This window comes from Schistocerca cancellata, chromosome 1 (genome assembly GCF_023864275.1).
Source record: "Schistocerca cancellata isolate TAMUIC-IGC-003103 chromosome 1, iqSchCanc2.1, whole genome shotgun sequence".
NCBI classification, from domain to species: Eukaryota; Metazoa; Arthropoda; class Insecta; order Orthoptera; family Acrididae; genus Schistocerca; species Schistocerca cancellata.
The window spans coordinates 547792916-547918005 of NC_064626.1; the positions used below are offsets into that span (position 1 = coordinate 547792916).

A 125090-nucleotide genomic window follows, 5' to 3' on the forward strand; every position below is an offset into this window, starting at 1 on the left:
CACGAAGCCTCGTGGGGTGGCCAGCACCTGCGCGAACTGCGGCGGGCCACACGCCGCCAACTCGTGTAGCTGCGGCTACCTCAGAGAGTCACACCGTTTGCCCGCCGCACCACGCCCTGCGGCGTCGTCAAGCGTCACGACGGTCGACCCCCCCCCCCCCCACCCCCCGCTCCGGCGAGGGATGCGAGCCGCGCCGCCTTGAAGCCGCCTCCGACCATGCTATGGCCGGCTGCCAAGCCGCCTTTGCGGCCGAAAGGGCCGCACTGAAGGAGCAGCTCGCAGCTGTGCATCGCCAGCTCCAGCAGCTGCGCGATGAGCTGCGAGCTATCAAGAAGCAACCGACGGTTACCGCCGCCGCCCCCCCCCCCTCCCCCTGTGAGTCGACCGGTGGGGGTCGATGCGGCCACGCAGACGACCGACGCCCCATCCCCCGCAGCAGTGCGGGAGACGGCGCCAATGGATACCGACGACGTGTCGCCTAGGCAGCCCCCCAAGGCGGCAGCTGCACGCAAGGGTGCTACCGCGCCTCCTGGCTGCTCGCAAGTTGAGCAACCAAAGGAGAAGAGGAAGCTGTGGCTACCATTCCCAAGAGTGGACAACGTGCAGGAACTCCTCAAGTGCACTGCCTCGACACTACAAAACGGGTCATACCCCTACTCAGATCTCCCATACCCCTTCACCCCACCCAGCCAGCCTAAGCCTCCCCTCTCCCATCAACCGATCGACCTATGCACATATAGATGGCGTACCATACTAGCGGAAGCAGCCACAAACAAAGAGTTAGCCACAATTAATTCATACCCTATTTTCACTCCCTCCCAATGGGACAACCTAGTTGACGTCATAGAATCGTGGGTGTGGGAAGAGCTCCGGTCGGGTAGGAGAAAGAAGCAGCTTCCCGACGACATATTTGTCAGGGAAGAACTCAGACAAAAATTAGGGAAATTACAGGGCCAAGTTCAGTAATGAACACCACGCAAGGCCATCACCAAACGTAGCGGAGACTCTTGCTAAAACCACCGGCCAGTAATTTTAGGCCGTTCGCTTTCCATTTCTCTCACTGTCCCTCTCACTATCCTTTAATCTTTCTTTTATTTTAATATAAAAAGTAATAAAAAATCACAAAAAAAGGAAAAAGAGCACAAAGTCAAGCAGTACGATAAAGCCATGAAATTTTATACCCAAACCACCATGTCAGAAGGAGAAGCGCCTCGCGTGCTAGAACTTCGTTCTCAGACGAGGACATTTTCCTCCTTTAAGTGTGCGCGCGTGCTTTGTATTGGCTTGACTTCCTGTAGTGCACGGTGATTTGTGAGTGTGCTGATGGGTGGTATCCTCATCTGCAGTTGATCCGTGTGATGTGTCCTCTTTTTTCTTCCTTTGTCCTCCTTTTTGAAGCTGTTTGTCCTTTTTAAACAATTGCATGTGGTCACCCTACCCAAGTAGAAGTTAAGCTTCTCCCACCATGTTGTATGCTCTAATAACACACGAGAATGCAGCTGGATAAATTTCTCAAAAGTCCAATATTTCTACATGTAAACCCCTGTCACTGTCAACGCACGAACTGGATAAGGCCCTAAAATGACAGTAACTGTTACTGGTCGAGATATCGGTCGTTTTCGATGTTATTGTTCATCTTTTCCTGGAGTTATTCGCAAATGATTAGTTGTTTGCATGTTCAATGGAGTATAAATGCTGTCTCTCATTGTAATGTCGAACAGGTTAGTTTATACTCATAATGCCCATTAACAGAGAAAAATATGAGAACTTACTGACAATTTTTACGATAGTCTTTTCATTAGTTTTTTTCTACTACTAATTCTTTTCTATGCGCAGTGATTACACTTAACTAAGTCAAACACATCAACACACACACCTTATACACATTTATAAAAATTCTATTGAGCAGAAGCAGTTGTCAAGTAAATATGACGATTTCGGTTTGTGCTTTAAGTTAATTTTGTTGTGTATTAAATTTTTAGTTATGAAACAGTTCAAGTCGAAGTAAAAGATAATTATTGCAAGCAGTTTCAATGATCTTGTCGTTAGACAATTGTCATTTTGATAAAAATTGTACTTAACGTCTTCACAAAACTGTGTCAGCTGCTGTTTCCTCCCAATGTCACGCAGAGTAAATCTGTGGAGCAGTGGACTCAACATCGTCAAGATGTGAATTAATATTTTTCTCATGACAACTGATCGAAACTGGTTTTAATATTTCTATTCCCCTCATAGATTTGAACATGTAATACAATGTACTGTAGGCAAATGAGCCTGACTGTTGTCCGCAGCGACGCATTTTGGCAATGTGGACTTTCTTTGGCCACTCCCTGCTGCCATGCATGCGCAGTTCTCATCCTTCCACTGCTCCACCTCTGTGCGCGAAAGCACCGTCCTACGTGACGCAAGCTATAGCTAATGGCCGGCATGTGTTGTAATGTCTCTTTCGATGATTTTGTAATTTATTGGCAGTTGATACACATAAAATAAGCAGACATTTGTATATGTAGAAAACAAATGGAAGCCTAATTTCTTCATCATTGCGTTGTATGTGAGTAAGTTTATTAAAGTGTTTTGGGATGTACAATGTTTTTGGTCTTTAAGCTTGTGCAAAAACAAATTCTCTTTCTGTCCCACTGCGGAGTGTGCAACATATAACAGACTCCACAGCATGCGATCGAGCAGCTCGTAAATGATGTGATTTGATGCTTCCTTGGTGATCCTCGCTGCCTTGAGAAGCACACAATAGCTTTGCTTCTCCCGCCTGGCTGGTAGAATTATCAATTGATGTGTGTTACGGGGGCGTGATTATTTTTCCCAGAGAAAGCAACAACTGCACGAAGTTTCAGCTCAGTCTGATGAATTAACTAGTTCGCGTGAATATAAAATTAGTGCGCTGGCTACTCACTTTTGTTAAACAGAATGGTACACAAGACTACCAACATCTAAGAGATTACAGAAGTCACATCATATAGAAGATGCAATGTCGAAAATTGCAGCATTGTCTTTCTCTCAGTCGGTTTTATTAGAAAACTGGTACATTGTTGCTGGTAAATTTATTTAGTCATGTACCTTCTCCTTACAATGGAGACTGTTTTGCAAAACCGTGTGTAAATTGAGCCAATTCTTTTTCAGATGGTACGTTCTGAACAGATAGACAAACATTCATTTTTACTTAGACAGGGATTCATAACCTATATAAATTAGTACATTATAAGACCCCAACAGATTAGCTATACTAAGAGAGTGGTAAGTTGGTTGCTGGCCCACAAGTACATTCGGAACACTTTGTGTCGACTTTTCTCTGTTTCAGATTGGCGATCCCAAAGTTGTGACACTGGAATTGCCTAACGAAGTATTGTAGTGTTCTTTGTACAAGCAGATGATTGATTGATTAATAACAATAACTGTACTTATATTAAATGTGTCATGTAATATAATACATGATCACAGATATTCACTAAATGTTTTGAATAACAGGTTTCTTCTACTCACTGCATTGTATTACAACAACCTTCACTAATTAAATATTCCTTGCTACAAATAAGTACCACATTTGAAGATGACATCTCTGTAAAATCATTTCATGAATGCATTTTACTTCCGTGTGGAAATTTGTACCGTAGAGGCTGATCAGTACAAGTGACACATGCCGGTACATTGTCAGTATCGAAAGACAAACAATAAAACACCCCTCACCCCCTACCACTTACATCCTTGAACCCCCACCCCCACCCCTCCCATTGGTCCTGCTACTGACTCCTCTGTCCCTGAGGTAAGTGGTCAGCTTTTTTTAGCTCACAGACGAATTCAACAATGTCAATCAAAATTAAGCAAATCTTTGTAAGTAGTTTTGTTTCTTGCTGAGCATGAAAGATACACTCTTGAGAAGCTGTTAATGTTAGTTGACGTTTTCGGATTCAGCTGTTAGTTGCTAGAAGCATATCATTATAAAATACAGCTGAGATCTGCAGACCACATGAATACTTGATTCAAACCGCATGTCTGTGGGCCGCAGTTTGACGACCACTCGCTAGAGTCTAGCTGCACATGGTCCAAAGTATAACATTCGTATTACACCTCTGTTTGACAATGAGCCTGCAGTGGCTCAAAAAAAATAGTTAATGGTATAGAAGACACGTAATATCAAAATTCATAAAAGTGACTGGTTGCATATCATACCAACACAAATCGCCAATTACAAGGGGGGCAATTTTCACTCTGCAGCGGAGTGTATGCCGATTTTGAAACTTCCTGGCAGATTAAAATTGTGTGCCGGACTGAGAATCGAACTCGGGACCATTGCCAGTTTTAATCTGCCAGGAAGTTTCAATTACAAAGAGTGTTCGATAAGTAATGCAATACATATTTTCTTTCTTTTCTGAAAGCAGGTTGGTTGTATTCAGGATACCAACACACCATATTATTCCCCACTCTTTTGGCTACCAAGCCCCATTTTTCAACGTAATCTCTGTTCAATGCAATGGCCTTACGCCACTTTACTGCAAGGGCCTGTACACCTGCATGGTACTACTATATTGGTCAACATCAGAGCCAAAGTCTTGCTGCATCAATAACCTCCTTATCAACCACATCCTGCTTCCCACAGAGTGCATCCTTCATTGGGCCATACAGATGGAAATTGGATTGTGCAAGATGTGTTTTGTAGGGTGGATGAGGAAGAACAGTCCAATCAAGTTTGGTGAGCTTCTCTCAGGTGCACATACTTGTGTAAGGCCTTGCAATGTGATGGCTAAGGAGCAGTTCATTTGCATTTTTGTAGCGATGAACACGCTGAAGTTTCTTCATTTTTTTCAAAGTGTGCTTGGCTGCCTGGCATGTGAGAGATCAGACAGGTTTGCGCGACTTTGTTACAGTGATGACAGACGCCTAACCCTACAGCTAACCATGCTTTTGTTCACTGCCAGGTCTACATACCAGAGCAATGAGAGAGAAAGGAGAGCATATTGCTCAAAAGCAGTAGCGGTCTCAACTTGAATGTCATTAGCATTGATGTTGACAGGCAATAACATGGGAGTTAAGATGTGGGGAGCAGGTGCTAGGTGCATGGGGGGGCAGGATGTCTGGATTCTAAGTATGGCCATGGAATAAGGATGTGGTGATATTGGCATTGGAGAAATGTGACATGCATGCGAACTACAGTCAACTCTCACTTTCACGAAAGTGCAGCTGCACGAGAGGCATGGGGGCCTTCATGATGGACAGCATATGCCAACACACATGCAAATTAAAAATAATTGGACACCATTGCGTGTGAGCATGGGCACAGGACAGCAGAGGCTGTGTCACCCTCAATCCCCCCCCCCCCTCCCGCCCCCCACTACATGGACTTGGCACATGGCCATATGCGATTCTCAGGATGTGACTACGCTGACATCAAAAATGGAGGAGACCCACTACTTACCTCTTCTATTAATCTGCCCTGGTAAGGAACCCACACTGATGAGTAAAACTCAAGAACTAGTTCAAGAAGTGTTCTGTAAGCTTCATCAACTGTGGATGAATTACATTTTCTTAAGATGCTTCCAACGAATCTCAGCCCTGTGTCAGCTTTACCTCTAGTTTGTTTTATGCTGTTACTCATAAATATTTTAGGATAGTCACAGTTTCCAGTGATTCATTACGAATAGTGTAATTGTAGAGCAGAGAATTTCTTCATGTATTTATGCACAATGTGATACATTTGGTTACATTCAGAGTCAACTGTCAGCCCCTGCACCAATCATCAATCCTCTGCAGGTCTTCCCGCAGCTAGAGTCGTCGTCGTCATCGTCGTCATCATGACATTATACATTATATCATTTACACTTACTGTAAACCATAGTATCCACCAAACATTCTCATGAGGTACTCCATAAATTTCTTTACATCTGTCAGTTTCATCGGATTAAGAATAACATATTAAATTCCATCTGCAAGAAAGTTCTGAATCGAGATAAAAATCTGGTTCAGTGCCTGGTAAGCTTGTACTCCGTTCAGTAAGTGAAAGTGCCCATGAGATTTTGAAAGACCATGCTTCTTATTATACAGTAGTTAATTCTAATGCTGAATAGATCTGTTGGTCCCCAAGGTAAAGGAGATGATTATGATGACTAACTACATGATACAAATACTTCGAAGAGCAATATTTATTAATGATACGAGCATACACAGGCAATCATCTGAAGAAAGTAAAGCGATCGGACCAAGTGAATATCCAAGAGTCTGTTGCGCCGGAACTATGCTGATTGCAGTGAAGTTACCTCATGAAGCAGTGTTCCCATAGAGCCGCCTCCCCTAGTGCAGAGCATGGTGAAAGAGGCTGTTTGGATTGCTAAGGTGGTGCTATGACGCAGAGGCAAGTAGGCCTCCGGGATGCTATGTCACCTTCGGTGTGAAGGGTGTTGAGTGGCGAGGTACACTGGATGGCACGCAAGTGAAAATCGTGGATGTGGGCTGGCATGTGTGGTGCTGGCCGTATTGTGAGTGTGCTGCAGCATCAATAGTAGTGAGTGCAGGCAGTGTGTCATCAGATGTGGGTGAGGTGATGTCAGTGGCTGTGTGGGTGTCACATGATCAGCAGAGTTCTGCACAGGCACAGTCAGGTGAGGGTATGTTAATGTCACGCAAATGTCATCTCTCCAGCTGGGTGCAGCGGTGTCAGATTCAGTGAGAGTCAGCTGAGCTTGTGGTTGGCAGGCCGCTGCATAAGCTACTGTGGAAGCTGTGTGTTTGCCTGCTGCCATTATTAACAGAGTTTGTGATGTACGATCAAATGAATTCAATCTGCAGGTTTAACATGAGCATCTCTGAGTTCACGTTTGTGAGCGACCATTGCCAGTCATACTTGTGCATGGAGTTTCACAAACCACAGAGTCCATAACATGTGGTCTGTCATAAGATGGATGTCATCTGTACACAAAGTCAGTGCCATAATTGTGATGAGGCTTTGTCACTTATAACTTTGTCATAACTGATGTGGTGAATTTGCTGTTCCACCGACTGAGAGAGACAGTGGAGTATAGCATGTTCTGCAGTCTCGTATTTACTGTCTTTTGGGAGGAGAGAGTATGATACCTCTTATTGCATCTGTATTCCCCCACCCCTCCCCCCAAGTGACATAGTATTTCCCCCCAAGTGACACAGTAGCATGACAAACTTGGTGGCTTCACTGATTGTGTCACTCAGTGTGAAGGTATTATCCACAATGACAAATCACAAAGTAGAATGGTCTGGCCAGAAAGTTGGTAGTTTGAGATGAGTTCTGTAGTTGACAGATTACGATTGTGATGTTTGCAGTGGATATTCAACCAAGCACATATTGTCTGTAATTGGGATGACATGATGTGCGGAGGATGGCACAGTAGGCGATGCAGCCAGCTGCACGAGTTCCAGAGCAACTGTTTTTACATACAGTGCGGTTGTCTGATTGAAATCAATTAAATGTACATCCAACTGGATGGATTGCCGTGGCTTGGGTGTAGCTTGGTCTGCAAAAGAAACAGTATTCAGAGCAAAATACTGGAGTACATTGTTTGCCACCTTCCATTGTTCAGCACAGTTGCACAATAATGAAGCGCTACCTGACAGAGTGGCATGGTCCCCTTTTATCACTCCAGTTGCATGTGAGTTATGTGTGGAGTTGTGGGTGGAGAAACATTGACTACCAGTGAAAACTGTGCAGCACAACATGGACACATCGGCAGCATTGTTGTCATGCAGTAGTCAGATTTGTCAGAGGTAAACACTGTAGATCCACAAGACACAGGGGATGATTACAGTGTATAACCACACAATCGTAATACTCTCAAGTGGCGTTAACGTGGGACTTGAGAAGGTACTAATGGAAGCAAGCATGGGTCACATTCCAGTGTTACCAGTTGAGTCTATCAGTAGATCAGGTTTCACTTGGCAAGGCCTGCACCTCAATAGGTGTGGGAAGAGGAGTCTGGAAAAGCTTATAGGTGACATTGTAGTGGGGGTTGGTGGGATCACTTATCGAGTGGTGTTAGAGCTGCACCTCTTTTAGACTGAAGTTAGCTGATAGGTACACCATCTTAAAGGAAGTCTCTCTAAGTGAGGAATCACCTTCAGATGTTGTTATGTTTCCAAGTAGAGAAGCCGTTAGCATATTTCATCAAAATACACTCCTGGAAATGGAAAAAAGAACACATTGACACCGGTGTGTCAGACCCACCATACTTGCTCCGGACACTGCGAGAGGGCTGTACAAGCAATGATCACACGCACGGCACAGCGGACACACCAGGAACCGCGGTGTTGGCCGTCGAATGGCGCTAGCTGCGCAGCATTTGTGCACCGCCGCCGTCAGTGTCAGCCAGTTTGCCGTGGCATACGGAGCTCCATCGCAGTCTTTAACACTGGTAGCATGCCGCGACAGCGTGGACGTGAACCGTATGTGCAGTTGACGGACTTTGAGCGAGGGCGTATAGTGGGCATGCGGGAGGCCGGGTGGACGTACCGCCGAATTGCTCAACACGTGGGGCGTGAGGTCTCCACAGTACATCGATGTTGTCGCCAGTGGTCGGCGGAAGGTGCACGTGCCCGTCGACCTGGGACCGGACCGCAGCGACGCACGGATGCACGCCAAGACCGTAGGATCCTACGCAGTGCCGTAGGGGACCGCACCGCCACTTCCCAGCAAATTAGGGACACTGTTGCTCCTGGGGTATCGGCGAGGACCATTCGCAACCGTCTCCATGAAGCTGGGCTACGGTCCCGCACACCGTTAGGCCGTCTTCCGCTAACGCCCCAACATCGTGCAGCCCACCTCCAGTGGTGTCGCGACAGGCGTGAATGGAGGGACGAATGGAGACGTGTCGTCTTCAGCGATGAAAGTCGCTTCTGCCTTGGTGCCAATGATGGTCGTATGCGTGTTTGGCGCCGTGCAGGTGAGCGCCACAATCAGGACTGTATACGACCGAGGCACACAGGGCCAACACCCGGCATCATGGTGTGGGGAGCGATCTCCTACACTGGCCGTACACCACTGGTGATCGTCGAGGGGACACTGAATAGTGCACGGTACATCCAAACCGTCATCGAACCCATCGTTCTACCATTCCTAGACCGGCAAGGGAACTTGCTGTTCCAACAGGACAATGCACGTCCGCATGTATCCCGTGCCACCCAACGTGCTCTAGAAGGTGTAAGTCAGCTAGCCTGGCCAGCAAGATCTCCGGATCTGTCCCCCATTGAGCATGTTTGGGACTGGATGAAGCGTCGTCTCACGCGGTCTGCACGTCCAGCACAAACGCTGGTCCAACTGAGGCGCCAGGTGAAATGGCATGGCAAGCCGTTCCACAGGACTACATCCAGCATCTCTACGATCGTCTCCATGGGAGAATAGCAGCCTGCATTGCTGCGAAAGGTGGATATACACTGTACTAGTGCCGACATTGTGCATGCTCTGTTGCCTGTGTCTATGTGCCTGTGGTTCTGTCAGTGTGATCATGTGATGTATCTGACCCCAGGAATGTGTCAATAAAGTTTCCCCTTCCTGGGACAATGAATTCACGGTGTTCTTATTTCAATTTCCAGGAGTGTATTACATAATTACGTAATTACGTAATACATAATTACGTAACTAATGAGGAGGTATTGAATAGGATTGGGGAGAAGAGAAGTTTGTGGCACAACTTGACTAGAAGAAGGGATCGGTTGGTAGGACATGTTTTGAGGCATCAAGGGATCACAAATTTAGCATTGGAGGGCAGTGTGGAGGGTAAAAATCGTAGAGGGAGACCAAGAGATGAATACATCAAGCAGATTCAGAAGGATGTAGGTTGCAGTAGATACTGGGAGATGAAGAAGCTTGCACAGGATACAGTAGCATGGAGAGCTGCATCAAACCAGTCTCAGGACTGAAGACCACAACAACAACAACAATTTGCTATCAAATGTACAGTTCGGCTTTAGAAGTCTTAACAATTGAAAATGCTATATTCTTTTTTTCTCTGTGAGATACTGGATGGGTTAAACAAAAGGTTTTGAACACTAGGCGTATTTTTTGATTTAACTAAATTGATTGTGTTGATCACAAAATATTTCTCCAGAAGTTGGACCATTACGGAATACGGGAGTAGCCCACAACTGGTTCACCTCTTACTTTAACATACATCAAAAGTTCACTATTCACAGTGTGATGTGGGGTCTGAGTGGGGTACAGTCAAATGGAGTGTGCCCTAGGGATCAGTGTTGGTGCCACTCCTTTATTTATATAAATGATATGCCCTCTAATATTACGTGTAACTCTAAAATATTTCTGTTTGCTGATGGCACTAGGTAGGTAGTAAAGAATGTTGTGTGCAACATTGGCTCAGTTTCAAACAGTGCAGTTCATGATGTAAGTTCACGGCTTGTAGAAAATAAACTGTTAAGACTCAGTTTTTACAGTTTCTAACACACAATTCAACAAAACCCAATGTTTTAATTTCACAGAATGGGCATAGGACAAGTGAAACTGAACAGTTCAAATTTCTAGGTGTTCAGATAGATAGTAAACTGTCATGGAAAGCCCACTTTCAGGATCTTGTTCAAAGATTTAATGCTGCCATTTTTACTATTTGAATGGTATCTGAAGTGCATGATCATTCGACACAAAAATTAGTCTACTTTGCTTTTTTCATTTTCTTATGTTGCATGGTGTTATATTTTGGGGTAACTTTTCCCATTCTAAAATGATACTTTTGGCTCAGAAACAGGTTGTTCAGGCAGTAAGTGGTGTAGGTTCGCGAACCTCTTGTCGACCCCTGTGTACTAGTCTGGGTATTTTGACATTGGCCTCTCAATACATATATTCTTTACTGTCAATTCTTGCTAACAATATCAGCTTATTCCCAAGAATAAGCAGCTTTCACTCAGTTAGGACTCAGCAGAAATCCAGCCTGCATTTGGATCGGACCTCTTTAACTCTTGTGCAGAAATGTGTGCAGTACACTGCTGCATCCATTTTTAATAAGCTACCACAAGGATTCAAAAATCTTTGCAGTAATCCACGTGCTTTCAAATTGAAACTGAAGAGTTTCCTCATGGGTCACTCCTATTCTGTTGTGGAGTTCCTTGAAAAATTAAGCTAATTCTTATGTTATATTGTTGACTGTGTTTACTGAAACTTATGGCTTGACCTTTTTTTGGTTCATAAACATATTATTTTTATCTGTTATTATACTTTTATGATGTAATTTCATGTCTTGACACATTACATGACCTTGGAGGTTTGCTCCTCAATTTGGTCCTATGGAACTTTATGTGTAAATAAATAAAGACAATATTTATTAATGATAAGAGCATACACAGACAAACAGCTGAAGACATTGCACAGTGAAGTCATCAGGCCAACTGTCTATCAAAGAAGCTGTTGCACTGGAGCTAAGTTGACTGCCAGCAAACGCTACCTTCCAAAGCGGTGTTCCCACAGTCCCTAAGCATTTGGTGTTTTCTTTTAATCAGTATCACATAATAATGGATATACATTTAAAAATGCAACTGAAAAACAAACAATATTTAGTTGGATGATTGTTGTTATTTTCACCAATATGGTTAATCTACTAAAACCTTGCTGAAATGATCCTGCTTTCGATAAAACTTTAAAGAGTTTCCAGTGGAGATTCTATAGCATCTCTTATTATACAACACAAGAATGTAATACATTTCTATGTCTTCCGATGTACAACTTACATTCTTCTTTTCTGTTCCAACTACTTTCATAAAACCAGTACCATTATATCATTTGTGTCAATGACTCCACTCTAGGAGTACCTAACGTACCCAAACTTTGCTGTGATAATATTATCACCATTGAATCAAAGAATGGTAAATTTGGGATGAAATTTAACAATATTATGAAAAGGATCCTTTTCATAATATTATTATCACTGGGTGCACTGCACCTGTACCACGTGGAATATAAGTATGGAAACTCCCATGCTTGACAACAGTGCACTCTCGGTAAGACAATAAAAATATGACTTGAATAATGACTGTGGCCAGTCTTACCAGACATCATAACAAACTAGCCTCCTCACAATACTTTCACCACGTAATGGTACACGGCACAGCCGTGGGGAGGTACTGTGTCTGTTTATTTTACTTTCTGATGCTTCTTCAGATTTGCATATTCTTCATCTCTCTTAAAAGTACACCCGTTTTACAAATTAGCTGTCCTGTAACACAGAGACAACTCATTAATTAGTTAATAAAAATTAACATGCTACAAATGCAGAAATTCTTCTTTAGTTCTTTTTGTGGAGACAAACAATTTAGTAAACAGTTTGAGCTCATGTTACTAGCTAATAGGTAACTATAGACATGCCTCAGAAATAAGTTAGCTAGATTCAACAGTTTCCACTCACTATAAAGTAAAATTCGTAAATCAGAAGAATTACATCTGCATTCTATACCCTTAGATTCTAAAATCAGTTTGGAACAGTGACAGTCACAAGCCCACAGACATTGAGAGGACTGGACTCAAGTAGTACCAAAATAACACATTTATATACATAACACTGGGAAAACAGGATACGGAGTCAAAATAGCCACCACATGACAACAAGTAATGTGCACACTAATCGGATGCTCACTGTGATTTCTCATAAAATCACAGTGCCCATTGACAAACGCTTGCTTAGAGAGCATCGAGAGAAGGATGTAACAAAGATTACTCACAGCTGGATACCCACGGGTATACATCCAGCAGACACCACCTCATCCAGTACTTTCAGAGGTCACACCGGACTCCAACCCAGCACCACAATTGATACAAACTGCTTGCAGCTTCAATAGCAGAGGACACACCGAAGTAACTTTTCAAAGAGCCATGTTCTCAGCTGTGACCAACACTCGGCCCTGCCAAACCCGCAGGGAGCAAAGGCACCACTCTTGTCAATGGACTATGGCAGACACTTGGCCACAACACGCCACCTCACTTGCGCGCTTTGCCATCCATGTCAGACTACACTCTTCTCCAGGTCGCTGCAGCCCTTAACTACCCTCTCCTCTGACCTGCCCTCTGCTGGTGACAGGAACGCTCCAAGTGCTCTTGCAGCCAGAGGGATTGCAAATCCGCGGGAATTACATGAAATTAAATGCATGGGCATGGCACAGATAGGGTGTGCTCACCTTTGATCCAGATAGCAAAGATGTCATCAATGAATCTGAACCAGGTAAGGCATTTAGGAATCTGCATTTTTAGGAAGGATTTCTCTAGATGGCCCATGAATAGGTTGGTGCCATGCGGGTGTCTATAGCTGTACCCGGATTTGTTTGTAGGTAATGTCTTCAAAGGAGAAGTAATTGTGGGTGAGGATATAGTTGGTCATGGCGACTAGGAAAGAGGTTGTTGATTAGGAATGCATTGGGCATAGGGAAAGGTAGTGTTACATAGCGGTAAGGCCATGGGCATTAGGCACATTAGTGTACATGGAGGTGACATCAATCATGATAAGTAGGGCAACATGAGGTAAAGGGACGTGAACTGTGGAGAGTTGGGAGAGGAAATAAGTGGTATATTTTATATAGAAGGGTAGGTTCCGCGTGAAAGGTTGGAGTTGTAGGTCCAGGAGAGCAGAGATTCTCTCTGTGGGGGCACAGTAACCGGCCACAATGGGGTGTCCTGGGTGGTTAGGTTTATGGACTTTAGGAAGCATGTAGAAGGTTGGAGTGCACGGAGTGGTAGGGGTGAGTAGAGAGATGGACTCCAGTGAGAGGTTCTAGGATGGGCCTAAGGATTTGAGTAGTGAGTGGAGATGTTGCTGGATTACTGGAATGACATCACCATGGCAAGGTTTTTACAAGGTCAGGATCAGTTTTTAGATGGTGCACTGTGATTCTTTCTGCAGATGTGAGGTTGGTTTGCATGTTGAGGGATTGGGGACGATGGTGAGGCAAGGTTCGAGGTTAAAAAATTCTGGGAAATTAACAGGGTGGTTTGGAGGCAGTATGGGTGGATCACAGTTGGATGGAGGAGTGAAATGAATTAGGCAAGGTTCAGTATTGGTCTTTGGTTGAGTCTGATTGGTAGGGTTGGTAGCAAAAAAAGTGTTTCCACTGTAGGGACTAGGAGAAGGAGAGAAGGTCTTTAACAAATCCTGATATTTCTGTGGGGGTTAAGGCTTCTGGAGAAAAGGTTCATGACACTGTTGAGGGTCTGTTTAGGTTCTAGATTGTGTGTGGTGATGGGAGGCAGTTTTGGAGGGTGAGGTGAGTGTTGTAGGCCTGCAAGACAGGGTTTGTCAGCTGTGAGGGGATGTGGAAGAGGTTTGGAAGTTGTTGTAGAGGTGGTGGACAGTGGTACTCCAAGGTGGGAGTAGGAATTGAGAAGCATGGAGAGCTTTTTGAGGTGGCGTTGTGCACATTGCTCAAGCTTCTGCAGGGCAAGAGTTTGTGTGTGTTATGGGTTCCAGGAATTTGGGATTGCAAAGCAGGAGAATTTTGCAGATGGAGAGAAGGTACTGAAAGGAGGTTCGGACTTGGTTGATATAGTTTTGCAGGTCTATATTGGTGAGGGCTAAGGATTGTCAGAATCTGAACAGGTGGAGGTCATTGAAGAAGGGGTGACAGCCAGAGATGGATATTTTGATGGTAAGGCCATTAGGGGGGATTCCTTGAGCCAAGCAACAATGCAGGAACAGTATGTGGGACTGAGATCTGGCTAGGGATAAGGAAACTTTTCTGTATTGTCGCAGATGGAAGGAGCAAGGATCCATGGTGATGGAAAAATACTTAAAATCACATAAATAATGTAGAATTACATTGGAAAAATTTCACAAAAATACACCCAAATACGTATGAAAATTCACAAAATTGATGAATGGATGCAAACGGGAGAAACAAGACTAAATCTGTCAAGTCTACGATAGCAAAAGGTGAAAACTCACTAAAATTGGGAACAAGTCACAAGGATCAAAGTAAAGAATTACTGATTAAAAAATATATATCACTGTCGGTATCAGGTCTGAGGGTGGATAAGTGTGAAGAATGGAGATGGCAGATGTGACTGGATGGTGGAATTAGTGGGTGTGAACTGGGATAGAACAGAGAAAGTGTGGGAGGTGGGGAGTGGTTCGTAAGATGAGATACAAGATCATGTGGCACCGAAAAGGAGCAGGAGTTAATACGCAAAAATGCAATGAGAGTGATAAATTTGAAAGTATGGGATTAATTATACCAGCCGGACCAATGTGGGACATAAGATGCTGCACCAACAATCAGCATGGTCTTGTAGCCATTTGTTGTGCGTGGTCGATACGGTTGATACAGTGTGGTTCGTAAGTATAGTGTGCAGTGCAGTTTGTAGGTGACAGGAGAAACAAGGAAAGAAGAGAAAGAAGGAATGCATATGAAAAGAGTAACGAAGGTAAATAGTATTGGGATGGATTGAAGAAGAGATGTCAAGCAAAAATCAAACAATGGAAAATCCAGGATGAAATGTAACAATATTATGAGAAGGAAAGCTGCTACTCACCATATAGCGGAGACACTGAGGTGCAGATAGACACAACAACAAGACACACACAGTTAAAGCTTTCGGCCATTAAGGCCTTCGTCAACACTAGACATGCACACATGCTCATGCACATGCAAATGCAACTCACACACACGACTGCATTCTCAGCGAGCAGCTGCAGTAGTGCTTGATGGGAGTGGCAGCTGGGTGCAGTTGAGGAGACTGGGGCGGGGATGGGGGAGGGATAGTATAGTGGGGGTGGCAGGCATTGAAGTGCTGCAGATCAGACTGAGGGAATGGGGAAGTGGGGGGGGGGGGGGGGGGAGGGGAGGGGAGTGAGCAAAAAAGGAGACAAATAAAAAGACTGGGTGTGGTGGTGCAGTGATGGCTGTGTAGTGTTGGAATGGGAACAGGGAAGGGTTTTGATCACCTCTCGTCGTGCCCTGAAATAAGAAATGTCGTGCCCACTATCCTTCCCACTCCACCCACAGTGGTATTCCACCGTCCACTGAACCTACACAATGTATGAGGTGCATTCAAGTTCTAAGGCCTCCGATTTTTTTTCTAATTAACTACTCACCCGAAATCAATGAAACTGGCGTTACTTCTCGACGTAATCGTCCTGCAGACGTACACATTTTTCACAACGCTGACGCCATGATTCCATGGCAGCGGTGAAGGCTTTTTCAGGAGTCTATTTTGACCACTGGAAAATCGCTGAGGCAATAGCAGCACGGCTGGTGAATGTGCGGCCACGTCTTTCATTGTTAGAAAAAGCCAAAAGTCACTAGGAGCCAGGTCAGATGAGTAGGGAGCATGAGGAATCACTTCAAAGTTGTTATCACGAAGAAACTGTTGCGTAACGTTAGTTCGATGTGCGGGTGCATTGTCTTGGTGAAAAAGCACACGCGCAGCCCTTCCCGGACGTTTTTGTTGCAGTGCAGGAAGGAATTTGTTTTTCAAAACATTTTAATAGGATTCACCTGTTACCGTAGTGCCCTTTGGAACGCAATGGGTAAGGATTATGCCCTCGCTGTCCCAGAACATGGACGCCATCATTTTTTCAGCACTGGTGGTTACCCAAAATTGTTTTGGTGGTGGTGAATGTGTGCTTCCATTGAGCTGACTGGCATTTTGTTTCTGGATTTAAAAATGGCATCCACGTCTCATCCATTGTCACAACCAATGAAAAGAAAGTCCCATTCATGCTGTCGTTGCACGTAAACATTGCTTGGCAACATGCCACACGGGCAGCCATGTGGTCGTCCGTCAGCATTCGTGGCACCCACCTGGATGACACTTTTTGCATTTTCAGGTCGTCATGCAGGATTGTGTGCACAGAACCCACAGAAATGCCAACTCTGGAGGTGATCTGTTCAACAGTCATTCGGCGATCCCCCAAAACAATTCTCTCCACTTTCTCGATCATGTCGTCAGACCGGCTTGTGCGAGACCGAGGTTGTTTCGGTTTGTTGTCACACGATGTTCTGCCTTCATTAAACTATCGCACCCACGAACGCACTTTCGACACATCCATAACTCCATCACCACATGTCTCCTTCAACTGTCAATGAATTTCAATTGGTTTCACACCACGCAAATTCAGAAAACGAATGATTGCATGCTGTTCAAGTAAGGAAAATGTCGCCATTTTAAGTATTTAAAACAGTTCTCATTCTCGCCGCTGGCGGTAAAATTCCATCTGCCGTATGGTGCTGCCATCTCTGGGACGTATTGACAATGAACGCGGCCTCTTTTTAAAACAATGCGCATGTTTCTATCTGTTTCCAGTCCGGAGAAAAAAAATCGGAGGCCTTAGAACTTGAATGCACCTCGTATTCAACCATCTGTACACAACCCGTACTCCAAATCCCTTACTTCATGACTCATACCCCTGTAATAAACCTAGATGCAAGACCTGTCCCATACGTCCTCCAACCACTTCCTACTCCAGTCCAGTCACTAACATCACCTATCCCATCAAAGGCAGGGCTACCTGTGACACCAGTCATGTGGTCTACAAGCTAATCAGCAACCACTGTGCTGCATTCTATGTAGGCATGACTACCAAAAAGCTGTCTGTCTGCATGAATGGCCACCGACAAACAAGTGAACCACCCTGTTGCTGAACATGCTGCCAAACATGATATCCTTCATTATAATGACTGCTTCACAGCCTGTGCCATATGGATCCTTCCCACCAACACCAGCTTTTCTGAATTGCGCAAGTGGGTATTTTCCCTGCCCTGCAATATGTCCTACGTTCCCGTAACCTTCATGGCCTCATCCTGCATTAGTCACTGTCCTCATCCTTCGATAGTCACTTTCCTCACCCATCCAGCTTGCCCTAGAACATACACAACCCCGCTACTAGTGCCACATGTTTAGTTATGTCCCACTGGGAATTTGGCATGAGGAATTACAAGGTAAGTCATTTACAATTATAAAATGGGCCCGCACCACAGGCTTAAAAATGAGAAACAAAGTTCACATGGTGCAGACCCATTGGGTGTAGCTTATGTTGCCTGTGCTTAAATGTGGGCCTCCCTCATATTTAGAGACTGGTAAGATGGCTGCAAGTACAGATACATGACATGGTAGGAGTCCAGTCTTTCCCCCTGAGGACACAGACACAGTCTGTGCCTTCTATGAGAAGACTTCAACAGTGGCCAATCCCAAACACCTTCAGCTGTTAACAGTGTGGAGACAATGAGCAAAACGAGGCAATAATCTGGAGTAAGACCACACCATTACCAAATCAAGGTTGGAAGCACAACCATGAGGTTTGTAAACCACAACTCGGGGAGAGGGAAACATGCTGGTCAACTTCGTGCATGCAGATTGTCGTCTTCTTCTTCTTCTTCTTCATTTGTTCCCATTCTCTGCGAGGTCAGCACTGTTATAAGATTTGACACAATGTTAAGTGTCAATGTTGGCGAGATGGCTTACCTGATACCACTACCCTTCCCAGGGTGGAATTCACATACCCTATCTGTTGATATCTGCATTAACCTCATGTTCAAGTGCGAAAACATTTTCAAAATGTCTGCATACCTTGCATCAGACAGGAAGTGGGTACCAGGCCTGTATTGACCCGGTCAGATGTGGGAAACTGACAAAGAACCACATCCAGATTGGCCAGCACACCAGCTCCCATCGTTAATCTGATTGGCAGATTTGTTCTGGGGCTTGTGTCTTCCTCCTTGTCTGAGAAGCGTTTGCTTTAATGTGCTTAGCCATACTGATGGGTTTAAGAAAGTAGCTCACCAATTCTAGTGAGTTTTCACCTTTCACTGTCGTCGACTCCACAGATTTCATCTTGTTTCCCCCATTTGCATCCATCCATCAATTTTGTGAATTTTCATACGTATTTGGGTGTATTTTTGTGAAATTTTTCCAACTTAATTCTACATTAGTTACATAATTTTAAGCATTTTCCCATCACCATGGATCCTTGCTCCTTCCATCTGCATCAATACAGAAATGTTTCCTTCTCCCTAGCAAGATCCCAGTTCCACATACTGTTCCTGCATTGTTGCTGACTCATGGAATCCCCTCTAATGGCCTTACCACCAAATTGCCCATATCTGGCAGCCACCCCTACTTTCACAATGACCTCCACATGCACAGATTCCGCCAATCCTTAGCCCTCACCAACATAGACCTGCAAAACCATATCAATCAAGCCCAAACCGCCTTTCAAGTCCCTTCTCTCCACCCACAAAATTCTCCTGCTATGCAATCCCAAATTCCTGGAACCCATAACACACACAAACTCTTGCCCTGCAGAAACTTTAGCAACATGCACAACGCCACCTCAAAAAGCTCTCCATCCTGCTCACTTCCTACTCCTGCCTTGGAGTACCACTGTCCACCACCCCCATAACAACTTCCAAACCTCTCCCAAATCCACTCATAGCTGACAAACCCTGTCTCATAGACCTAATACACTTACACCACCCTCCTAAACTGCCTCCCACACCACACAGAATCCAGAACCTGAACAAACCTGCAATATTGTCATGAACCTTTCCTCCAGAAGCCTTAGCCCCACAGACATGTCAGTCCCTCTCCAAAGGTCCACCTTTTGCCCCACTCCCAAATTCAATCATGCAGGAATTGTTAAAGACATTCTCTCTTTCTCTTGGTCCCTACAGTGGAAACACTTTTTTGCTACCAACCCTACCAATCAGACTAAACCAAAGGCCAATATTGAACCTTGCCTAACTCAGTGCACTCCTCCATCCAACCGTGATCCACCACAACTGCCCCCAAACCACCCCCTGTTAACTTCCCAGAATTTATTAAGCTCGAATCTTGCCTTACCCATCCAGCCCCTTTCATGTTCCCATTCCAGCACGACACAGCCATCTTTCCACCACCACACCCAGTCTTTTTATTTCTCTCCTTTTCCGCTACTTCCACGCCCCTCCGTCAGGCCTGCAGCACTTCAGTGTCTGCCACCCCCACCATACTATTCCTCCCCCTCTTTGCCCCAGCCACCTCCTCACCCCACCTAGTCGCCACCCCAATGATGCACTCGTGCTGCTGCTCACAGTGCGGTTTCAGTTGCTTGAGACTGCAGTTCTGCATGTGAGTTGCATTTGTGTGTGTGTGTGTGTGTGTGTGTGTGTGTGTAGTGTTGAAGAATGCCTTAATGGCCAAAAGCTTTATTGTGAGAGTCTTTTTGCTGTGCCTATCTGCGACTCAGGATCTTCGCTATATGGTGGGTAGCAACTTCCCTTCTCATGATATTGTAACTGCAATTGAGTGTGTCCAGTGTGGTGCTATGGTGTGGTTTACATAGATTCAATGGGCTATGTATATTATGGAATATTGTAAGAGTCAGATGATGACTGAGTATAACTCTTCTCATATTCCTGTAGACACCTACATTTAGCAGGAAAGAATCCATCATTGACATATATGACACTCCAACAATGAGGTTAATATTTGGAGACCTTCTGCAGTGCATTTGTCTACAACATTCAAGTGTTGTGGATTTGCATGGCCTAAAAGTAAGTTATGGACTTTGACAGACAGGTTGAGTCAGTGGCAGCTATACATCAACTTATCATTTGATGACTTTCTGAACTGTGTGTGTGAGTGTAGTGCACGTGAGGAGGACTTACAACGTTGTACAAGTTTTGTAGTCAAGGTGTCTTGCAGCCTTCATATAGTTGACAAAAGACACTTTTATTTCTGTATATAATAACAAGCCTCCAGGGTTTTAATATTTTTTCAATTTACAATTTGTTAACAAAGACGCTAACAAAATATGTCACTCATATTTGAAAGCACGATTTGCCTCATTTATAATTATATGAGAGTGTATAAGTAAATATAGAAAGTTAATAGAACATCTGAAAAAATTCTATGACAACTTAAAAGTAAAATATAAGAACACTGGTGGTGAGAATGTGCTCGATACCAGAACAATAAAAAAATCAGCAGCCTCATTGTTATACATACTGTCTTTCATCAATAAATGTACAAGTTCCTGAATCATTGCAGTTCTAAAGTGTGTTACTATTATTCCCATAGGTATTAAATCCATACAAGTGGAATTTGCAGATGTATTTTGATGTTCCTATCATTTTGAATGTAATATAGGGTGAATTTAAGGTGTATAAAAAATATATTGCTGTGGACGATGGCTATATACTGATAATTGTATAAAAAATACATAATAAAATAATAATTTCATGCAAAATTGTTTTATTCACCTCTCCCCCCCTCCCCCACCTTGCTCCACCCTCTCAGTCTTTACTTCTAATGTGATTCAAAAGTTTATAGTGATGTGATGTGCACTCATAGTCAGTCAGTAAGGAAATTGCAGACATTTATACAATATTAGAGTATAGTCCTATTACTACTATTCCCATAACTGGCTAAGTTGTAATGACTGTGTATTTTTGTACTGATTTTTTAAAGAAAGGATGAAATAACGCATTGAAAAAAAGATTATTATTTTCCTTTTACAGCTCTCACATTGCGGTTTAATAGAAGATAATGTATCAATCTGACACTCACCATTCAAATCAAAATGCTTATTACCATAATCGTAACTATAAATAAACGTATCACTCAAAACTCTTGAGGTACCTCATGAAGTCTCTGTGGTAATATTATATCAAATGGGTTTTCAGTTGTTTAGAAAACAAATAATAGTCAGTTCTGTTCAGATTGTGGCTTTCTTCTGTAAGTTTTGTTATAAATTTCAAGAAGCAACATTTACACAGTTTTACATTTAAGCCAACTGAACAAGTAATAAGCATAAACACTCTTCTCTTTCTCATTGAATTCATATCTTTCAGTTGACGTATCTGGACATATTCATGAATAATTTGTTCCAGAATACTTGGGACAATTGGGACTAATAGATTTCTTCAAAACAGCAGTGTCTTGCAGTCATCATACTCACTGAGCAGTGACTTGATGGATGAGTTCAAAGTACTGAGAAATGCCCCAGTGTTCAGAATTTGCCATATATATTGGTTGCTATTACTTAAATAAACAGCTACTAATATCACTCTGCATTTACCAAATTTAATGTAAAGTAACATAACCTTATTCACTTTTTCAAGAGCATTTATGCCGATGACATGAGCGGTAGCAATGTACTGGCTGTAGATCCCATTGTATGCTTCTTTTATACCCCAAAGCAGAGATGATATAGGTACATTAATGAGCCACAATATTATGACCACCTACTTAATAGCTGGTTTGTCCATCTTTGGAATGAAATACATAACTGATTCTGCATATCAGAGATCTGACAGATTGTTGGTAGGTTTGTGGAGGTATGTGGCATCAAATGTTTACACACAAGTCATGTAATTCATGTACATAATGGGTTGCTGATTTGCGTACACGATGATGGTGCCAAATAGAGACCCAGATAGGCTCCATAAGATTTACATCATGCAACTTTGGTTGCCAACATATTAACGTGAGTTCACTATAATGTTCCTCAAAACCACTGTAGCACAGCTCTGGCTCCAAGACAAGGATAATTACACTGCTGAAAGATGACACCACTGTTGGGGAAGACATCAAGCATGAAGGGATGTAGATGGTTCGCAGCTGTCACTGTTTCTTTGATTATTATCATAGATCCTACGCAAGCACAGAAGAATCCCACTAGCCTGCATCTAGTGTGTGCTGCACGTTTCGAGCCACCATTCACCTCACCTCAATGACGACGTTTGTGGAGATGACCACTGAACTAGTGCAGCAAAAATGTGATTCACCCAACGAGCCAACAAGTTTCCTTTGATTAATGATAAAATCCTGATGATCCTGTGCTCACTCTGATCGTGACTGAAGATGTCATTGGGTGAATATGTGAACATGTAGGGTTGGTCTGCTGCAGAGCTCCATTATCAACAATGCATGATGAACAGTGCACTCTGAAACATTTGTGCGTGCACCAACATTGTACTTTTTGGTAGAGATGCCACAGATCACCACCTAGCACACTTTACTGAGCAGACAAGCCTCTGAACCCAACATTCTGTGAAGAGTCGTGGATGTCCAATCATGTAGCACCTAGTGGTTGTTTCACTGTCCTCCTACCTCTTTCCCCAGTAGCTCACAACAGTAACATGTGAACATTCGACCAGCTTTGCCCTTTCTTAGATACTATTTCACAGGCTCTGTGTAATAATAATCTGCCCTGGGTCAAAATTGCTTATCTCTGTGTATTTCCTACTTGCAGCCCATACCTTCGCTAGGGTCACCCCCATCCATGTCTGCTCCACTCACATACTTTTGCTATCGCATCACGTGCCCACACCACCATCTGGTGGCATCCAATATCACAATGGGCAGTGGTCATAATGTTTTGACTTATCAGTGTGGCTATACTGTTTTTGTGTTGTTTAAGTTGCATACACTTGTGCAAATGCTACATATTAAAAACTGCACAAAAGGCATTTTTCCTGGTCATATATGAACTCTCAAAGGGTAAACATCTCAAAATGTACAACACAGCTGCCTTCCTCAGTGCTGCCATCATGTAACTATTAGATAATGATAGTGGCAGTAGAATGTTTAACTCATTATCAGTATTTTTTCATCCACAACACCATATGTGAAAACTAATGCTGTTTAATTCAACATACAGTTTTAACAGTAGTGACTGTTAACACATTACTGTGGGGATGATGATGTATAATGAGTTCTATCTGGCAGAGGCTTTCAAATATCCTCCATATAAATATATGAAAGTCATATTATCCCTGGGTGAGTAGATTCAACTAAGTTATACTTCCAAAGCAAATTTCTACGATGTTCAGCCCATGTTCACAAACCTCCACCATGATATTTGGTGGCCATATGATCTTACAGGGGACTTTCCATGAACAGTTAAACTTTTTACAACAAAGAGTGCACTCATTTGCAAGAGCAGACATTTAAAAATTTAATGTATGGCAGTTACACACCCCGGCATGCTCTAGACAACCATTAGGCTGGTAGCCAGATGGTTACAGATGATACATAAAAATACTGATCAATTTTATGGAGTTTTTGCACCAAACTTTACACACCCCGACATGCTCTAGACAACCACTAGGCTGGTAGCCAGATGGTTACAGATGCTACATGAAAATACTGATCAATTTTATGGAGTTTTTGCACCAAACTTTGCAACTATCAGAGGACATAATCACTCAGCTTTATGATGTATACTGTGTGTCATTATTTGGACATATATATGAACCTGTCATGCCATATGTCCGCACAGAACTATGTGCTTATTTACTGATTGATATATATCCAACTATAGGTAGGAGTTTATAAATAAAAAAGGTATATGTTGACTTTTTTGTCTACAAAGTCCCTTGTATGATAATATAAATGTATAGTCATCACTATGGCTGACTGCACAAAATGCCATCGTCACCATGACTTCATAGTAATTGCCTGGTTCTGAAATACTACTAAAAATCAGAAGGAGTAGAACAAGAATGGAATGGTCATGCCCAATAACATGCAAGTGATAATTCTTGGTTCATCGCATTGCATCAAGACGAATGTTATTGTGCAATTGCAGACATACCCCAATGGGTTCGAACAGTCCACAGGTATACAGCCGGTTCATAGTGTCCAACGGGCACAATATTTCGGTGATCAGACATGTCGCCATCGTCAGGTGCACTGACGAACTGAGCTCCTGAGGGCAGGCGGCCAATTTAAATCCCCTTGCCCGCGGGCCACTCTCTTCGCCGTCTGTGCCCGCGCACCGGCAGTCACGGAGACGTGGGCGTCAGAATCTGTCTTAGCGTCGATGTGCTTGCTACGTCCGCCCTGGTCGCCAGTTCATACTTCTTGCTGAGAGTCTTCTTAATTACATTCAATGCCGGGTCCCAAGCCTTGCTGAGATTGTAGCCGCAATCTCGGTTGATAAGATCTTCCCTGGTGTGAATTTTGATAGCCTCCCTTATAACACTGTCCCAATACTTAGAAGTCTGAGCCAGGATCTTGGTACGCTCATAATCCATCTTGTGTTTCTCGGACAAACTGTGCTCTGCTACCGCCAAGTTATTTGGATATTTCAGTCGAGTGTGCCTTTGATGTTCTCGGCAATGATTTTCGATGGTGCGTACTGTTTGTCCGATATAAGTCTTCCCACACTCACAGGGAATTTGGTATATGCCGGCCTTCCTCAAACCGAGGTCGTCTTTCACACTTCCCAGTAATGCTCGTGTTTTATTGGGCGGGCAAAAGACGGTTTTAACTCTGTGTTTCTTTAACATATGGCCAATTTTTCACGATAGTACGCCATTGTACGGAATAAAGGCAGTGGCTACCTCTTCTTCTGTGACTTCATCCGTCTCCACAGGTTGTGCTGTGGTGGTGGGACGGAGAGCATGTCTTATCTGCCATTCTGAGTACCCAAATCCTGGGGCAAATTCTCAGCATCTGAGATGCTGCGCGCCCTGTGTACTAGTGTTTTTAGTACTCCATTCCTCTGAGAAGGGTGGCGAAGAGAGCGGCCCGCGGGGGAAGGGGGTTTATATTAGCCGCCTGCCCTCAGGAGCTCAGTTCGTCAGCACACCTGACGATGGCGACGTGTGTGATGACCGAAATATTGTGCCCGTTGGACACTATGAGCCGGCAGTATACCCGTGGACTGTTCGAGCAACAAATATGCCGGGAGAAACTGAAGAATCACATACCTCAATGGGATTTACTTTGTGCATGTGCACATATTTTCAAAAACACTATTTCAACCCAAATACCAGCTATTACAGGAAATATCATCTGGAATTGGTGTAAGATACATAATACTCAGTAAAGCAGCGATATGCCACCACCGAAAAGAGTAAAGTCGAAACTGGGTTTATATTTGATGATGTTACTGTCAGTATCAAATATGGAAATATTTCTGTTTTAGTTTTCATATGGGGATTGACATCCTTTGAGTCAAATATATTCTAGGATTGTAACTAAGGCAGTAACTAAGGCATAATGCAAATCTCACTTTCAGACAAGACAATATGAATTTAAAATATATTCATCGAGCACATACGGGAACTGACATGACATTCAAAGAAATTATAACCAGATCCAGGGATTGCTGGAGTCATACACAGTACAGGTTTTTGTTTATTGGTAGAACAAGAAAATTGAATGATGGACGATATAAAGAAAACTTCAAAGAGTTCTTTCTAAGATAGCATACCAGTATGTAACTATCACTATATTTTCCAGAGAGAAATTCTGCAAGACTGTGACAGTGTCTTTTAAATCCTTCAATTCTTTAGTTTTATAAACTCTCTCAATGACTCGTGATCTACAGTCTGCTACTGTTATTGTGCATTACAAAATTGTGCACACAATAATAGTTTTAATTCTGAGACATGCACAGGACTTTGTCAGGCAATAATAATACACCAATTGCTGCTTTTGTTCACAATTCCCAATTAACTGAGCAACATGTGTCTATGAATATCACCAGTTTAACTGTGTAATGTGGCTTGGAAGAGAAAAACTAGCTGCTACAGGAAACTTTCCATGCACCAACAGTAGGTGACTATCCTCTGTAATTATAGTTTTCTTTCCCACTATGACAGAGCAACTATTCTAACTCAGTTATGGAATGCACTTTCTTGTTCTGAATAATGGCAATTGTAAACTACAACTGTAAAGGAGGTGATAAGGACAACTGATTCACTTACTGTGTTTGATTTTGTGTTTATAAACCCCATTAAAATATGCAAAAATCAAACCATGGAAAATCCAAGATGGAATGTAACAATATTATGAAAAGGAAAGTTGCCACTCACCCTATTATGGAGATACTGAATCGCAGATAGGCACAACAAAAAGATCGTCACAAATAAAGGCTTTCACCCAGTGAGGCCTTTGTCAAAAATACACCCCACACACACACACACACACACACACACACACACACACACACACACACACACACACACACACACACACAAAGTGAAACAAAATTCTGTGGAAAACTGTCTTAAAATAAAGTATGGTAGTACCAGACATAACTTCCACAGATATCCTTCAGTTACTTGCACAACAAAGATGTAGACATATCTCGGTGTACGATATCTTGAAAACTGATTACAATGTAATAAACTGTACCAACTTTTTCAAGTGAAACTCAATTTTTCTCTCTCAATCATTATTAATGTTGCAAAAATTGTGAAAAAGTTCACATTTTATGTAAAATAGATGAAACATCTTTCAGCAAAGATCTAAATACGTTACAGATGTCCCGAGATTAAGAAGACTCCTCACTAGGTATTATATGAGTCTTAAAAACATTCTGCAAAGTTTTTGCAAAGGTTTTAGTCAATAAATTGTCTTTTTTAGTACATTATTTAAAATTTATCAATGGGTTTTGGATACACCCATACAGCCAGCCTCCAAAAAATTTTTAACATTTAAGTGTGTAACAGCCTGAAATCATTAAAAAATGACAATTATCAATTAAATTCACTGAAACTGAAATTGTATCCATGATCAAAGAAAATTTCATTAGCATGAAAGGCAAGTTAACAACACAAATCATATTTATCCATTACTATATTACATTGTAACAAAAAATCAATTTCCTCTATTTTTATTTGTCCATCTGCTATAAAATCACAAAATAATTGACACACTTTTATGTCTTCTGTCACTAAAAGAGCTTGAATGTTTGCTGGTACTTTATTGTCAGAGGGCATCAGATGCTGCATTGGGATCATAGTTTCTTGATATGTCACAACAGAAGAAATTTTAGTTAACATCTTCCTCACTGTGGCATTCACTTGAAGAAATTGGGTCCATGTCGAGGCAGTAGATATGATGTTGGAATCTACAGTGATTAAATTGAAGACATGCTACTGTCGCTGTAAAGTTTCAGCTGTATTTGCCTTTCTATGTTGCCCAGGACGTGGTGGAGTAGGTACCACTGTGGCATAGTATCGCCTTTCAATTCAATAATATCTGCATTCCATCGGGCTGTGTTGCTAATCCTTTTGTAGGAGCTGGCGCTATACTGCTTTTCACTAAGCCAGTGCACACAGCTTCCTTGGCCAGGGTAGCTACACCTTCATTTCCCTTTATTCTGCTGTGCACCTTCATCCAGAACACAATGATACTATTATCTAGGTAGAACACTCCTCAGTTGCTTCTACGATGTTGTTTCTACATCTATATGACTCTGTTGCATTCCACACTTAAGTGCTTGACAGACTGCAATACTAGATGATTTTAGGTATTGTCAGCATTGTAGCAATACTAGGTAATTTTAGGTATTGTTAGCACTGTAGAATTTTAACAGCAACAATTTTGAGAGTGAATCTGATAAAATAATAATTGATTCTTATACAACTATTTTTTCTTTTATTTAAGTCCCTCTAAGATTGCTGCAAATTCTGCAGTGAGTATAGACACTACCTCAGGGAGCTAGAATTTCCTCCCTTGATCAGTTTTGCCATTATGAATGCATTCCCTGCTCTGTCTGTGTTTAGACTCACCACTGTAAATCTGTCTTGTGGATGGCTATGTTGCTAAACAATCTGACAGCTAAAATTTTCTCATTCATTACACCTTGGGTGTATGGAATATGTTAGTATAGGGTGCGCTGAAGCAGCTCAAATTTGTCAAAGTGATGACGCATTCACACAAAGAAAAGGCGTGTCTCTAAAAATTTGGCAAGGGCTGTAGTTTCTTGTTATGCCAAGACCTGTCTGCATACCACTTAGTTGTGAGTTCTCTAACCTTTGTTAGTAAACTGTCATGTAAGAAGTGAAAAAGTTCGAACAGGAATTTGGCACTGATGTATTTCCTGCATAGCTCTAACAGCATTTCATTTGGTTCCACCAGCAAAGTATTAGAGTAGATTTGAATGCTCCAAAACAGATTCTGATGGCTTTGTACTGTCACTTATCTCATTTTTCTAGGCTACTTTGTGTTGCTGATCCATATCAGATGCATCCATACTCCACATAAAGTCTTATTAGATCATGTATATGTCAATGAAAATTCGCAGGTCTGCATCCAACAAAAGCCTGTCACAGCATGAGGATATTTGTGGCACCTTCACATTATTTAATTATGTACTTATGTAATGTGACCACTTTAGCTTATGACTAATGCAAAGCCCTAAGTACATGGCCACCCTTTTAGTTAAACCTTTGTCTGGTGTAAACACACACACACACACACACACACACACACACACACACACACACACACACACAGAGAGAGAGAGAGAGAGAGAGAGAGAGAGAGAGAGAGAGAGAGAGAGAGTTGATTTATGAGGAAGTTGTCAAGTTAGTTATTAGTCAGCCACTCATTAAACATTATCATGGCATTATTCATCTGCTGCTGACTCAATAAAACTAACCCTTCATTTATAAACACATAATTCAGCTACACAATATGATACTCAAACACTTGGGGTTAACACTGAAAATTAGGGCCGATGCACCTAGATTTAATAACATGGTGACAACACCAAAGGCTTGCGATAACCCTTTACTTGTTCTCCTTGGCCCTGCTGCTTCACTGTTCCTTATGATGCTCATGCTTCTGTCTATCAACAGACAGGGGGTCACTAGTGGATGAATTATGATGGAGTGTCATGATTTTTCAACTTATTCACCAATAGGGGGCATAAGGACACTATCATAAGCATTTGCGATATCTTTATATACCGTGTTGTGGTAAGGATGGAGGACTGCGAAGCCAAGGAAATTCAGGACACAGAGTTCCACTTACCACCCTGAAGCATGTGGTTGATGACACAGCTGATTTCCAAAACATTCCACATGCTACGTCACAGTGTGACAAGATGCTCATGACGCATTGATGTAGCACTGCAACAATCATTGGTGGATGCCTCCACTGCCAGACAGCCAAAGCAGTCACCAGGACATCATTTATATACATCAAAGAAATCATTGGGCGACTGTAGCCAGGTGGTATCTGTACTGCAAGACGCTCCAGCACCCACTGAACAGCTGTTGTCATCATCGGCCTGCAAATGCCGAAGTCCAGAATTCAGGTTTCTGCACCATCCCACCTCCACGCCACAATCTATGGTTATACACCAAGCACAATTGTCCTAGGTTGTAGGAATGTAGCACTGGCACCAGCTGTTTGTTGCTGACACCACTCAGTGCCTGGCAATCATGCTGTTTCCTAGCAGAATGCATTATCTTCAGGGGTGTCGACTGCCGCAACACCAATATGAAGAAGAAATGTGGTTTGATGCCAAGCACTGTCACTGCACGAGAGCATGTACTATTATCTGATCTAGCTGAGTTGTCCTAAATGCTGCCCGTCCTATGACAGATTCCTGTTGCCTTTGCCAACCCATTCAGTTCACAATGTTGAAGTGGAAGAGTCTAATGCCATCCTGACAAACCAGAAGAATGGGTCCTTTACCACACACCATAAAGGCCAAAACATCTGACATCTGTACAAGTGGCACCACAAATGGGACTGGCAGAGGTGCTACTTTCATTACCAACACTGTCAACAGCAAGTGGCAGCATGTGTATATTATAATTGCTCGAGGGTTCCTTGTTTCTAGTTCTGTGTGTGTCTCTTTCCTTGTATAAATACACCATAGGTAGTATATTAGGAATTAAGATGGATTTTTGTTGGGAAAGTACAAGCAAGTTTAAATAGTAGATAAGTGTAGACTTAATTAATTAAAAGTAGCATTGTCATGCAAATTTTTAAATTTTGAAGTTCTCCAGGAATCTATGCTAGTAGGTATTTGGTTTGATGTCCACAGAGTAAGAGTTGTCATGCAGAACTTTTTCTCTTCCTTTCTGTTTCTGTGCCACGTTCCTAATTCCAGAAGTGATTTTATTCTCTAGTGAGGTAGTTGAAAGCCGTGGTACAGTGCTGACGGGATTAAATATATAACACCATATTACTGCCCCACAAAACAATGTTGTGAAGCACTTCAGTGTTGCATATTTCAGGCCAGTAAATCATTCCAGAATCACCTTAAGATAGGCCCATTTCCATTTTTCTGTAAATATAAAGTACATTTATTAAGCACATAATAAAACACTCTTGAGGTCTAAAGACTGCGCAGATACTAGAAAGAAACAGATTTCCTTAAAACCACATGGCCTGTAACAATATGGCAAGAGGATCACAGGGGTTCAGAAATCTTCATATGATACTGTTAGTAAAAATGTAATCATGTAACAGGATCAATAAATTTAATTTTTCACATATACACAACACATTCTAATATTTTTTTTTTGGGGGGATAAATGATGTAAAAATAAGCTAGATGTCAATCGTAAGATACTCTGACAACATTTTATGTGCAGTGTAAATGATAAGAACACACAGTTTTTCGTAATGCAGTAAAATGAGAAAGTATGTACTTGCTCTTAATTAAGCTGTTAAATCGTATATATACAGACTTCTTCCAATGGTTAATGTTGTGCATCTGCAGGAAAGTTACCTGTGTATAAATTTTCTCTCTTCTTGGAGGTAAAATGTAAGAGCTTCTGTGCCCATGATCACGATTCCTGTGACATTATCCTATGGTCCCAGAAATTGTTGGCAGCATTCAAAATTTCACTTCCCTTCTCTTCATGTTGCCCACCTTTAAGATATGGTGGAGTGAACTCCCGATAAGCAATACACACCCTTCTTTCTGAAATGTCTTCACGTAAAACACAGTGTTCCCAACCATACCGTGCTGGACCATAAACCACCAAGAGAGATCGCCTTGGCATGGGTACACGAACTACACAATCTTCTTGTTCACAACAGTCTAGAGGACCAAGGACAACTGGACGATACTCAAATGCGCAGCACAAATTATATCGCTTAATATCTCCTCTGTATTTTGTGAATGTCAACATACTGTCTGACAGAAGATTAACAGTAACAATACGCTCACCCCATATCCAGCAGTCATCAATATGAGGATCAATTGATGCACCACGTATTGGATCATATTCCAAGGAGCACTGTTCAATTGTTTTATACCCTGATAATAATGGTACAGTCTCAAAACGCTCTTGCACAAACTTTGTGAATTCTGGGAAACCATTAAACTCACTCAACTGCAGACGCTTCTTCTTAAAATTACACTTTGGTCCAAAATTCTGTAAAATAAAAGTAAAATCAGTGTAAGTATGGAGCAACGAGCATCTTATATCTAAAAAATAAATAATTCTGATGAGTGACTAGGTATTTATTAGAGATAAAAGAGAATCTATTAGTTTATACTAATTCAATGAAGAAAACCCAACACTACAATGTCATTATGAGACAATGTCTGGTATGTCATTATAAATATATTCCCTCAACAAACAGAACTTTGATAACCTGTATATGCAGTTAATCACATAAGCTATTAATATTAAATATTTGTGGAACCACTGCACACATTAAACCTCTTAACAAGTGATAGTTTACAAAGAGTGCATTTTATTGTTTGGTTAACATTCATAAATTTGTATTTGACAAAATACGAAAGTAGTTATGATGCTTTGAGTAGAGTTATGTAATTTTTAGTAGCCTTTGAGAAATCTTGAAACCATGGGTTTAGCGATATGACACCTTTTACAGTTAACTGAGAAACTGTTTTCAAAAAGAAATAAGAATGTCACTACACATCAGAAATTTCAACTTACTGACTACCAGAAATGTACTTTGGACCCCAGCCTACACAAATAAAGACTACTTAACAGTTTCATGACAATGAGAAGATAGCCAGGCCACCATTATGAGAACACTGGCAGATTTATTGGCTGCTGTTGGTGTGAACAATACGTGATGTACTTTGTTGGCTTTGTCATAATATCATAATGGCTGGTCATGCACCGTAGCTTTACAGCCCAAACATTCTTTATAGAATTGATCCCATTATGTAAATAGACAAGTCAATGAATAATACATTTTCACACTGTAACCAGAATCAAGTCCAAATCCGAAAGCGGGTCTTAAAATGAAGTACAACTTAGCATTGTAAGTATGTTTATTACGAACACAAAAGCACATTCACAACAGATGGAGAGAAAAGCTAGTAGCATGAAACATTATTTTCCAGAATGCAAACACTGTAAACATAAGAAATTTTGAGAACCTTCCAGAACAGAAACACTAAATGATAAGTAACTGTAGGGGGTCAGATTTGAAATTGTGACCAGCAGCATGCCAGTGAGCAACATTAACTATACCACACAGCATACAGCATGACTCACGGAACTATATAAATGAGTGAAACGATTGGGCAAATACTGTAGGATTAATGACATTGACGGAACCAGAGGATTATAGTTTAAATCAAATACATGTTTACTGAATAATGTTCACAAGTGTGAATTGTGGCCTCACATAAAGCGTCGATTCAAATAAAATAAATAATGTATGCAGCACATGCAGAAACACACTGAGCGAGGTTCATTTAACTGCACGTCAACTTATGAAAAACAGTAAACACACAGTCAGAAAGTACAGTTTCCCGCTATCAATCACTATGTACATTAACGTTTGTTATCCTGACTAACCACTGTGTGAAAAATGCAACGACTCCCTCATGCATGAATATAAATATGAACCGTAGCAAATAATTACAATTCACATCTGACTCAAATATCATAAAGAAAATTAAATTTCTTAGAGTTGTGCAAAATCGATTACTGTAAAGACAGCCAAATAATCTAAGTCCAGCAAAAAGTTTAAGTATGTAACTCCTGTTCACACAACAATTTGAGTTCACTGAAAAGTATGTAATTTATGTGGTTGCACAGTCCTCTCAACCAGCTCACCAATGACCACAGTGAAGATTGACAGCAAAAGGCCAAAGTCCAAAAGACAATGTGTGCCCTACAACTATCATTAAATATTTTTTTGAGGTCAGACATTACTGAATCTATGTTGATACTTAAATAATGACCACTATTCATATCTAAGCTAATTCCATATATGTATCTGACACAATATTACAGTTAAAATTGTTGTGGTCAGTTTGTGACTTCTTACTAAAATAGCAATACATTAACAAATAAGTTATAAATAAAATTTACAAAAGATGCCTACATCCAGTTTTACAATGAGACAAAAAGTACATAAAATTATAAATACGATGTGTGATCAAAAAGTAAGAGGATTTTTTTATTTTTATTTTGAAGGGTTTATATATCTTATTTTCAATTTTAGCTTGTTGGTACACATGTTCCTGATGTATGTTTGCATTTTTCGTTGTTCTGAATATTTAGTTTATTGTTGACAGTTGAAAAGGTCATATGTGCTTTTGAGTGCTTGGCGAATTTTTACTTTTGGAAAAGAGTGATCATAGAATTTGCATTAAACTTTGCTTGAAAAAATTGAATACTGTGCAGCACTGCATTCAAAATGCTGACTACAGCTTTTGGCAAATCTGCTATGACTAAGACAAGAGTTTATGAGTGGTATAAATGTTTCACAAAGAGGGTCAAGAAGACAGAGATGACAACTACCCTGGACACCCTAGCACATCAGTTACTGACAACAATGTGGAAGTAGTACAGAAAATGGTTCTAGAAAATTGCTGAATCACCATCTGAGAGGTTGCTGATGATGTCAGCATATCCTTCGGCTCATGCCAAGCAATTTTTTTCAAATGTTTTGGGCATGAAATGTGTAGCAGTGAAGTTTGTTCTGAAATTGCTGAATTTTGACTGAAATTGAATTGCATAGACATCGCTTAGGAACTGGTGAATGAAGTCGACAATGATCCGGAACTTCTAGAGAAGGTTATACCAAGTGATAAAACATGGGTGTATGGGTATGATGTTGAAACCAAGGACCAATCATCCCAATGGAAAATGCCTGAAGAGCCAAGACCGAAAAAAATCTGGCAAATTCAATCTATGTGAAGGTTCTCCTCACTGTTTTCTTCGATTACAGTTCAATAGTATCTCACAAGTTTCTGCTTATGATTGTACGGTCAATGAGGAATACTACTGGAAGTTATGTGCAATATGTGTGACAGAATCCAAAGAAAATGACTAGAACTGTGGCAAAACCACTCACTAAAATTGCATCAAATCAATGTTCCTATTCACACCTCAATGCTTGTTTGTGATTTTTTGGCAAGAAGCAAAACTATTATGTTGCCTCAGCTGCCGCATTCATTAGACATGGCCCACTGCAACTTCTTTCTATTTCTGAAGCTGAAGAGAACCATAAAAGGAAGTGTTTTGCCACCACTGATGTGAGAACAGAATCGCTGGACGAGCTGAACACCATAACGAAAAGCGAGTCCCAGAAGGCTTCAAAGATTGGAAAAAGCACTGGCACAAGTGTATTACATCTGAGGGGGATTACATTGAAGGGAATGAAGTGGGTGTTAATGAATAAATGATCAAGTATGCCAAGTTTGAAGAACAGGTGTCCTCCTACACTTTGGCTACCATGTCTCCTACATGTTCATTTTATTCATTATAATTTGCAACTCCAGGCTGTTTTATACAACTTTTATTTATGGCCCTTAACATAACTAATCAATCAAAGCATATAAAATAGTATATTGTGGATAACCATCCATTAGGAAGATTAGGTAAGGATCTAGGAAACTAGCACTCCCTTTCAACTTTGTTTAACTGTGGATGATTTGCATATAAACTTAATGAACTTGTCTGTAATTCTTTATACACATGCATGATTTTAAAAAAGACCTGTTGGAACATTTACTGACACTGTCAGTTTCCATTTGACATTGCATATGATCGGACTGCTCCGGATTCAGTTGTTACCAATTTTATACTCTACTGTGAAGAAAATTTTTTAACTTTCTTAATATTTATCCCAGAATCATGCTTAGAATTGCAATGAGATTGTCCCATTGCAATTATTAATTATTATTATTATTATTAAAATCCGTTTGCAGGGCCTGTAACATAGTTTCACTGAAAATATAAGTCATACATCATATCATACATCTTATCCATCACTGTGTCATCTCCACCTTTCTACTAAGTACACACACTCCACCATCAGAAAAGACCCTGAGTTCCAGTATTGACCACCAACCTACACACATTCCTTGCCTGCTCAGTCACTGCAATCTGTCAAATCACTCACTGCTATCTCTTGTTCCACGAGCTGATTCTCGTAATGTCACACTATGGTACAAAAGAACAGATCAATATCTCCTGTCTGAAACACATAGTAGATACATATTTTTAGGACAGCCATTTTTAGGCACTGCAAAAAAGATATTATTATCTAAAAGGTGAAGTGACAGCTGATCCAATGGTGTCGCTGAGTGACAGAGGAAAAGGAAACACCTGCACGGCAGCACTAGAAGGAAGCATAGAACATTAATATTTTATAGGGCCATATTAATGTAATATAGTTCTTCATTGCATATCGTTTTATGTTTATTGCAACACCTGATGATGACTTTGCCAAGCACGTAACAAATGAAAATCTCTTAAGTGATCTAGACAGGAAATATCAACTGAAGTGCATTACAATTACCGTCTCATACAAGGGATGTGTTTCTTTCTTAATACGAGAATGGAATAGCTTGGTTCCCTTTGAAAGAAGAAACCACCACAGTCAGTAAATGGACAATCCATGGTCTTGTCTACCTACTGAGTCAGGAAAGTAAGTTAAATGATGTTAGCAGCGGGGCCACGGGAAGAGGGGCAAAACAACTTTGAGTTCAGTTTGGATGAAACATGGGAGCAAGGTGGCTAGACAAGGCATCTATACAATAGAAAGAGCTGTGATATAGTATTAAAATGGCTTGCACAGAGAAGGCATCAAGGAAGAAAAGTAGATCCAACCTGGTACAAGTTGGGAAAGTAATTGTGTTTAAACAGACAAAGATACATGGGAAATGATGACTATTTTTATTTCCTTGCTGAGTATGGGCTAAGTGAATTGAGGCCATCGAACACTTAAGAAAACAGTGTACCCCATTTTCTCCACATACAAATATGTTTGCTTGTATCTCTGCAGAAATTTTCCAGCATATTATTCTTGAACATAGACGTATGTTGTCTGAAAAGTAATTTATTTTTTGGAACTCCATAGGCTTGTGAATACAATTTTTAAAACTGGCAGATGAGATACCACTATACAAGGTAAAAATTAAACTATCAACAGGAAGACTGCAAGAAATTTGCAATGTACAAAAAAATAAAGAAAACTGACTAAAAATTACCTGCTTTCTACGGCCACTCTGAGATAAATCCCATGGCATTTCATCAATGCCATTAATTAAAATTGCTTCTTCTTCTGGTGTCAAGAAATCAAGCTGTAATGTACGTTTCATTAGTAACAATCTTCAGTATCATAAATCTGGACATTTGAGGAAACACATTCTACCTGTATATATATTCCTGGGAATTCAATAGCATCTCCTTCATGCGCTGAATGAGTTTTGTAGTCTTTCATACATGAGCCTTCCCATGCTTTGTTACAGAAAGCACAGTATATGTAGCTTTTGCAGCCCTAAAAAAAGAAAAACTAATTATATAAAAAATTTATTCCAAAATTCATTTAATTTGCACACATATAGACGGAACGGCTTAAAATTACCTTCAGGAAACAATTCCTAGTGCAGCTGGTAGAAACAGATAATTAAACAGAAAAAAATTGTCCATCTTTAAGAACCACAATTTTCCTCTTCTGTGGAGGAAAGAGAAGATAGTTGGGTAGTATGGGAAAAGTATACTGACTAGGACATTCAGAATCTCCTCTAAACTGATCAACTGTACTTTGAGATGAACCTCTTGCAGTTACGTAATGGCCTTTCTTGTCTGTTTCTCTGTGAATGCAAACTAACTACCTAAAAGAGGGTGGAGGGGAGAGAAAAGGTGTGTGTGTGTGTGTGTGTGTGTGTGTGTGTGTGTGTGTGTGTGTGTGTGTGTGAGAGAGAGAGAGAGAGAGAGAGAGAGAGAGAGAGAGAGAGAGAGAGAGAATTAATGATTTGCTAAACTGCAAGATACTGAGATCACCTTATTGATATTGCTTTAGTATGAAATGAAGTTCAACGTACCAAGTTATCAAGATAAATAGGGTAGCTTGACCTTTCTTATACCTCCCTGTATAAGTCATCAGACTTGAATTATTTTTTTCAACACGTATGTTTTTATGATAATAAATGGTTGCTTTGTTTATTTTGGGATTTTAACAGCCCCAACAGATAGTTCCGGAGATGAATGTGAGAACAAGTGATAATCACCTCCTCCATAAAGATAAACATGGCCATACAAGAAGAAGAAAAAGAAGAAGAAGAAGAAGAAGAAGAAGAAAGGAAAATTACTATACAAGACAGTGAAATCTCATAGACAATGAGTGCTCTGGGTGCAAAAGGTTTTTTAATGCTTACGGAAATAAAAGGAATAAAAATTTTAAAAAATCATTTTTTTGCGTAGCACACTGAGAAATGTATACACAGTATGAATTAGTATTTAAAATTAATCTAAATTTGAAATGCTGCATTGTAACAGAAAATCGTAATAATCTATTATGAGTCTGTAAAATGTAATCTTGTTTTCTTTTATTGTACATCTATTTGATATTCATTGTAATTAAGGCTTGACATAATGTAAAATGGTAATTGCAATCAGAACACAGATGTTGCATCTTTCTTAGCCTGTCTGCATATAAAAAATGTATGCCACACCCAATACTCTCAGCTGAGAATTATCTGCTAGAATCCACAAGCAAGGAATAAATAAATCTCAAAGCATATGATAATGTCAGAAATATTTCAATGTATGTAGGTCACTATCTGAAGGTTTCAAAATAATTAACAAATGGTAATTTATAATACTATAAAGTGAATAGTGCATGTACTGGGATTGCATGAGGGCATTTTATGAGATCCTTTTTACAAAACTGAGGAAGCTCTTTTTCCTAGAAGTGGATAAGGTGTCTAAAAATACTGAGTGTTGAGGATTATTCGTGAACCAAGTAACTGTATATGTTTTCATGAATATACAGACTATGGGTCCCTTGTTCCAGCTCAAAGGTAGCACCGGTTAAGCAGTTTTAATAGAACTACTGTTGATCTTTTATTTTTTGATTGGTTTTGTTTCTTCCCTCATAATTGCCAGTACTACTACATTGATTCAAGCTTTTTGAATCTAAATACATTGTGAAATACAAATTTAATAATCATTCCCTGTTAATAATGGGCAAGTTAGATCACAATTTTATTAGTGCAAGTAAATTTGTAGAACTCTTGAAAGCTGGAGCTCCAACACACTAATATCACATGCAGTTACAAGAAATCTACATCTACATCTACATATATACTCTGCTAGCCACCAAGCAGTGTGTGGCAGAGGGCACAATTTGCGCCAAAGTCATATTTCTCCCCCTCTGTTCCACTTTGGATCGCGCGTGGGAAAAACGACTGTCTGAACGCCTCAGTACGAGCTCTTATTTCCCTTATCTCTGAAAGATGATGATTACGCAGTTTGTAAGTTGGTGGTAATAATATATGCTCTACATCCTCAGTGAAGATTGGATTTCGGAATTTAGTGAGCAGCCCCTTCTGTTTAGCACGTCGCCTATCTGCAAGTGTGTCCCTCTTCAAACTTTCTATGAGATTTGTAACCCTCTCGTGATGGCTAAATGTACCAGTCACAAATCTTGCCACTCTTCTTTGGACCTTCTCAATCTCTTTAATCAGACCCAACTGGTAAGGATCCCATACAGACGAACAATACTCTAAGACTGGACGAACTAACGTATTGTAAGCTATTTCCTTTGTTGAAGGACTGCATCGCTTCAGGATTCTACCAATAAACCACAATCTAGAGTTCGCCTTACCCGTTACTTGTGTAATCTGATCATTCCATTTGAGATCACTTCAAATAGTCACACCCAGATACTTGACTGATGTTACCGCTACCAAAGACTGATCACTTATTTTGTACTCATACATTAATGGGGATTTTCGCCTTGTTATATGCAGTAGGTTGCACTTACTAATATTGAGAGATAACTGCCAGTCATTACACCATGCATTTATTTTCTGCAAATCCTCATTGATTTGTTCACAAGTTTTGTGTGATACTACTTTCATATAGACTACAGCATCATCGGCAAACAGTCTAAGGCCGCGGTCAATACCATCAACCAGATCGTTTATGTAAATCGTAAAAAGCAGAGGACCTATTACACTGCCCTGGGGCACACCTGAAGTTACTCTTGTTTCTGTTGAAGTTACCCCGTTCAGGACGACATACTGCGCCCTGTCTGTTAGAAAACTTTCTATCCAGTCACGTATGTCATTGGACAGACCATAAGCGTGCACTTTTTGTAGCAAGTGACAGAGTGGAACTAAGTCGAAGGCCTTTCGAAAGTCGCGAAATATGGCATCAACCTGGGAGCCGGTATCTAGAGCTTGTTGCACATCATGCACAAAGAGGGCCAGCTGTGTCTCGCATGACCGCTGTTTCCTAAAACCGTGCTGGTTTCTGCAGATGAGCTTCTCAGAGTCTAGAAAGGTCATTATGTCTGAACGCAAAATATGTTCCATGATTCTACAACAAATCGACGCCAGTGAAATTGGCCGGTAATTATGTGCTCCGACTTTCTACCCTTTTCATAGATTGCTATGACCTGGGCCTTCTTCTAGCCCCATGGAACTTTCTGCTGTTCCAATGATCTCTGACAGATGACGGATAGTCAACGTAAAATCTTGCAGGGATACCTTTCTGGCACAGATGCCTTTCTGGCGTCTAAGGATCTTAACTGTTTTACAATCCCAGATACACTAAACACTATGTCAGCCATCCTTTCATTTGTTCGATAATTGAAAGGGGGAATGGTGCTACAGTCCTCTATTGTAAACGAGTTTTTGAAAGCTAGGTTTAGAATTTCGGCCTTCTGTTTATCATCAGTTACATTACCCGTACTGTCAGCAAGAGAAGGTACTGAATTATTTGTAGCGTTCACAGATTTTAAGTATGACCAAAATTTTTTGGGGTTATTTTTAGAATCTGCAGATAAAATATTGCTTTCAAATTCATTAAAAGTGTCTCATTGTCCTTCTGACAACTGCTTTCATTTCGCATAATTTCTGTTTGTCAGTGGGGCAGCGACTATGTTTAAAATGACTGGAAAATTCTCTGCTTTCTCAGCAACTTCCTAATATGTTTGTTGTACCAAGGTGGATCCTTTCCCTCCCCTATACTTTTGCTAGGCACAAACTTCTCTAACACATGGTGGACAATACCTTTAAATTCCGACGAAAGATGCTCAATATCTTTGTGTCCTGCAGGGAATGCTTGGAGCTGACTATGAAGATATTCATTAATGACACTTTTATTTGCTTTCCCAAACAAGAAAACTCTATGCTGATGAAGTAGACTCAATTATTAAATAATTAAAGAGTAAATATTCCTGTAGGTGTGATGAAATTTCAAGTACGATCATGAAGATCAATGCACCAGATAATTAGTAGGGCTGTACTAATCCACCTGAGCAACTTGTCTTTCAGGTATGATTAATTTGCTTACAGACTGAAATACTAATTAGTGAAACTATTTTATAAAATGGGTGAAAGACATAATATAGACAGTCAGTCAGTTTCATTGTCACCATTTCTTTCTCCCACAGAAAATACAATTTATTCTGTTGTGTGTGATACATTAACAGAGGTGAACAATAGGTTGAGGAAAGGAGATATTTTCGTTGATTGAAGAAAAGCATTTGATTGTGTGGACCATGAAGTGGAAGGTTGTCCTCCAGTGTAAACAGGGAAGAGGTTCGAATCTGACTGGTGTCATGTACAATGGGGTTTCTACAACTAAACATGACAGAGAACTGAAAATATTCTCTCTTCACACATAGCACAATTAGTGTCTTAGGTGATATACACAAATGAGAAGCTAATAGGGTGGCAAGTACCATCAGCAAGCGCCTTTCAGATAACAGATTAATGATTAATTCTAACATTCTATACAGATCCTGATGTAGACGTCTGGTAAAAAAGAAATTTTATTGTCCTGAGGTAGTTAAACACTGAGTTATATTCTGAAGATTGAAAGTAGCTGGAAGGCTTTCTTAGAAATATCACAATTAAGAACTTGTGCAGAAACCGAATGCTGGCATCTTCACTGTAAGAGTGATCCACACTGTCCCTGACACTGGAATGCTAAGGCTAGTTTACTTTGCTTACTTTAATTCTATTATCTTGTATTTTGGTATACCTTGGAGCAACTCTGTGCACTCACCAAGCATATTCTCAGTCCAGAAAAGGTTGGTCAGAGATTTGTGGCGTCAGTTCATAAAATCCATGTAGGCTGCTGTTAAGGTGTCTTGGCATTCTACCTCTGCCATCCCTGTACAAACACTGCTTAAAAGAATTTGGGGAATTTGTATATCAACACCTAGTATGTTCAACCTATACTGAAGCAGGCGGTACCTGTGGTCTTATAGCATAGCTTGAGATCTTCACTTTCAATGTAGGCAACAACTAAAACAATTCACCATCTATTGGCCATGTTGTGCATCACAGTATCAGCTGACCCCTCAGAAGGAAGTGAGTTCCATTGTACCAGGGTTCTCTAATGAGGTAGGCAGATGACAGTGTCACTTGTGGACATTGCAATCAACAGGCAAAGTAACACCTCAATGCGGTGCAAGTTGCTAGGGCAATCTGTTTGATCCAGGAGGAATGGACTTTCGGTCATGTTTCTGCAGATGATAATGTCTATCCATCTGTCATCCACAGGTCATGGACATGCTCGAGGGAGACATGTCAGTACACAAGGCAAGTTGGACAAGGCCATTGATGCCTTACAACCCCATGTGAAGACCAATATCTGGCCATCTATGTTACGGGGTTTTACGGCTACCACCAGAGCAGTGCAATACTGTTACAGAAGGACCATTGGAGCTGCTGTGTCTGATCAGACTGTTCGGAAAACATGATACGACAATGTCTCGCCTTCAGTTATGCCGTTCCCATGCCAACTGGCAAATCTGTCACTGGCAAAATGTATTATTCACAGTCAAGCCCAGATTTTCTCTGACACGAAGTGATGGCTGTGTTCGTATGTGGACTCACAATAGTGAGCAGTATCTGCCAAATATTGTCCAGGAAATAAAAAGATTCAATCAAGTTTCTGTGACGGTGTGGGGAGGCAGCAGTGTTGACAGCCACAGGGATCCTGTCATCGCACACGGTTGCCTTACTGCCATTCAGTGCATTGAACAGTTGTTGGACCACATGGTGGCTGCTGCATACAGGTTTCTTTCTTCCTTTTAGCAACCGAAATCATAAGTGCCCATGTCATAATCTTAGAACATCAATAAGTAAAAGAACTTAAAAGCAGCTATATGCTAAGCCCAATAAAAAGCAGGGAAGATAGCTAGAAACAAGATATTCTCCTTGGAGAAAGGTCCACAAAAAACACCATGGAGAGACAGAGGTCCCTACCCAAAGATCAAATGTCTTTCACCATATTGCTACAACAGACAAAAAGTAAAATATGATCAACAGCCCACATGCTGTTCGCTAAAACAGCTGATAACTCAAACAGTACACATACACGGAACCCACATGGTTAAAAAAAATGGGTATTGGATCAGGAAAGGTAACTGCCAAATGTTGGTGACAATGGGCACGATGTGGTGCCATTTAACAAATGGCGATGGCTAAAAAGACAGTGCTCTATACGCAACATAGCTAAAATGATCTCACAATGAGAAGGCCGAGGAGGAGGTTGGCCAAGCTGTTGGAAAAGCTTTAATTCCCTGGAGCTTGTTCCCATGAAGGGAACACCAGTGGTGATGTCAAAGTGACACCATCTGCTGACATATGGCAACACAAGATCATCCAGAGGAATGGAAGAGCTAGCAGGCTGAGGTGAAGGAAGAGGACTGCAGTCTTTGCAGCAGCATCGGCAATCTCATTTCCCATTAGATGGAAGTGACCAGGAACCAACATGAACATTATGGTGGCTCCCTCAACAGCGAGCAAATGGAAGCTTTTGTTGATATGTTGTACCAAGGGACAGACTGTGCACAGCACACAAAGGCTCTGAAGGTCACTGGGAGAATCACAGCATATGACAATTAAAAAGCTTGTGTCACCAGATGTACTGGGTGGCCTGATAGAGGGTGAAGAGCTCTCTTATAAAACTGAGCACTGTTCTGAAAGCTCACACCAAAAACAGTCAGTACCAATCACAAAGTCACAACTGACACCACAGTCGGTCCTAGAGCCATCAGTGTACGTGAAGGTGCTATAGCTAAGTTGCATGCAAAGGTTGAGAAACTTACAAAGATAGATCGAATCCAGATTAGTTTCATTGGAAAGTGAATGAAGCCCAACATGAACATGGACTCCTGCATGAAGCAAAGACAATGAAGGGTTCACACCCATCCGAACACAGCAGGTAGCATGAAGTTAAACTGCCAGAGCAGTTGCCAAAAGTGAGCTCCAGGAGGTAAAAGAGAAGAAGGGCATGCCCCATACTGGGGGTCAAGGGAGTCACTGAAAAAGGTGGCATAGGATGGATGGCTGGCATGGAAGATAAATGGCATGTATATCTGGCAAGGAGAACAACATGCCAATATAACAGTGATAGTTTGTAGCTTCTGCACAGAGACAGGAGGAGGATGGTCTGATCCATTCCCTAGGAAGTACCTTAGGACATGTAGGACACAGACGGACCATGTGCAGCGTGTGGACAGGTAAGAAGCCCAAGGTATTAAGATGGTGGAAGAAACCCATTGTACCACCAGAAATTCACAGAAACGGTTTTGTCAATGGAAAAGCGAAAGCCATTGTCGATACTCTATGGATCAAGATGAATGAGACATTGCTGAAGACACTGCTCAAGGAGACGAGCCCATGGAGGACTGCAATAGATCACAAAGACATTGACGAAAAGAGAGCTGGAGATGCCTGGTGGGAGATAGTCCATAATAGCATTAATGACTACAGCAAAGAGGATGATGCTCAGGACAGAGCCTTGAGGCACCCCATTCTCCTGTATAAAAGTGTCCGCCAAGGCCAAATCCACAAGTACCTTGAAAATTAGGTCTTTAAAAAATGCCTGAAGTAAATGGCAAAGGCACCTTTGTGAGCCCCATGTCCCCATGTGTATAGAGTAGAGAGGATACCAGTCCTCCAGCAAAGGTCGTAGGCTTCCTACAAATAAAAAAAAAAAAAAAATTGGTATTTCCACAGAAAACTGTTCGTGACATGGGTTGGCAAAGTGACGAGATAGTCAACTGCAGAAAAGCATGCACAAAATCAACATTGTGCAGTGGGTAGTAGATTGCGAGGCTCAAGCCATCATACCAGCCTGCCTTGACTCATACGTTCCATCACCTTGCAAACACAACTGGTGAGGGAAATGGGGCAGTAGTTAGAAGGGAAGTGTTTGTCCTTACTGGGCTTAGATATGAGTATGACAGTGGCTTCACGCCAGCTTCTGGGAAATGTGCGATCTGTCTAAAAAGGATTGTACGTTCAAAGCAGAAAGTGCTTGCCAGCAAGAGAGAGGTGCTGCAACACCTGAATTCCCTGTGGCAGAAGGTCAGGATGAGATGAGAGTTCCCTCATAGAAAAGATGGTATTAAATAAAGCATTCACGATTTTGAGAGCAGAAGAATATCAGCTGACTCTCTTCCACTAGTTTCTGAGGGAGGAATGCAGGTTGATACTGAGTGGAGCTTAGAATCCCCACAAAATACTGGGCCAAGTTGTTGGGGCAGAGAAGGAGCTGACCAATAAGCTGGAATAAGACTGCCTTGGTGACAGTGAATGACAGGATGATGTAGCCTCTATAAAGTGAAAAGACTAAGGAAAATGTGGACGGCAACAACTTGCAGCTGAGTGTTCAATGGGGCAGTTTAGCTATGGACGTCATCCTGAATGAGCAGCATGACCCCCCCATAAGATGGAATGCAGTCCTTGGGGAGGGGGGGGGGGGGGGGGGGGGAGCCGGCGAGGGGGGGGGGGGTAACAGCGAACCTGAAGGAAACATGAGAGGTCAAAACAGTATGGAGGACACAGTTTCATTTATTGGGGGAGAAAATAACCTGACACTGTGATTCCAAGAGCAGCCATAATTCCTCCTTGTTGGATCTAATGCCACAAATGTTCGACTGGAGAAGACTCATAACAGGGAATGGGCAGGAGGGAACAAATGAAGGGCAGTCATTTCGGTGGCTGCCAAGTGCCAGCCTTTGAAGACTCACTGGTACAGGGTCAGGGACTGGAGGCATTCTCCCTGAGCTGATCTGCGGACTCCGGAGCAGAAAAATGGTAGGCAGTGAAATGGACATTGGCCCGGGTGAGGGTATCATGCAGCGACACCAGTGAAGAGGATCTTTGAGTTGCGGAAGGAGAAGACTGTATCCCTTTGCCCTATTTCTTAGAGCCTTTACAGTTCACAGACAGGCCCAGACATTTGTTTACTGGAGGGATGTAGAAAGTCTGTGTGGAAGTGTTTTGTTCTTTCCGGCCTGCTGGTTGTGTAGCAAGTGATTGCACCGCTGGGGGGAGGGGGGCAGAGATTTCGTGGCTTGTTGCACAACTGTAGCAGAAGGAGATGGGGATGCTAACGTGATACTAGGCAATTTCATGATTGCAGTACTGAATTGGCAGTCGCAAGTCTGCGCGGCCATGTCCTGCATGGAGCGAGGCATAGCAACGACAGTACTGTAAGTGCCAGATGGTAAAATTCAGGGCTTTTGACTAGCCATCAGCTTGTGAGTAACAAGGTAGAGTACTTTTTCCTTCACTCAGATCGAGATATACAGGACACTCATGGGATGAGGCGGCATGGTTGCCATTACAACTGATACAATGGGAGGAGGAGGCGAGCAATCACTCTCAGATCATCTCTACCACAAGTAACACATTTGGCCATGATTTGCGAGGGCACACAAATGTGGTTATAATATTGACACTGGCAGCAATGCATTGGGTTTGGAATGTAAGGCTAGACCGGGATGACTTCATAGCCTCCCTTAATCTCCAGTGGAAGCACTCTTGATCAAATGTGAGAAAAAGAGAACGTGTAGGCACCAAGTTTGCATCAACCTATTTTGTTACCCAATGGACCGCGGTGGTGCCCTAATCAGAAAGATATTGTTGGATTCCCCCCTCAGTCAGGCCATCAAGCAGCTGAGTGTAAATAATACCCCACGAAGAATTCAGAGTGTGATGATCCTCAATCTGAGCTGGGTATCCATGGAAGTGCTGTAAGCAGTTGTTGGGCTTGAAAATCACAACTGGTCTCCAGGAGCAAAGCCGCATTAAGTAAGTGAAGCAGGACTTTACAGGGCCTGCAACTGCATCAACATCTTTCTGAATAATAAATGGGTTAACTGTAGCAAAAGACTGACCTTTGGTATGTGACACCACAAGGAACCAAGCTGCAGCTGGGAGAGTCATTGAATCCTTAGCTTCATTCCATTTATCAGATGTAGACTGAGATGGAGATGATTGGTTCACTGCATAAAAATATCCCTCCATTGCTAGCGTCTCTGATGGTGTGCTCCTCCTGACAGGGGGCCCCTCTCAGAGATGGCTCACCTGCCTTACGTGATTGTTCACACATCAGGTCACGCCTCCCAGACTCCAGACAGAGGGACCAATTGGCAATTGGGAAGGTAACAGCTAAAGCTATCACCCCTTCCTGGGCCTGACCTGTGCCAGGGGTATGTGCGAACCCTATCTTAAGATGCGGGGCGGGGAACTAGGCATTACTCAGTCACTTGTTATGCATCGAACATCTGGGCTGGCCTTCAGGAGCACACAGGAAGGATAAAGAAACCAAGAGAGACCTCAAACACCAAAGCAGAGGAAGGGGAAGATGCAGACAATGATGAAAGAAGGAAGAAACAGATGAAAGACTGTTGCTATGCCAGGCTTCAGAAACACATTCACAAAAATACCCAAGACATGTTCCCCAAGAGAGGAGAAAAAGAACATATGATGGTGACCCTGAATGCCTTCTCACACTCAATGATGTGGCAGAAATGACCAGTGATGTCTTGCAAAGCCTGGACATTGAAGTAACAGACAGGCCAGAGATGTGTGGGACGTGCTTGACAGACCCATTTGTAGTCATTCCATCAGAGACCCTCCAAGAACTGTGTTATGGGAATGGGTACCACAGATGAACTCTGTAGACTTGTATACATATCAGACAGTGATAAAATGCTCACAAAATGTGTATATGTTATTGAAGCTCTCAGGGTACAACGAAAATCACTCAGTACAATGGGATGAACATTTGTTTCCACATCAGACATTTTGGTTCTTGTTATGTAAATGAATGACGATGTAATGATGTTCTGTTATGTACTAAATTTGTGAAAGCTAAAGTTATAATTTGGTAACAAACTCAGTCCTCAATTACTGCTCAGTAGAATATGGCAGACGCCCAAATTCATTTTCCCCTAATTCTTTTGAGCATTATATATTCCACCATGAGACCTGTCATTGAAAATATTTACTGATTCAGAAGAAACTAACATTAATTCAGTGGAAACTAGAAAGAAAAATGGTACACATTTGGATAAAAATTCCTTAGTATTGTATTCTTATCTTAATTGTTTCTCATCCATGTTTCACTTAAATACAAGGCTATACTCCACACAAATACCTTTGCAAAATATTTCCCCACATTTAAATTTATATTTGATGTAACAAATTTTTCTTCTTCTGTAATAAGCTTCTTGCCACTGCCAGACTACATTTTAGATGTTCTCTACTTCGACCATCATCAGTTACTTTACTGCTCAAATAGCAAAACTCTTCTACTATTTTTAGTGTCATTTCCTAACTGAATTCCTTTAGCACCATCTAATTTAATTTTACTACATTCCATTACTATTGTTCTGCTAATGTCAATGATCATCTTTTTCAAGGCACTATACATTTTATTTCACTGCTCTCCCAAATCCTTTGCTATCTCCAGGAGTCACAATGTCTTCAGAAAACCTCAACGTTTGTATTTCTTCTCCTCAAACTTGAATTCCATCTCAGTCTTTCTTTGGTTTCCTTTACTGCTTGCTCAAAGTAAAGATTGAATAATATCAGGGACAGGCTGCAACCCTGTCACTTCCTTCTCAGCCACTGCTTCTCTTTCTTGCCCTTCAACTCTTACAACTGCCATCTGGTTTCTGCATTTGTAAAGAACCTTTTGCTCTATGTATTTTACCCCTGCCACCTTCATAATTTCAAAGAGTGTACTCAGTAGTAAAGCTGCTTTATAAAAAGGGAGAAAGGGATAATGTAGATAATTTTAGACCTATTTTTATGCCATCAGTGTTTGCAAAAGTTATCGAAAAGGCTGTGTATGTAAGGTTAATTGATCATTTTATATCACATGATTTGCTATCAAATGTACAGTTCGGCTTTAGAAGTCATTTGACAACTGAAAATGCTATATTCTCTTTTCTCTGTGAGGTACTGGATGGGCTAAACAAAAAGTTTCAAACGCTCGGCGTATTTTTTGATTTAACTAAGGCATTTGACTGTGCTGACCACACAATATTGCTCCAGAAGTTGGACCATTATGGAATAAGGGGAGTAGCTCACAATTGGTTCACCTCTTACTTTAGCAACAGACAGCAAAAGGTCATTATTCACAATGTTGATAACAGCTGTGATGTGGGATCTGAGTGGGGTACTGTCAAGTGGGGGGTGCCCCAGGGATCAGTGTTGGGGCCACTCCTGTTCCTTATTTATATAAATGATATGCCCTCTAGTATTTTAGGTAACTCTAAAATATTTCTGTTTGCTGATGACACTAGCTTGGTAGTAAAGGATGTTGTGTGCAACATTGACTCGGCTTCATGTAGAGCAGTACATGACCTAAGTTCATGGCTTGTAGAAAATAAACTAACATTAAATCTCAGTAAGACTCAGTTTTTACAGTTCCTAAGACACAATTCAACAAAACCTGACATTTTACTCTCACAGAACGGGCATATGATTAGTGAAACTGAACAGTTCAAATTCCTAAGTGTTCAGATAGATAGTAAGCTGTCGTGGAAAGCCCACGTTGAGGATCTTGTTCAAAGACTTAATACTGCCATTTTCACTATTCGAACGGTATCGAAAGTGAGTGATATTTCGACACATAAATTAGTCAACTTTGCTTATTTTCATTCACTTATGTCGTATGGTGTTATGTTTTGGGGTAACTCTTCCCATTCTAGAAGGATATTTTTGGCTCAGAAACGGGCGGTTCGGGCAATAAGTGGTGCGAGTTCACGAACCTCTTATCGACCTCTTTTCACGAGTCTGGGTATTTTGACATTGGCCTCTCAATATGTATATTCCTTATTGTCGTTTCTTGTTACCAATATTAGTTTATTTCCAACAATAAGCAGCTTTCACTCGGTTAATACTCGGCAGAAATCAAACCTCCATTAGGATCGGACTTCCTTAACTCTTGTACAAAAAGGTGTGCAGTATACTGCTGCATACACTTTCAATAAGCTGCCACTCGAATTAAAAAATCTTAGCAGTAATCCATGCGTTTTCAAATCGCAACTGAAGAGTTTCCTCATGGGTCACTGCTATTCTGTTGAGGAGTTCCTTGAAAAATTAAGATGATTCTCATTGTATTTCTGATAGCGTTTGCTTAAACTTATGGACTGATTTTCTTTCAGGTTCATGAACATTTATTTTTATCTGTTATTACTTTTTAAGTTTTAAGTTCATGTACTGACACATTCCTTGAACTTTGAGATTTGCTCCTCAATTTGGTCCTACGGAACTTGACATATAAATAAATAAATAAATTGTCAAACGCTTTCTCTGAGACTATAAAAGCTATAAATATAGGTTTGTCTTTCCTTAACCTATCTCCCAAGAGAACTTGTAGTGTCAATATTGTCTCACTTGATCCTACATTTCTCTGGAATCCAAACTGACTTTCCCTGACATCAAGTCCTACATTTTTCCATTCTTCTGAAAACAATTCGTGTCAGTATTTTACAACCATGACTCAAACTGGTGGTTTGGTAATACTCCAACCTGTTTTTTGGAATTAGAATTACCACAGTCATCTTTAAGTATGAGGGTATTTTGCCACTTTCATATGTCTAGTACACTAGGTGGAATAGTTTTGCTATGGCTATCTGTCTCAAGGATATCAGTAGTTCTTACATAATGTTGCCTACTCCAGGGGCCTTGTTTCAACTTAGGTCTTTCAGTGCTCTGTCAAACTCTTCTCACAGTATAACATCTCCCATCTTCACTTATTTCCTCTTCCCTTTCTATAGTATTGGCTTCAAGTTCATTTCACTGATACAGCTGTTCTATATACTCAATTCATGTTTCAGCTTTCACTTCTTTGCTTAGTATTGGATTTTCAACTGAGCTCTTGATATTCATACATCTGTTTCATCTTTAATTTTCCTGTGTGCAGTACCTATCTTTCCCCCATTAATAGCTGCTTCTGTAGCCTTGCATTTACCTCTAGCCCAGGGGCAGGCAAACGTTGCACGCAGCTCGTGAGCGCACAGCGCTGCACGTGTGCTGCTCGCGTGCAATCGCCGAATAGGGCAGTGGCGACGGCCGGCAGGTTGTGGCAGTGTAGTACAAGGCTGAGCCGCGGACGTTGATGCGAAGCGACCACTAGGTAGTGAACGTTGTATTTCAAGAACCGGAAAATGCAGAGTGAATCAAGGAAACGGAGACGTGGAGATTTGCTATCTTTTAAAAAGTAATCGGAGAATCATTTTTTCTTTATGCAAAGATGTGAAAATTCAAAATGTTTAATATGTGGCAGTATTATCGCTGGTCAGCGGAAGTTTAGTATTGAAGGCCATTATATTAAATTTCACAAGGACGAGTGCAATTTATTGTCGGATTCTGAGCGGATGGGGAAATTGACTGAGCTTAAGAAGAGCGACCTGACGATATTAGATGCATCTGTCCTAGTTGCCGTTGTCACGAGAGATCTGCGACTTTCTCTCGTCATGTCTCTCATCTAACTGATTTAACATTTTATGGAGCACTGCTTTCAATTTTTCAGGACGACAACAATAATAGCCCAGTGGTACATGCAAGCTATAAAATTGCGCTTAATATAGTGAGAGCTGGAAAACCATTTGCTGAATTAATAAGCCTCGGTTAAGAGCAAACATAAGTGATGAAAATTTACGTAACTGTTTGCGTTTGTCTGCATGCAGAAATTTTGTTCCAGATATTAAACGTATTGTAAACTCCACCTGTGATAATTAAATAAAACGTATCTTAGTTAATAGGTTCTCTTTCAAACCATGATTTATTTCAAGCACTCCTGCTAACCTTATTCCATCATTCAATAAAGCAAGCTAGAAAAACAAAACACATTACAGAGGAAGGAGTGGACAGGAGGTATGGTGGGGAGGGGTGGTAAGCGGGTGGCCAGCTTGCTCGCTATAGACTTATGTACTACCAGTTTTTACTACATTTACTATATACTTCCTGAAAACTGCTGAACTCTTGTCACACGCTCCAATGCTGATCCAGAAACTCTACCAAGAGTAATAAGGATGAGGGAGTTTACATCTTGAATACCAAACAATAGACCTCATCTTAAAAAAAATAAATATCTTGAGAGGCTTTCTGGTTGTGAAACATACAAACTACAAAGCAAGAATACAGTCGTAACTGTAGCACTACTCTATCATTAGTTGTATTGTTTTATGATAAGAAACGTACCTTGGGGGGTTTAAAATCCTTCTTAGGAATTCCAAATTCTCTCTCACATATTAAGCAAGTTCTGATCCCTTTACAACCACATGGCCTAGGTTTTTCCATTGGTTACGTATTCCACGTGAGCAAAACTACGAAGCATACTACGTCAGTAACATTTGTTGGGAACACGATCACATTCCAAGCCTCCTTCCGTCTCTAATTGTCCCACTGCCACTCGCAGATCTCTTCATCGCTATAATCCAGCTGTTTGCTGACAAATGTAATCCATCGAATAAATAAACGTCGATATGCCATATCGACTAATCGATACAAACACTGTAATTTGTCTAAAAATTTTGCGAAGTGTATCTACTTTACTGTACCACTCATTGGCATGTTTATTTTGGTTATAGCAGGGTAGCTTGGGCGTGTAGACCTCCTGGGAAGCGAAATTCATGCCCGTTAAATATCACAGTCAGAGTGCTCTTTATCCCAGAAAAATGAAACTGAAGGACGTTTTTCATGTCAGTTTCTCCTTAGTTAGTTTCTTATTTAGTGCAGTAACATTCATCCAGCTGATATTTTTCTTGTCCCACTTACCGAAGGATGAAGAGAGTCATTTAAAAGGTACTATAGTGTTTTAGAATTTCGAATTTTTCGTTCTGTTTAAAACCGGTCGATGGTGGATCATTTGCGTAAGAGTTATTAGTAAAACTGAAGTTTTGTAAATAATGTAAAATTGTTGTTAATGGCATTGATCAGAAATCGCAGAAGTTTTACAGCTACTACGGAAAATTCAATTTCTAGCATATATATGGAACTCATCACCTACTTCATCTATATGTAAACTAATGTCTTGATTCTGTTACTCAGCGTTGTGTCGTAGTGTTTTCTATCAGTATTTTGCATTATTGTTCTCTCTGTTTACTGATCTCAGCACTGTTATTTGCGTGCGTCATCATTTAAATTGCCACTTCTCGTTTTTTTTTTCCCTTGAGGTTTCATTTACAGTTACCCTCTTCTCTTTCTACCCCTCCTATCTCTTTTCCTTAATATTGTTCAGTTTGCTTTTTTTGTTTCAGTTAAATATTGTTATTATTATTAATTTAAGTTCACATCTTTTACATATCAACAATCACACATCCTTGTTTGGATCACCCTGAAATTTTATTCTTTGCAGTGAGTCCTATGTTACTTGTTAATCATCTCTTGGTTTCTTAAAACTAACATTTGCCTTACAAAGGGAGACTCTGGTAGAATCTCAAGCTACATCTCCATAATCCCAGTACTGGGTAAGGTGATTTGAATCCTCTTTTTTGACACAGCATAAGTTATGGAAGACCAAGTCCATGGAAATGAAGTCCTGGAGTTGTTAAGCTTATGAGTTCTTCATTGACTGTAAATTAACTTACAAAGAGCACATTGTAGATGTGGCATCAAGTTTTCGTGGAGCCCTCTACCTCTTGAGGAAACTAAAAAGCATAATAAGAGGTAATGGTGTGGTAAAAGTCTACTACAAATTATTTCATGGCAGTGTCAGCTGCTACTGAGAGACTACTATGCAGACAGCAGAAACATGCTATTATTACAGAAAAAAGCAATAACAATCATTACTTCTATGGGGAAAACTGATCACTGTAAAGTTGTATTTACTAAATCTTAGGTGTCGATTGTTTTCAGCCAATATATGTTCCTCTGTCTACCTATTCAAAAAGTGTTGCATGCAGTGCACTTGCCTGTGAGATGGGGAGTTGAGCCAAACCATGATTGAATCTGTGCATCAGATTAATGACTGTGTCTGGTCCACCTGAGTGTGGTTTTTGGGTGGTTTTAGATGCTCATGTAGGCAAAAGCTGGGGTGGTTCTCAATTTCTGCTCAGAAAAAGCAGTTAATCGTACAGAACAATGTTTACACAATTCACAGACAGGTGGTGCATATGACTTCCTTAAGCAACTGACAACTGTGGTGACAGGAAGGGTCCCAGTAGCAAAGTTAGAGTAAATTTGCCAAACCTATAGTACAGCTGCTCCCTACTAGATGGGATTAACACTAAGAAGTAGGAGTGTGCTCATTTGCCTCATTCATGTGAATTTCAACTAGTAAGAGAGAGAAAGCTCACAATGCTAAGTATAAATACAATGTAGATGGGTCAAGATGTTGATCTATGAAGACACAAGATGGATTTCTACAGGTGACACTGACAATGTTCAGTGTACTATAAAGCAGTGCTCAGTCTCTGGCAATGGAATTTTTTAAACAATGGTTTTGTGTAAGCTAAGAAGAGAATTCATTTCATGCTGTGGATTTTTCCCCCTGGTGACAGAACAGTGACTCTCAGACTTGCCATTCAGTGCTAGAATACTAACAGCAACACTTTTATTGTATTCTGAATATTATTATAGTAGGCCTATGCATTTTATTGTTGTATGATCTTGTAGTTTAATATAGTCCTGATGTTATCCAGCCTGGTCTGACTGGTCAATAAAGTAGAACTAGAAATGGACATAATAATAAATGATTTGTGACAACTTTTCCATCTTTTCACAGTTCATAAAAGTACATTTTCTTTTGCCAGTTCCTGTCTATATCCTGAAGTTTAAATAATAATTGTGGACACTATAAACATAATTGCATTATTAAATGTGCATGCCTAAAACTTAGTGTCCTTCCCAACCCTCTAGTATTTTCTTTTCCAGTCAGTCTTTTGATCGATTTGATATGGCCCACCACAACTTCCTCTCATGTGCCAACCTCTTTATCTCAGAATGACATTTACAACTAGCATTTTTAATTATTTTCTGAATGTACTCCAGTTTACTATTTCAGTTCCGTGTAGTACTGTGGATGTTATTCCCTGAAGTTCCATTTTCTAGTCAGTGTGTTCCACATATTTCTTTCCTCACCTGTTCTGTGTAGAACCCTCCCATTTTTATCTTGCACTTAATGTACAGCATCCATCTGTAACATCTCATCCCAAACACACTCTTTTCGTTTCTTGTTTTTCCAGAGTTCATGAATCATTCCCATATAAAGCTGTACACCTTATATATAGTCTCAGAATTTTGATCCTCAAATTAAGGTGTATATTTGATACTAGTAGACTTGTTTTGGAAAGGAAAACCCTATTTACCTGTACTAGTGTTTCTCTTATATCCCCCTTGCTTTATCTGACATTCATTATTTTACTTCCATGCTAGACAAAGTCCTTCATTTCATTCCCAAATCTGATGTTAGGTTTATTGCTAATCTCATTTCTAAGATGCCTTATCACATTTGTGTTTCTTTGGTTTGCTGTGAATCCGTATTCTGTTCTCATTAGACTGTTCATTCCATCTAACATGTGCTTTGTTCTCAATTTCATTGAAGATAACCATGTCATCAGCACATGTTGTCATTGATACCTTTTCATCTTGAATTTTAATCCCACTGCTAAACCTTTCTTTTATTTCCATCATGGCATGTTCAGTGTACAGATGACACAGTAGGAGAGAAAGACTGCGTCCCTACCTTGCATTCTTTTTAATCTGAGCACTTCTTTTTTTGTCTTCCAAAGATTTTCATGCGTTTTAAACCTGTTGTTATGAGAATTCAAACCTCTTGCACCCTTTTGTAGTATCAAACACTTTTTCTAGGTCGACAAACCCTATGACACTGTTTTTTCTTCTTTTTTAAGCCTATCCTTCATTATCAAGGACTCTTAATGATGATTCCATAGCATTTAATTTTATCAAAAGTTATTTTGGCACTGCTATAAGCTGAATCTGTCCTTTTGACAACCATTTCCTTTTTTTATACATGAAAAGTATTCATAGTTGCGAATATGGACAACCATCAGCTGTATAACGGAATGATGACAATGAAAATTTGTTCCGAACCGGGACTGAGACACTGATTTCCGTTTATTGTGAGCAGTACCCTTACTATTTTGGCAAGGGGCTTTTTACTGTATGAGTACCAAATTTTGTAGTATTAATGCCCAGTGTATGGGGTGCCTGATTTCTATGCATCACAGTGCTACCGCCCAGTCCAAATATGGCCACCAGGTGCCATGACCAGTCATCATGGTACATAGTCTCACACACCTGACTAGTCACAGTACACTTGTTGACTTGTCAACATGAGCTTGGACAAAAGGAGCAGAGCATGACTGGTGAAGATCTATTATCAAAACAACAGTAATGCTGCAGCTGCACTTCAGAGAATATCCCTGGCTGAAAGGATTACAGAAGGGTCCTCTTTCTCCACCTGCTGTTCGGAGTATGATGAAGAAGTTCGAATCAACTGGACAACTGGGGGTCGCTCCAGGAAGAGGTTGATGAATGGTTGCACTACAGGTGGTTGATGAAAAGTTGCTATGGCAGATAATGTTGCTTGCAGTTTGCGATCGTCAGGCAGTGCGCATTCTGTGTCACAACAGTTGAATATCCTGTGGTCCACTGTATGGAAGGTGCTTTAAATCATTCTCAAATGGTCTCCCTACAATGTTAATATCATACAGCAGCTTGCACCACAGGATGCACAACAATGTGTTGACTTCACCCTCCACTTTGTCGCAAGGATTGAAGTTGATAAAGGCTGGTCCTGGACCATCCTATGGACAGATGAAACTAATTTTTCTATGACGGTTGAGATGAACACATGGAATTGCCGAGTGCCGGATCTACACCTCCAGTCACTGTGCATAAAGTTCCTCTGTATGGTGAACGTGTCACCATATGGTGTGGCTTCACAGCTACATTCATTATTGGCCCATTCTTTTTTTAACAGATTGGCACTCAAGGACCAAAGATGTGCTATGTGACCAGCCAGCGTTACTGCAATATGCTTTTCCAGCATGTCGTACTCACCCTACAGGAGAGGCACAATGAACTCAATTTTCATGCAAGATGCGGCCCCACCACACATTGCTTAAGAAGTTTACCTGTTTCTCCAAACACATTTGGAAACTATTGAATTATCAGCTGATCATTTCCAAATGCTTGGCCAGCTTGATCATCTGATCTCACTCCCTGTGATTTCTGTTTGTGGGGCTACCTGAAGGATAGTGTTTACCAGGGGAACATTCACACACGTGCTGGTCTGAAGCAAAGTATGTCAAGAGAGAAAGTCAGCGTACCTATGGACATGCTGAATTCTGCTGTGCAGAATGCAACCCTGCACTTTCAGATTCTTCTGGACACTGATGGGCACCATATTAAGCCCCTTTTGCAGCAGTAATTGTACTAGTATGTAATGGTATGATGTACCACAACAGCACATTAACAGTGTTTCAGTTAAACTGATTCTGCATTATTTCTCTTCCCCTTGTCCTTGGCATTAATGCTGCCAAGTTTGGTACTTGAATGGTAATTAGTTTCCGTGTTATAACATGTTAAATAGGGAAAGGCATGTCCGAAGGACTTTATGTTATAATTTGTAATGACAAAGGTACTGCAAAATTGTATTTCCTTTTAGCATTATTCACATTTTTCCTGTGTTCATTTTGCTTTGGCTCTCTTGTAGTCCCTGTTGATCTCACTCCTAACTGACTTATATTACTGTGTTCCTGTCTTTTCGTGAAAATTTTTATATTTCTTTCTTTCACGAGTCAGTTGCAGTATTTATTCTGTTAGCCATGATTTCTTCACACCTACCTTTCTTGCAACTACAGTTATCTGTAGTGTTCTGATATGCCCTATGATTATAAGATTTTCATCTTCCCTAATGTATTGAGCTACCCATTCAGTGCCCCTCCCTCCCTCCCTCCCTCCCTCCCTCCCTCCCTCCCTCCCTCCCTCCCTCCCTCCCTCCCTCCCTCCCTCCCTCCCTCCCTCCCTCCCTCCCTCCCTCCACTTTTGCTTATAAAGTTTACATGTATACTGTTGTTGGTGTTAGTACACTGTTGATTCTAACAGGAACCAGAAACTAGGCTTAAGAAATTTTCATAGAATTTGTTGGCCTAGAAAAACTCTTCAATAAGGTAGAATGATGCAAGAATGAGAACTGACTCATTGCCCTATCTTCCTATTCATTACAAATCCTACTCCCCTAACACCATTATCATTTGCTATTGATATTACCCTATATTCATCGGCCCAAAAGTTCTTATCTTTTTTCCATTTCACTTCACTCACTCTTACTACATCTAGAATGACCCTTTGCATTTTCCTTTTCAGATTTTCTAGCTTCCCTGTCACATTCATATTTCTGACATTACACGCACTAATTCTTGAATGTTACACTTCCATTTGTTCTTCAATTTTACTGTTAGTCTACCCCCCCCCCCCCCCCTTTTCCCATCTGGAGACCCTAATTAGTGGTTGATCCAGATTTTGCCAATGGAGAGATCACCATGATGCTTTTTCAGTTATAGGCCACACTTCCTATGGATACACATAATCTGTCCTTAATTCAGTGGTTTCCGTTTCCTTCTGTATCTTCATGCTGTTGATCACTGCTGATTATTCTGACTATAGGGGCAGTTTCTCACTTAAGGGCATAAGGATGCCTTGAACTTCTCTCTGCTTGTCAATCATTTTGACAAGGCCAGTGGCAGAATGAGGGTGAGTCTGTACACCAGAAATATTTAGCTGCCATTGCTGATAATTTTTATTCAAAACCTAAGCAATGGGACCGATGACCATCGCAGTCTGGTCCCTTTAACTCCACACAACCTAAGCAATGACTGGGATTAAATCTGGGACCTAGGACATTTGATCAGTAATCAAAGATGCTATCCCAAGAACACAGTGACAAGCTTCTTATAGACAGAGAATTCCAACACATGGGTCATGGCCTTGAATCATCCACACCCATATTTCAGAACAGCGCTCATGATAGTGACATTCTCCATAGAAACAGTCACAGGCTGGTTAATGTTGAACAGAGAAATGCAGTGAGATGACCATGGCAGAAAGCTGGAAGGTGACAAAGGATGTAGGTGTAAATACTGTCAACATTCCAGAACCAAACATGAGAAATAAAAGACTACCAAACACTCTGCTGGGTACACAAGTGGTTATTTCCTGTGCAACTCCCATGGCTGCTGTCATTGTTATGAGGTATACTATGATGTCAATGATAAACCAGTTGAATGATGAACTCTCAGCCCCAAGTACATGTTTTTATCCCTCATATAACTTGGCATCAAACTTTAAATGGTTTTGCAACCACTTAATAGGTGCTGACTCTATTGCAAAATCAGATAAAGTTTGGGCATGAATACATGTAAATACAGAATTTTCTCTCGTGCATATAATAAAACAGCCAGAATAATCATTTCTTGGCACATGCTGGGAAATAGCCCAACTAGTGATCGCAAAATGAGACAGGAGACACTGACATCTTAAGAAAAGGTGAAGTCAAGGACCTCACAATACATAAGACTTTGCAACCAATATGCCTACAAATTATCTTTGGTAAAGCAGAAGAAAGAGTTCTCTCTGACCAACTCGTAGGCAACTGAGTGGGTTTTCGAAAGGGAAGCCAAAAGATGATACAATTAACAAAGCAGTAAGTCTCTTATCAGCATCAAAGGAGGGTTGAGGTTATGGGAGCCCTTACTGGGCATAATGATACATATTTAACAATCCCTCATAGTTATTGCTCTCTGTGAGACCAAAAAATATGAAAATTCTAAATTTTTTGTAGAATACAAATCAAAGTAGTGAAAATGCTCATAATATGAAGGCATTATTATTACTATTATCATTATTACTACTATTGTTATTATTCTTCTTCTTATTATTATTATTAAGTAACAATTATTAATGCATAGGATTTCATTTTCATAATACTTTATACCTAGCAAATTAATTCCTATTTTAAACAAGCATTTTTTCTCTTGCAGATGACATACGTGGTTTTGAGGATGCCATATGGCCTTTGCTGGTTGATTTAGCATTACTTTATTTGTTTGTTCTGCAACATTCTGTAATGGCAGAACCATATGTAAAAGATTTTTTTGTCTCTCATGGTGCTTCAGTGATCCAGCGAAGCATTTATGTTCTTCTGTCATCTGTGGCTCTGCAGGTAAGTTTTAGCATAGTATTTCGTGTAAAAAGGAGTTTGAGTGGTTTGGTCATGTAATCTATGTCATTTGACATTCTGACTTAGACAGTGTTCTTAAATCTGTAATGAAAGGTTTACCCAGAATGATACTACAATCAAATAAAGCTAGAAGAAAGTGATACATACAGGTACAGAAAATCTCATAAACCAAAGCTTCAACAACCAGAAACTTTATGTTGTATAAAATTGTAAAGGATTGGACAAAATTAAATCATTAAAAACTTTAAATTTGAAAGTCATTCAGTACTGCAGATTGAGAAAAAGTCAGCAGGTCATGATAAAAAGGAAATCATCTATGGCATGCTAGCAACAGACTGCAGTTGCTGCTGTTTTGTGTTGAATCCATTCTTATCAGTCCTGACTCTTCGTATTGGAACTATACATTATTTCCTCTTATGATATCTTGCTTTTAAATACCAATAACATTTTATCTGATGTAAATGAAAAGTATCCCAATAACAAAATGAAAATTAGAGGTACAATACAACACATGAAAGACCATAACTAGAACAAGAAACAGGACTCATGGAAAAATAAAATACTAACCGTGTTCAGTCTCAAGTCATTGGGACTTGGGATTCATATTTCAAGAGCAAAAGAATAAGCAAGGAGACGTGTAATAGTGCAGAACAGATGTGCAAGCAGCAGAAAGAAAAGGAACTATAGATGTGGTTGTAGCAGTTTGCTGTAAGAGTTGTTCATAACAGAAAAAATTTCGTCAATAGTTTAAAACCTAAAGTACTAGTAATGACTTGTAGGCAGCCCATGAATCAAAGGTTAGATCCAGTAAAGTATAAGTAGCAGAAGGGATAGAAAATAAATAAATAAAAATGTACTATTAGAGATGATAAAAATAGTTCTTTTACAATACACCTAGTGCAAATTAAATTTTGCAGTATTGAAGTGAAATATTTTGTGGACCACCAAATTATAAAATAGTTTTTCATTTGGTGACTATAGTGCAAGATCTTTGATTTTTTGCTATTTTTGTATTACTCAAAAATTGCAGGTCCCCAGCGTCATCATGCAGTAGAGATATTTTTGTATTTTGAAGGTTAAAGAAGGAGAAAGACACTTCCTTTTGAAAAAAACTGCAGTTATAAACTCTGTTTTATGTAGAAAATTTATTTACCTACATTTGTTATATTTCCTCCATTGTACAACTGCCAATTGATGCTCATAAATTCTAACATTGAATCCTTTCATATATCACAAAATCTGTAACCCAACCCCTCGCATTAGGGAACCAAAATAGGTAATATGATAAACCTGTTATTCTACGTTGCTATTGTTTTGTGTCCTACCACTGCTACCCTTAGCAGCCTAACACTAACTATACTTGGAATAGCACTGTAATAGTCATTACATTGTGAATTTCATGTTGTGGTGTCAGTCTTTTTGTTTGAAAATGAGTGGTGAAGTAGTTACAGGACCCAAATGGTTGATACATGTGACTCTGCAGAAGAGGGCTCTGCTCCACATAGAGAAGACATTGTGTTACTTCTACATTTGTAGGTGCTTGGTTCAAAACACTATCAAATGTAGTACCACTACTGTGTTTGGAAGATGGATCATTTACCTTCTACATTGCTCCTTTCTCCAGAGCTGTCCCTGTGGTGTGCAGTTTGCACCCTCCATTCCCTTCCCTTATCAACAAAAGTATTACAAATAGTTTCCTGAAACAAAGTGCTCACTAAAAGCCTACAAACTACTCATTGGTAATACTTAAATACTTTAGGGTTATAGGAGACCGCTCACTGAAAAGCAGCAGCATTTAGTTGCCGACAGGCACACAAAAAAAGAAACACACACACACACACACACACACACACACACACACACACACACACACACACACAAATGTATGACCCTATGTGGTGTCAGCTAGACTGGCAGTGCCAATGCTATTTTGCAGTGGGTGGACTGGTTGTGGTAGGCGTAGTTTCAGGTGGATTGATTAGAGGGAAAGGGAAGCGGGAGGCAGGGAGAGGGACAGGGTGTGAGTGGCTCACAGCTTGGAGGAAAGTGGCTGGTTGCTGGCTAGGAATGTTGAATGCAGGGGAGCAGGTATGTAGGCTGAAACAATTGTATCAGCTGATGGGAAGAGGCACACTGTGAAGGCGACATGGGAACATGAATGGGGGGGGGGGGGGGTGGCAGGATGGAAGAAGGGTAAACTGTTGGGTGGATTACCTGAGATTGAGGCCAGGATGATTACAGGAGCAGAGGATGTGTTGTAAGAATAACTACTATCTGCATAGTTAGGAGAGATTGGTAGCAGAGGAAAGGATTCAGAAGACTCAGGTTTGAAGCAGCCATTGAAATTTAGCCTTTTCTGTTCAGTTGCGTGTTGTGCCACCATGTGGTCAGCTTTGTTCTTGACAACATTTTGGTGGTGGCCATTCACCATGGTGGACAGGTGGTCAGTAGTGACACCAACATAAAACACTGCTTTCACAAGTGTCCCAGCCTCTGATGGATTAGGATAAGCCTGTGACAGGACTGGAGTAGGAAGTGCTGGGTGAGTGTTGGGCAGGGCTTACACTTTGGTCTGCCACATGGGTAGGATCCCTGTGACAAGGGAGTAGGAGTGGCATACAGATGGATTAGTATGTCATGTAGGTTGGGTGGGTGACATAACACCACTTTAGGAGGGGTAGGAATGATCTTGAGTGGGATACCCTCATTTCAGGGCAAGATGAAAAGTAATCAAAGCCATGGTTAAGTTGTTCCAGTGCAGGGTGATATTGGGTGATTTTTTTTTTTTTTTTTGGGGGGGGTTGATGCTCATTCGTTGCTGTTTTTTTTTTGGGGGGGGGGAGGGTGAGGATGAGGCATGGATAATATGTTTGTGGATGAGGTTCAAGGGTATTACCTGTTTGTGAAGGCCTCCAGGACACTGTACAAGGGAGTTCTTGTCCCTACAGACACATCATCCACAGTTGGCTGGGCTGTACAGTCCGAGGGACTTGCTGTGGAAGGGATGGCTGCTGTCAAAATGCAAGTACTATTGGTGCTTAGTGGGTTTAACGTGGACAGAGGTGTGGATGGAGCCATCAGAGAGTTGGAGATCAACGTCCAGGCAGGTCGGGGCATTGGGTAGAGGAGGACCAGGTAAAATGAATGGTAGAAAAGGTTTTGGCGTTGTGAAGGAATGTGGATAGTGTGTCTTAGCTCTCAGTCCTGATCCTGAAAATATCATCAGTGAACCTGAACCAGACTAGGGGTTGGGAGTTTTGGGAGGATAGGAAGGTTTCCTCTAGGTGGCCCCATAAACAGGTTGGCTTGGAGGGTGCCACAACTTGTTTGTAAACCTTCCCTTCAAAGTAAAGCTAATTGTGAGTCAGGATATTGCTGGTAAGCTGTATAAGGAAAGAAGTGTTGGGTTTGGATGTGGACATATGTTGGCATCAACAGCAGTGAGTAGGGGTCTAGGAGGTAAAGGGGTGGGGATGGTTGAAAGTCAGTGAAGGAAGTGGTTAGTACCTTTGATGAGGGATGATAGGTTTAAGGCATTTGGTTGGAGTTGATGGTCCTGAAGAGCAGAAATTCTTTCAGTGGGAGCACAGTAGCCAGCTATATTGGGCCATCCAAGATTGTTGGGTTTGTGGATTTTGGAGAGCTGGTAAAAGGTGGGTGTGCAGGGTGTTGTTGGGGTGAGCAATGGTTTGTGGGAAAGAAGCTGGCAACTGGTAGTGTCCCAACAGATTCAGATCAGGTGAGACTGGTTTGGTGGCAAAGACAATGTGAATTCACTGTCATGCTCTTAAAATCTCTGTACTGTGATTCTGACAGACATTTATCCTGCTGGAAGACGCTATCACTGACAGGAGACACACAAGGTAAGAAGAGATGCGGGTGGTCCACAGTAATGTTCACTTAGTCCACAGTTACCATGATGTTGTTGATTACTTCCACGGGTCCTACAGAAGCCCAGGCGAGTGTCACCCACTGCTTCCACTGCCCTGCTTTCATGGTGTGATATATGTTTTTGAGCAGACAATTACTTGGATGAAAGCATGTCCTGGTGCAACCATCAGCCTGGTTTAGTAAGAAATTTGACTGTCTGACCAGGTGACACATTTCCTCTCATCCACAGTCAATTGTCAGTGATCTAGAGCTTATTGGAATCATAACTTACATTGTTGGATTAACATGGGAACACACAGGGGTCATCTGCTGTAAAGCCCCATGTTGAACAGTGTGCACTGAACCTTGTGCTTATTCCCGCTTGAGCAAGGTACTCTCTCTTTCTGTAGATGCTCATAACAGTAACACACAAACAGCCGACAAAGTTCATCGTTTCAGAGATGTATGTTCTGAGGCAATCAGCACTATGTCAAAGTCACTTCTACATCTAAATTTACATCTCTGTACATACTTCACAAGTCACTGTATAGTGTGTGGCGGAGAGTACCTTGAACCACTACTAGTCATTACTCTGTCCGCAACTTGTGGAATAGTGGTTAGTATTGTTGCCTCTGGATCACGGAGTCCCAGGTTTGATTCCTGTCTGGGTCAGGTATTTTCTCTGCCTGGGGACTGGATGTTTGTGTTGCCCTGATTATTCAATCATCATTCAGGAATACGGCATGACTGGACCATTAAAAGATTGGGAATTTGTAAGGGTACTGCTAACCATGCCATTGAGAGCTCCACAAACCAAAATAATCACCATCATTGTCATTTCCTTTCCTGTTCCACTTGCAAATAGAGTGCATGAAAAATTACTTTCTGTATGTCTCTGTATGAACCCTAATTTTCATTGGTGACAGTAGAATTGTTCTGCAGTCATCTCTAAAATATTCTCAGTAGTGTTCCATGAAAAGAATTTTCTGTACATGGATCATGAAGCACCTCCATAATATTCACATTCTGATCAAACCTACGAGTAACAAATCTAACAGCTGGCTGCAGAATTGCTTTGATGTCTTCCTTTGATCCAACTGGTGGTGATCCCAAACACGAGCAGTGCTCAAGAATGGGCCCCACTAGTGCTCCATATTGGTCTCCTTTATGGATGAACCACACTTTCCTAAACTTCTTCCAATGAACTGAAATCATCTGTTCGCCTTCCATAACTCAGTCCTTACAAGCTCATGCCATTTCATATCACTTTACAACATTGTCCCTGGATGTTTAATTGAAATCTGCATTACATACATTTTTCTACATTGAGGCCAAGCTATCATTCTTTACAACAACCAGAAATTCAGCCTAAGTCATTTTGTATCCTTTTACAATCTCTCAACAACAACACCTTCCCATATGCCACAGCATTATCAGCAAACAGTCACAGATTACTGCTCGCCCTGTCTGTAAGAGCATTTATGTACATAGAGAATAAGAGTGGTCCTATCACACTTCCCTGAGGCACACCTGATGATATCCTTGTCTCTCATGAACATCCACTGTCGGGGAGGACAATGTACTGGATCTGTTACTTAAGAATTCTTCAAGCCACTCACTTGTATGGGAACCTGTTCTGTATGTCCATACCTTCGTTAACAGTTGGAAGTTGGACACCTTGTCAAATGTTGTTCCCATCTAAAATGAGAATATCAGTGTGTAATTTTATTCATTATTATGCAATCTTATTTCTTCAGTTCAGCTTGTGTATTTCCTCATTTTTTTCTCCTCTCTAGCACTTCCTTTAATTACTCTCTGTAACCCATAACTCAGTTTCTCCATTGCTTCAGAATCAGCTTCCAACTTCTCCAACATACCCTGTTCATTATACTTTCTATCACATTAAATCCAAGATGAGAACAAAATTCTTCATTACTCTGATGTTTGTATATCACTTCACTTTTTAAGTTATTTAAATTATCCCATACTTTCACTCACAGTAGCTTTAAATTTTCGTTCATCTTGTGTTGTAATTTATTATTTGAATTTCAAATTTTGTGTTTTAAATCTTTGCAAATCCATCTTAATTCAGTCTGCAACAGATCAAAGTGGTGACGCAGTCTCTCATATTGCAATTCTTCTCTTTGTGTGTTGAACCTACTCGTTGTGAGATTTCTTTGCAATCCGCCGTAACTTCTTCATACGTTCTGTCATTTGCTCAGAAAGCAGCTTAAATATCTACATACTTCCAAGTTTCAGAGATACAGATTTTTTTTCACTTATCACACATAAACAACTATAAAGTAGTTCTACACCTGGATAAGAATAACAAAGTGACTGATAGCTTGTTGTTTGCAGAACAGCTACCATAGCAACAACCCGTCTGTTCACTATTCTCATAATACTCTGCTGCCATAGGTGCCAATTGCCACACACTGTTGTAGACACCAGTTGCGGCCAGTAACGCGGCAATTTTGATAATTTTCCTCATTTCATTGTGCAGTGTGTTTGTTTTAGATGGAAAAATGTCCCAAAGCAGTTACAAAAATACGCAGAAAAGTAATGACTGTTACCACCCTGCTAATAAAAACTCAGCAGTGCACACACATAGCGTGTGAGTGCATGAGGAACATAAATGTCCAGCTGTTGCTGCCACCATGTTGTGTGTGCATACAGATGGGAACTAACATCATCATCCTCATGCTTGCCTGTCAAGCACAAGCAATATAAACTTTTTTCATAAGTATTTCATATTAGCTGTTATTTAAAAGTACACAATTAACAACCCACAAAATGAGAATTACTTACTGTGTGAATTTCATGCCTTATTTAGTTGTAGAGCAATGTTTTCCTTGGCCTTTAGGGTATAAAGTTTGTTAAAATTGCTATTAATGAGAAATTCTTGTCATTAGTGACAAATACAACTACAAAATAGGCTTGTGGATGCTTTAAAAATTTCAAAACATCATCCTACACGAGAATTCAACAGCAGTTATAAATTGATGTGCTGTCTGTGTCACCTGAAATCCAAATAAAAGACTGTCAAAGTTGAGTTCTTCTGCTGCAGATTTAAATCACCAAATCTGAGTGCAGTTGTTAATTGTAACAAAGTTGAATTTCACATAATGAGTTCAGAAGTCAGCAATGAGCAGTGCTGTTGAAAAGGAAGACAGACTACCATTCAGTGAAAGAATACTCGTCATGCCATTACGGAAGGCGACTGTCACTATTTTCTTGTTTATTATGATTTTGGACACTTTTCCACTCCTAAAATTATGTCTTTACAGATAAGTGTTTAATGGCAGAAATGAGTTCTTGTTACTGCAAACACTGGGCTATCAAAGTTACAAAAGAATGATCTTGAAGAAAGTTTTATAATCAGATGTATTGCATAAGCACATATACTTACTTGGCTGGCAATGATAACAAATGTTGAATAGTTAATTCATCAAACAAAGTCTGTGGTATTTCAGGTCTTCATAAACCCACAGTGTGTGTTTTGGTAGTAAGGGAACGGTTATAGTTAACCTGTGTTTAGTTTTATTCAATCGTAAAATATTTTTGGACTTTCAGGTTGTTTTCCACTATTGGCAGTATGTCCCATGGCTAACGTTTTGGCAGATTGATACTACACAGAGCAGTATAAAACTGTGGTGTTTTGCAGTGATTCACTGCTGTGCTTGGATAATGACTTATGCAGGAGTGATCAACATGGATGTGCTGGATTTGTTGGGAGTGAAGCAGGTAAGATACTAACTGCATACTGTGGACAGAAAGGAAGAGAATTAGAAGGGTAGAGGCAGATAAAAGTTTAAGTATGATAAGTTGAAGGTATTGGTGTAAGAGATGATATAATGTGCAGGTATTAAATATTACAATGTTGACATATAAGACCAGCATATTAAAAATAACTGACAGTGACACTCATTAGAATCTGTGTCCTTAGTGCTTAAAGTTGTTTCCTTGACTTTTGTATTTGATGTAGCAGCTTTTTCATCATATCTTGTTGAGAAATTCATCCATTTTGAAAGTACTCTGTAATTACATGACATAGCTCCTTTAATGTGTGCTGTTTTGTATACAGCATCCCTCCCTCAAGCCATCACAAGCCAAGGACCTTGCTGCCATGGAATGATTTGCATACATTGATGATACATATAGCTGTTCTGTAGGTGCAGATATGTTGGAGGGCTATATGTGGAGAGGCCAGACTATAATATGGTTCCTGAAGAAGGGCAGCAGCAGCCTTCTCAGCAGTTGCAGGGCCACAGTGTGGATGAGTAACTAGTCTGGCCTTGTATTATTAGACAACATGGTCCTGCTGTGTTGACCATTTGAGTGGCTTAAAGCAAGGGGAAACTACAGCCAATACATTTTATGAAAACAAGCCACTTTATTGTATAATGATAATGGCATCCTCTCGGGTGAAGTATTCCACAGATAAAATAGCCTCCCATTTGGATCTCTTGGTGGAGACTACTCAGGAAGATATTGTCATCAGGAAAAACAAAACACATTCTACAGGTTGAGCACCTTAATCAAGTAGGTAGGTTAGATAATGACTACCGGTGACACTGCAGGTCCTACAGAGAAGGCAAAGGACTTGGAAGATCGGTTGAACCTCTTGAAAAGAGGTTGTAGGACAAATAACAGCTAAGGTAAAATGAGGTTATTGTAACGTGGTGGAATCAGATTGTGTGATACTGAGGGAATTAATTCAGGAAATGAGACACTAAAAGTATTAGATGAATTTTGCTACTTGGACAGCAAAATAACAGATTGTGGCCAAAGTAGAGATGGCATAAAATGTTGACTGACAATATCAAGAAAAGCTTTCATGAAAAAGAGAAATTTGTTGACAACATATGTAATTCTCTACTAGAATACGCAGAGAGCTTTTTATGCTACATCTGGTGGCTCAAAGAGCTGTTTTACCCCCCCCCCCCCCCCCGCCTTCCTCCGCACCCACCCTTTTAACAGTAAGATAGTGTGGAAATGAATAAAACATTTGCTTTTTTTGCAAAATGCCCAACAGTAAGCTATTATCATCACTATATATTTGTCTAAAATTTCCCTTTCCTTACAGTTACATATTATCTATAGCCAAATTTCCATGGAACTACATTTCATACACTTCACATTTTTTTGAGCTGTTACTGTTGCCTTTACACCATAGGGTGCTTATGTTTGTTTTACAGAGTGCTTTGTTTACCCTTCAGATGCTTAATAGTTCCTCACTTTTGATAAGTGTTGAATAAGATTATTCTGGAACATTCTCAAAAAAGTGTAATATGGGCACTAGAAGATCACATGTGCCATAAGTTACTGGGCATAGTGTTAATCTTGGAGCCATATGCTATTGTCCAAGTTTTCTGTCTAGTATTTTGCATCACCCAGTCTGAATACAGAGTGGCATGACTGCAGCAATGTATGTCTGCTCATTACCCAACATAGTAATCAAGTAAAGTGATGCAGAGCCTAAGACATTGCATTAACCCTGTATTCAAGCACAGCAGGATGCAAATCACTATTCAGTGACTTTCTGTTGTATCCCAACATCATGTAAGGTATCCTTTGTCACGTTCTTGCACATGTCCCATTCTTGCCCTCATCCACCATTGTTAGTGCTCCATTTCTAACGACTCTGAAATCTAATCAAAGATGCAATAAAGTAAGTTAAAATGCAGTTATGAGGCCAAGGTGAAAAGTACTCAGCCTCGTTCGGAAAAAATGACACTGATGTCAGTAAAGCTTTAGTGCGATGAAAAACCAGCCAAAGTTACAAATTTCACTTTTTTTTTATTTATTCAATGACTAGATTCGGGGTGGGACCCATTTTCAAATAATTGTAAAAGATAGTCAAAATGATATTTCTGAAATTACAAAAATATACAAGTATTATGAAGTGCAAATGGACGGTTACAAAGCATGCGGGCAACTGTAATATTTGTTTGTATATATTTTTTGACATGGTTTTTGCATGTTTGTAAATACTGTTTTGACTACCTGTTACAATGATGTGAAAATGGGTCCCGGCCCAAAACTAATCATTGAGTTAATAAAAAAAGTGAAATTTGCAACTTTGCTTTTGTTATACTGATTAACGTAAGTTGCTGATCTGCAATTATTCGAAAATGCTGGAAGTAGTAAAACTATTTTTTATGTTGAGATTTTCACTCTGCAGCGGAGTTTGCGCTGATATGAAACTTCCTGGCAGATTAAAACTGTGTGCCCGACCGAGACTTGAACTCGGGACCTTTGCATTTCACGGGCAAGTGCTCTACCATCTGAGCTACCGAAGCATGACTTACGCCCAGTACTCACAGCTTTACTTCTGCCAGTATATCATCTCCTACCTTCCAAACTTTACAGAAGCTCTCCTGCGAACCTACAGAACTAACACTCCTGAAAGTTTGGAAGGTAGGAGACGATATACTGGCAGAAGTAAAGCTGTGAGTACCGGGCGTGAGTCGTGCTTCAGTAGCTCAGATGGTAGAGCACTTGCCCACGAAAGGCAATGGCCCCGAGTTCGAGTCTCGGTCTGTTGTTTGACATTGTCCAATAATATAAGTCAAGTGTCAACTTGATGTGAAGTACTATTTTATTTACATGGCTTCCCAAAAGCAATCATTTTGTACATATGCATGTATTTCATCCAGATGGATAAACTAAAGCAACCGGTGGTGGCGTGTTTGTCGCTGTTAGTAGTAGTTTATCCTGTAGGGAAGTAGAAGTGGATAGTTCATGTGAATTATTATGGGTGGAGGTTACACTCAACAACCAAGCTAGGTTATAATTAGCTCCTTGTACCGACCTCCCGACTCTGCAGCATTAGTGGCAGAACAACTGAGTCTGGAATACATTTCACATAAATTTTCTCAGCATGTTATAGTCTTAGGTGGAGATTTCAATTTACCAGATATAGAGTGGGACACTCAGATGTTTAGTACTGATGGTAGGGACAGAGCATTGAGTGACATTATACTGAGTGCACATCCAAAAATTACCTCGAGCAATTAAACAGAGAACTGACTCGTGGAGATAACATCTTGGACCTACTGATAACAAACAGACCCAAACTTTTCGACTCTGTAAGCGCAGAACAGGGAATCAGTGATCATAGGGCCATTGCAGCATCCCTGAATATGGAAGTAAATAGGAATATAAAAAAAGGGAGGAAGGTTTATCTGCTTAGCAAGAGTAATAGAAGGCAGATTTCAGACTACCTAACAGATCAAAATGAACATTTCTGTTCTGACACTGACAATGTTGAGTGTTTATGGAATAAGTTCAAGGTAATCGTAAAATGCGCTTTAGACAGGTACGTGCCGAGTAAAACTGTGAGGGACGGGAAAAACCCACTGTGGTTCAACAACAAAGTTAGGAAACTACTGCGAAAGCAAAGAGATCTTCACTGCAAGTTTAAACGCAGCCAAAACCTCTCAGACAAACAGAAGCTAAACGATGTCAAAGTTAGCGTAAGGAGGGCTATGCGTGAAGCGTTCAGTGAATTCGAAAGTAAAATTCTATGTACCGACTTGACAGAAAATCCTAGGAAGTTCTGGTCTTATGTTAAATCAGTAAGTGGCTCGAAACATGATATCCAGGCACTCCAGGATGATGAGGGCATTGAAACAGAGGATGACACGCATAAAGCTGAAATACTAAACACCTTTTTCCAAACCTGTTTCACAGAGGAAGACCACACTGCAGTTCCTTCTCTAAATCCTCGCACAAACGAAAAATTGGCTGACATCGAAATAAGTGTCCAAGGAATAGAAAAGCAACTGAAATCACTCAACAGAGGGAAGTCCACTGGACCTGACGGGATACCAATTCGATTCTACACATAGTACGCGAAAGAACTTGCCCCCTTCTAACAGCCATGTACCGCAAGTCTCTAGAGGAACGGAAGGTTCCAAGTTATTGGAAAAGAGCACAGGTAGTCCCAGTCCTCAAGAAGAGTCGTCGAGCAGATGCGCAAAACTATAGACCTATATCTCTGACGTTGATCTGTTGTACAGGGTGTATACGACCCGGGACAACCGGGAGATCCGGGAAAACCCGGGAATTTTTCCATCCGGGAGAAAACCGGGGAAAAACCCGGGAATTGTTTAGAATTCCGGCAATTTTTCATTGTTTTAGTTTTCAGTTAAATTTTTGTGATTTTGACTGGTGAGAACCAATACTCTAACCAAGGATATTGTTGTACCCGCTTCTGTAGAATAATACTGCAGCAACAAAACGTGAACGGGAGGAAAAAAGAAAAGAAAAAAACTTAAGTTGCAAAGGAAATGCGCCGTATACAACAACAAAACAGTGCTCATACAAGCGTCTGCCAACAGTAAAGTGTGTCAAAGGCTTTCGGAACACTAAGCAATGCTTTATAACAACAAATTGCCTCCGATGAGCGTGACAACTGTTTAAATTAGATTCGTTTGAGCAGTTGCGGGTGGGCTATTGCGCATGCGCAGTTGAGTCGCGTATGAGTAGTACCTCCCGCTTCTGTTCACGGAAGTGTGGCTGGGCGCCACTACTTATTGCCCCGGTTCGGAAATATCGTAGATCTGGGGCTGATGCACAGAGCAGTCCGAGTTGTGGTGGGGAGGTGGGTCGTCTCCACGTGACCTGTGTTTACTTTCAGTGATTTTGTTGTTTCCTCTTCGTTTATTGCTCTCACGTTAAATGATAACAAAACGGATTTTTGTGGCCAGGAGCTATCAAATGAATTAAAATACGTTCGCATAATTACGGCAGGCTAAAATATGTTAATAGTTTCAGATTTTATTTCCACCTTTGACAGTCAAGCATTAATCGCCTTACAGAACAATGAAGTTATTTTTGCTGGTTTGCTAAAGAAATTTGGCTTTTATTAATCCTTTCTACTGAGGCAGTCAATTTATTTGAAACGGTTTAATTTCACACTATTGGCTAGTTTCAACTGTTCGCTGCGTTTCAAGTGCACGTATGGCATTATGCTATAATAAAGAACCAAACATGAGTATGGTACTCCAAGAAAATTTACATATGGATGTGCATTTTAAGCCGAATTATGCATTTTATTATGGTTCGCGAAATCCCGGCGCTCTTGAAGTATCCTTTAATGTCTTGTTTCTTTTATGACATAATGTAAGATCTTTTAATGTTTTACACGTACGAACATATGGGCTTCCTGCGTCATCGTAGCTGCGCAAGAGCGGTGACGCCAGTTATCAGGCGCTTTCTTGCAACTGCTGAAACGAACCTATTTCTAAAAGGTCGCGGGAAAATATTGCGAATGGTGGTTTGAAAAGCGTTACATTCAAAGCATATTTCCTTTTACGCAAGATGAATTATGTGCGAGAATATACGATGAATTTCTTAAATCACAAAACGTTTCACTCTCATTTAAAAATCAACACTTTGAGGACGACCATTTAGAACAGGCTGTTCCAACCGAGCTCCAGGGAGCCGGAGTGCTCCGGAGCGCTCACTGCGGCAGCTCGGAGCCCGCGTGGAGGGGGAAAGCGAACTCACTGCCCCCTGGCCGCATGCAGCCGCAACTGACGCAATAATCCGTGTTCAGTGACAGCTATGATTAGCCGCGGGAGCCCTGTACCTCTATTGGAGGATACCTTTCTATTCATTGAGAGGCGTCCGCAGTGTCTTGTATGTCATAAAGTAATTAATTCTGCGAAGAGGTACAATATACAACGACATTATACACGTCTTCACGCAGCGCACTACGATCAGGTAGAAGGCGTTGCACGCAGAGAACTGGTGGCCAGGCTTATGAACGACATACCAGGAGACGTTAAGTTTAAAAACGGTTTCGTAATACGGAGGGTATCAAAACATGCCACATAGTTCGTGATCTGTAATGCGTTTATAATTTTCAGGTGAATGAGAGCGGAGAAAACACTACTGAGTCTGCAAATCGAGCAAGCTGCAGGGTGGCTCACATCATTGCGACGAGTGGCAAGCCGTTTTCGGTGGGACCACTCGTAAAATCGTGCATGGTAGCCGTTGCAGAATGTTTGTTTCCAAGGGAGGTGCAGGCAATTGAAGGGGTTTGCCTGTCGAAGCAAACAATGTCTCGTCGAATCCTAGACATGGCAGCGGATTTAGAGACACAGCTCAGGAAAAAGGCGGAGAGCTTTGTTGCATTTTCGCTAGTGCTTGACGAAAGCACCGACATATTGGACTGTGCTCAGCTTGCAGTTTTTGTGCGTGGAGCTGCAAGTAACTGAAGAACTCTTGGATGTGGTACCACTCGATTACACCGCAACAGGACGTGACATTTTTGAAGCTGTTTGTGAATCAGTGGACAATATGAATTTGCCGTGGGATAAGCTCCATTCTGTAGCGACAGACGGTGCACCACAAACGATCGGGTGTCACCAAGGTTATGCTTCTCGTTTGAAAAATAAACTCAGGGACGAATTCGGGAAAGACATTTTGACTCTTCATTGTTTTATTCACCAAGAGGCACTGTGCGCTGAAACAATAGAGGTAGGTGGCGTAATGAAAGATGTCGTGAAGTGTGTGAATTTTGTGCGGCGTCATGGTATGAATCATCGCCAATTCAAAGGATTCCTGAAAGATATGGAAGCGGAGTATGGGGATATACCTTACCACAGTACAGTTCGTTGGCTGAGTCGGGGAAAATTTCTTGATGTTTTCTTTGCCATTCGTGAGGAAATAACCCTTTTTCTCGAAATGAAAGGGGAAGAAATGCGTTTTCTGAAAGATATAAAATGGATATCAGAGCTGGCGTTCCTAGCTGACATAACTATGCATCTAAATAATGTAAATCTGTCATTGCAGGGCAAAGGGCAGCTAATAGTTGACATGCACGACCAGATCAAAGCGTTCATGCAAAAGTTACGTTTATTTGAGAGACATATGAATAATGGTCATTTAACGTTCTTCAATCGTCTTGCTTCTTTAAAACTACCCGAATGTACTACTTTCGGCGATTACCAAGCAAAGTTAAAGCAGCTCATCACGTCGTTTGAAACACGATTCCGAGACCTCACTAGTTTGGAAATGGAACTTAAGGTGTTCAGCATTCCTTTTTCAGTTTCCCCGATGACTTGTCATCATCACTTCATTTGGAGATTATTGATTAGCAAAATTCAACTTTGTTGAAAGACAGGTGCTACAACACGTTGGATTTGTCATGATGGTATCGTTCATTACAGCAAAAAACATTTCCCAAGCTTCACAACAATGCTACTCAGATCATGGGCATGTTTGGATCTACATATTGTTGTGAGCAGCTTTTCTCAGCAATGAAAAGAGTAAAAAGTAAGGAACGATCGTTTCTTCAGGATGCAACAATGAAGGCCATCCTCCGCATTACCGCTGTGAACACTTTGACGCCTGATATTTTCGATCTTGTAATGAAAAGAAAAGTCAAGCTACAGAGGCCCAATAAATTTAGTATGCAATTTCTTATAAAACAGTTGTTTCTTATTTATTTCCTGAACATTGTATTTCCTGGTGTAGCATGTCACCACGTCTTATGAGCTAAAAGTATGAGGTTGTCGATCTTGTAAGACGCAACTGGCACATCAAAACGCTTGCCTTGCCGCCTGCCTCAGCCTGCCGTGCCACCTGCCGGTGTGCGGGCCCACTTGAATGGTCACAGCGAGCGGCACGGCTCCCTGGAGCAGGGAGCGCTCCGCGGCTCACAACGGAGCCGACGAGCTGGAACAGCCTAATTTAGAAGTATTTCGAGCCCAAAAGATGACACATTTGCGTCGTTATTAAAAATTTTACTGGCACATTTGAGTGTGTATCTTACAGTGCAACACGCGGAAAAAAGATCAACATGCTATGTATATTAATTTAAGCCATTAACTTTTCTTATTTGTGTATTCACTCTACTTAAGAGTGATCTTGGTATTGGCTGACTACATCACGTGTCCTATTGCTGTCATCAGCTGGCGAGATCACGTGAATGAGCTATGACGCTTACAAAAGCACATCTTAATCTCAATTTCAATGCTTCAGAAAGTGACATGCGTTATTTGTGGTGGAATTCAAATTTATACCTTCATAATACGAAAATATACAGCATACATATTACTGCACATCAAAGGTCTTCCAAAATGTGTTTTTTCCCCCTGAGTTTCATTTTCTAAATCGCCGGGAAATTCTACGTGACTTTAATACTCTCTTTCAAATTTTGAAGGTGGCAGGGGTAAAATATAGGGAGCGAAAGGCTATTTACAGTTTGTACAGAAACCAGATGGCAGTTATAAGAGTCGAGGGACATGAAAGGGAAGCAGTGGTTGGGAAGGGAGTGAGACAGGGTTGTAGCCTATCCCCAATGTTATTCAATCGGTATCTTGAGCAAGCAGTAAAGGAAACAAAAGAAAAATTCGGAGTAGGTATTAAAATCCATGGAGAAGAAATAAAAACTTCGAGGTTCGCCAATGACATTGTAATTCTGTCAGAGACAGCAAAGGACTTGGAAGAGCAGTTGAACGGAATGGACAGTGTCTTGAAAGAAGGATAGAAAATGAACACCAGCAAAAGCAAAACGAGGATAATGGAATGTAGTCGAATTAAGTCGGGTGATGCTGAGGGAATTAGATTAGGAAATGAGACACTTAAAGTAGTAAAGGAGTTTTGCTATTTGGGGAGCAAAATAACTGATGATGGTCGACGTAGAGAGGATATAAAATGTAGACTGGCAATGGCAAGGAAAGAATTTCTGAAGAAGAGAAATTTGTTAACATCGAGTAAAGATTTAAGTGTCAGGAAGCCGTTTCTGAAAGTATTTGTATGGAGTGTAGCCATGTATGGAAGTGAAACATGGACGATAAATAGTTTAGATAAGAAGAGAATAGAAGCTTTCAAAATGTGGTGCTACAGAAGAATGCTGAAGATTAGATGGGTAGATCATATAACTAATGAAGAGGTACTGAATAGGATTGGGGAGAAGAGAAGTTTGTGGCACAACTTGACTAGAAGAAGGGATTGGTTGGTAAGACATGTTCTGAGGCATCAAGGGATCACCAATTTAGTATTGGAGGGCAGCGTGGAGGGTAAAAATCGTAGAGGGAGACCAAGAGATGAATACACCAAGCAGATTCAGAAGGATGTAGGTTGCAGTAGGTACTGGGAGATGAAGAAGCTTGCACAGGATAGAGTAGCATGGAGAGCTGCATCAAACCAGTCTCAGGACTGAAGACCACAACAACAAAACAACATATAAAACCATAAACATTCAAAGGATTGATGATTTTTACAGTGCCGAGGAAGAGTATATTGTCACTTAACATGGAAAAAGTGTATTCTCATCCGGGAGAAATTTTATTTTTAACCGGGATATCCGGGAAAAGTCCGGGAATTTTTTTTCCTTGTCCATGTATACACCCTGTTGTAGAATTTTAGAACATGTTTTTTGCTCACATATCATGTCGTTTCTGTAAACCCAGAATCTAATCTATAGGAATCAACATGGATTCCAGAAACAGCAATCATGTGAGACCCAACTCACTTTATTTGTTCATGAGACCCAGAAAATATTAGATACAGGCTCCTAGGTAGATGCTATTTTCCTTGACTTCCACAAGGCGTTCGATACAGTTCCGCACTGTCGCCTGATAAACAAAGTAAGAGCCTACGGAATATGTCTCAGCTGTGTGGCTGGATTGGAGAGTTTTTAGCAAACAGAACACAGCATGTTGTTCTCAATGGAGAGACGTTTACAGAGGTTAAAGTAACCTCTGGCGTGCCACAGGGGAGTGTTATGGGACCATTGCTTTTCATAATATATATAAATGACCTAGTAGATAGTGTCGGAAGTTCCATGCGGCTTTTTCGCGGATGATGCTGTGGTATACAGAGAAGTTGCAGCATTAGAAAATTGTAGCGAAATGCAGGAAGATCTGCAGCGGATAGGCACTTGGTGCAGGGAGTGGCAACTGACCCTTAACATAGACAAATGTAACATATTGCGAATACATAGAAAGAAGGATCCCTTATTGTATGATTATATGATACAGAACAAACACTGGTAACAGTTACTTCTGTAAAATATCTGGGAGTATGCGTGCGGAACGATTTGAAGTGGAATGATCATATAAAATTAATTGTTGGTAAGGGGGGTACCAGGTTGAGATTCATTGGGAGAGTCCAGGAGGTGGCTTACAGAACACTCGTTCGACCTATGCTTGAGTATTGCTCATCAGTGTGGGATCCGTACCAGGTCGGGTTGACAGAGGAGGTAGAGAAGATCCAAAGAAGAGCGGCGCGTTTCGTCACAGGGTTATTTGGTAAGTGTGATAGTGTTACGGAGATGTTTAGCAAACTCCAGTGGCAGACTCTGCAAGAGGGGCGCTCTGCATCGTGGTGTAGCTTGCTGTCCAGGTTTCGAGAGGATGCGTTTCTGAATGAGGTATCGAATATATTGCTTCCCCCTACTTATACTTCCCGAGGAGATCACAAATGTAACATTAGAGAGATTCGAGTGCACATGGAGGCTTTCCGGCAGTCGTTCTTCCCGCGAACCATGCACGACTGGAACCAGAAAGGGCGGTAATGACAGTGGCATGTAAAGTGCCTTCCACCACACACTGTTGGATGGCTTGCAGAGTATAAATGTATATGTAGATGTATAATTTGGCAAAAATAACACTAAAATTGGCATAAAAAGTAGCACCAAAATTAGAAAAAAGATTGGAAAAAAATAAGACCAAATTTGAAAAACATAACTTGGAAAAGGAAAAAGTAACATAGAAATTGGCAAAACAAAATAATAATGAAATAGCCAAAAGATAATTTGACAACAAAATAGCACTGATTTCGACAAAGAATTTCCGGGTGTCTTGGCAACAGATTCTCGCAGTGGCATGTGTGCTGACACGTGTACGCATGCTGCGCTGCTGTGTGTATTGTTTGGCAGAATAAAAGTCAGTATCAAGCTTGTCTGCATATCTCTGTATGCCCTAGCATGATTCACCACCCCCTCCCCCCCCCTCCTCTCTCTCTCTCTCTCTCTCTCTCTCTCTCTCTCTCTCTCTCTTCCCCCCCCCCCCCTCCCTCCTCCTCATCCTGGTTTTGATATGCCCCCTGAGGCTGGTATGTTGTAACAGTCTACATCTTCATCTACATATATACTCTGCAAATCACTGTGAGGTGCATGGCAGAGGGTATGTCCCATTGTACAAGTTATTAGGGCTCTTCCCTGTTCCATTCACCTATAAAGCATGGGAAGAATGATTGTTTGAATGCTTCTTTACATGCAGTAATTATTCTAGTCTTATCCTCATGATCCATACGTGAGCAATACATAGTGTGTTGTAGTATATCTCTAGAGTAATAATTTAAAGCCAGTTTTTGAAACTTTACTTTTTCAGGATAGTTTACATCTATCTTCAGAAGTCTTCCAGTTCAGTTCCTTCAGGACCTCTGTGACACTCCCATGCATTAAACAAACCTGTGGTCATTCATACTGCCCTTCTCTGTATATCCCCTTTTAGTCCTATCTGGTATGTGTACCACATGCTTGAGCAGTATTCTAGTACTGGTCATGCAAGTAATTTGTAAGAAATATCTGCTGTAGATTGATTGCACTTCCCTAGTATTCTACCAATAAACTGAAGTCTATCACCTACTTTACCCATAACTGAACCTATGTGCTCATTCCATTTCATATCAGTACAAAGTGTTACACCCAGGTATTTGTATGAGTTGGCCAATTCCAATAGTGACTCATTGATATTATAGGATACCACATTTTTTCATTTTGTGAAGTGCAGAATTTTACATTTCTGAACATTTAGAACAAGTTGCAAGCTTCTGCACCACATTGAAATCTCATCAAGTTGTGACTGAATATTTATGCACCTTTTCTCAGATAGCACTTCAGTATAGATAACTGCATCATCTGCAAAAAGCTTGATTTTACTATTAATATTGTCTGCAAGGTCATTAATATACAACATGAACAGTGAGAGTCAACCAAAGTTACTTCTACATCTGATGATGACTCTTCATCCAAGATAACATGCTGTGTCCTCCCTACCAAAAAGTCCTCAGTCCAGTCACAAATTTCCCTTGATACCCCATATGATCATACTTTTGACAGTAAAAATTGATGTGGTACTTAGTCAAATCATTTTCAGAAACCAAGAAACACTGCATCTCTCATTCTGTTCATTTGAGCTCAGAATATGTTCAAAGATTCTATAATAAATCAGTGTCAAGGATATTGGACAGTGGTTTTGTGGATCGCTTCTACTACCCTTCTTGTAAATGGGTGTGACCTATGCCTTTTTCAAAGAACTGAGCATGGTTATTTGTTCAAGGAACCTACAGTAGCTTATATGTTAGAAAAGGGGCTAACGCAGCTCCAAATTCAGTGTGGTATCTGACAGGGATTCCTACAGGCCCTGGAGTTTTGTTTAATTTTAATAGTTTCAGCTGTTTTTCAGCACCACTGACACTAATGCTTATTTCATTCATCTTTTCAGTGGTATGAGGACTAAATTGGGGCAATTCTCCTGGGTTTTCCTTTGTAAAGGAACATTTGAAAATGGAGTTAAGCATTTCAGCTTTTGCTTTGCTACCCTCAATTTCAGTTGCTGTCTCATTCGCTAGGGACTGGACAATAATTTTACACACAACCAGAATTTCTTTGGATTTTGTGAAATGTCATTTGACAATATTTTGCTATGGTAGTTATTGAAGGCACCATACTAAGATCTCTTGACAGCCAAACACTTCATTCATCATCTCTCTACCCATAGCCCTACACTTTGTCTTACACCTAGTGTACAGTAATCTCTGTTTCTTCAGAAGTTTCTTTACAGTCAGTGACTATATAGCATGGAGGTTCCCTCCCATTATGAACTGTCTACTGGGTACATATCTAACCATTGTGTGGTCAACTATTCTTTTAAACTTGAGCCAGAGTTCTTCTACATGCCCCTGATCTGTGCTGAAAGTTTCACGTTCCTCATTGAGGTATGACACTCCTGATTTTTTATCTAGTTTACTGAACATATATATCTGTCTGCTTATTGTAGTTGTTCAAATAGTTCTGAGCACTATGGGACTAAACATCTGAGGTCATCAGTCTCCTAGAACTTAGAACTACTTAAACCTAACTAACCTAAGGACATCACACACATCCATGCCCGAGGCAGGATTCGAACCTGCGACCGTAGTGATTCTAGTTGTCCTTTTTACTTTGGTAATCATTGTTGCCACAATCACATCATGCTCACTGATACAAGTTTTGATGTGGACATCCTCAAAGATGTCAGGTCTGTTTGTTGCCATCATGAGTGGGGCTCCTAACTATCTGTTCTGGGTGTTTTTCAGAGAAGGCATTTAGTAAAGTTCCACAGGATGTCTTATCATGCTCACCACTAAAAAAAAACTGTAATTTTACCAATTAGTTGTTGGATGAATAAAGTCTCTGTCAATGATTACAATATGACTGGGACTTACATACAGTGAACTGAGGTATTCTCTTAACTTTTTGGTTACATCAGGAGATGAGTCTGGTGGGTGATAGAAGAATCCAGTTATCATTTTATGACCACCCTTGATAATGAGTCTTGCCCAAACAATTCCACATGCATCTTCAATTTTTATCTTGGTGGATCTCGGTTTCTTGTCTACTGCCACAAATACGCAACCTCCATTTCCAATTTGCCTATACTTCTGGTACATACTTACATTTTCCCCAAAATCTTACTGCTACCAATTTCAGGTTTCAGCCAGCTTTCTGTACCTAGTATTATATGAGATTCACTGCTTCTCATGAGTGCTTCAAACTCTGGTACTTCGTTGCAAATGCTTTGGCAGTTTACCATTAGGATTTTTCTACTTTAATGTGTGAGATGCATTTCTTTTGATCTCACACAGATACTTCTGGATTTCCTGCAGCTATTATTATCTGGATTGAGTGGAGAATTGACAAATCTAACAAGCCTTGTGCGCACCTCACACACAGGCAGCTACCTGAGTAGCAGCCTCTGATGTGTTGTGCACACCTTGCCTATTTTCTACAGTTCTCGACCCTATGGCGCAGGTCCAGGAAGTCGCAGCCAAGCTTGCCATAGAACTGTCAATGTCTCTGGTCCAGTCCTTCCACTCAACTCGGAACCATAGGGCCATGATCAATTCTGGGGACAGTACTGCAAATTGTGAGCTTTGTTGAAACTCCGTGTGCAAGGCTAGTCTTTTCAGCTTTCTCTGCCAGTCGCTGTAATGATCCAAGAATGACCTCAGAACCCAGACGACAGACATCATATGTTCCAACATGCGCCACAATCTGCAGTTGGTTGCACCCTGTCCCCTCATTAGGTGCCATAATAGCCTCTTCAACATGTTGAATGAAGCCCACAGGCATACACACTGAGTGCACATGGTGTCCCTTCCTGTCCCTTGTTGCCTTCTCTTTAAGGAGTACCATCATTTGCCATATGTTTGAACTGCCGACAATTAATTAGATCGGTACTCTTTTGTGTTTGCCTCCTCCTGACACTAGGTTTCCCCAAAACAGGTGAAGTGAGTCCCACCAGCTCAGTTTCAGTGAAAGGCAGCACCTCGAACCGGTTCGTTAGGGGAATTGGTACAACACCCTGAGTCCCCCCTGCTCCTCCCCCATTCTGTACAGGATTCCTAGATCTACCATTGTCATGCCACTTGCAGTCAAGTGGTCGGGTAATGACAGATCCTGTACTTGCTGCAGAGGAGACAGGATCTAAGGAAAGAATAGTACTTGAGGTACCTCTGGTACAGGTATCATAGGTACACAACACTCGGGATCTCTTCCAACACACCGATTCACAGCAACCACTGATCATTTGACAGTAGTCAGGGCAATTTCCAGCTGCTTAAAATTGTCAACCATCTCATCCCCTGTTTGAGAAGAGCACAATGGTGCTGCATTTTGGCTGGTGCAATGTGTTACAGGACAGTGAACAAATAACTTCAAATAAAACCTGCTGATTATCTTTTAGTCTGTTGAGCTAAAAATTGGCTAATTCCGTATATTAATTGAAGCAGAATACTATTAAGGCAACACAAATACCTGTGGTAAAAATTAGTAGTATCCTAAAACATTTTGAGGTTAAGCGTAGTTGTTAGCAAACTCGAAAACAGAGTTAATTTATGATGAATGCGGATAATATGTAGGACTCCTCCTCTTTAAGGGAAAACTAAATGTAACAGGTAGAAAATCTGCTACAGTAACTAAATCAAAAATGCTGATTTGTTGCAAATTGCTCATAGATTACACAAAGGACAATGGTAGCTCCGAAAATTCTCAAAAATGTGTGTTATTTGCACTGATATACAATGAAATTCAGGGGTGATGTATACTTTGGCTAAACTGTGAAACACAAACACTGATTTGCTACGAATTAAATTACTTATCCAAAGCACTCATACTGCTAATTTATTAAAATGTAGTTTTGCAAGTGTCCAAAAATTCTGAAACTAACATATTTCTCACGTAATTGTACAATGAAATTAGAGAAAGATCGTTTTGAACAAGGATAGGCCTACTGTCCTCAAAAATTTAAAACAGCACAATTTAGTTTAAGCCTACAATTGACGATAACTGTACTAGTTTATCGTGGCACTCACAAATGTTTGAAATTTCACTATATATCACAATACAAATGGGTATTGGTACAATCAATGAAAGATTACACAGAAGAAGTGACGTGAACAATAAAATATGCGAATCTAGAACTGTAAATCGACACATGATCTTGTACAAGCAGTCTCACACAAGAGAAAATTCCTAAGTTAGCTTTTATATAATAAATAAATGTGCATATGGTATGGATTTTTCACTTAGCTGATTCTGTGCACACTTATACATTGGCATGCCAAAGAGGAACACTGCAGTGTAAGTTTATTTTGATCAAAATGGGAGTGTGTGTTTTTATAAACAGGTGATTGAATGTAGGAATAGAGTATGCAAAATGGTGGAAACATGTGTGACTACTAACACAGAAGCAATTTCTGCTTTAACTCAGTGAGTGCATGTGTTAACAGATGAATTAGAGCACGAGAGGCAGAAAAATTTTGAACTTAATCATGCGTTAGAGGCTGGGAAAGCAAATCAGACTCAGTCACAGTTGGAGTCAGGCAAAATTAAGTCTGGATTGAGAGGGCCTCCTGTTCCATATGACCCGATAGTGGTTGCATTAATTAATACTTTTTCTGGCAAGACAGTGGTGGATGTTACAGTTGTTATTAAGGATGTTAGGGACACTGTGGAAGCAGTTGGGTGGCCAGAAGAAATAACCCTGCATGTTGCTAGTATGGATTTGGCTGGGGATGCCAAAGCATATGTTGTATACCATGAGACATTGAGTAAAATGCAAATGTTTCAGGAACAAGTCACTGGACTGCACCATGGTGCCAAAAGCAAAATAGTGTTTTTTTTTTTTTTTTTTTTTTTTTTTTTTTTTGTAGGAGATAAGAACTTTGTCAGTGCACTGCAGCGTGCCTTTGGAAGCATTCTCAGATATAATCTGTAAACTGAAGGTAAAGACATGTGTACAGATTCAGAATGCAGAAGCTACAAGGGTATTATTACAAAAGGTAGAAAACAGAGCAGTGGAATGGAAAATCTGGAGGACATAGCATCAGCTCTTAGGACCACAACGTATTTAGAAGAGGTGGATGTTGCAACAGAGCAAAGAATGGACCACCAAGTTCTCACTTGTGAAATCAGGTGGTGTAGAGGGGCATACGAGGAAGCAGTGTAGACAGCCAGAGTGCTATGTGTGTAGCACAGTAGGCCACTTGGCATCTGATTTTAGAAGTAGGAAAGGTGGGAAACACCAGCAGGGGAAGCAGCCATTAAATGCAAATGAGAGTGCTTCAACTGTCAGAAGGTTTCCTGATAGACTGTAACACTGCAGAAGTTGGTGCACAGACGGAATGCTGCTTGGTGGGTGGCAGGAAATAGATTTTTGGTAGACACGGGGACACGTGTCCATTATCAGTCTGGACCTTGTGGGAAAAAGGAGACAGGGCCACCGTGGTATACCGGTAGGTTATGTGGGGGTTGGCAATAATAGTTTGGAATCATTGGGTACACATGGAGGTATTGCCATGCATAGATAAAGGTTATTCAGTGATTCCCAGGCTAGACTTTCTTAACAAACATCGTGCTGATCTTTGGCAATGCGCAGTAGAACTCAGTGGAAGTTTGCTTCAATTGAGGGGAGCAGTTGCAACTGAGGTGATGGTGCAAGGGTCACCTATCATGGTAGTGAAATCAACTGAACTGCATATCTCTCCAGTAAAGAATGCTTAACAGGATAAAATACCAGCAGGTATGGGGAAAATAGTGTTAGTTTCAGTGGATACCAGTTTACCAAGGGAAACATTATATGTGGTTGAACTCCTCTTAAGCCATGAAGTACTAGATAGTGTACATTGTTTTGTCCACAGGAGTTTGGCGTGTGTAAGTAACAGTAATGGGGAATGGATGATTCCAGTCAGTGTGAATAACTTTGGCAGAGGGGAGGTGACTATCAAAGTGAGCAGTAATAGCCACTCTGGAAGTCTTGGAAGACAAGCACTTTTATAGGTCAAGTCTAGAGGAAAGCCAGAAGCAAACCATTGATATGGAAGTATTACAAGGGAAAGTGGATCGCTTGAAAGGCAGTGATTAAAGGGTTATGGGAAACTCGTTGTTGAGGTCTAGTGATTTATTTTGTTCAGATGAGGCTTTACCAGCAACCATGGTGGCACATAATTTTATACTGACAGGGAGTAGCACACTAGTTTATAGGAAGCCATACCATATCGCAAGGCAGCTGCAGCCATTAGTAGAAGTGTTTATTGAGCAGTAACTACAGTATGGGATCATGGATATCCCCTAGAGCACAAATATAGCGGTTGTGGTGAAGAAGTCTGTGAAGGGAGCAAGGAAATAAAGATTGTGCTGTGACTACAGGTATCTAAACGGATAAACCATTTCAGATGCTTTTCCGATTCCAGACGTCTCTTTAACTCCGGATAATCTGGGCCAATGTCGGTTCTTTAAACCTATGGATCTCAGGAAAAGGTAGCATCAGTTGGAAGTGGTGCCTGAGGATAGGCCAAAAACAGCATTCATGATACCAGGTGGCCACTTTCATTACAAGCGCACGCCATTTGGACTAAAGAATACACCGGCAATATTTCAGAGGTTGTTAGATGAGTTATTAAGAGGATTAAAACTTAAAACTTGTATGGTGTACCTGGATGACTTTTCAAAGGATTTACCAGAGCATGTGATATGTTTCGAGGATGTCTTTAATAGACTACACTCGACACATTTCTTGTTAAGTATGGAATTCGAGAGTAGGAAAGGGGAGAGAAGGAAACATAGTAGGTGAATATGGATTGGGGCTAAGAAATGAAAGAGGAAGCTGTCTGGTAGAATTTTGCACAGAGCATAACTTAATCATAGCTAACACTTGGTTCAAGAATCATAAAAGAAGGTTGTATACATGGAAGAATCCTGGAGATACTAAAAGGTATAATTCCAATCCCAAAGAAAGCAAGTGTTGATAGATGTGAAAATTACCGAACTATTAGTTTAATAAGTCACAGCTGCAAAATATTAACACAAATTCTTTACAGATGAATGGAAAAACCGGTAGAAGCCGACCTCGGGGAAGATCAGTTTGGATTCCGTAGAAATATTGGAACACGTGAGGCAATACTGACCTTACGACTTATCTTAGAAGAGAGATAAAGGAAAGGCAAACCTACGTTTCTAGCATTTGTAGACTTAGAAAAAGCTTTTGACAATGTTGACTGGAATACTCTCTTTCAAATTCTAAAGGTGGCAGGGGTAAAATACAGGGAGCGAAAGGCTTTTTACAATTTGTACAGGAACCAGATGGCAGTTATGAAAGTCGAGGGGCATGAAAGGGAAGCAGTGGTTGGGAAGGGAGTGAGACAGGGTTGTAGCCTATCCCTGATGTTATTCAGTCTGTATATTGAGCAAGCAGTAAAGGAAACAAAAGAAAAATTCGGAGTAGGTATTAAAATCCATGGAGAAGAAATAAAAACTTTGAGGTTCACCGATGACATTGTAATTCTGTCAGAAACAGCAAAGGACTTGGAAGAGCAGTTGAACGGAATGGACAGTGTCTTGAAAGTAGGATATAAGATGAACATCAACAAAAGCAAAATGAGGATAATGGAATGTAGTCGAATTAAGTAGGGTGATGCTGAGGGAATTAGATTAGGAAATGAGACACTTAAAGTAGTAAAAGAGTTTTGCTATTTGGGGAGCAAAATAACTGATGATGGTCGAAGTAGAGAGGATATAAAATGTAGACTGGCAATGGCAAGGAAAGAATTTCTGAAGAAGAGAAATTTGTTAACATCGACTAAAGATTTAAGTGTCAGGAAGTTGTTTCTGAAAGTATTTGTATGGAGTGTAGACATGTATGGAGGTGAAACATGGACGATAAATAGTTTGGACAAGAAGAGAATAGAAGCTTTTGAAATGTGGTGCTACAGAAGAATGTTGAAGATTAGGTAACTGAAGATTAGGTAACGTAACTGATGAGGAGGTATTGAATAGTATTGGGGAGAAGAGAAGTTTGTGGCACAACTTGACTTGAAGAAGGGATCAGTTGGTAGGATGTGTTCTGAGGCATCAAGGGATCACAAATTTAGCACTGGAGGACAGCATGGAGGGTAAAAATCGTAGAGGGAGACCAAGAGATGAATACACTAAGCAGATTCAGAAGGATGTAGGTTGCAGTAGGTACTGGGAGATGAAGAAGCTTGCACAGGATAGGGTAGCATGGAGAGCTGCATCAAACCAATATTAGGACTGAAGACCACAACAACAACAACAACAACAACAACATGGACAGGTGCCATTGTGCGCAAACTCAGGTAAACTGTCTGGGGCTCATGATTAGTGACTGTGGCATACAGCCCAATCCTCATCTTACAGACACAGTTCAAAATTTTCTAACGCAATGAACAACTAAACAGGTACAGTCAGTCATCAGCCTTTGTAACTGTTATAGCCGGTTCATGAAGGACTTTGCAAAAATTGCCAAACCCTTGGGCAAGCTACTGAAAAAGAAGGCGAAATTCCATTGGTTGCAGAATGTCAAGAGGCATTTGAAAAACTAAAAGAAAGGTTAGTATCAGATCCAGTATTGGTTTCTCCGGATATCAAGAAAGAGTTTATCCTTTCATGTGACACTTCAATGAAGCATACAGTTGTATTTTGGGACAGAGAATAGATTGTCAAGAACATCTTGTAGCATACACTTTAAGGCAGCTAAACAAGGCAGGGTGTAACTACTGAACGACTGAGAGAGAGATGTTGACAGTCATATGTGGTGTTACATATTTCTGATATTTACATGTACGGTAGGAAGTTGAAGGTTGTGACAAACCTTTCCTAAAGGAAGTGGTTACTTGGTTGAAAACATCTGTCAGGAAAATTAACTTGGTAGGCACTTAAGCTTAGTGAATTCACGTACGAGGTAATCCGTAAGACAGGGAGATCACGTGCAAACACAGGTGCATTCAGTTGAGGTAGTTAGGGAGGAGCATGGCAAAGTGGCAGGGGGCACAGGGAAAGGACAAAGAGTGCCATGCCAAGCATTTGTTTTGTAGAATGATGAGGTGTGCATCATACATTGGTAGTTCTAGCACTTTTCGGAAGGAAGTTTTGCTGCAAGCTCACGACCATATGTTGTCAGGTCATGAAGGGTGACATATGATGGGTAGTTGTTTAGCAGAGCAGCTTTGGTCAGGAAGCAGGAAGCATGATATGTAGCAGTATGTTAAGGATTGAGTGCCATTTGTGCAAAGAGCCAACACTGAGCATCAGAAAGTGCAGTGCAAAGATCAACAGAGGCACACAATCCACTTTCTGTGTTAGGGCTGGATGTCCTCGAGCTATTTAATAAAACAGCTGCAGAAATAGGTATGTTCTCATGATCAGTGATCATTTTTCTAGATTTTTGATAATGGTAATGACATCAGACAAACGGTATAGTACAGCAGTGAAGGGTCAGTAAAATACTGGATATTGAAGTTTGAGGTACCTAATACCATAGTTATGGAACAGGGTATGAACTTTACCATGGATTTAATGAAACAAGTATGCTGCATGTGCTTATGCGTAAGTTATGGGCAAGTCTGTTTCATCAGCAGGTGAATGAGAGAACTGAACACGAGCACACAACAACTGCAAACATGTTTTATTAAGTTAATTCCAGGCATGATCATTGGGACACCTATCTTCCCCGTGCCCTATACATTTGTAATTTGAAGGTATACTGCAATGGCCTTTTCGCCATTTGAGGTGGTATATGCCAGGAAGATGTTGTATCCCTTTGATATTTTGACTCTTAAATTAGGTTCAAAAATGGCTCTGAGCACTAAGGGACTCAACATCTTAGGTCATAAGTCCCCTAGAACTTAGAACTACTTAAACCTAACTAACCTAAGGACAGCACACACATCCATGCCCGAGGCAGGATTCGAACCTGCAACCGTAACAGTCGCGCGGTTCCAGACTGAAGTGCCTAGGACCGCAGGGCCACCGTGGCCGGCTCCTAAATTAGGGCTGGATGGCAAGTCAGTAAGGATATTTTCCAGAAGAATGAAGTAAGCTTGGAGGAATGAGTAGAAGACAAACATGAAGGTGCTACAATGGCAGGAACAGCCAAACAGATGCATAGGCAAACTGTCTCAGTACTGCATATGTCAGTGGGTAATGGTCATGAATCCCTATATGCCAAAGGGGGAAACAAAGAAATTTTTAACTACAGGTAAGTACCATGGACATCACCAGGTCATGGAAATGGCCTCATCAGTCAATGTGAAGCTATAGTTCCCTATTAAAACATTTGTTATACACATCAGTCATGTAAAGCTGTTTAAGGGAATGGTAGAGGGGATACTGCAGTTGTCAGGAACCAACCAGGAAGAGGAAGTTACCAGGGGTAAAAGAAGGAACCTGGAATTAGTGAGCTACATAAGGTGCAAGATGTGCCTTATAGATTAAGGTCACCCAAGTAAGTTGTATGATTGTAATTTGTTGATATTTCTTCAGGTTAGTGCTTTGGAGAGCGTGTGTAACTTTCTTTTCTTTTTTTCTGTCTTTTTTTGCTGAGTTGTCAGTTTTTGTTCATGTTGTTATTATTGGTATTGATTGATTAATTTTTATTATTTATTTATTTATTGTGCATTCTTGGAAGGAAGGAAGATCGTGATCTGTCCAGGTGGAGTGGAATGGACTGATATGTGGACACATGAAACGTATTTGTTTCTGGGGGAAGTAAATGGGACAAGCTGTGGGAAGGAGCTTCTGCCAGTTTGGATGAGAACACATTGGTTATACTCAGTTTTAATGCTGGAAACTGTATGGTTTAATTCCTGTGAAGTATGAAGATCAGTAGGTCTGAGAAAACTAGAGCTTCAAGAAACTGAAATGATTATTAATGGTACGACTTGTGATATAATCGGAATGGACTTTCGTTTTCTGGCTATGTTCACATGCTCAACTGTTATGACATTGTTGTATTGGCCAGAAGGATGTCTGAGGGTATTGCCCATTCAAAATTTAGCCTATTTAATTAACACACTCAGTCCTTGGACAGATTAATAAAGCCCCAGCAGGGGAGAATTTTAGTGGAACACATGTGGTAGTATATACAGCATTTCCGGGAATGAAGTGTTAGGAGTAAGTGTATCAGCTATCAGTCATGGTGTGTTTCTAGCAGACTTCTGCTTACTATATTTCTGGGTAAAACGCAGGCAGGCACAGGCTGTAGATGTGCCAACACACCAATTACCAATAGAATGTTTGACCAGCACTGGCTAGGGAAGCGAGTACTTTTAAGGACTTAATTAGTATGTGAGAGTATGATAAGGGTACATGGTAGTTAGTTAGTTAAGGGGGATAATAAAAGTATGAAGAAAAGTCCCTTCTGGAGACATTAAATTGTGAATTGGGGAGATTGTTCTCAGTATATAAATTATTAGAGTTCAGGTTGTTTAGAGGGAGCCCAATATTAAAGAATCGGGGCAAATATTTTCGGAAGAGGGAGGTATGATGCACCAAGAATAAATACAGGCATGGATATGGGGAATTCATGACAATTTTGTGCAGCTGTGGCTGGAAGGTAGAAGTTAAGGGACCAATGGACACATCGATTAGCAGGCACTGGCAATGTTGTTATTAAGCAAATGATTCTGTGTGGCAGGCTTATGACACCGCTCGCAGGCAAGAAAGCATGGACTGGTGCACAATATAAACAACTGTGGAGACAGATGTGGAGTAATCAGATGCAACATAGGGGACTGACGTGCTGTGAAAAACCCATATGTTGCAGTTACAAAAGTACCTAGCAACCTGTATTTGGGGCCAAAATGGGATAGAAAAGCTGATGCCATAATTATTAAGGAACACTCCACTTGTCCCCTCAAAAGTGACTACGAGAGAGGCATAGGAAAATGAGTATAAATAAGGGAACCCAGATGTTCAAGGGAAGCAGTCATATTGCCATTCTGTCCTTGTCTGGAAACAGAGAGAATGATGATTGTTTAAGTTGCAAGTGAACCGTTATGACCAACTGTTGATGGGTTTTGGTGGCCAGCCGGCCTACTGAATGAACCACCAATCTCCACAATGTGGACGCACCACAGCCATGGCGAGGCAGGTCTGAAACTTGATGCTGCATGGGTGTGAGGAGCAGGGGGCAGCCAGCCTCAACCAAATTTGTCTGTGTATCTCTGCTTGCCACAGCATGATTCCCCCCTCACTCTCAAACCATATCTCTGTGATCCTGACGCATTATTCTCCTTGAAGCTGGGGGTCATAACAGTAAAAATTGTTGGATTGCATCTTATTCACCAGATTTAACATCCTGTAATTTGAACTTTGGATTCAGAAGAAATTTTTATGTGAAAAAGATTTTGAGTACAGTGAAGAGATTTCAGTAACCATAGATAAGTGTTTTGCAGATCTTTCAGAATTTCTCTTCTGGCATGGAATCAACTCATTGGAAAAATGTTAGTGCATAAGAATTATTGCACCTTTACCACAGAATCTTTGAAGTAAACTGATAGCACATGCAGTCTTTTGCCACCAGCATATTACGATGGTAGCATTCAGATGTTTAACTAGTGATGCCTTACTAAAAACCTACAGTGAATTTTTCTGATATTTGAGGACAGTATGTTATGGAAATTAACACACATTTATAAAAACCAGGGGATTGTTTTGATGCAAGAATGTTACTGCAGAACCTGTTAGAATGGCTTGTAATTTTATACTTATATAATCACATTCATTCCTTCACCATGTTCCATACAACCCATCAAGAAGGAGGACCTTCAGGAAAGTGGAACGAGTTAAGGTATACCTCATCAAAAGACAAGGAAATTGTAGAGACTTAATCTTTATATTCTCCTAACAGCAAACTGTCACTGGACTGCTTAATGCTATTCATTCTTATGACAGCTAAGTATAATCAAGTAAACAGAAAGGAAACTGCTACATTGAAAAGTTGCTGCCTCTTCAGTTATACTGTATATAACTTACTATTTACTTGACTTCAATGGAATTTTCAAGGAAAATATTCACCTATATCTGTATTGCTACATGACATGCAGCTAACTGAACATTTCAATCACTGAATGTTGATATTGAGATAATTTGTATAAAGGATGGCTAATGAGGTATGTTTTTAATTTTCTTTTAAACTGATTAGGGTTCCCAATTTGTTATTTTATATTAGACAGGAGTTTGTTGAGTATTTTCCTGCCAGAGTACATAACTTTACTCTGAGTACTGTGTAAGGAGGAAAAATCTACATGAAAATTATTTTTGAGACTTGTGTGTGTTTAAATCACAGTTCAGCTAAAATTTATTTTTATTATCAGCAACAAAAGCCATCAAGTACTAAATGTCTTGGAAAGTGAGCATAAGAATGCCAAGATCCTTAAAAAGGCATCGGCAAGTTGTATGGTTATCGACCATAATTTGCTCAGTATTGTTACTATTCACTTCTGCTGAATGAATACACTTTGCTCTATATTGTTACTATTCTCTTCTGCTGAATAAACACTTTATTTACTTTGGGTGCACTGTCTCAGAATATAAGTGCATTGGACAACAGGGAGTGAAAATGTGGAAAACACTCTTATCTTTGGGTCAAAAAAATAAAAAATGTTTCGAAGGACATAACTGAGCTTCTTAATTAGTTTGTGTTGATTCAGTTTTAAAATGTCATCAACTAGACCCCGAGAAGTTTTACACAGTGTTTCATTTAGCATCTGACCGTTAACGTCTCCTTCTGATGCAAAAAGATCATTATTGACTGTTTGAAATTGAATAAGATGAATCTCTATGTGAGTGAGGCTTAAACTGTTAGCTGTGACCAGTGTAGGGCTATTTACCTATCATCTGAGCCATATCTGCTAACATCGAGTTTAGGTCCTTCATTAGTCTGCTTGAGTCATCAGCAAATATTACAGTTTCTGAACTGCCCTTTAGAATTATTGAATGATCATTTAAGTAGATTAACAACCCCAGTACCGATCCTTATGGCACCCAACATTCCCCCGTTCTGAGGTTAGTTCGATGCCTGTGTGTGTGTGTGTGTGTGTGTGTGTGTGTGTGTGTGTGTGTGTGTGTGTGTGTGTGTGTTTTTCTGCGAGAGACCACACAAACAGGAATGCAATTTTATACTTGAGATTAAAATTGACTTGTAAACAAATGTGACTTATTCTGACTTGATAGAAAAATGGCATCCATGTTGTGCAAGAGAAATAATGGGGACCTATTAAGAGCCATGCAAAGACTCACTAATTGTGATGTGTGGCATGATGAAGATTGTATTATGATATACATTCACAGCGTGAGAAGTTTGAGATATCTTTTCTTGACGGTAAATTTAGTTTTGATATCAGTCACCAGAAAAAAAATGTGGGTAATATATTTTTTTTTTTTTAAGTACTCTGACTCACAACATTTTGTTGGGCATGTCAATTGGAATTTCACATAATTTTTGTAGTTTACTGCATTACCTTGTTGAATACTCTCTCTCACTCACACACACACACACACACACACACACACACACGACACACACACACACACACACACACACACACAAATGCGCATAGACCCGAGGAAAAATATCACTTCAGAGACACCCAATATGACCATCTCGAGTGACTTAATATTGTTACAAAGGCAATGAATTACGATTGGTGTAATATGCATGATATACTCTAATTGCTATGTGTGTTGTCTTGTAACAAAATCTTCATTTTCTTTCAGGTTTATTTTGACATTAATGGCTGGGGGCAACCAGATATATACAAGTCAGCAGAGCTTAGACGTTTTTACCAACATATGCGTCATCCAACTTTTCTGGGGTTTTTGACCATTTTCTGGTTGTATCCTATAATGAGGTACAGTATTCGAAATAATTTTCTGCATAGTGCTATGCATTATCAGCAAATTTGTGCACAGTAGTGTTTAATGTACACAGCAGGCCTGGCCAAGATTTGCACTCCCGGCACTCACACTCCAAGAGCACAGTTGACTCTGCTCAGTGCTCTGGTTTACCTTGCCACTGTGCTATTTGAGCAGGTGTCTGAGTCAGGCAGCCATATGCTAAAGGCTGCACAAGCAGGAAACATATGAGGACATGTTTGCAACACAGTGAGACTGCTTCTAAGAGGCGAATATTGCAGCATATACTTAGAAGCAGCATTTTATGACTAATGTTTATTTTCAACTTTTTATTTTTCTGCTGAAGCAGTAACTTTTTTACCTAATTAAATAAGAGTTAATATGATGAGCAGAACTATGCATCCTATTTATTAACAGAACACTTTTACATACAGACATTTAACATGAAGTTGTGATCTTTGTAAATTTATGCATTTTGATTTCGTAAGATGTAATGTATCAGAAACTATGGCATGTGATATACCCAAACACATGGAGAATTCTTGTAAATTCCTTGACTGGAGAAACAGGTCTTTGAGCCAGGTTCTACTGTGTAAGTCTGTCAGCTCAATTGAAAGTAATGATGTACATCAGTAGCAAGTGCAAGATCAGTCCGACATTAAATCGAAATTGATCTTCAGTCACACAAAATCTTGGAACTGTTTTGAGAAATGACGAAGTGTTTCAATTAGTGAAATGTAGTCAGTCATGTATGGTCCACAAAAGGCTACTTTGAAATTTGGGAAATGCTCTGTGCCATGAAATTGAAAGCATCAAACTTGTCCACAATATCTGTTATCAAATGATTCTTCCCGTGCATTGAGAGACTTAGAGAATTCAAATAATTGGTGATGTCAACCGTCCAATCCAGTGAGGATCACAAAGACACTTATCCTCTTTTCCACTCATCTTCACAAATGCTTCCATCTCTTCCTGCAAATTAAAGACCTCCTTCAGGACTTGTTCATTTCTTAAAAATGTAATTTTAGAGGTGTAGGGAACAGCAGCATATTTGGCTTGGACGTCAGCCTTTAATTCCATAAATGCATGTTGTCTCAATCCACATGGCCAAACATAGTTCACTGTATGAACAATCACTTCCATTATATCATTTAATTTAAATGACCTAGCACATAATACCTCTTGATCTAACAGGCAATGAATTGCAGCTGTCACCGAGGCCCCAACAGGATCAGATTCCTCCCTTATCAAGTTAGTAAGACCTCTTTGCTCTTCTTTCATTAATAATGCGCCATCTGTTCTGATTACTGACGAGTTGACTCCACTCCCTTCCAAAGGAATGAATTACTATCTTCCGGTAATCAAAAATGTTCCTGCTCGTAATAGAGTTCTTAAGTGAGTTTAAACTCAGAGGGTCCGCCATCACCTCTAGCTTGGCATTTACTCCCTGCACAAAAATCACATACTGGAGTGTGCCTGACACGTCAGTGGAATCATCAAGTGCAATGGAAAATCCTGTGAACGAGGGTGCCCTCTGAGTCAGATGATGTTTACATCTGCAGCCATGTGAGCAATGTAGCATTCCACTGTATGATGCGAAAGTGTGACTTGATCCAACTTTGACACTTATACATGACACAAACTCCACTGCCTCTACTACACATTCCGTAATGTACTTTCCATCATAAAATGCCTCCCACTCCTTGTGATTTTGAAAGCCATTTTGTAGCTCACTTCTGGCAATGGGCTCTCAGTATCATAGAAACAAGGTATATATTTTTAATTAGTTGGAAATTGTACACAAAACAGTGATAATCTTTCATTTATGTTGGTATCTTTCTTCTGTTACTGGATTTAGTTAGTTGTGTAATTATTTCTTTAACGTTTCATAACATGTCATTTATAAGATTTTATCACTTTTTCAATTACTCTTAACTTAATTTTTTCCCTAAGACCCCCTTAATTTCAGCCAGAATTGTGTCTCTTTCATCAGAATACAAGGGTACCATATCACTTTGTATCTTGGTGTTGTAATATATTCCAGTGGTTGTTATTACCAGTTCATAATAGGTCGTTCAATACTTAAGCACTTGAAATGATATGAAAAAATAAAGCAATTCCCATTCCAAACTGAGTGATGTGACTCCCCCACTTGTCCTTTCTTAGATCAAATTGCTATATTGATCCTAATGCTGAATGTAAATCTAATTTAACACAATCAGCATTGCTAGTAAACTTCTTGGTATGTAACACGTTGACTATCTTGCTCTAGATTCTAGTGGTGTGTGACTGAAGATTTTTCTTTTCCTTCTCATCCCTGAGCCACACTAACCTTTGTGCTTAGAGCGTTAGATAGGAGCATTGTGAAGTCCTCAACCCTGTGAAGCACTGTTTGGCCAGGTCTGGTATACAGTATATGAAACATAACTTGTAAATTATTTTATCACTGATGGATATAACAATGATTGTAAAATTGTCTAACAGAATTATATATCTTGTTTCAGTGTTGATCGTTTACTTCTGGCATTTATATGGACAGGGTACATGATAATTGGTTGGAACGTTGATCGCAAAGACTTGTTGTATATTAAAAAACAATTTAATAACAAGATGGTGGAGCTTTCTCCAAATAAATACCTTACTTTTTATGAGAGAAGCAAGCTTTCATAATGATTCCTGTAAGTATTTTACAGCATATTTTGAATGTAACACATAATTAGACCACTTTTTTTTTAGTTTTGCTGCAAGTGAATAATTTAGAATGAAGTGAATAATTGAGATAACTACTTCACAATGGTAAAATTGCATGGAGTGTTGTTTGTACACAGAGGTGTAAAGCAAAGTGTGGGGCATAACTCCTGTGATTCTCCTAGCATTAGTTCACCCATTAAAATAGGCTTTTCCATTTGCACCAAGTGTGTCTGCAATTGTAATTATCATGTCTACGTGATGTTATGTTGTTGCTGTTGCTACTGATCAAAGTAGGAGGAGGCCAAGGGAGGGGGGGGGGGGGGGGGGAATACATGAATTTAATGATATAGGTATATACCCTATTGCTTTCTCTCCAACAAAGAAAGCCACCTCTGTAAGTTTCCCACATTGACAAATTACCATCAACAGTATTTTATACTCTCACTTTCATAGTTTTTTTGGATTAGTTTGTGATTATATCTATACATCAAAGCATGGCACATGTAATCTTACCCTCCCACACATCACTATTAAAATTCTCTATCTCTGCACAAGTTTTGAAAGATTCACGAGGCGTAGGTATACAAAAGAAAAACCTTTTACTTATCTTCATTTTCTCTTCTTGTTGTTGGTAGCAGTTATTTCATGGTGTCTAAAAAATTAATTTCTTTTTAATACATTTTAGTTTGAAATATAATACATCATATACAAAATCATGTGAAGCTCTTTTAGTTAAACAGATGAGATTATGTTCACCTATACAAGTTTCTTGGTATCGACTATTTCTGTATAAATAAAAAAAAAGGGTAATGTTAGAGGAGGTGTCCTATTAACATAGCAATTGTCATCATCAGCCCAGTCACAAAATATACTTCAACAAGTCTTGCTGCTGACTAAACAACAATTATAATGAAATTTTTCCATCACTGACATTTGAGCAAGAGCGTCTTGGATAAATCACCTACTATGCTGTAGTGGTCAGCAGTAGAATTCTCTGCACCACTTACAACTGATGTTATTGTGAAAATTACTCTCAATGAACAGTTTTCGTGCAGAACTGGATCCTTAGAGTCTGTAACCATGCAGGATGGTGTGATTGATATTTCATCCAGTGCATGACAATCAGGCTGATTGTGTTGAACACCTCGGGACTGGCTGGTAAACATTACCATGCATCAGCCTTTCAGTGGTGACCTATCAGCTTATATTGTATACTGTAAAGAGAGTCCATTTCTGCAGTTCCTGTGCTATACTGTCTGCCAATGACAATCTGGGGCTGAATAGTGTCAACAGAGGATTGTATTTGGTAACTAAAAGGAATTTTACCACATAAAGGTGAGTGTGAAATTCGTGCACTGCATATATGCTCAATTTTTACATAGGTGTATGCTGAATTCCTCCCCCCCATGAACCATGGACCTTGCCGTTGGTGGGAAGGCTTGCGTGCCTCAGCGATACAGATAGCCGTAACGTAGGTACAACCACAACGGAGGGGTATCTGTTGAGAGGCCAGACAAACATGTGGTTCCTGAAGAGGGGCAGCAGCCTTTTCAGTAGTTGCAAGGGCAACATTCTGGATGATTGACTGATATGGCCTTGTAACAATAACCAAAATGGCCTTGCTGTGCTGGTACTGCGAACGGCTGAAAGCAAGGGGAAACTACGGCCGTAATTTTTCCCGAGGGCATGCAGCTTTACTGTATGATTAAATCATGATGGCATCCTCTTGGGTAAAATATTCCGGAGGTAAAATAGTCCCCCATTCGGATCTCCGGGCGGGAACTACTCAAGAGGATGTCGTTATCAGGAGAAAGAAAACTGGCAATCTACGGATCGGAGCGTGGAATGTCAGATCCCTTAATCGAACAGGTAGGTTAGAAAATTTAAAAAGGGAAATGGATAGGTTAATGTTAGATATAGTGGGAATTAGTGAAGTTCGGTGGCAGGAGGAACAAGACTTCTGGTCAGGTGACTACAGGATTATAAACACAAAGTCAAATAGGGGTAATGCAGGAGTAGGTTTAATAATGAATAGGAAAATAGGAATGCGGGTAAGCTACTACAAACAGCATAGTGAACACATTATTGTGGCCAAGATAGATACGAAGCCCACACCTACTACAGTAGTACAAGTTTATATGCCAACTAGCTCTGCAGATGACGAAGAAATTGAAGAAATGTATGATGAAATAAAAGAAATTATTCAGATAGTGAAGGGAGACGAAAATTTAATAGTGATGGGTGACTGGAATTCGAGTGTAGGAAAAGGGAAAGAAGGAAACGTAGTAGGTGAATATGGATTGGGGCTAAGAAATGAAAGAGGAAGCCGCCTGGTAGAATTTTGCACAGAGCACAACTTAATCATAGCTAACACTTGGTTTAAGAATCATGATAGAAGGTTGTATACATGGAAGAACCCTGGAGATACTAAAAGGTATCAGATAGATTATATAATGGTAAGACAGAGATTTAGGAACCAGGTTTTAAATTGTAAGACATTTCCAGGGGCAGATGTGGACTCTGACCACAATCTATTGGTTATGACCTGTAGATTAAAACTGAAGAAACTACAAAAAGGTGGGAATTTAAGGAGATGGGACCTGGATAAACTGAAAGAACCAGAGGTTGTACAGAGTTTCAGGGAGAGCATAAGAGAACAATTGCAGTAAATGAAGCAGGCTAAAAGGAATACAAATGTCTCAAAAATGAGATCGACAGGAAGTGCAAAATGGCTAAGCAGGGATGGCTAGAGGACAAATGTAAGGATGTAGAGGCTTATCTCATTAGGGGTAAGATAGATACTGCCTACAGGAAAATTAAAGAGACCTTTGGAGATAAGAGAAACACTTGTATGAACATCAAGAGCTCAGATGGAAACCCAGTTCTAAGCAAAGAAGGGAAAGCAGAAAGGTGGAAGGAGTATATAGACAGTCTATACAAGGGCGATGTACTTGAGGACAATATTATGGAAATGGAAGAGGATGTAGATGAAGATGAAATGGGAGATACGATACTGCGTGAAGAGTTTGACAGAGCACTGAAAGACCTGAGTCGAAACAAGGCCCCCGGAGTAGACAACATTCCATTGGAACTACTGACGGCCTTGGGAGAGCCAGTCCTGACAAAACTCTACCATCTGGTGAGCAAGATGTATGAAACAGGAGAAATACCCTCAGACTTCAAGAAGAATATAATAATTCCAATCCCAAAGAAAGCAGGTGTTGACAGATGTGAAAATTACCGAACAATCAGTTTAATAAGCCACAGCTGCAAAGTACTAACACGAATTCTTTACAGACGAATGGAAAAACTGGTAGAAGCTGACCTCGGGGAAGATCAGTTTGGATTCCGTAGAAATACTGGAACACGTGAGGCAATACTGACCTTACGACTTATCTTAGAAGAAAGATTAAGGAAAGGCAAACCTAAGTTTCTAGCATTTGTAGACTTAGAGAAAGCTTTTGACAATGTTGACTAGAATACTCTCTTTCAAATTCTAAAGGTGGCAGGGGTAAAATACAGGGATCGAAAGGCTATTTACAATTTGTACAGAAACCAGATGGCAGTTATAAGAGTCGAGGGACATGAAAGGGAAGCAGTGGTTGGGAAGGGAGTAAGACAGGGTCGTAGCCTCTCCCCGATGTTATTCAATCTGTATATTGAGCAAGCAGTAAAGAAAACAAAAGAAAAATTCGGAGTAGGTATTAAAATCCATGGAGAAGAAATAAAAACTTTGAGGTTCACCGATGACATTGTAATTCTGTCAGAGACAGCAAAGGACTTGGAAGAGCAGTTGAACGGAATGGATGGTGTCTTGAAGGGAGGATATAAGATGAACATCAACAAAAGCAAAACAAGGATAATGGAATGTAGTCGAATTAAGTCGGGTGATGTTGAGGGTATTAGTTTAGGAAATGAGACACTTAAAGTAGTAAAGGAGTTTTGCTATTTGGGGAGCAAAATAACTGATGATGGTCGAAGTAGAGAGGATATAAAATGTAGACTGGCAATGGCAAGGAAAGAATTTCTGAAGAAGAGAAATTTGTTAACATCGAGTAAAGATTTAAGTGTCAGGAAGCCGTTTCTGAAAGTATTTGTATGGAGTGTAGACATGTATGGAAGTGAAACATGGACGATAAATAGTTTGGACAAGAAGAGAATAGAAGCTTTCGAAATGTGGTGCTACAGAAGAATGTTGAGGAGGTATTGAATAGTATTGGGGAGAAGAGAAGTTTGTGGCACAACTTGACCAGAAGAAGGAATCGGTTGGTAGGACATGTTCTGAGGCATCAATGGATCACCAATTTAGTATTGGAGGGCAACGTGGAGGGTAAAAATCGTAGAGGGAGACCAAGAGATGAATACACTAAGCAGATTCAGAAGGATGTAGGTTGCAGTAGGTACTGGGAGATGAAGAAGCTTGCACAGGGTAGAGTAGCATGGAGAGCTGCATCAAACAAGTCTCGGGACTGAAGACCACAACAACAACATGCTGAATTGAGAATTTTTAGAAATGTAATCAATCAAGTGCTTCACTCTGGTCTTGTTCTTGATGGGATAACTCTATAAATACAATAATTTGATATGTTCCCAGTAAGAGCCAGTGTTTCATCAGACTTGTGCTACAAGACTTACGGGCAATTGTAATTTCTGTTTTAGACATTGAAATACTTTTCTCATATTAAGACATTCATTTATAATGCATATTTAAGGGTTTATAGACTTCAGCTGCGTTTGACAGAAAACAGTTTATTTTGTGTATAAAAATTTGTAATTTTTTTCCTTTCTTCCAGTTGCAGTGATAGTAATATTCCCTTTTTTTGCTGTTAATGAAGCCCAGTTACTGTAACAATCTTTTTAAGAATGGAAATTTCTTTAAACTGCATATGAGAGGTAGTCATAAAATGTATTACAACACAAATGTGCTAATTCTTTGTTTATTTGCAGGTACATCTGCTATCCTGTAACACATTGAAATCCCCTTGCCACAGAACCGTATCAGCAACTAGGGGAACAGAAACAAAACAATGCAGCCTATTGATAAAATGGAGATTTGTGTGGAAATTCATTTTCACCAGTAGTGGAAATGTTCAAGCTGTCAGGCCAATCCAGAAAGTTACAGAAATCATCTAGGTTGCCAAAAACAAATGTTACAGTATTGTGGTGTTGGGATTTCTATGTGCAACAGGTCAGCAGGCGTGTACATGCAAATGAATAAAAAATTAATTATGTAACTTTATTCTTTCTAGGTGATTAGACAGAAATTTATGACTACCCCTTGTACAAATTCTGCAGATTGCGAAGTTTCAGACAATGTCTATAATTTTTCTGTATACAGGCTAGTCATCAAGACGGGATATTGTCAGTGAGTTTTTCTGAAGTAAAACTGGAAGAGGCATTGAAATTCCAAGGGATTGTTACAGTCCAAAGCTTTTGTTCGGTATAAAAAAAAAAATCCTGTGATGATGCACTCAAAGGAACAGTAAATAAGTGTCCGATAAATAAATCTCAGAAAAACAGTCATCACCAAGCAGAACAAATCTTCACAATACATAAAGAGTATGCTCATGAGCTTGTTAGTATAGGCACAGTCGCATTCTGATTCTAGAAATGATCCAGTTCTGCCTTCATGGTATCTCGCATCATGTGCAGATGATCCATGAGTATAAGAAATGTGGTACTGCCATCAGGGGCATGTGAATGTGACTTGTGCTGTCCTAATCCAGGGGAAAACAGTCCATAAAACGACAAAAATGTGTTAACTGTCTCTGTTGAGAAACAAAAAGTTTTGAAACTGTTGAGTTCAAAGCTATTCTGTGAGTATGTTGAGGCTATGACTAGAAGTTGAATTTATCATGACATTTTTCTGTACACAATAATAGTAGTTTTTTTTTTTTTTTTTTTTTTTTTGCAGTAGAGGTCTCAAGGCCACCATAATTTATCAGAGGTGCTGAGGCTTGAAAAGTCAGTGTGGTACTGAACAATTGTAATTCAATAGTCACATTTTGTTACATATCAGTCAATGGATTTTTCTGAGCTTGGACATGATGAACAAGTTCATTTGTCTTTGGATTGCCTAGTTTTCAAGAGTGATACACATTTGAATGTGGCCTAGTTTATTGTAACAGAAACAAATCACCTCTCTTCTGGCACAGTGGTGACATGAGTGCTTCACAAGACAATGACAATCAAGCCAATTTTTGCAAAAACCTGTAAGATGATGAGGCATTCAGTAAGGAAAAATTATGCCCAGTGAAAAAATTATGCCCAGTGTCACCTGTGTAAGTAAGCTGTAACCTGATGTGGCATCTTTCTATTTAGCCTGTGTGGAGAGAAATTGACTGTTGGACATGACAGGGGGTTGCATTCGGTGATGAGAACTGAGCTAGGTGGACTTGTTTCCATACCAACCATTACTCTGTAGACAGTGCTGTAATTTCCCGATCCAAAATGAGATAAAGATCTGCTGCCTGTGGAAGATCAAAACAGCAAGTGATTTTTAGCATTTGTTCTAAAGGAAGATTCTGAAAAAAAAAGAAAAAGTCTTCTCACTTCCCTGTCTGTATCCATTGGAATGACACATTCCCTGGTTAACAATAACTCCACATAAGATTGCTGATGTAGAGGATTTGAACAATGGGATTCTGTTGACAACTCAGTCCACACACACCTGTTACTCACACTTGCTACAGCTCTGATTGCAGCTTAAAACACTCACTGAGCTGTAGTCTAGGTCTTATGTTGATAATGTTCCAGGACTTCATGCACTTTAGGCAACAACAGTTGTACAATAGCTGAATCACTTCTTATGATGAAGAAGACAACAAAGTGACTAAATATTTAGATCCATTACACATAAGAATTTGGAAATGCTATTGCAGCCATTTGAAGCACAAATACCAGTCCTCATTGTTATCATAATGGAAAGCCCTGTTTATCTCCTCCTGTCCATCTATATCTTTCCCTATATTTTCCTTCTCACTTTTCTTCCTCTCCTCCTCATATTGCTCTTGTCATCAAATCACATGAGGTAGTGGAGCATTTTATTTCCTAGGCTATCTACCCCTCTTCTCCACATTACTCTTGTCATCATTTCACATGAAGCAAATTATTTTCCTATACACAATTGTCACAAACAAATATCAACACAACACAGAGCCACCACAGTACAATTTTCTCCTGCATTTTAACTTATCAAACTCTCAAACTGTTATCCGTAGATTCCTTTACTGCTGTGCAATGTATTCACTTGTCCATGTCCCATCTCTGTTGTACATGTTTACTTTGTGTTTTTTCTTTTTCCCTCTCATCAATACCATCCAGTTTTATTGCCAATATTCCCCTATAATGTTCATGCATACTTTAAAGAAAAATATCCCTATCAATAGCTGAAACAAAGTCCCAAATTCTGTTCCCTAAAGACTGCCTAAGCCATGGACTCCCCTTCTCCTCTCCCCTTCCTCCCCCAATGGCCTAACCATAAAATTTTCCCTGTCTAGTAACCACTCCTTCTTTCACAATGACCTTAAAATCTTCAGATTCTGCCAATTCATATCCGTCATTAATCTGATACTGTAGAAACAAATTTTCATGGTGCAGACATCCCTCAACCACCTTTCTCCCTCTACAAAATAATGTTACTGTGCAACCTGAACTACCTACACTTTATCTCCCAAATTGAATCCCTTGCCCTCCAACACCTGGAAGAGGACTTCAGACAACCACTTCCAGAAGTTTTCAAATTTATTGAAATCTTAATCTCATCTTGGAACACCACTACCCATAAAATACCTAGTCTACCCTAGTGAAGCCCCTCGTCAAACCTTTTTAGCACCCAGAACCTGGCTTGCTGACTTTTTCTGCCCACCACGTCCCATAAAGGTCACTCCCAACACCCCACAAACCCAAGAATTTTAACAAACTAAAAACACTGTAACCAACCTATCCCACAAAAAAAAAAAAAAAAAATCGACCTATGCAAGTTTCAGCCCTATCTAAAGGCCTCACCTTGATCCCCAGACTCATCAAACACCCACTCTTCATTTCCTGATCCCTGCGCTGGAAAACTTTATTGCCACCAATCCCTCCAACTTGGCCTCACTCTCTTCTCCCACATTCCTTCAATGGAACACGAAACTCACAATGTAGGAAAGAACAGCCACCCATAACTTCAAGACAGGTCCTGATTTAACCATCGTCCCTGCAGACAAAAGCTCCACCACTATCCTGATGAATCCCTGCAGACAAAAGCTCCACCACTATCCTAATGAATCTCAGTGATTATCTGACTAAACGAGTCTGTCCACTGATTCCTCCACCTACAAGCCTTGCCTTGCCCTAGTGATCCCATCACAGAAGTCCAGTGCAATCTCCTACTCAAATCCTCAGGCTCATCCCAGAATCCATCTCGTCTCTCTTTCTTAATGCCCCCTATACATATACCCACAACACTCTTGGACGCCCCATTGTTGGTGATACTGTGTTCCTACTGAAAGAATTTGTTGGTGGCGAACATCACCAACCAGTTGCCCAAAAGCATAGCTTCCCATATTAAAGTCATGAACCACGTCCTTTAGTGACTCTCAACCATCCTCACTCCATTAACTCCTGGACTCCCATTCATCACTGTTGATACCACCTCCCTATACATCAGCTTTCCCTGTAACCAAGGCCTTGTAGCTACCAAACAAACCTCTCCCAAATTCCTTCCAAACCCAAACCCACCACCATATTCACTATATACCCAAGTACATCCTCATCAGTACTAATTCTCCTTTGAAGGGGAGATACACATACAAATCCGTGGCATGATCATTGGCACATCCACAACACATCACCTATGCCAGCCTGTTTATGGGTCATCTGGAGGAAATCTTCCTGTCCTCCAAAACACTTGTTTGGTTCAGGTTCATTGATGATATCTTCATGATTTGGACCCTATCATCACTCCTCCACAGCGTTAACATCATCTCTTCCAACTGCTGCACGTTCCTCTCCAGCCAAACATGCCACCTTCTTGGATGTTGACCTCCATCTCTCTCTGAGGATTCCAGCCATACCTCTGTCCATAACACACCCAATAACTGTCAAGAGTACCTGCATTTCATAGGTGTCATCCCTTGCACACCAAAAAATCATTCTACTTCTACATCCATACTCCACAAGCCAGTGTAGGGTCTCAATTGTTTTGATGTCTTTCTTTAATTTGCCATGGTGGGGATCACAGACACTCGTACAATACTCAAGAACAGGCCATACAAATGTTCTGTATGTAGTCTCCTCTGTAGGTGAGCTACATTTTTCTACAGCTGTATTAATAAACCAATGTCTACCATTCACTTTCCCTATTGCCATCAGTACATGCTCCATCCATTTCATATTACTTTGCAACATTACACGTAGATATTTAACTGATCTGGCTTTGTGAAGCAGCACATCACTAACAATGTATTCAAATATTACAGGATTGCCTTTCCTACTCTTCTGCATTAACTAACACTTTTCTGCATCATACCAAATAGAAATTCTATGTAAGTCATTCTGTATCCTTCTGCGGTCACTCAACAGTGATACTTTCCCATACATTACAGCACCATCGGTAAACAGTTGCAGATTGCTGCTCAATGTATCCATGAGATAATTTATGTGCCTGGGGTACTTCTGATGATACCCTTGTCTCTTATGAACACTCGCCTTCAAGGACAATATAATGGGTTCTATTATTTAAGAAGGGTTCTATTATTTAAGAAGTCTTTGAGTCACTCACATATCTGGGAACCTATTTCATATGCTTGGACCTTTGTTAACAGTCTGCACTGGGGCACCATGTCAAATGCTTTCCAGAGACCTCGGAATATTGAATCTATCTGTTAACCTGCATCCTCAGTTCACAGGATATCGTGAGAAAAGGACAGGCTGAATTTCACGTGAGCAGTGGTTTTTAAATCTGTGCTGACTTGTGGATTAAAGCTTTTCTGCCTCAAGGAAATTTATTATATTCGGACTGAGAATATGTTAAAGAATTCTGCAGCCAACCAGTGTTAAAAATGTTGGTCTGTAATTTTGCAGGTTCATTCTTTACCCTTCTTATATCCAGGAGTCATCTGCACTTTTTTCCAGTCACTTAGAACTTTGCAGTGGGTGAGAGATTCACGATAAATGCACACTAAGTAAGGGACCAAGTCGTGGAGTACTCTCTGTAAACCCGAATTGGGATTTTATCTGGATGTGGTCACCTCTTTGTCTTCGACTCTTTCAGTTGCTTCTTTCTCAACACTGGAAATGCTCTGTGTCCTCCATAAGGGAGTCTGTAAGACAGACAAACAGTGGCATGTCCATATGTTCCTCTTGTGTGAATGATTTTTCAAATGTTAAATTTAAGGTTCCAGCTTTCATATTCTGTCTTCTACTGTCACATCAAATTCGTCGATGAGTGACTAGGTAGACCATAATGAGATTATCACTCTGCAGCGTAGTGTGTGCTAATATGAATCTTCCTGGCAGATTAAAACTGTGTGCTGGACCATGACTCGAACTCAGGACCTTTGCCTTTCACAGGCAAGTGCTCTACCATTTGAGCTACCCAAGCAAGACTCATGCCCCATCCTCACAGCTGGTAGAGCACTTGCCTGCAAAAGGCAAAGGTCCCGAGTTTGAGTCTCGGTCCAGAACACAGCTTTAATCTGCCAGGAAGTTTCATATCAGTGCACACTCCGAACATCTCATTCTGGAAACATCTCCCAGGCTGTGGCTAAGCCATGTCTCCTCAATATCTTTTCTTCCAGGAGTGCTAGTTCTGCAAACACTTCCATGGCCTCAGAATATGCACCTGAACCCATGACTTCAAACATGTACCAGTCTCACAAAGTCTTGATGCAGCTAAAATATGATTTCACTCTCAGTGATTTTACTGGCAGCAAACTTGCTCTACAGTTAGCCACTCTCACTAAAACTCTGTTGTACTTAATGCCTCTGCAGACCTAAAAATCTTATATTCTGCTGTCCTTGCAATTCATATTGGTTGCTTCTACTGTCTAGCTGTATCCTTGACCATTATCTTCCAAACACATTACTCTATTAGGTGAAGGGAAGGCACAGTAACTGATATGAATGTTATAGGTTCTGTTCCTTATCTCATGAGTAAATTGACAATAATTAATTAAATAATAAATTAAGAACCTTCCCATGTGCTTCAGTTAAGCACACAACATGTCACTGAAGTGTGATAAAGTTTGCAAATTGGTTGTCACCACCTATGTAGAAAATGGAAGCTTTGAGCTCTGTCAGATACACTCTTACGTTAAATAGTGTTAATGGAAATTACTTGATCTAAAGTTATGCATCTTATCCAGAAATTGAGACCAATATAATCTCCCAGATGCCAGACTATTCAGTCTTTTGTTACAAACAATATTTGTGGGGATACAGTGATGACGCTAAATTCTGTTTAAGCAGTGACAGTCATATTAATAGTGCCACAGTATCTAGTACTAATCACACACAGACATGCTTGCAGTGAAAGCAGCATGTAATCTTTTACATTACTAATGTCAGTTTTTAAATCTGATTATTTTTCATATTTGACAGAGGTTCTTCAGAAGTAAAGCAAAACACTTATGAGCAAATATAACTGGAAAACATTATATTAGGTTGGTGCATAAATTTGTAGCATTTTTGTTTTGGACATTGGTATTCCAGTTGCTGTGGGTTTATTTATCGATTGTCATGATTTATTTGTAGTTCACTGTTGCTATTTGATTTACATATTGTCATTTGGAATAGTGAGCGGAGCAGTGGGCACTAGAATAGAGAAACTGGAACATTTCTGATACATTATGTTTGATTTTAATAGAGGGATGACAATAGCAGAGGAAACTGGAAACATTTGTTCTGTGTATGGGGATAATGCCATTGAACTGAGCATGGCATGAAAATCGTTTTAAGCAGGATTATTTTGACGTTAGTGACTCTCCATGTTCAGCGGGACCTTCAGGGTTTGAAGAAGATTGTTTGAACACATTAAACCACAATGATCCATGTCAGTTTACTCGAGAAATGGCAGATGTGATGAAATGTGACTATTCCAGTATTGAGTGACATTTGCATGCAATGAGAAAGGTTCAAAAATCGGGTATATGGGTGCCACATGCCCTAAGCCAAAGTCACAAAAATCAGCAATTGGCCATATGTGCATATCTGCTTGCTCATCATCAGTTGGCTTGTGAGCAACTCTGACCATTCCTGTCCTGTATCATTACTGGTAGCAAGGAATGATAGGAAAAGAAAGGAATGGTTGAGCCCAAACTCTCCATAAAACTGTCCACAAAAGATAATGTTACGCATCTGGTGGGACAACAGTGGTGGGGTGTACTATGAATTGCTTCCCCAAAGCGTAACCATCACTACTGACATTTATTGTCAACAACTGAGATGTCTTGCAGACATGATCCGAGAACATCGACCAGGAAGACTGTGTGAAGTGATGCTACTCCTCAATAATGTCTGCCCACATTCTGCTAGAGTGACAGAAAACGCTATACAGAGGTGGATTGGGAAATCATTCCCACCCACCCATTCACCTGATTTTGCACCCTCAGATTTTCACCTTTTCTGCTTTCTATCAAAAAACCTTCAAGGAACTTTCTTTCTGGATGAAAATGTGCTCAGAATTAATAAATTGGTTTCATTAAATATGTGTATTAGCTTATCAACTAATAGTATGATTTTTTATTTATTAGCTTTTAAACAAGCAACATGATGTCAGTATTTTATCAGCAGTTTTTCCATGTTACAGCTCCATGCATTCCATTCTGCCATTTTTTTAACTTGTTTATATTGGGAGAAATTCCTGTTTAATGTCGGTTGAATTTGAGTGGATGACAAACTGAAAAAAATCCTGCTATGTATTATTTAACTACCAGACTGTCCTTCATCAGATGTACACGAAATATGAGCATGTCCCCCCCCCCCCCCCCCCCACACACACACACACACACACACACACAAGCACTGTTGTTTCCAGGCACTAACACCCAACTGCCACTGTGTTTGAGGTAAACAGCTATCTTTGCTGAGATAGGTATTGTAGGGTACAGAAGGGGCTTGGGGTGGGGCCAAGGAGGAATAACATGGTAGGTTCAGTACCAGATGTGTCACATTTTACCTACTGATATAATTATTCCTGGACTAAACTTGATCTCAGTACCTCCCTTTGTGTGTTGTCCTGGTCCTGCGTGAACCACGTGTATTTTGTTGCACTTCACCTAGTACCTTTCCCCACACCCAACTGACTTCACATCTACAGCCACCTTCCTCGTCACCATGACCAACTATATCCTCACCCGTGATCACTTCTCCTTGGAAGACATCACCTACCAACAAGTCTGTGATACAGCAATGGGGATCCACATGGCGCCATCCTAATTCAGGGACCATCTAGAGGAATCTTTCTTAACCAACCTGAAACCCAAACCTCTTACTTGGTTCAGTTTAACTGATAACATCTTCTTCATATGAACTGAGGGTGAGGATACCCTATCCACATCACTCCAGAACCTCAAACCTTCTCCCCTCTTCACGCCGCCTTGTCCTCCTTAACCCAACAACATCAGACCTACCAACCATGAACAATGGCTCAACTTCAACAATTGCCACCCATTCCCCACCATGAAGCACCCTTCATACAGCCTAGCCACTTGTGGTTGTCATGTTTGTAGTGGCACACACTCCATCCCCAGATACGCCTAGTGCCTCACTGAGACCTGCACAGACCAAAATTACCTTCCCCACCTTGTCCAGAAACAGATCTCTCATGCCTTGTGTCCCCAATCACTTACCATCCCTCTGCCCCCCCCCCCTCCCCCCACGCAGATAGAAGTGACTGAAACATGTTCTCTGTCAGGGCTGTGACTACCTCTTGCCATGCCAGGAAATGATTTTCTGCATCCCTCCCATGGTGGTATTCTGCCATCCATTCAACCTATGCAGTATCCTTGTCTGTCCCTAATCCACCTCTGCTCCAAACCTTTTGCTCCAGGGCTCATATCCCTGCAATAAACCTAGATGCAAGACTAGGGTTGCCAGAATTTGTTGCTAGCAAACAAGGACATTTCTCTAAAATTAACTAAAAATGACCATAATTTGTGATCGTAAACTGGGACATTTCAGGACACTTTTCTTAACATTAAAAAAGTGAAATATTTGTGCAAATTACTGCTATATTGAATTGATTTAGTAAAATAAATAAATAAATGAACACTTTACACTGTAATTAATTTAATAAAACCGACAGTAGGGCATTCAAATGGTTATTACATTATACAATATTAGTGCTGGTAACATAATACTTTGTTATTTTGAAACATTAATACGAGATACAAAATCATCTACCAAAACACTGTATGTTGAAGTGCAAAACCAGGGGTTTGGACTTGCTGAGATTGAGGTCGAATACATATGGTAGACCAATGTTAGTAGCTCAGCAAGTTCATTCTCACTGCTGGCTAAAAGCAGTGTTGTCAGCAAAAAATGGAGGTTGTTAACAGTTCTACCATAAATTGAGATTCCTTTAGTCCAACCACGAAGAGCATTCATATTGGCATGTTCTGCATAAATGATGTACAGTTTGGGGGGACAGAATGCAGCCCTGTCCTGACTCGTTGTGATACACTGAAGGAATCACTTGTGCCAGTACTTGTCTTCACAGCTGTGAACTGATTATTGTATAGACTTCCGATCAAAGCTGTCAAGTGTGGACACCGAAATCTGCAACAGCAGCCACAACTTTTTCCAGACAACACAGTCAATGGCTTTCCTGTAGTCAAGAAATCAGATGAAGACAGGAACACAGAACTCTCACGATTTCTCAATTATTTGTCATATGGTGAGAATCTGTACAAAAGTTCTGTTTCCTTCAACAGAACCTGCTTGTTCTGTGGATATCTCAGATCGAATGTATGGCTTCAAACACTGGTGTGTGGAGAAAAATTTTGCTTGTGTGGAATATGAGAGCAGTTGTTTGATAATTGTAGGGTAGGAAGATGAAGAGAGACTTCAGCCAGTCTTCTGGCCACTCCCCATTTTCCCATATTCTTGTACATATTGAATGCAGAACATCAACACCTTTCTACTCCAGTTCTTTGATTGCCTCACCAGATATATTGTGTAGGACAGGGGATTTGTAGATCTCCAGATGTAATTTGATTAACTGCTTGACTTTCCGTACTGTTATTAATCCCAGAATACAACACCTTATCACAGTATCTTCCTTGTCTCCGATAGAGTTGCTGTTCTGATCGTCTACCACCCACATACAAGGATTAATTTTACTGCTGATGCTGTTAAGTTTCGTGAAGAGATCACATACTTAATTGTGCTTGTGATGTTCTATCTCATCAGAGATACCCTGAATGAAGTGTGGTTTGTCCTTTATGCAATTCCATTGTATTTCTCCGCAAATGTTCTTATACCTGTCTTCATCCTGGGTGGTGTGGATTCGTTTATTTCAGGATGCTTCTCTGTTTACTTATCTGTAATGTGGACTGTGATATCCAAGGATGTTTTGCACTCTGTTGTCATTCTGATGTTGACACATTTTCATTGACAGCAGATCATCACTTCCACAGTCAGCTCCAGGGAAGGTCGAACAGTCCAAGGCCAAGGTCTTCCAGTGTCTTCACACCAGGGTGAAGTCAGTGTGGTTTCTAAATCTATCACCACATGATATCCAAATGTACAGTCATCTTGGGTGATGATGGAACTTAGTGTTACAGACAGTCAAGCCGTTACTCAAGCAGAAATCTAGTATGTATCTGCCTTAGTCATTTCACTCTTTCTTGAATTAATGCCTGTTCTTTGTTAGGAATCTTACAAAGGACTTGTTCCAGTTGCTCATAGAATTCCCCTATCTCCTCATCCAGTGCTGCAGCAGTAGTGGCATAGATTTGAATGATGTTGAGTTTACAGTGAGAAGCACTCAGTTTCTGATGTGTTCCTTGAGGTGGGGGTTAGTGCTTCTTTTTGTAGTTCCTATGCACACTTGACCACAAAAGCATGGGATTTTATATACTCCTTAGGTGGCAAATAGCATGTGGAGGTCCCTTGCAGTGTTCAAATATTCGATCACCTTTCTTGTTGGTTTAAAGTATGTAGATGTTGCAGTTGGAAATTATTTTCACAAGGGATATGATAGATCTCTCTAAAAATTGTCTCACTTCACCTTACTTTCAGTGGGATGACAAATTCAGTGAGCAGACTGATAGTGTGGCTATGGAGAACCCATTCAGCACAGTTGTAATTAATTTTTATATGAAAAATTTGAAGCAGCAGCCCTTCAGACAACGAAGAAGAAATGCTCACATTGGCTTCAGTATGTGGATGATACTTTCTGTATATGGGCTCATCGACAAAAAGAACTCTCTGAACTTCTAAATTTTCTGGATAATGAAACTTCCTGGCTAATGTTAATTATAATATAACTTTCAGTGTAGAAAAAGAGAAAGATGGTCAAATTTCATTTTTGGTGTGTGGGTAATTAGAAGACCTGACAGAACTTAGGGCACAACGTCTACAAAAAACCTACTCACTTGGATAGCTACCTCCACAAAAATTACCCATCATCGCACCAATTAGAAAGGAGGAGTGATCAAAACGTTAGTGGTCTGAGTTGAAAGAATCTGTGAGTCACAGTGCTTGGAGGACGAGCACAATCATCTAACAATGTCCTTCTAATATGTCTAGAACTTCTAATAGAAGCAATTAAAAGGAAAGGTCTCCTTCCATTTATAAAACCTATCACAGATAACATCAGCAAAGTACTCAGAAAACATGGTATTGATATTGTCTTTAAACCAACAAGATTGGACACTGCAAAAGACCTCTGCCTGCCACTTGCCACAGCAGGAGTATATAAAATCCCATGCACTTGCAGCCAGTTGTACACAGGAACTACAAAAAGAAGCATTGACACTTGCCTTAAGGTACACAAGAGCTATTGTCACCTAGGCAGTGTGGATAAATCAACAGCAGCAGATCACAAACTAGGAGCAGGAAACAACCAAACTGGTTTCTCTGACAATGTGGTTTTAGCAAGATTTACTGCACTAGGATTTATACTGTCCATAGAAATTCAAAAGCTCAAGAACAGTTTCAACAGAAAAGGAGGGCTGAAATTAAGAGGAGTTGTGGGCCTTAGGGCATAGTGAAACAGCTACCAGTTACTCCCTACTACTAACTCCATAGCAAATGTCAGCACAACTCTGAAATCTTAAGCAGCAATCTGATGATGTTAAGAACCAACCAATGCATGGATACATATAAACAGTTTGGCTTGCTGAGATTGTTAGAGTCTGTAACAGCTTTCTGAGTTGTTAGAACCTCTGATTATGTTTCCAGCAATGGAAGACAAAATGTTAGGCAGAGGATTATGCCTTGGACCATGGCCTCATTTCCATAAATCAAGTATCAGTAACATCAGGCTGCCTGTCCACATGAATGGCTGCAGCTAAACTGAGCATACTTCACAGTCTATGCCACCAGGACATTTTCCACTAACATTTTCTGAACTGCACAGGGGGAAACTCACTTTGGAATATACACTGCTCAAAAGAATTAGGGATACATGACTTTGGGTGTCTGTCATACTCCATTGAGCAATAATTGAGGGCTGGGTACCATACCAACTTATATTTACCTTTCACAGATTAAGTACACAACAAAACATCAATCATTTACATAAAAAGAACTGAAACATCTGACAGACATTGATAAAAATTGGAAACAATCATTCATTCCATCATCCTGAGTGCTTTTAATTGGACTTTGTGAGCTTCAGTAATATGTATGCTCTGTGTAAGTCTGATGAGGCCACCCTGTGTTATCCGTTCCCATTCTTCAAATGAGAACCCACGAGAGTTGTTGGAGAGTCTGTGGTTAAACAGGACGACCTGCAGAGAGGGCCAGATATCGGTCTTCTTATGGGGCTGTAATGCGTTGGTGAACATGTCCAGCTTGTCTCGTGTACTGACCTGTCACCATTTAGCGTGTCCACAACAAATGGGTGACACAGTGAGAGGCATTGTTATCCGCAGCACCAGAACCGAAAGTCTATCCTTTTTGGATCAAGCAGATTGCCCTTGCAACTTGCACAACATTACAGCTGATGAAGGTTTTAGTCTGGCAGCTAAATAATATCAAACAGTTCTTTTTTTCAATACATCTGTATGCCACTTAAAGCTGCTTTTCTGTGATAATCTATCCATTTCACACTGGTTTTAATTCCATCCCAGATTTTCCATTGTTTGATTGGTTAAATTTTTATCATGAAAATCATATTGATGGAATGTTATGCAGGAAATTTCTGACAATGCCAAACAAAATATTTATGATAACCATTGTTGACATATATATTGAGTATTACTTGTTAAACACCTAATCGTATTCCTCCGTGTTACAGGTTTTGTGTAAACCTGGCTGCTAATTTATACAAAAAATAACAAATGGATTCTGCTGATAAGCGTATAAAACCAGAAACATCAGTTGGTGTGCATCCATTTTTGTGGTGACTTACTATTGCATAAATTACACTCTCTTAGCACTGTTTGAATAAGGTTACCCAATGAAGAATAATAGCACATATTTTCAGAAATGCTTACCATTGTGTTATCTAGACGTAATATTATAACTTTCATTTCGAGAATGTTTACAGTAATTATTGGAAGAGAGTTAAGTTATATGAGATAGTGAAGAGACAAATAAATATACCCATTCTCCCAATGGTCTTTAACCATTGAAAAGGATTGGCAATTGTCAGTACATATGTAAAAACCACATATGTTTTCACAAATTGAGGTGTAATACTTAAAACACCAAAGCAATACGAAGTTAACATTGCCCCGTTTTCCAAATAAGTACAAAATTTTCATGTGATGATCTCATAATGTAAAATTTTTTGTTTTCCCGTGTCATGCTTCTCATATTAATGTGGTGTGTTTATTAATAGTGAGTGATTGATTACAAACTTTTCATGTGCTAGTCCTCAGCGCTTTAATAGATACAGAGTTGCAAGAAACTTGTAGCCTTTGTATTTGATAAATGAATTATTACTTTTCTCTCATTTATTTCAGTCTGTTAATAGATACATTATTTATAAACAAAGCAATAATAGTATTGGATTGTTGTAGCATAATTACCATCTCATTATGCTTCAAAGCTATAGTTTTGCTGTATTTAAGATTACACTGTGCATGCTACTTTGATTTAGGAAATTGTTTAGGATATGAACTATTCATTTTGAATTGTTAATTCATATTCTCCCTAACAGTTTGTGCTATACTATACAGTTTTTCTATCTATATGTCTTGGGCCTTTCAGAGAGAATAGTCCCTTTTCAAGCCTTACTTGTATTAATTCCAGTAGTAAAGGCATAAACTTCTAATCTTTTTAAACTTATTTGTCAGTATTAATAACCACTTAATTTTCTATAACTTACATTTTATATATATGTGCCACCAGGACCTTTTGTAATCCCATCAAGACAGTATACTCTTTGCTAAATAAGTTTGCCCTACAGCGTGGAACACTGTATGACACAAGTCAGTGTACTACTTTTATTTTAATGATGATTCTTGAAACATGCATTTTGTATGGTTGTGACCATTACAAAGAATTTGGTCATGTAAATACCAAGCAGTGTAGTGCAATAAATGGTGCTTATTGACAACCACATTCAGCTTATCACAGCCTTAAAACTTAATATCTGTATTTTATTACAAATTATACTTAACACTAGAGCTGCAATAATAATTATAAAAATGCTATGCACTGATCAAGGAGTTTTTGTGCTAAGGATGTTAATGATTTGCTGTTGACTTTTTTACGGTGTTATTTAATATTTTTACAGAGTATATTTAAGAAGAGTTATTTATTTTGTATTGTGTGTGTATTTCTAATAAAAATATTTACATGCAGTTAAATGTCTCATTACCACCTCTGAGCTCTGCAATCGTATTGACTATATAGCAAAAACAAATTTCATGTTGATGGAAGTCTACATTTCTTTTGTAGGCCAAGCAAAAGCTATAGGTATTTGTCAGATTCACCGTATTTTAATTACTGTGTCTTTAAGAATGATCTGTTAAGAAATCAGTTTCCTGTGATAAACTTATTGCACATTGTCTCATTTCGTCAGCTGCTATTCAGAGTTGAGAATTATTTTCAAAGAGATTGAAAATTTACCCAAGTTTGCTGATCGCTGCTGATCAACAAATGACGGGTGGAAGTACACAACACTTTAAAGATGAAAAAATGACAACTACAAACTGTTGCTCTTTTCTGGTATTTGTTTGTTTGAGTACACACACAGTGGGCAAGACTAATTGACTGCAGCTCGCTGCGGTGCAGAAATTCAGTTACCTTGCTGGATGTTTATCTTGCATCTCCTTTCATACCATATGCAAAGTTATCTGATTCAACTAGCACTGCCAAAAGAGCCTTTATACAGAAATTATTGTATGACCAGGCAGGGACTGAACTTTAGTCCTGTCAAATACAATACCTGAACCTAAACCAAGGTAAAATTGCATTTTGAGTGGAACAACTACACTTTAACTATAAATGGGGTAGAGAACAATGTAATTGTCAACACTAGAGAAGTGAGGAGTTTTGAAGTTATATAGTTATAAGCAGATCAAACAGTCCACCCGTTGGTTGACAGTAGAAATGGTGTGCTTGTGTCAGTTTACATAAGTTGTTTGATATTTAAGCATATGGTAGTGGCTGGATTCAGATGACATTACCTTAGTAGACTGAGTTTTGAAAAGGCATTTTTCATACTTTGAGACCAACAGTTTAAGATTTCTTCATTAACAGTGATCAAAGTCGGAGGAGATGGCTTATATCTGGATGCTTCGATCATTACCTTGAAATCTTTGCACTATAAGTTTAAATGGTCCAACACTGGGAATGTGATTTTGATCTTCAGGCCACAAATTTGATTGAGAGTTACATAATTAATGAAGGTGAAAACTTAAGTATATATTTTGACCAGCAGCAGAATCACAAAATGTAAAGGGGGGTCCCAGGACGAACAATCATTCAGAGCAAAAAAGGCTAGTAAATGTGTGCTCTGAAGTGCCTATCTTATGAATTATGAGCACGAGTCCATCTTCACTAGTGTGAAACACTTCTACTGAAGAAATGCTCATAGCTCTTAAGGTATCAGTATGTATTTTAGAATCCATGTTTACTAGAATTTTTTAGCTTTATGTGATTGTTCTTGTGATATCCCTGAATATTGACCATTCTTCCTGGAACACCCTGTATACAGCTCTTCAACGTCCTCATTCAAGGCATGTGGGAGGAAGGAATGACCTCACTTCATTTATGGTCTTATTCGCAATGTATTCAAAATAAACATAAAAAAAGGATTTGTCTCTTGTAAGAACATGGATATTGAATGACTATATCAGAAGTTGTTAGTAGCTATATTTGGAAAAGTTATGCGGACGGGAACCTTTTTGTTTTTCCATGTTTCCAATGTATTGGGGGAAGAGATTGCATCAGAAATCTATTTTCTCTGCTCTTTTGTGACCAAATGACTCGCCTGTTTCTTTCCACTGAAAAACCGACTTGCATGATTCTTTCCCCATACAGCAAAACTTTGATTCCTCACATCTTTGGGCTCACTTAGTTTTCTTCCAGTTTTAGCCTCTCATGGTCATTCTGAACTGAGCTGTAGCACTAACTCAAATTTTGAATAAAGTTGACTTACCTGATTTTTTCCCCTGAGCCAAGTTTGGAGGCAAGGTGTGTGCAGTAAACTCATGCTGGTGCTCTTCGAACCTCACAAGTACATTGCAAGCTGAGACACACGCTGCACTGTCCTGCTGGTAGATGCTATCATGCACAATGATCGCACCTCCAGCCTAGACCCTTCCAGTGCTTGTTGCACAGTGTTTGCTTTCAGACGTTTTGTGTCATACATGGCAACAGCCATCTGTCCGAAGGAAGATATAACTTGAGTCATCTGGAAAGGCTACCTGTCAGCACTTAGTGGACATCCATTTGCAGTATTGGCATGCAAATTCCAGCCTGCATCATCAATGAACAGTAGTCGGTGTTAGTGCACCAACAAAGAGCCTGCTGTGGAGGCCCATTCACAGCAATGTTCACTAAAGGTCATTGAGGAGACATTTGGTAGCCTCTTGGTTCATCTGGGTAGTCAATTGACAAATAGTAAGACATCTATTCAGCCATACAAATCTCCACATCTGTCTTTCACCCCAGTCATCTCTGGCCTCTGGTGCACAGCAGTAGTTGTAGAGAGTACCATTTTGACACGCATGGTATAGTTTAACCAGTGCAGCATGCAAAGAGTTTACAAACTTAGCCATTTCAGAAATGCTTCCACTCTTGACCCAAAAGCCAATGATCGTGCCCTTTCAGATATCTGATAAATTGCTCTGTTTCTGCATAACAACAATGGCTGCACTGGTTTCCACGCCTCCCACCCTCGACACACCGCCACCTGCTGTCTGCAAGTGGGCGTTGCGCACTGACGTCTAATGAGTTCTAAAGAACACTATATGAAAAATAAATAAATTGTTAAATGAACTCAGCATGAAATAGTGAGTAATAACAATTCTGTCAGTTGGTCATTAGACATAAACTGTCAACTGTGTTCTAACTAAATCATGATTGATATGAAGCTTTGCTATAGTACTATGTTGCATTTCAATCTACGATGAAAATAACAACAGGCAAAGCTTTTTTTTCATGAGAGTTGCAGTAAGACATTCACCGTGCACAGCATACCGTTGATACCACACTAACACACAAATATAAATCACCAACTGTTCATTTTTTAATGTCTGTTTCACTGCACAGTTCATAATCTAATCATGTCATGTCATCTGAAATGTGCATGTTATTCCCTACCTCCCTACAGGAGGTTTTTGTCTCAGCCTTTTGTTGTATCTTTTAGTTTTGTTCTATGATTTTTTTATTGGTCTATGTTTAAACTCAACACCCAGATTCCACCTTACGTCCTTTTTAAGTCGTCAGTAAAATGCATTCCTGTTTCAAATATTCCTATCCCCTTAATTAGCAACAAACTAAATGACACTTAGTTTTGACTGGTCCTCTGTATAATTTATTCCAGTGTAAGTGCTGATATGCACAATTTTCTGTTTCGGCTCTTACACGTTGTAGAATTCACTATTAAACTTGCAGTTAGCAAACACAAGGACAGAAACAAAACAATTACTGTATTCCTGCCAATTGTAAAATAGCATAGCAGTTCTACTGTCAGCTTCTTAAATGGAAGTACTGGAGGCCTGAGAATATTTGTATCTTAGTATATGTCAATAATAAGACTATAAGAGCGTTTATCAACTGTCTAAACATTTGGCTTTCCAAAATAGTTGCAAAGTTAAATTTACTTGCTAAAAGATAATTAGTTTCACTGCAGAAAAATTACAGAAGAAATGGTTTTTTTTTTTTTTTTTCCCACAGCCTTAAAATGTCTGAATGGTTTTGGTTGGTTGGTTGGTTGGTTTTGGGGAAGGAGACCAGACAGCGTGGTCATCGGTCTCATCGGATTAGGGAAGGATTGGGAAGGAAGTCGGCCGTGCCCTTTCAGAGGAACCATCCCGGCATTTGCCTGAAGTGATTTAGGGAAATCACGGAAAACCTAAATCAGGATGGCCAGACGCGGGATTGAACCGTCGTCCTCCCGAATGCGAGTCCAGTGTCTAACCACTGCGCCACCCCGCTCGGTGAATGGTTTTGAGCTGCAATCTCATATGGGTCATTCCCTGTCTCCACCTAATTTCAGAACATTTTTCTGCTCGACCATCATGGATTGAGGCGAAATTTTATGTGAGCGTTCACACGTGTCTCCAACAAACATTGGTAAAGTTCAACGATTGTTGAAGAAATACTGTCAGACTTGACCCAGAATGTGAATTTCTGGCAACTGAGCTGTTATCACTTGGGCAATATTTTGTTGAAAGAAATGAAATCTGGCGAGCTTGTAAAGCTGTACACATTCTCTTAGTGATAATAATGGAAATAATTTTACAACCATATTCACCCAGACAATTTGAGACAAAATCACCCGAAAGATCAGTGCCTGAAAAGATTTCAAAGTTTGGCTTCTTGTATCTCAGGGATTAAAAATATGATAAATGAGGAGCTTGGCATGTAGTAATTTAAGAACACGATGTTCTCAAATATGAAGTTCCACTTCCCAATACTTAACAAATGAAGTGTAAACTTGAAGATTTTGTAAAAGGGTAAAAAACATTTTTTTTTCGACCTGATTTTGAAAAAAACTATGTTCCATAAAACTTTTCAGTGCTCAATAGAAAGACTATGGTTTTAGCCACCTAAAAAAGTGTATTTAATTATCAAACAAGGGCTAACAATGCTAGGTAATTTGAATCAATGTTGGGCGTGAAAATTGTGGAATGAAGAAATGTAAACTTTGGATTCTTATATCCCATACAGTAAATGCTATTTTTTTGTCTTGAAAGACAGGATTCTGCTGACAGTATCAATTTCCAGGAAATGAAGAGTAGGAAGTGGCTCAAAAATGTTGAAAAATATAAACTGCAATGCTGATAAGTTTAAAATCAAAACTGACATTACTTTTTGCTTGTCGCCTATATGAGATACTCCTAAAGACTGGGAAATCAGAGGTATGGTACTTAGCAAATGGCTTCATAAGCAGACAAGTATCACAACAAGGCTTTGGAACCTAAATCAAGAAACCAAATTACAGGCTTTGGGACCTGAATGAAGAAACCCAACTGTGGCTGATATTGCACAGCTGTTAGGAATGACCCCTATGGCTATGTGGTTGTTGGTCCATGTTTTTGAACTGGTAGTGATGATGCAAAATACTAACACGAATTATTTACAGACGAATGGAAAAACTGGTAGAAGCCGACCTCGGGGAAGATCAGTTTGGATTCCGCAGAAATGTTGGAACAAATGGGGCAATACTGACCTTACGACTTATCTTAGAAGAGAGATTAAGGAAAGGCAAACCTACGTTTCTAGCATTTGTAGACTTAGAGAAAGCTTTTGACAATGTTGACTGGAATATTCTCTTTCAAATTCTAAAGGTGGCAGGGGTAAAATACAGGGAGCAAAAGGCTATTTACAATTTGTACAGAAACCAGATGGTAGTTATAAGAGTCGAGGGGTATGAAAAGGAAGCAATGATTGGGAAGGGAGTGAGACAGGGTTGTAGTCTATCCCCGATGTTATTCAATCTGTATATTGAGCAAGCAGTAAAGGAAACAAAAGAAAAATTTGTAGTAGTTATTAAAATCCAGAGAGAAGAAATAAAAACTTTGAGGTTTGCCGATGACATTGTAATTCTGTCAGAGACAGCAAAGGACTTGGAAGAGCAGTTGAATGGAATGGACAGTGTCTTGAAAGGAGGATATAAGATGAATATCAACAAAAGCAAAACAAGGATAATGAAATGTAGTCGAATTAAGTCGGGTGATGCTGAGGGAATTAGATTAGGAAATGAGACACTTAAAGTAGTAAAGGAGTTTTGCTATTTGGGGAGCAAAATAACTGATGATGGTCGAAGTAGAGAGGATATAAAATGTAGACTGGCAATGGCAAGGAAAGCGTTTCTGAAGAAGAGAAATTTGTTAACATCGAGTATAGATTTAAGTGTCAAGAAGTCGTTTCTGAAAGTATTTGTATGGAGTGTAGCCATGTATGGAAGTGAAACATGGACAATAAATAGTTTGGACAAGAAGAGAATAGAAGCTTTCGAAATGTGGTGCTTTAGAAGAATGTTGAAGATTAGGTGGGTAGATCACATAACTAATGAGGAGTTATTGAATAGGATTGGGGAGAAGAGAAGTTTGTGGCACAACTTGACTTGAAGAAGGGATCAGTTGGTAGGACGTGTTCTGAGACATCAAGGGATCACAAATTTAGCATTGGAGGGCAGCATGGAGGGTAAAAATCGTAGAGGGAGACCAAGAGATGAATACACTAAGCAGATTCAGAAGGATGTAGGTTGCAGTAGGTACTGGGAGATGAAGGAGCTTGCACAGAGTAGAATAGCATGGAGAGCTGCATCAAACCAGTCTCAGTACTGAAGACCACAACAACAACAACAACAACAACAACAACAGTGATGATGACACCATGGATCAGAGAAATACAGTGAGATTTACAGGGCAATTTAAAAATAAAAACCACTGCAATGAGACACAGACAACAGGTTGCTACAATGTAGCCTATTGCTATGGTACATACCCTCAAATTTGTCCGTCATTTTCAGGTATTATTTAGAAAATTGAACATGATTTTCTGAATGCTTGAAAACTTGCTCTTTCCAACTGTGATTAGTTTGAAATAAATTATGGAAAACAGATTTACTCAGAGCAAATTGAATGTGGTTTATTTTTGTAATTTTGATGAAAACCAAGTTAGAATTGATTTTGTAGAAATTTAGAAAGCAGTACTTTTTATATATTTGAATATTTTACATTTAATATTTTATATTTGAAAACCTTAAGTTGCTAAGATGTTTTGTCCAAAGTTTCATGTTTGTCATGCCTTTAATCAAAGATATGTTAGAAGCCAGAGTTAAAGTCTTACGAGGCTTTCTTGCTTGTTTCACTCCGGCCTATGTTGGAAATTTTACCCACTGTTCGGGGGAGGCTTAAAACACATTGTTTTAAGTTCGGAGGTTTTAACAGAAAATGGTACGAGTAAAAAAAGTGTCAAATATGCACCATTTTCACCTTCTAACAAAATTTGTCATCTTTTCGACGAGACGAATTTGCACATTTTAACAGAAAATGGTACGAGTAAAAAAAAGTGTCAAATATGCACCATTTTCACCTTCTAACAAAATTTGTCATCTTTTCGACGAGACGAATTTGCACATTATTGGAAAATAGTGGGTGAATGAAATTTTGTATACCAAAATCTTTGTGCAACTGATCTAGTGGATATTATTTTTCACATTCAGTATGCATTCACTCCACAAGATATAAGAATCCAAAGCTTACATTTTTTCCATTTTGCAATTTTCGCGCCCAACTTTGATTCAAATTATCTAGCATTGTCAGCCCGCATTGAATAATTAAATACACTTTTTAGGTGGTTAAAAACATGACCTTTGTAATTAGCCCAGTTTTTAAAAACTTTTGCAAAATCAGTTCGGAAATACAGCATTTTTACCTTTTTACAAAATCTTTGAACTAGTGCTTAATTTATTCAGTATTGGAATGTGGTGGATAAATGAAATTTTACATTTGAGAACCTTGAGTTGTTAGGTTACTACATGCCCAGTTTCACATTCATCATATTTTTAGCCCTGAGGTATCTGACGCCAAACTTTGAAATTTTTTGGGCAATTTTTCTATCATCATCATCATCATCATTATTATGCAAATGGCAAAATGCAGTTGTACAAGATGGTCAAATT

The 125090-nt window shown here is 40.2% G+C and overlaps 2 protein-coding genes across 3 annotated transcripts; one reads left to right on the top strand and one right to left on the bottom strand.

The window, feature by feature from the left end:
• Nucleotides 1-27190: 27190 nt before the first annotated feature.
• On the bottom strand, nt 27191-52864 carry LOC126180053 (alpha-ketoglutarate-dependent dioxygenase alkB homolog 4-like). 2 transcript variants are annotated; one of them, XR_007536686.1, is made up of 5 exons: nt 52620-52864; nt 37295-37420; nt 37131-37223; nt 31425-32076; nt 27191-30977 (listed from the first exon to the last, which is right to left on the bottom strand). XR_007536686.1 is itself a non-coding variant. In XM_049924663.1 (4 exons), exons 1-4 carry the CDS (start codon nt 52716-52718, stop codon nt 31483-31485), a joined length of 912 nt encoding a protein of 303 aa, XP_049780620.1. In that variant the 5' UTR covers nt 52719-52864; the 3' UTR covers nt 31222-31482. The 2 variants fall into 2 exon arrangements, 1 of the variants encoding a protein (XP_049780620.1); XM_049924663.1 differs by lacking the exon at nt 27191-30977 and having other exon boundaries at nt 31222-32076.
• Nucleotides 52865-52931: 67 nt separating this feature from the next.
• Nucleotides 52932-117555, top strand: LOC126180074 (nurim homolog). The gene is made up of 6 exons (XM_049924664.1): nt 52932-53222; nt 60425-60606; nt 68068-68238; nt 94796-94929; nt 97438-97611; nt 116076-117555. The coding sequence occupies exons 1-5, from the start codon at nt 53051-53053 to the stop codon at nt 97601-97603; spliced, it is 825 nt and encodes a 274-aa protein (XP_049780621.1). The 5' UTR covers nt 52932-53050; the 3' UTR covers nt 97604-97611; nt 116076-117555.
• Nucleotides 117556-125090: the final 7535 nt, after the last annotated feature.

Coding starts and splice junctions, on each gene's coding strand:
- LOC126180053 (XM_049924663.1), bottom strand. CDS start 52,718: ATGGAAAAACCTAGGCCATGTGGTTGTAAAGGGATCAGAACTTGCTTA. Junction 37,224..37,294: donor TCCCAGGAATATATATACAG/GTAGAATGTGTT, acceptor CGTACATTACAG/CTTGATTTCTTGACACCAGA. Junction 32,077..37,130: donor AGAGTGGCCGTAGAAAGCAG/GTAATTTTTAGT, acceptor TTTATTTTACAG/AATTTTGGACCAAAGTGTAA.
- LOC126180074 (XM_049924664.1), top strand. CDS start 53,051: ATGCCCGTTAAATATCACAGTCAGAGTGCTCTTTATCCCAGAAAAATG. Junction 53,223..60,424: donor TGAAGAGAGTCATTTAAAAG/GTACTATAGTGT, acceptor TTTCTCTTGCAG/ATGACATACGTGGTTTTGAG. Junction 68,239..94,795: donor ATTTGTTGGGAGTGAAGCAG/GTAAGATACTAA, acceptor ATTTTCTTTCAG/GTTTATTTTGACATTAATGG.